We start from the raw sequence: 144,179 nt of genomic DNA on the forward strand, positions 1-144,179 counted from the left end.
TTCTTTTTGAAATAGACGTTATAGGTAGTTTACATGTCCTACAATTTCGTCCATAGAGCGGGATTGTAGGCCAAATTTGAACTGGTTCCCAGTTTGGGGCACTCAAACCAGATTTAGGTCGAATTGTAGGATGACTAGTCATAACATTGGGTAGAAACTTTTAACATGCATAACTTTCTCAATTTTTTGCCAAATGAGGTGTAGAACGAACCCATATGGGGGTTTTTGACAGTTTTGGATCCACTGGAGACATCAGTTCTATTTTTTAAGCATTGTAAAGCCATGTAAACACACTTTTGAGCACTTAATAAAAGAGGCCCTACATTGGAAGTTGAACTAGGAGATGTATCCCAGGAGGGGTGAACTCCTTTATCATGTTTGGTGCTATGTGTTTCAGATATAGTTATTTGTCTTTGTTTGGTTGTTAAACTTATTTAGAAGTTACTTGTTTATGTGTTTAGTAACTTGATCCATTACACAAACACATATAAAATTTCACTTCTAGTTTGTTCAAATCTTCAAGTTTTCAGTTACAGATCACTGGTAAAGCATTTAGGAGTAGGGCCATTGTGGGACACTGGTACCCAAGAGTGTCCATTAATTGCCATGAGCATGCTATGACCGATATGATGGTTTTGAGGCAGGGATATGCCTTGGTTATTTGACCTTCCATGTGAGGAAACCTTGTCGAGGGATGGGATACCTGGGATGGGGGTGTCAACAAAACTTGGAAGGTGTGTGACTGCATGGAAGGGGGTGATCGAATTACCCGAGGGACTGTGTAGTAGAGAAGGGAAGGCCAATGACAAAATTGTTTTGGTCATTAACATTCCTAGATGGAATCAGATGCACATGGGAGTGTGCCCTGGAACAATGATTCGATAACTGTTCACTGAGAGGACAAGTGGCACTTGATTGTAGTGCTAGACATTGGATGCAACTTTGACCTTGTAGTGGATTCTGGACTTCATGGGAAGGAGGTGAATCCCAGTCTTACTTTGAGGGTGGAGGTGTGAGCCTATAGATTCCCTTGTTGTGGATGCATGCATCGTATCCTTTTATTTGTTGGTCGAGCAAATGTGCATATGTGTATATTATTAAATATTGTGTTGAGCTAGATTTATAAAGCTCCATAGACAATATGATTATTTGTTGGGTGAAACAAATGTGTATGTGTGTATATGTGGTTGTTATTGTAAATACCGTAATGAGTTGTGTTATAAAGCTCCAGTAAACGATATGTTTGTCATGTTTCAGCAGTGGTCATTGTAAATACTGCAACGAGATAAGTTATAAAGCTCAATGGGTAGTATGTCCGATTGTAGTGGTCTTGCTGGTTATAGGTGTCATTGAACACTGAGGACGGTGTTCCCCCAAGGGGGAGGGTTCTATAACAACCCTGGTTAACAATTCATGTAAAAATATATAAGACCACAGTCATGGTATGCTTATTCCAAGCTGAATGGTGGGCAAAACAACCTAGTGGGTGTTCATTTTGGTTTATTATGGCTAAGGAAATTAGAAAAGGCAATGGTAAAGGCTTTGGAAAGACAAAATGTCATTTTTGGCACATTTATTTATGAAATAATGGAAATTAGGAGAAAAGGAAAGTGAAAGGTCACATGTTACATGTGAGGAGGAAAATGAAGGAAAATAATGGACATTGAAGAAAATAGAGGCCTCATTGATAAAACGCTTCCGAGGATTAGTGGGCAGGCTTGGTTAGTGTAGCTCTTTGTCAGTTCAATTTTTGAGCTCTCATTCTATTCTCTCTCTCTCATACTCTTGGACACTTAGAGTTTTCTTGGAGCTCTCTTGGAGAGTGTGGCATACTTGGATGATTGGAGCAAGAAGGCAAAGGAAGAGCAGGAAAGCATAAGAGGACATCGAGATCAGCAACTACAACGGTTTTGCTTGTATGTATCAAGTTGCATGTATGTTTTCCTCACTAGTTTTGGCATGCATGGCATATGCATGTGGTTTATTGGTCATGATCTGTCATTGGCATGGAGGATTGTCTGGATTGACTGTGGATTTGCCTAGCCTTACCATTTCCTGGATAATCATGGTGTTGTGGGTTTTACTTTTATTTTCTGGTCGGTTTTCTTGTGCCTGTGGCTGTGGGTTGAGTTATTAGTTCCTGGAAGCCTTGGTTGGACAAATACTCTGGAAGCCCTATAACAACTTGGGTTGAGATCCTAGTGCTGGAAGCCTTGGTTGGACAAATGCTCTAGAAGCCCTGTAATAACTTGGTTGAGTTATTAGTCATGGAAGCCTTGGTTTGGACAAATGCTCTGGAAGCCCTGTAATAAATCTTGGTTGGACAAACACTTTGGAAGCCCGACAACTGTTGTGGGTTGAGTTACTATTCGTGGAAGCCTTGGTTGGACAAGCACTCTGGAATCCCGACGACAACTGTGGCTTGAGTTACTAGTCCTGGAAGTCGGGTTGGAACAAACGCTTTGGAGCCTTGGACAACTTGGGTAGAGACCGATCTGGTGATGTTTAGTGATGTCCGACTTTGAGGTGGAATCACTGGTTGAGGTTTGAGGTGGTTTGGCCTCTGGAAGCCCTGGTTTGGTTTTAATGGATTTATTTCATGATATCCCACATTAATGATTGGAATATGGCATGAGGATGACTGACTGAAAGAAATATTTGGTTCAACCTAGTCTACTCTCAGGTGGTTCGTGGAAGTCCCATACCTGGTCGACCTATGTAATCATCAATAAAAGCTCTTTCCTATGGTATTGATGGGTAAATATTCTTATTGTTATGTGGCTTATATGGTTGTTCTATGCTTAGAATCTCTGATGTTTATATGCTGGTTATGAATGAGTTTTATGATTTTCATGATGTTTGGATCATATCATGTTTTTACTTATAAGTGAATGAACAATGTATCTATGACCCAATAGATGGAATTGTAGCTAATGTTTTGAGGCATCAATGCTTCTTAGCGATTTTTAGATAAGTATGAGACCCCTATGCTCAGTTCTGCTGTAAGAAATATAATTTTCATATTTGTGATATGTTTAACGAAATGCCTGTCATGGCTAATAGGGGTCTAGTCTAGTCCTTGTCAATGTTTTTGCAAATGTATCTTTGTTACGCTGTGAAATTTCATTTTTGAAGGTGTCATTGAGTTATGGGCAATGATTTGGGATCTAAGCCTGAAAGAGTGGCACAAATCCCAGAGTTGTAGGCACAACACTAGGGAAAAAATTCTCCAAAAGCTCCTTTTCCCTTGTTGTGGGAGCTTCTGGAGCCTCCCAAACGCACACTTGTCCATATGAAGGGAGCATCCAGGGGTTTGATGCACTAAAAATTTAGTTGGTCTCAGGGGTTGGTTACCTGAGTGTTTGGGATGGCTCCTAGGAGTTATGTTGCTGATGTGGAAAGTCTGTGTGATGTGTTCCGCTGGTTCCACTTGCTTAACTTACACATAGGGAGTCAAATCATATCATAGTAACATCTCATCACATATTCACCCTTGTTGGACGATTACTTGGCTAGATGTGGGAGGAGGGTGTTACAATAAGCAGGTTAACCCTGGCCTAGGCTTAGCCCAGTAAAAAAAGGACAAAAAAACAATACAAAACAAAAAACTTATCAATTGTAGTAAAACAAACACAAACGCTTCAATGTTTAGACAATTTGCCAATTCCAATACAACTACAAAACTTACTATATCGTTGTTAGCAGAACAACATAGGTTAAAAAACTATTACATTAATTGGACTTCAATGGGTAGGAGGTAATATCTGTTAGATAAATTAAGTGTTGTAATTAATGTCCGTGTTCATTTGATATCGATTATTTAGTATGCCATGACTTGGTTTGTAAAATTAATTTCAACAAGGCTTCATGGAATTTTTGATATGGAACAGTTTGTATAGTTGATTATGAGTCAACCCATGTTGTGTGGAATGGATAGGTTTGACAGTGATTTAAATAATTATAAGAGAAGAGAGATAACATCATACCTTTTTGTTGTTTCAAGAAACACTTTCTAAAGCTTAATATACAACAAATGTGAAGTTTTTTGTGTGCCTAACATAAAGTTGATCCTTTTATTTAAAATATCAATAATAAAAATATATTTCGATGTTGGCCATAAATAAAATATTTTAATGTTTATTTTATTTATCTCTCTCTTTATATATATAGACACATTTATTATTTACAAGTAAAAAGTTTATTATTTATGCAGAAGTGTTTTTTTACAGCTCAATATGAGGTGTGTGTGTATCTATCTATCTATCTATATATATATATATATGTATGTATATATAATATTTTAATGTTCATTTTATTTATCTCTCTCTCTTTATATACACATTTATTATTTACAAGTAAAAAGCTTATTATTTCATGGAAAAGTGTTTTTACATCTCAATATGAGGATATATATAAACATGAGGGCTCGAAGTCATTACAAGAATATACTCGTTTAGAAATCAACATATTACTTTGTGGAAATTGAGCATAGGTGGGGAGAATAATAATCATTTCTCCAAACGACATGTACCATCTAATTGACATGTTATATATATATATTTTTGTTGTTGTGTCTCATAGTAATCTTATGTGACAACATCTCCCCTACACTGTGTTGTAAAGCACCTTGCTATTCGGTATGATAACATATTGAAATGCACTTGATGAACATATATGCCTTGAATCTTGTTCATCATTGTTATAACAATTGCATTTTTTTTTATAATTTTTTGTAGAAGCTAAGCATATATTATATTAGACCATATTAAAAAGAATTACTTGAAATATGTCTTACGTAGGCACTGGTATGCCGCCAGGGAAACCAAACTAATCACACAACATGATTGTCTTGGTCTGTTGAAACAATTTAAAATTGAAATAAAAACCATAATGATATTGTATACATAACCTACTATAATTTGTATTAGCTACTACAAGCTTTCTCCCACCAATTGATAGTCACAAAATAAACAAATAATAGCAGCAAAGTCTGGCAACATGACAACTTATTCATAAGGGATATCCACCTAGATGGTTATAGGTGGATGAGTGTCTTCCTTTGAAAATGTGAACTCTAGTTTAACTAGGGCTCGGATAATTTTTGTAACTTTGCTATCCAACTTTCTCTTATGCTCTTAAGTTTCATCTAGGCAAAGAAGAATTTCTTGCTATTCCTCGGATCGCTCCACTAAAACATTCCAGATGATGGTTTTTTCTAATAGATGTCAATGACTGGCATATATTTTGTTGTTTCTGGTCCTTGTAGTCCTTGTATTTAATATCTAGTTTCCCACCCGTGCTAGCACCTCCTCATTTGACATGAAACCATTCTTGTTCTACTTTCTCAATTCCTTTCTGCACTGTTGGAGGAGTGTTGTTGCAATAGATCTTAATAGAGCTTTCAACAATGATTTGAACCCTAGAGGAAGAGAGGCCCATTCCATCTCGATGGCCTCTCCTGTGCGTATCTCCTTTGACTTTGGGGATAAGTCTTATCAAATAAATTCACAAGAATGAAAATACAAAGGAGTAAGTATGGTCCTTTGAAGATCAAGGGAGAAACCAAAGAATGATGAGTTCTCTAAACAACCAAAGACACTAGCCCAAAGGACACTGAGTGAATTGATACACAACCTTTCACACTCCAAAAAAATGAAGAGCATTGAGTAGAAAACTAAATAACATAAAGAGAATACATCACAACTATTGCAATTATTAGTATTAAATAATCTTAGTAAACTTTTTTGTAATTAAAATTTTTAAACTAACAATTAAAATGTTATGATGCTATTTAAATAATAGTAAGGTATATAAATAATAATATAGCTTCAACAAACCTAAGTTATGTTGAGAGGCACTCTGCAACCACCATGCGGGAGATGTGTAGGCATTAAGCGTAATGTAAGAAATAATGTATGTCAACATTTTTTAATGTTGACTCTTTTGTAACTAGCTAAAAAAAACAACACAATTTAATGTCAGCTTCAACAACAAAAGTAAATGTATAAATAAATATAAACCATGCAATAAATATTTCAGTCACTCAATCGTTGAATTTGTTCGTGGACATGAATAAGTGGGAACAACAGGAGGTGAAAAGCAGTTGCAGGAGCTCAATACTACGCACAAGCAAACAAATTGAGGAAGTGCAAAACTTTGAAAACTTTTGAAAAGACCCAAACATTTTTGAAACCTTAGGTTGTTACAATAGTAGAAGAGAGAGGGAGGACATTGTGTTTAACAAAGTTCACCGTATTTTTAATTTCGTCCATTTTTAATTAAAACCCTAAGTATTTTGTTGAAGGCATATATATTTACAGGTGATTATGTAGAGAGCAGGGGATTTTAGGTTTTGAGTTAATTAGACTTAAAAAACTACGGCCACCATTATTTTTGTGTTATTCTGTTTTGTTTGGTCACGTGGCCAAAAAAATGATATTTCCATTGAAAATGTTGCTCATAAACAAAGTTTACAACACCTAGAGACATCACATGTTTACATCTCGTGTATGTACAAATATATAAAATTTGATGACAAATACCTTATTGTAGTCTCCTTCAAAATATTGCAACCAACATTCAAGAACTTTAAGGGAAAATTAATCTTCCAATGCAAGCTTGATACTGTTTACTGCTCTACTTTTGCCATCAACTTTCAGGCATTGTCAAAATTTGCATGCTACACTTGTTTCAACAATTTGACTTGCAAGAGGTGTTGGTCTAGAAAAAAAGGTTAGAGTAGAAGAGCTCAATGCAAATAGTATAATGATCATGTTTGAAAAGAGGGTTGGTAAAAGTTATACGGATGAGATTTTGAAAGGTTTTGTAAATACAAGGCCTATAAATTTGTACTAAATTTTTTACTCAAAACTCTAGGGATTACTCTAAAAAATTCAAAGAATCACATAAAAATATTTAAACATACATAAAACTATTAGAAAAGAGAGACAAATAAGTCTCAATAACATATACCATCTCAAACCCAGTATGATAGAGATGTTATAATGTCTCGTAAACATTTTGAGTCCATCAAATTACATAAAATAAAATAAATAATTATAATCATAATTTATTATAAATAATAATTAAATAAGCCTACATCCATCTTAATTCCTCATATATCAAGCGTTGAAAGAGATTAAAAGACTCAAACTTCTTTTAAAGTGAAAATAGATTTAATCCCTCTTTGTGCTTGATATATCTAAAATTAAAATAGATTTAGACTAGTAAAATATTAAAAAAAGATATACTTTAACTTTTTTTACCACCACATAGAACCGAGATTATTATTATTTTAGTTATTTAAAAATCAATAAAATAAATAATTTGAACTAAAAGATCGATAATATAAATACTATAAAGTTTTAAACCTAAAAAGGTTTTGGACATACTATTATTTCTAAATATGAGGAAATTAGTCCATGTAATAATAAAAAACGATTATAGCAAAATTTGATACTATAAAGCCTTAAACCTAAAAAGGTTTTGGACATACTATTATATCTAAATATGAGGAAATTAGTCCATGTAATAATAAAAAACGATTATAGCAAAATTTGATACTATAAAGCCTTAAACCTAAAAAGGTTTTGGACATACTATTATTTCTAAATATGAGGAAATTAGTCCATGTAATAATAAAAAACGATTATAGCAAAATTATAATGTGAAAATAGTGTTTCCATGTTTGTTTGCTTTCTCTGCAAATTCTATGGGAATATGGGAATTTACAAGTAGAGATAGTAGATGCAAATTACAAGTTTTATCACCGAGGGGACCGGGGAGAAGATAAGAGAAGATGCAGAAGGATCAGATTCTGAAGTTGGCCAAGGGGTTCAGGGGGAGGGCGAAGAACTGCATCCGCATTGCCAGAGAACGTGTGGAGAAAGCCCTCCAGTACTCGTACAGGGACCGTCGTAACAAGAAACGGGACATGCGCGGCCTCTGGATTCAGAGGATCAATGCAGGCACTCGCTTATACGGGGTGAGTATTATTAATACTTAAAAGCAAATCCTCTAACATTACTACTCGAGCGCAACCATTGTTTCACTCTAGCTACTACGCTTTTAATTTTCTTACATGTTCTCCTGAAGAGTTAGGGTTTTTATTACTTGGGTAGCTGTCACTCAGAGTTCAAACTTTAGGATCCTTGTAAGGCACAGACATTGAGGTCCATTGTATTCCATGCCATTGTTCTTGCACTAAAATCTCTTTTCTCAAAGGGCAGATTGGACTTAAACTAGGAATCTATATATTCCTTTGAAACATGTTAGTTAAAGGAAATTTAGTTTGCTTAGGCATGCATTTGCGGTCAATAAATGACCTACCTTTGCTTAGATCCCTGCGATGTTTGCAAAAGTAGCGATAGTTGGAAGTTTTTGAAAATTTTGAATGCAATCTTGGGAAAGGTGAAACGTGTTTTGAACTTCAGCCACGATCAATGGCAACTTTAAGCAAGAGTACAAATTTGCAAGCAGGCTATTTTCTATGTTTGAAAGCATATTGTAAAAGTTTGCAGGCCGTTTTAGTAAAGTAAGTATACTGCCCGAATCTAAGAGAACCGTGACTGCAATATTTTCCAATTTCAAGCAGGACTCGGAGAACATGAATGTATTCTAATAATTATTGTATGTATCTTCAACATTCCAGAGTTAAATTCTGGATACTGTGGATCAAGCAAATGTTCTAGAACATTTGAGTGCTGTCACGGGTGAGTTTGAAGCTTTTCTGCTGAAAATAAACGTCAACTTGAATATTGGGGGTTACATCATGAGAGGACACGCGACAACCTCTTAGATATAGAGAAAATATAAATCACACGACTCAATATCCAATAAAGCAACTACCACAGATGTCATACTGCTCGCAAATATAATGCCGGAGATACAAATATCAATTTTGAAGATTGATTCATTATTAAATAATTAATGCCTGGCAACCTATTTGTTCAGAAACGGGAAAGAGAGATTGCAGTAAACAAGTTTCTAGAAAGAAAAATGGCCAAGGTTTAATACGGATACATATTTTTTTAAAATCATAACTAGGAAATTTTTAAGGAAAAACTGCAGCATAGCTCACAGCAAGAGTACATCAACGGTCTGCTATAAATTACTTTAAAAACGGTCTGCTATAAATTACCTCAAACAAAAGTATGAAGAGACAGTATCTACCTCTATGGAAAACCTCTAGAAATCGCGAGTTTTTCAACTCACCGATGTTATCTGCTGAGTTTTTGAAACTTGAAAAACTCGCGATTTAATTGATAAACTCCCAATAAATTGCGATTCAATCCAAAAAATCGTGACTGTTTTCTGGACCGCGTATAAGTTGGGGAAAGTCCGATTATTTTACTCATTTTGCCCTCAATCCTTTACGACTCAAGCTGGTGGAGAGAGGAGTTTGTCACTGCCCAAGAGGAGGAGATTTGACCAGTTTTGTGGTGTGGATTTGGAGTTTTGTCCACTGCTCAACCTGAGAGACACTGAGATAGTGATTGCCAAGTTGCAGGTGTGGATTCTCTCTGAGTCTCTGTCCTTGATTGGTTAGAGGTGGATCCTGAGGTACTGGAGGAGGTAGCAGTTGAAGGGGAGAGAGAGGTAGAGGAGGAGGAGCAGCAGGAACAAGAGGCAGAGCAAGAGGTGAAGGAGGAGGTGACACCATTTAGCATGGGCAGCAATAAAGGACAGGGGTGACCTCCTATTTTTGCTTCTAGAGGACGACATAGTCCATTTGTAGCCACAGGCGTAGGGCCATCTTCCTCTAGAGGAAATGGCAAAGCCATTCCCTATTCCCATAAAAAGGGCAGAGGAACTTAGTGACTGATTAGTTTATGACATGTAGATGATTCATGATGATGAGATACATTTATTATATTTTTTGTTGATATTTTGACTCTTGAGACTGAGTCAGGACTCAGGATTTAGGACTTGATTCACTGTTGATATGTGATGTAGCACTAGACTTTTTATGCATCTTATATATTAGCGTTCTTTTCATATTTATGTGGCAATGCATTTATTTGATGTTGTGGATACTTCAGATGCTATTTTTTTTTTTTTGGTTTGGTTTGGTTTGTTATTATTCTTTTTAAATGAATATTTTTGTACTTTTTTTTGCCGAGTTTTCAATTTTCTCCGACTTTAACTATTTTTTCAATTTTCGGATCCTTGCCGATTTATTCTAAAGTTCGACTTTTTCCACATTGGACTATCTATTGGCCATTAACTATATCCATGTAATGCCGTGTACACATCCTAGTCTATCTTTATTTGAAGAGAGAGTATTGCACTGGCCTATAACAATATCCATGTGTATACAACACATTCTAGTGTATCTTTGTGGTGTAGATTCTACGTAATAAGACCTAAGTACCTAATTACTTTGAAAAACATACAAACTTAACAAAATGCATGACAATGGCTGCTTTAGCTGAAACTGAGTTAAATTTGATGATTTTTGCATTCTTTTGCAGCTGATGAACTGTTTCATATTTTCTTGGTTTCCCACAGTTGAAATGATAGAATGAACTGTTGAAATATGTATCTGGGTTTGGTCTTCATAATGACATATGTAATCATGATTTTATGTAAAGAGAAAAATAAATTTATTATTGTTATTCTTGAGGCATGGGTTTCATGCTCAAGGAAAATTTATTTATAGGTCAAGCACCCATTGAGTGCTTCTAGGGCTTGTCATTGAGTCTACAAGGCAGTTGAGTCAATGTCATGTATGGAAGACCTTTTTGGGCATGTTACATCTTGTAAAGAAAATTTATGTAAAGTCAAAAGTGTCAAATAGACCCTCCAAGACCTTGTCATCATGCAAAGAACAAGTCGACCTACAAATAGTGTCAAGTCGACCTCATGGACAACCATTCGACCTCCAAGGAAGACTATATATAAGGATGCATCGACCTCATTTGAAGGCATCAATCTAGCTCACAAGAAGTCCGATATATCAAGAAGAAAAAGACCTAGAAGGAGCGAAGAAGAGGAGAATCCAAGGAGGAGAAAAATCAAAGTTAAGAAGATTGTTTTTGGGCTAATATCTCTCACACGTGTGGACTGTGTTAAATTATGCAACTAGGGTCAAATTCTATTTTGGACAATTAATTTGATGGAGATAATTATTGCATTGAATTCCTCTTTTTGAGAGGACTAAAATCGACCCCAAGATCACTCAAATCGAACAAGGAGAAGTGTGTTTTTGAATTAAAACCCACTAATATGTAAATTATCAAGGTCAACTACAACATCACGTAGGCTCATGAAGCCCAAAAGACATGTCTTTTCATCCACATGGATTCATATAAATACAAGAGACCTCACACCTCATTTGGCACTTCATCAACTGCTGAAATTTGGTACCGGAGGACAGGTGGTTCCCTAAGGCTTTGATCTTTGGCTTAAGGAAAAGTGTCCAAAAGAATTTAATTTTTCTCCTAAAGTGACTTTATAATTTTTATAAAGTCAAATTTAATTTAAAAGTGACTTTAAGTGATAAAGTTAAAAGTCTAATTTTAAAGTGACTTTATTAAAGTCAATGAAAAATTAGAAAGGAAAAGTGACTTTGGAAATAAATGACTAAGTGGGTCTTTATTAAAGTGGGGTGAATTAAAAAATAGAAAGTGAGATTTAAATGAACATTTAATCTCAGCCCTAGATCTCAATCTATTTCAGCCATTGGATTTAGGGATCACCCAAAAGTCACTTAGGGTTAGATTAAAGAAGGAAAAGGAGGAAAATGTCATTTATTCTTTCATGAGCAGATTGAGAGAGAGAGAGCAAGAGAGCAAGGGAGATTTTTGAGCAGGAGGAGAAGGAGGCAACAGCTTGGCACACATTCCAAGGCAGTTTACAGCAGCTTGGAGCAAGCTGTACAACAGGAGGTCGTACAGCAGGCCGTACAATAGTGCAACAGTCCGTACGATGTTCGTATAGTTGATTTTCTGCACAGAAATCGAGGGCCGTACAACAGATTTTCTGCACAAAAATCGAGGGCCATACAACAAATTTTCTGCACAGAAATCGAGGGCAGTACAACTGATTTTCTGCACAGAAATCGAGGTCCGTACAGCAGCCCGTACAACAGTTTTTCAGCAGTTTTCTAGTTGGTTGTGTGGCATGAAAATCGAGATAAGTTGTAAAATTTGCTTGCTGATTTTTGCTAAATATTTCTCACTGTAAAAAGACATTTTTCAGAAATAAGAAAGAGCTCTCAAACTGGTTTTCCCCAAGAATTGTAGGGGGTTTTTCCAGGGTCACCTTGACCAAAAATCATTGTGTTTAAATGTGTTAAATGGCTGTTTGTACCTGTTGATTTTTTTATTTCTGCATTTTCCAGCATTCTGTAAAATTTCCAGAATTTGTGTTTTCAACAAATTTTTTTATTTTTATTTTTATTTATTTTATTTTATTTATTTATTTATTTTTATTTTATTTATTTATTTTATTTTATTTTATTTTTATTTTTATTTTTATTTTTTATTTTATTTTATTTTATTTTTTTCAGTTGTTAAATGTATGGATATGGGAAAGGGCATTTAACTATATGGGAGAAATAAGGTGAAACTGAAAACCGGGGTGGGAAATGAAAAATTTCTTCATGGTATCAGAGCTTGAGTGCAGTTTGGGGATAGCAAGGAGGAAAATTACAGCTTGCTGATTTTTCACTCAGAAAATTCCAGCACGCTGATTTTTCACAAACAATAGTTTTATCTTTACTACAACAATGCTATTTTTCAGTTTTAGGATAGCAGGATGTCATTGGGATTGAGGGTGGAGGATAGGCTGGATGGGCATACAAATTACAGCGTTTGGAAGGAGAGAATGCAGAGTATCTTTGAGGAGGCAGAAGTCTGGGACATCATGGTGCATACCACACAAAACCTTGTTGTTGTGCCTACTGATGCTACTCAGTTGGTTGAGTATAATAAAAAGAACAACAAGGGTAAGAGACTGACTCTAGATGGAGTCAAAGACCATTGCATTCCTCATGTGAGAGGAAAGAGAAATGCCCATGAGATGTGGACAGCATTGTCCAATCTCTACCAGAGTACCAATGAGAACCAGAAAATGGTCCTCAAGGAGAAACTGAAGACTATTAAGATGGGTAATGATAGTGCAGTTGGATATCTCACAAAGATTACTAATGTGAGAGATGAGTTGATAGCAATTGGAGAGGACATTCCACCCACTGAGTTGGTGCGGATTGCAGTGAATGGCCTCCCCCGTTCATGGATGAACTTTGCTGATGGGGTTTGTGCACGTGAGACCCTTCCCACATGGGATAGGTTTTGGGATGATTGCATTCAGACAGAGATTAGGAAAGGTCAGCTGGGGGCAGCGAAGCCAGTTGAGCAGGATGAGGATATAGCACTGTCGGCAGGAGGCAAGAAAGGCAAGGGGAAGAAGCAGGCTTCCACAAGCAATGGTGGGGGAAAAGGCAAAGGTAAATGTAAGCAGGGTAACACACAGAAGGACTATTCCAAGGTGAAGTGTTGGAATTGTCAAAAGATGGGACACTATGCAGTTGTGTGTTCGAAGAAGAAGAAGAAGGGGAAGAACCAGAGCGTGGCAGCTTCAGCAGAGGTTGAGGACTTTGCAGTTCGTTTTGACCGGGAGTTTGGGTTCACTGCGTATGAGTCCTCTAGTGCAGGATCACCTGCCACACAGGTTCAGAGGGAGCATGCTTTTCCCTCGATTAGCGGAGCATCTTCGGGTATCTGGTATGTGGACAGTGGGGCTTCACGTCACATGACAGGAGTCCGTGAGTACTTCTCAAAGCTTTCAGAGAGTGGCACTGATATAGAGGTAGTATTCAGTGATGACAGAGTTGTTAGAGTAGTCGGTGTGGGGACACTGACATTTCAGAGGGAGTCCAAACCTCCCTTGAAGGTGTCAGATGTTCTTTATGTGCTAGGGATGAGGAAGAACCTCATATCCGTCTCAGCTTTGGAGGGGAGAGGATATGAGGTACTGTTCAGGGGAGGACAGGTGTTGATGTATCCTAGGGGCACTCCAGCTGATTCAGCTAGAGTGATAGGTGTACGCCATGCAAAGGTGTACAAGTTTGCATTCCAGTCCTTTTTGGCATTGAGCAGTAGTACCGATAGCAGAGCTAGCAGTTCTGAGCTATGTGAGATTTGACACCGCAGGATGGGACATATGTATCATGGAGCCTTGAGGACCTTGCCGGAGATCACTACAGGTGTGCCAGATTTCAGTACTGATCACTTTGATACTTGCAGAGGATGTGCGATGGGCAAGTTTGCCAAATTCCCTTTTCCCAGCAGTGACAACAGAGCGACTGGGATACTTGATTTGATTCATTCTGATGTGAGCGGTCGGATGTCTCATGTTTCCTTGAGTGGATATGAGTACTATGTTTTATTCATTGATGATCACTACAGGAGGACCTTGATTTATTTCTTGAAGACCAAGAGTGAGGTCTTCAAGTGGTTTCATGAGTTTAGAGCTCTTGTGGAGACACAGACAGGTCGAAAGATCAAGTCCCTGAGGTCGGACAATGGGGTAGAGTACACCCTTGGAGAGTTTGTAGACTATTGTGCAGAGGCAGGCATTAGGAGGGAGTTTACTGTTCCTTACAACCCCCAGCAGAATGGGGTTGCGGAGAGGAAGAACAGATCCATCGTAGGGGCTGCCAAAGCCATGTTACATGATCAGGGGTTGCCATTGTTCTTGTGGGCAGAGGCTTGCAACACAACTGTTTATTTGCAGAACAGGAGTCCGCATCGTGCCTTGGGGCACATGACTCCGGAGGAGGCTTTTTCTGGGAAGAAGCCTGATATTGGTCATCTTCATATCTTTGGATGCATTACATACTCCTACATACCCAAGGAGAAGAGGACCAAACTAGAGCCCACCGCAGAGAAGGGTATCTTTGTGGGCTACAGTGAGACCTCAAAGGCCTTTCAGATTTACATTCCTGCACAGAGGAAAGTTGTTGTCAGACGGGATGTGAAGTTCGAGGAGGACAGGGCTTTTAGGAGGTCACGGGAGTTAGAGTATCTGGATCAGCCAGACCCTCAGCAGCAGTTGAGTCAGTTGCAGGGATCCAGTGGGCAGGGATCAGGAGGATCCGGAGGTACATCTATGAGGATGTCAGGTCCGTCAGTGAGTAGTGGCTCGCCGAGCCAGAGGGGTGGTGCTCCGGGCAACATGCAGAGCAGTTCACTAGGGAGTCCACTGATGGATAGTTCACACGGTACCTCAGCTTCTACAGGTTCAGGTGTAGGCAGGAGGACAACAGACAGACAGTCAGGAGTTCAGGCTCCTGATAATGATGGGGAGGAGTTTCATTCTCCTATGGGAGAAGTGCACTCAGGGAAGAGGAAGCCCAAGTGGCTTGTTAAAATTGGCAACCAGGGAAAAACTTCATGTGGGTCATCTTATTCATGGCTAATAATATTTTTATTAGATTCCTCTCGTCGAGAGGTGTAGGATTGATATAAAGATCATCTAATTCCGATAAGTATTCATGGAGATATGAATTTATTTTGATTATGGAATTATTATCAAGCCGACCTACAACTCATGTAGGCTCAGAAGCCCAACAGTCGCATCTATTCACCCACCAACGTTGTGTATAAATATAAGAGGACTTTTTCTCATTTGGACTCACTCATCTCATCACATCTCTCTCTCTCTACTGCGCAGATATGAGTCTCTTCTCTACTGCGCTGAAATGGGTCTCTCTCTCTCACACATGTGAAGCCGGAAGCTGTTGAATTTGAAGCTGCAACTGCAGAAGTAAAGATTGACTTGCGTGGCCTAGAAGATCTCCTCTTTGGAACTGCGCTGTAGGTTCATCTGAACCTCCTTTGAAAGCCGCAACTTTTGGTGGTGGAATGAAGTCAATCCGACGAACGGTTTGCAAGATATCGACTGCCCTAGTTTGAAGCCGGAAACTGCTGAAACAGAAGCTGCAACTGCAGAAGTAAAGATTGACTTGCGTGGCCTAGAAGATCTCCTCATCTGAACTGCGCTGTAGGTTCATCTGAACCTCATCTGGAAGCCGAAACTTTTGGTGGTGGAATGAAGTCAATCCGACTGTCGGTTTGTGAGATATGGTCTGCCCTAGTTTGATAATGAAGCCGCTAATGCTGATGCTACTGATCTAGGGTTTGCTACTGCTGATATGAATCAGATTTATTGTATTATTTCTCTCTGCTGAATTATTGAAGATAAAAGAAGATTTGATCAAAGGGTTTCCCCACACATTGTGGGGTTTGTCCCTGGCTAGCCGCCACATCTCGTGTCTCTTGTCTTGGCTTGTTTTCTGTCGATCGTTTAATGTTCTATCTGCACTTTACTTTATGTACATGTGATTGCTAATCGGTGGAATATAATAAGAAAAAGAAGTAAACTGTTATAAGCATAGAACATACCATAACTTAACATGGTAACAGAGCTGAGGTGAAGACAAAGCCCGAGCAAGAGCAAGAGCAATCATTGAAGAGAAGATTGGCAAGGCTATCCTAAAAGAACTATGGGGTCCTCAACACTCTTTCCTGCCGAAGACAAGCTCCGTGAGAAAGCTGACTATCACGGATGGAAGATGTCTATCGATCTAACCCTTGAAGATCAAGGAGTGCTGGACCATGTAAGAGGCAATATTGTTGAGCCTTCATCAAATGCATCTGCTGCTGCCTGGAACAAATGGAAAAATGGAGAAGTCAAAACAAAGAAGATCATCCGGGACTCTATCGACAAGCGCTTGGTGGCCTACATCTCTGATCTAGACACCTCCAAGGAAATCTACGACAGACTGGTGAGTTTATTTAAAGTTAATGATGCAAATCAAGTTTTGTTTCTTAGAAATAAGTTGAGGGAAATCAAGAAGGGTAAAGATGAAAGTATGCAAGCATACTTCTTAAGAATCACCAAGATCAAGAACGATCTCCTATCTATTGGGGAAACCATTACTGACAGAGAAATGGCACTCACAACTCTCGGAGGATTACCATCTGAATGGTATGTGTTCAGGACTACTCTTCTGAACAATAATGTAATTCCTAGTTTCGAGGAATTAATGGCTAGATGCATTCAAGAACAAACAAGGGTAGAAGAGCAGGAAGTGCCCTTGCCTAAAGGTCCTCCTGCTGCTTTTTCTTCTCATGTTAAGAAAAGAAATAATTCTGGGTCTAAATTGAAAAGAAAGGCTGGATTTAAGGGTGGAAGAAAAGGACGATGTTTCATTTGCAATAAAGCAGGTCACTATGCAAGGGAATGCCCTGATAGAAAGGACTCTCACCGTGACGATGATCAAAATCCCTCTCATGGTAATCGAAGGAATGGAAAATTCAACAACAAAGGAAAAAGGAATGCGGGAAATCAAGGAAGAGGGCCACCATTCAAGAAGGCTAGAAATTCCAGGTATGAATCTAACACTGTTGACGATAAGCAGGCTGAATATTATCTACCAGCTGCTCTATCTACCTCCGCTCCTTCGGACTCAATGGGAATTTGGCTCATTGATAGTGGTGCCTCAAGACACTTCACTGGTTACAAAGAAGTACTCTATAATCTGGTAGAGAAAGAAACTAACCTGGAAATTGTCCTTGGAGATGACATGAAATACCCAGTGAAAGGTGTAGGCAATGTTTCTCTTAAACTGAATCAAGGTAATACGATTCACTTACAAGATGTATTATATGTACCTGATCTCAAAAAGAACCTGGTATCCATCTCGACAATGGAAGACAAAGGCTATAAGGTAACCTTCAGCGATGGTAAGGTACGCATATGGAAAAATAATGTTAAAGATGCTTTCACTCTTGGGTTTCGAGTTGATTCTTTATATCAAGTCGGTGGAAGTCCGCTAGGTGTCATGTCTTGTGACACAACGCTTCAGTCCGAATTTTGGCATCGGAGGTTTGCCCACCTTCATTACAAAGCTCTACCCGATGTAAGACAGATGGTAACAGGGATGCCTGAATTCCAAGTAGAGAAAGAAGGTGTGTGTCCAGGATGTGCCGAAGGAAAGCTCAAAAGGGGACCATTCCCTTCAAGTCAAAGCAAGACCTCCGATATATTACAACTAGTTCACTCAGACATATCAGATATGATGCCTGTGAACTCCTTGGGAGGATACTCATATTATCTCACTTTTACAGATGACTATTCTCGAAAGACCTGGATATACTTCTTGAAAAAGAAGGATTAAGTGTTCCCTTGGTTCCGACACTTCAAATCCCTAATCGAGAATCAAACCGAAAAGAAGATCAAGATCTTAAGAACTGACAATGGGATTGAATATGAATCTAATGAGTTCCATGATTTTTGTAAAGAGGCTGGCATCAAGAGGGAGACTACTACACCATATACTCCTGAACAAAATGGTGTGGCAGAAAGGAAGAACCGCACAATTATGGAAGCTGTCCGGGCCATGCTACATGATCAAAGTCTTCCTAAGTTTCTATGGGCTGAAGCTGCAAACGCTGCCCTCATCAAGCATTGGGTTCCAAGACTCCTGAAGAAAAATTCACCGGTAAGAAACCTGATGTTTCTCATTTTAAAATTTTTGGAAGCCCTGTATACTTTCATGTGCCGAAAGAGAAAAGAAATAAATTGGGAGCATCTGGAAAGAAGGGAATTTTCGTGGGCTATGGTGAAAATACTAAAGGCTATAGAATCTATGTAGCTGGTCAAAGGGAAGTCATAATTGGTCATGATGTCACCTTTGACGAAGATATGGCTCTCAGCAAGGTGATCAATCTTCCGACTTTGAGGAGCTCTCAAGAAGCCGACACCAGGGAACTGAAAGAAAAGGATGATGAATCAATGCCTGATGTAGAAGAACCTATGGATCCGATTGATCCTCCTCCATATGAGCCTTCCTCTTCTAGGAAGAGGCCTTCATGGCTTAAGGGGTTACTTGATGATGCTGAAGGACATGCTGCACCCCGAGGAACCTTTCGTGAAAGTAAGAAACCTAATAGGTATCAAGGATACCTGACCATCATGAGCACGATCATACAAAATGAGCCTTCGTCATTCTCAGATGCCGTCAAGCATCAAGTATGGAAGGATGCTATGACCGAAGAATATGAGTCTATCATAAAGAATGATGTTTGGGAAGTAGTTCCCAGACCCCAGGACAAGACTGTTGTTACTTCCAAATGGCTTTACAAGATAAAGCATGCAGCAGATGGAAGCACGGAAAAGTATAAGGCTCGTTTTGTTGCTCGAGGTTTCTCCCAAAAGGAAGGTATAGACTATGATGAGATATTTGCACTTGTTGCCAGATATACGACCATCCGCTCGATCATAGCCCTTGCCGCTTCACAAGGATGGAACCTACATCAGATGGATGTCAAGACTGCGTTCTTGCATGGCTCGATCAAAGAAGAGGTCTATGTGGAGCAACCCGAAGGATTTGAGATTTATGATCGAAAATCTCATGTATGCAGGTTGAAGAAAGCTCTCTATGGGCTAAAGCAAGCACCCCGAGCATGGTATGAGAGGATCGATAGCTACTTGATGAAGCTGGGATTCACTAGGAGTGAAGCCGATCCTAACCTTTACTTTAAGGTTGAAGATGACAAGCCTCTCATACTGATGTTGTATGTGGATGACCTCTTTCTAACAGGTGCAGACCCTCTCATTCACAAATGTAAGAGGGAGCTGGCCTCTGAATTTGAAATGAAAGACCTAGGACTGATGCACTAATTCCTAGGACTTGAAGTGTGGAAAAAGCCAGGAGAAATTTTCCTATCTCAAGGAAAATATGTGGTGAAGATATTGGAAAGATTCGGAATGGTGGACTACAAGCCTGTAACTACTCCGATGGAGCTTGACTTAAAGAAGTTAAGCGGTAGTGCTGCTGGACCTGTTTTACGAAATGCTACCGAGTATCGGCAACTCGTCGGAGCATTAATGTTCTTAGTGAACTCCCGTCCAGATATATGCTTTGCAGTCAACACGTTGAGCCAGCATATGGTTGAACCCCACCACATACACTGGATTGGTGCCAAGAATCTGCTGAGATATGTTCGTGGCACTATCACTTATGGGTTAAGATACATTGCCAGAGATGTGAGACTATTTGGATACACAGATGCTGACTGGGCAGGCAATGTGGAGGACTGTAAGAGTACTTCCGGGTGTTGTTTCTCCTTGGGATCTGCTTCGATATCCTGGATGAGCAGGAAACAAAAGTCGATGGCTTTGAGCACCGCCGAAGCAGAGTATATTGCTGCTAGCATGACTTCTTGTGAGGCAGTTTGGTTGCGAAAGCTCTTCAGTGAGTTGTTTGGATTCACATTGGATACCACTGTGATCCTCTGTGACAACCAAAGTGGGATTCGTTTGTCAGAGAATCCCGTATTCCATGATCGCTCCAAGCATATTGATATCAGATACCATTATATTCGAGATATGGTGCAACGGGGAGCTATAAGGCTTCATCATATCGGTACAGATGAACAGGTCGCCAACATTCTGACAAAACCCCTTGGGAAAGTAAAATTTCTGACTTTCCATGAACAACTTGGAGTTGTTCAAAGACCCCCCAATGAGGGTCATGTATGATGCATTGAGCTCTGAGAGCTCCAGGGGGGTGCGGGGTGCTTCTTGGAGCAACATATGACCACAGGATTATTCACTATCCCCTGGTGGTATACATGTACACCCCGTGGCGACATTGTAGCAGGATTGATGTGTTCTCCTGTGAGGCTTGGATTGATGTGTTCTCCATGGTAGTGTGGATTGATGTGTTCTCCATGGCAATTGTAGCATGATTGATGTGTTCTCCTGTGAGGCCTGGATTGATGTGTTCTCCATGGCAATTGTAGCAGGATTGATGTGTTCTCCTGTGAGGACAGGATTGATTAGTTCTCCTGTCGAGGCATCCTACCCATGCAGTGTGGGACTCATGGGAAGTACCTCTCATCTGATCAATGAGCAGGGAAATGAAGTTAGGGACCATAGTAGTACCGATGGACGCATCGTTGTAACTACCGTACTCCCTACGCTAGGATGACCTCCATTGATCTGGGATCAATGATACTGGTCTGGGACCAGTGGTAGGAGTTGTACCATACTATGACGCTGACTTCGGGTTGGTTGAGACTGGTCTGGGATCAGTGGTACATACTTTGAGACTGACTTTGAGCCAGTGGAGGATGATATTGGTCTGGGACCATTGGAGTTGTACTCACTATGACGCTGAATTTGGGTTGGTTGAGACTGGTCTGGGACCAGTGGTACATACTCTGAGACTGACTTTGAGTCAGTATGATACATCCTCGATCATTTCTTCTTCTTCATAATTCGGACAAAAGCAGAGTAGAATAGAACAATGCAAGAGCAGAGCAGAACAAAACAGAACAAAACAATACAGATCAGTGCAGGGCAGAACAAGACAAAACAGAACAGGCAAAATAGAGCAGAGCAGGGCAAGGGTCAGGCTGTACAAGGCAGTGCATTTGATGGATGAATAGTAACGACCGATAGACAGATTGCAGATGAAGTTCTCCATGGTTGAGAGGGAGTGTTAAAATTGGCAACCAGGGCAAAACTTCATGTGGGTCATCTTATTCATGGCTAATAATATTTTTATTAGATTCCTCTCGTCGAGAGGTGTAGGATTGATATAAAGATCATCCAATTCTGATAAGTATTCATGGAGATATGAATTTATTTTGATTATGGAATTATTATCAAGCCAACCTACAACTCATGTAGGCTCAGAAGCCCAATAGTCGCATCTATTCACCCACCAACGTTGTGTATAAATATAAGAGGACTTTTCCTCATTTGGACTCACTCATCTCATCACATCTCTCTCTCTACTGCGTAGATATGAGTCTCTTCTCTACTGCACTGAAATGGGTCTCTCTTTCTCACACATGTGAAGTCGGAAGCTGTTGAATTTGAAGCTGCAACTGCAGAAGTAAAGATTGACTTGCGTGGCCTAGAACATCTCCTCTTTGGAACTGCGCTGTAGGTTCATCTGAACCTCCTTTGAAAGCCACAACTTTTGGTGGTGGAATGAAGTCAATCCGACGAACGGTTTGCAAGATATCGACTGCCCTAGTTTGAAGCCGGAAACTGCTGAAACTGAAGCTGCAACTGCAGAAGTAAAGATTGAATTGCGTGGCCTAGAAGATCTCCTCATCTGAACTGCGCTGTAGGTTCATCTGAACCTCCTCTGGAAGCCGAAACTTTTGGTGGTGGAATGAAGTCAATCCGACTGTCGGTTTGTGAGATATGGTCTGCCCTAGTTTGATAATGAAGCCGCTAATGCTGATGCTACTGATCTAGGGTTTGCTACTGCTGATATGAATCAGATTTATTGTACTATTTCTCTCTGCTGAATTATTGAAGATAAAAGAAGATTTGATCAAAGGGTTTCCCCACACATTGTGGGGTTTGTCCCTGGCTAGCCGCCACATCTCGTGTCTCTTGTCTTGGCTTGTTTTCTGTCGATCGTTTAATGTTCTATCTGCACTTTACTTTATGTACATGTGATTGCTAATCGGTGGAATATAATAAGAAAAAGAAGTAAACTGTTATAAGCATAGAACATACCATAACTTAACATGGCTTCAGGACACCTTGAGAGATGCCACATCTGTTGCTGAGCCTAAGAGGCCGGTCAGAGAGAGTAGACCACCTGAGAGGTTTTGTAGCTATATGGCAATGGCTACCAGCATCCTTGACTCTGAGCCTTCTAGCTATGAGGAGGCAGCTAGCCAGCAGGTTTGGAGAGAGGCCATGCAGGAGGAGTATTCTTCTATCATGAAGAATGATATTTGGGAGGTGGTGCCGAGGGCTGAGGGCAAATCCGTGGTTACTTCCAGATGGCTTTACAAGGTAAAGCATGCTGCAGATGGCAGCATTGAGAAATTCAAAGCGAGGTTTGTGGCTAGAGGGTTCTCCCAGGTAGAGGGAGTTGATTATGGGGAGACCTTCGCTCTCGTGGCTCGATATACTTTGATCCGCTCCATTATATTGATAGCAGCAGAGATGGGTTGGAAGATCCACTAGATGGATGTGAAGACTGCATTTCTCAATGGCTTCATACAGGAGGAGGTGTACATTGAGCAGCCACAGGGCTTTCAGGTGCATGGGAAGGAGTCCCATGTGTGCAGACTGAAGAAGGCCCTTTATGGCCTGAAGCAAGCTCCCAGAGCTTGGTACTTTAGGATAGATACATACTTGCAGGGGATGGGTTTCACAAAGAGTGAGGCAGATCCGAACCTTTACTTTATTTTGATAGGTGAGGAGCCTCTCATTCTGGTGCTGTATGTGGATGACTTGGTCATTACAGGTGCAGAGAGACTCATAGAGCACTGCAAGAGAGATCTGGTGACGGAGTTTGAGATGAAGGACATCGGCATGATGCATTACTTTTTGGGTTTGGAGGTGTGGCAGGAGGAGGGGCATTTCTTCTTGGGGTAGGGGAAGTATATTGTGGACATCCTTAGCAGATTCCACATGGAGGATTGTAGACTCATGTCGACATCGATGATCACCAACTGGAAGAAGCTTCATGCTTCGGATTCCGAGTTGGTGGATCCCACATTGTACAGGCAGCTGATTGGTTCCTTGATGTATTTGGTGAACACTAGACCAGATATTTGTTTTGCAGTCAACACGATGAGTCAGTTTATGTGTGAGCCTAGGAAGGTTCACTGGGTGGCTGCAAAACACATTTTGCGGTACTTGCAGGGGACAGTGGATTATGGTCTGGACTACAGGTAGGGGGATGGAGTGAGATTGGTAGGTTATACTGATTCTGATTGGGCAGGTTGTGCTTCTGATAGGAAGAGCACTTCAGGGTGCTGTTTTGGGTTGGGTTCGGCAGTAGTGCCATGGTTCAGCCGGAAGCAGCAGTCAGTAGCATTGAGTTCAGCGGAAGCAGAGTATATGGCAGCCAGTCTAGCTAGTTGTGAGGCCATCTAGCTTCGCAAGATGTTGTTTGGCTTATTTGGTCAGCCATTGAGACCTTCAGTGATTTACTGTGATAATCAGAGTTGCATTAAACTCACGGAGAATCCAGTATTTTATGACAGGTCAAAGCATATCGGGATCAAATATCATTTCATCAAACACTGTGTTCAGAAGGGCACTGTGAAGCTTGAGTATATTCCCACTGATGAGCAGGTTGCAGATATTCTTACCAAAGCCTTACCACGGGGAAAGCATGACTACTTCAGAGACAAGATGGGTGTGGTGAGGAACACCTTCCTCGGTAAGAGGGTGTTGAAATTTGGTACCGGAGGACAGGTGGTTCCCTAAGGCTTTGATTTTTGGCCTAGGGAAAAGTGTTCAAAAGAATTTAATTTTTCTCCTAAAGTGACTTTATAATTTTTATAAAGTCAAATTTAATTTAAAAGTGACTTTAAGTGATAAAGTTACTAAAGTCTAATTTTAAAGTGACTTTATTAAAGTCAATGAAAAATTAGAAAGGAAAAGTGACTTTGGAAATAAATGACTAAGTGGGTCTTTATTAAAGTGGGGTGAATTAAAAAATAGAAAGTGAGATTTAAATGAGCATTTAATTTCAGCCCTAGATCTCAATCTATTTCAGCCATTGGATTTAGGGATCACCCAAAAGTCACTTAGGGTTAGATTAAAGGAGGAAAAGGTCATTCATTATTTCATGCGCAGATTGAGAGAGAGAGCAAGAGAGCAAGAGAGATTTCTGAGCAGGAGGAGAAGGAGGCAGCAGCTTGGCACACATTCCAAGGCAGTTTACAGCAGCTTGGAGCAGGCCGTACAGCAGGAGAAGGCCGTACAACAGTGCAACAGTCTGTACAGCAGATTTTCTGCACAGAAATCGAGGGCTGTACAACAGATTTTCTGCACAGAAATCAAGGGCCGTACAACAGATTTTCTGCACAGAAATTGAGAGCTGTACAACAGTTTTTCTGCACAGAAATAGAGGGCCGTACAGCTGATTTTCTGCACAGAAATTGAGGTTCGTACAACAGTCCATACAACAGCTTTACAGCAGTTTTCCAGTTGGTTGTGTGGCACGAAAATCGAGATAAGTTGTAAAATTTGCTTGCTGATTTTTGCTGAATATTTCTCATTGTAAAAAGGCATTTTTCAGAAATAAGAAAGAGCTCTCGAACTGGTTTTTCTCAAGAGTTGTAGGGGGTTTTTCTAGGGTCACCTTGACCAAAAATCACTGTGTTTAAATGGCTGTTTGTACCTGTTGATTTTTTTATTTCTGCATTTTCTAGCATTCTGTAAAATTTCCAGAATTTGTGTTTTTAGCAAATTTTTATTTATTTATTTATTTTTATTTTTATTTATTTATTTATTTTATTTTTATTTTTATTTTTATTTTATTTTATTTTATTTTATTTTTTATTTTTTTATTTTAATTTTAATTTAATTTTTTTATTATTATTATTTTAATTTTATTTATTTATTTTAATTTTAATTTTATTTTAATTTTAATTTTATTTTTAATTTTATTATTTTATTATTTTTATTTTTATTATTTTTTATTTTATTTTATTATTTTATTATTTATTTATTTTTTTCAGTTGTTGGATGTATGGATATGGGAAAGGGCATTTAACTATATGGGAGAAATAAGGTGAAATTGAAAACTGGGGTGGGAAATGAAAAATTTCTACATCAACTCTCAACACATATTTCTCCTCTTCCTACAGGTTCGTACAACACATAAGTGGAAGTTTTCTCTCATACGTGCAAAGGACAGGTGACAGATTTTGATTGGGCCGAATTGCAGGGCTATTTCTAGGTGTTAACCAACGTTGGCTTAGGCATTAGTGGCATGTTTTGACTGCGTTTTTGGGTGAATCCTTTCTGTTCTAGCAGACCACAACTATTGGTGCTAAATTCAAGGAAATCTGTGCTACTTGACCGAAGCCCTAATCACAGACTTTGACCGCAGGCTACTCCTCTATGTTGACCAGGTTTGATTGCTCCTAATTGCACTGTTTTGGGCTCATTTTGTTCTGCTAAGAAGGCCGCATAAATTGCTCCAGGACCGAGCTCCTTTGAAGACCATTTGACTGCTGTCCTATCTCTGGTTAGGGCACACTTTGACAACAATTGACTGCTGTTGACTTGAGCAGATTTCAGGAAGATCAGATTTGACTATAGTTGACTCCATCTCTCTCTTGATAGTTGCTTGGCATATTGACATTATTTGGATATTGAAATTGGATATTGGATGATTTACTCTCTCTGCTGAACATTTGAAGACAATCTAATAAGAGAAGATTTGCAAGGGTTTTCCCCATAGTGGGTTTTGCCTTGGTCATTGACCAAAATTTATGTCTCTTATCTCTTCGCTGTCTTTCATTGTGCATTTGTTTAAATTGTTCTATTTACTATTGCTCTACTGTTATTGGATAACTGTGGCTTCAACAACAATAGGTCATATGAAAGAAGAAACGATAGAAGAAGTAATGAAAGAAGAGACTCCTTCGATGATCGTGAAGATAATTATTGTCTTCCAAAGAGATCAAGGAACTCTAGATATGAAGGTAATGCTACTAATCAATTTGAATATATTCTTATTTCCGCTTTATCTAGTTCATCTCCTTCGAATTCTTGGGATAACTAGCTGGTTGATAGTGGGGCCTCTGACCACTTTTTTGGATATAAGGAGGTTCTCTCTAATTTGGTAGAGAGGGAGACTAATTTGAACATTATTCTTGGTGACAATACCACTCATCCTGTAAAGGGTTTTGGTTCTATCAAATTTCATTTGAACTCTAGGGAATCTGTCTTGCTTCATGATGTATTATATGTGCCGGGATTGAAGAAGAATTTGGTTTTGATATTTGCTTTGGAGGATAAAGGAATGAGGGTTGCATTCATTAAAAGAAAAGTACTCACTTGGCATACTGAATCCTATATGAGAAATTCTTTCACATTGGGATCTAGGTTTGAAGGACTCTATAGAGTCACCAAAAGACCTCTCCTAGCTATGGCGCATAACACAAATCATCAAAGCGAGTTGTGGCACTAAAGATTGGCCCATCTGCATTATGATGCTCTTCCAAAATTAAAGAAGTTGGTCTCCGGGATCCCTAATGTTCAAGCTCAACATGATGGAGTATGCCCTGGATGTGTTAGTGGAAAGAAGACAAGGGCACCATTCCCCTCTAGCGAAAACAAGATGAAATACATCCTTCATCTCATTCATTATGATATATGTGGTCCAATGCCCGTGCATTCTCTTAGGGGTAATCTTTTTTATATCACCTTCATCGATGATTTCTCAAGGAAGACATGGATATACTATTTGAAGCACAAGGATGAGGCATTCAAAATATTCAAGGAGTTCAAGGCTTTGGCTGAAAATCATACAAGGAAGAAAGTAAAGATATTTAGGTCAACAACAACGAGGAATACATCTCAAATGAATTTATAGACTTTTGCAAGGAGGGAATTAAGAAGGAGACCATTGTTCCCTACACTCCCAAGAAAAATGGAGTGGTCGAGAGAAAGAATAGGTCCATTCTAAAAGCTGCTCGTGCCATGCTCCATGATCAAAAGCTACCAAAGTTCCTTTGGGGTGAAGCAACAACACAACAATATATGTTCAAAACAGGTTGTCTCATCAAGCTTTGGATAAAAAGACTCCCAAGGAAGTATTCACAGGTGTCAAGCCCGATATTGGTCATTTCCGGATTTTTCGTTGCCCTGTATACTTCGGTGCATTGAAGAACAAAAGAAACAAGCTATAAGCTACAGGAAGGAAAGGTACGCTTGTTGGATATAGTGAAGATTCTAAAGGATTTAGAATATATATTTCAGGTCAAAGGAAGGTTGAAATTAGCAGTGATGCAACATTCGATGAAGATGTTTCCCTTAGAAAAGCAAGGGACCTTCCTCTGCCTCCTCCTCCTAAAGACAAGAGTGATGATATGGATATTCTAGAAGGTCCTTCTGTGCTTGAATTTGAGAAGGACATCGTTGACGATCCCATGGAGCCTATGGACCCTTTCGATCCTCCTTCATGCGATCACCCTGCAAGGAAAATACCACTTTGGCTCAAGGACACTCTAAGATGTTGAGAAACATGTTGCTACTTGTGGAACTTTCAGGGAAAGCAAGAAGCCATGCAAGTACCAAGCGTATGTTGTAGCTATGAATTATATGATTCAAGTTGAACCAAGTCTTTAAAGAAGCTGTGGAGGAGCAAGTCTGGAAGGATGCAATGGCTAAAGAATATCAGTCTATTATGAAAAATGATGTATTGGATATTGTGCTGAGACCAAAGCGAAGATTTATGGTAACCTCCAAATGGCTCTATAAGATTAAGCATGGGGCTAATGGAAGCATCGAAAAATACAAGGCAAGGTTTATAGCCTGTGGATTCTCTCAAAAAGAGGGGAAGATTATGATGATATATTTGCTTTGGTGGCACGATATACAACTATTTGTTCGATAGTGGCCCTTGCTGGAAGTCAGGGATGGACTCATTATCAAATGGATGTGAAGACTGCTTTCTTACATGTTTTGCTGCAAGAAGAATTGTATGTAGAAGAACCTCTAGGATTTGAAGTTTATGTCAGGAAGACCCATGTATGCCAATTGAAGAAAGCTCTCTACGGATTGAAGCAAGCTCCCCGTGCTTGGTATGCTCGTATCGACAACTAGTTGATAAAGTTGGGATTCACAAGGAGCAATGCTGATCCAAACTTGTACTTCAAAACAATCCAAGGTATGCCTTTCATTTTGGTATTTTCTGTTGATGACTTATTCATGACAAGGGCAGACCCTCTCATTCTAGAATGTAAGAGAAAGTTGGCTTCCGAATTCGAGATGAAAGACCTTGGTTTGATGCACTATTTCCTGGGACTAGAAGTATGGCAAAAGCTGGGTGAGATTTTCCTTTCACAAGGAAAATATGTTGTGAAACTTCTAGAGAGATTTGGCATGGTTGAGTGCAAATCCTTGCCTACACCTATGGAGATGAATTTCAACAAGCTGTGTGGAGAAACCATTGGACTGGACCTAGCAAACCCTTTTGAGTATAGACAATTGGTTGGTGCATTGATGTTTCTCGTAAATACTCGCCTCGACATATGTTTTGCAGTTAACACCTTGTGCCAATTTATGGCTGGGCCTCACCATGTACATTGAGTTGCTGCCAAGCATGTGTTGAGATTTCTACTTGCGACTATTAACCTTGGATGGATTGAGATATGCTAGCTGGATTCATTTGCAGCATAGCTATCCAAATTCTTGGGTTAACTCGCTGGTTGATAGGGGGGCCTTTGACCACTTTTCTGGATATAAGGAGGTTCTCTCTAATTTGGTAGAGAGGGAGACCAATTTGAACATTATTCTCGGTGACAATACCACTCATCCCGTAATGGGCTTTGGTTCTGGCAAATTTCACTTGAACTATGGGGAACCTATCTTGCTTCATGATGTATTATATGTGTTGGGATTGAAGAAGAATTTGGTTTCAATATCCTACTTTAGAGGATAAAGGAATGAGGGTTACATTCATTAAAGGAAAAGTACTCACTTGGCCTGCTAAATCCTATATGAGAAATGCCTTCACATTGGGATCTAGGTTTGAAGGACTCTATAGAGTCACTGAAAGACATCTCTTAGCTATGGTCTATAATACAAATCATCAAAGCGATTTGTGGCACCAAAGACTGACCCATCTGCATTATAATGCTCTTCCAAAATTAAAGAAGTTGGTCTTTGGGATCCCCAATGTTCAAGCTCAACAAGATGGAGTATGCCTTGGATGTGCTAGTGGAAAGAAGACAAGCGGATCATTCCCCCCTAGCGAAAACAAGACGAAATACATCCTTCATCTCATTCATTCTGATATATGTAGTCCAATGCCTGCGCATTCTCTTGGGGGTCATCTTTATTACATCACCTTCATCGACGATTTCTCAAGGAAGAGATGGATATACTATTTGAAGCACAAGGATGAGGCATTCGAAATATTCAAGGAGTTCAAAGCTTTGGTTGAAAATCATACAGGGAAGAAAATAAAGATGTTCAGGTCCGACAACGACAGGTAATACATCTTAAATGAATTTATAGACTTTTGCAAGAAGGAAAAAATTAAGAAGGATACTATTGTGCCCTACACTTCATAGAAAAATGGAGTGGCTGAGAGAAAGAACAGGTCTTGCTGCACACATTTTGTCAAAGTTCCAAGGATGCAATTGTACCGTAGTTTCAAAGGATCAAGATCAACAACCATCAACTTTTTGAGTCATTGTAAACCCATTCTTCAAAATTTGTAGTGTAAATGATGTTAGTAATATGGTGCATATATGTAACAACCTAGGTAGGCCTATAATTTTGGCGACACATTTCATCCTAGGAGGTTTTTTGTCTCACTGATTTATCTATGTTTCTAAACGCGGATGATCGACTGACTTTTTCCCTCTAGCCTCATCCAAAGCTAGGGTTTAAATTATCGTTAAAGTCTTAGGTGAGGCCTAGTGTTTTAGTCACGTCTTTTGTAAGAATGATTTGGGAATAATTTAAGCTAATTGACTAAATTATTTTATTACAAGTCACTTGGTCTACTAGATCATATTGTGTCGCAGAACTGTGTGTATTTTGAGGGTCTATAACGAACGAGTTATTCCCCCTTTGAGGGTTGAATTTGTAAAATCCTATGTAAAAAAATATTTTAGTGCATGGCCCTTCATACTTAGACACCATGGTAAAATATTTGAAGGAGGAAAAATAAGTAATCCCCTCAATTTTCAATTAATTATTATTTTTTTTCTGGGAAAAATAAAATTAATCCTAAGTCAGAAAATTAATTAATTAGAGTAAAAAAATTAAAATGTTAGAGAAATTAAATTCTCCAAGTGGAAAAACTCGCGGGTCATGAAGAAATAAATTTTTGGAGGTCCCTCACCAAGGGAATATTGGAAATTTCAAGAAAAAATGGACCCTTGGCCTTGGTGGTTGAGTCAAAGTCAATTTTTTGAGGAAATTAGATCAAAATAATTATTTTTGAGCTAATAAAAAATGGTTTTAATGAGAAATTCGAAAGTTCCTCAAAAATAAGTATTTTCGACGGCAAAGATTAAAAGTTGATCAAGGATCTATCAATGGTCGAGATTATTATGATGGAGATCAAGCTAACTAGCCTTTATTTTCCACTTGGAGGATTTATCTATAAATTAGAGGTCATTTGTGTCTCAACCTAACTGATTTTTGGCTAGTGTAACTTTGTAAAAGCTGATGTGAAGCCACTGTCCCGATGGGAACGTTTTGATAATCATAATAAAAGACTTTGGGGTGCAGTTCATGGTGTCTTTGTCTCGCTGATTTGTGGTATGTGCTGGGTACAGACATTCCTATATTGTGCTTTAAAATTTAATTGAATCATTATTTCATTGTAGATGATAAGAACATTGTATTGGTAAGTTTTGGGCTGATCTTAGGTGATTCGTTTCATTGTATGTTCTAATGGTTTATTCTTGAGAAAAATATATAGAGTTTTCAGGTTCCCCATCCCTTGGGCTCCAAGTTCACAAACTGTGGGCACAGATTGACCATGTTTGGATTCTGAATATATTATATGATTTTATAACTTCGCTAAGGTTGTGGTTTGGCATTTATTTTTCGAATTACATTTAGCCATTGTCAAAATTTACAAAAAATTTATTCTAAAAAATTCTTCTAAGCATTGTACACTTGTATATTTTGTATAATTATTTTAATTTCTAACCCTTGTTTTGCAGTTGGGGTTTTTTCTGGGGTTTTGGGATTTTAAATTTTTGTATATATTGAAGTCTTGGGATATTGTATATTTATTTGTGCAGGTGAATCAAAAGAAAATTGTTGGATTAGAGCTAGATCTAGGCCCTTGAGGGTAAGATCTAGCCTCTATAAATTTTTTTCGGGCCAACAATTGGAGAATTTTGCAGAAATTGAAAACCTGAAGCAAAATATTTTTTTTGGGCAGGGGTTTCAAGTTTTTTTTAGACTTCCGAGGCCCAACATCTTCCTCCTAGCCTCAACGTCAGCCCTCTAGCCCCCGTGTCAGCCTTTTTTGGCCCTATTAAGCCTGGCCATGAGGCCTAAAGGTCTCGACCTCCCTCCTTATGCCTCCGCTTGGCATTCTCCCTCCTCCGTCTTCCCTTTTCTCCCCTTATTCCTCCTCCGCAGATCCTTCTTGCGCTCCGTCTCCCTTTCGACCCTCCTTCCCTCCTTGCCATGCGCCTTAGGCCTCTCGGCCTTCGCTATAACCTTTTGTTGCAGGTCTCATTGAGGCCTCAACCCTAGGCCGCAACCCCTTAAGGCCTTGCGGCCCCTTCCTCAACATGGACGACAACCTTTAAGGCTTGCCGTGGGCCCACCTAGGCCCTCCCTCCTCTGTTGTGGGGTTTTCTAGGCCTCTAGGCCTTAGCCATAGGCGTACAAGGCCTTTCTCCCTTCCCTTTTGCCCCCTCTTAGCCCTTATTTGCCCTCATTCATCCTTCAGTTGGTCATTTGATTTCTGGACTGAATATTGGTGGGTTTTGCAGGAGAATTTGGCTCAAAGTTTGGTGTTTGCAGGTGCTCCAGACATTGGAATTTTTTTGGCAAATTGGGCAAGTGATCATCTAGGCCTAGAGGTAGGGGGTTTGATTTCTAAACCATATTTTCTTTCACTGTTTACTACAGCTCTCTGAATACATTCATAACAATGACTAAATTTAAATTTAAATGCTCTAAAAATCACATATAAGTTGCCTAAATGCACTAAGAAATTCATGGTATAAGTTTACTAGTCATTTTGTGAATTGGGCATTGTTTCTTGGGCATAAATCTAACTGATTTGTTGACTGAATATCTCTGCATAACAAGTGTGATCAGATCTGATAATTACATCATAAAGGGCTAAAGAATCTAAAATTTCAGTTTGATAAGCTTGTTTTGGCATTTGGCAATTGTTTGGCACATTTTGGCACACATTCTCATATTGGTGGCTCACTGTTTTCACAATTGTCTTACTGCTGTCATAAGTGCATTGAAATTTGATATAACACTGAAAAATACATCATAAGAAGGTTGGTTAGCTTATATTTTCACTTGGCAAGTCATTGGGTGTCTCATTGCTCATATTTGGTTCATACATGCTTGTCATTTTTGGATCTAGAGTGATTTTACTTGCTGCTGTCCTAAAGGCATAATAATTGCTCATTTGAATGTGATTGGGACATAAGTGACTTGAGAAATTTCATTGCTCATACTCCATTGATAATAATTGTTCCTTGTTTCATGGTTTCATGTGCTATTAGGTTGCTAGCATTGATATTTGGAATCTAACATTGTGTTTCTTGTGAGTTTCATAAGTATCAAAGCTCATCTCTTTATAAGTTCACTCTCTCTAAAGCACATTGATCTAAATAATCTTGCTGTCTCTTTGAGTAATCATCATTGGACATTATTTTCTAATTGTGTCTTACTTTCTAATCAAAAGAGCCTTGGTGAATATTGTTTTCATTATTGCTTCATTGGTGAATGATACTCTCATTAAGATCTAAATGCTCTTTATTTGAAATCTTTGGATTGGCATTAAAGTAACTTGTTTTTCTCAATTGACATTCTAATTGGTGTTCTTTGCTTAAAGGCCACTAATCCAATTGAGTATCTTGTGATTGTTGATATTAAGTAATATTGGCATAAGCATTTATCTTGTTGAAATATCTTGAATTGTCTCAAGAAATTGTCATTGACATTTCATATTTAATCATTAAAGTGGATAAGTGCTCCGAATTGCTATCAATTACATTGTCTAAGCATCTCGTGGAAGGTAATTTTGTCTTAAGTTGAATTGATCTATTGTTGAGTATTGGCACTTGATAATTTGACACATACTTGGTGATAAGATTGTCTTTCCATTTATTTCTAAGTACTCTTGTCATAAAGGTTAATCATAACCAAAGTACTTAAGCATTACGCAATCTTAGCATAAGAAATCACTCATACACCTTGCATAAGCATCCTAAGTCTAGTTGCATTAATAACACACCTCAAATCATAAGCTTGATTGATAGACATCTAGGGCCAACCTTTCTCAATTTAGCTTGAGGAATTCAACACCTTTTTAGTGGTTAACACGGTGACCTTGCAGTCGTCAGAGCCACATTCTCTGCAGCGCAGGAGACATCGGGTGGTTGGAAAACAGAGGGAGGTATGGTTAATCTAGCCTTTGCTTGCTTCCTGTTGGCTTCCATCTCACAAAATACTCTAAACACTGGTTCAAAACAATTAAGAGGAAGGTCTTACTTAGAATAGGCATATAACTAAAGGTAACCAAGATTCTTGCATCACACTTAGGCCTTGGGATTTGCATAGCATATAAGTTAGTGAAGCATCCAAGCAATGATTGTCCATCTAGTTACTTGGTCTTTAATTAATAATAAGCAAGAAGCTGACTCCATAAGGCACTGATCTCACATATAAATTTAATCTAATCCTTAAATCTTGTTTAAATTAACCAAGTAGCTAGGCCAGTCAATTGTGTTTCCCAGACTCGTTGGTTGCCAATTTGTCCTTCATCTTCACATTTCCATAAGTCCTACCCCCCATAGTCTACTGTTGGAAGTCAATTAAAATGGAGAGGTTGGGGATTAGAGTGAAAACCCACGACCTAAGTTGTCATCACAGTGCCTGTACAGTATGAGCGATAACAAATCCATTGTAGAAGTTGTTCGAGCCATGCTCCATGATCAAAAGCTGCCAAAGTTCCTTTGGGCTGAAGCAACAAACACAATAGTATATGTTCAAAACAGGTTGCCTCATCAAGCTTTGGACAACAAGACTCCTGAGGAAGTATTCACAAGTGTCAAGCTCGATATTGGTCATCTCCGAATTTTTGGCTGCCTCATATACTTCCATGTGCCGAAGGACAAAAGAAACAAGCTAGAAGCTACAGGAAGGAAAGGTACGTTTGTTGGATATAGTGAAGATTCTAAAGCATTTAGAATATATATTTATGGTCAAAGGAAGGTTGAAATTAGCAGGGATGTAACATTTAATGAAGATGTTGCCCTTAGAAAAGCAAGGGACCTCCCTCCGCCTCCTCTCCCTGAAGACAAGAGTGATGATATGGATATTCTAGAAGGTCCTTCTGTGCCTGAATCCGAGAAGGACATTGTTGATGATCCCATGGAGCCTATGGACCCTTTGGATCCTTCTTCACTCGATCCCCATACAAGGAAAAGACCACTTTGGCTCAAGGACACTCTACAAGATGCCGAGAAACATGTTGCTGCTCGTGGTACCAAGCTTATGTTGTAGCTATGAACAATATGATTCAAGCTAATCCAAGTACTTTTGAAGAAGCCGTGGAGGAACGATTCTGGAAGTATGCAATGGTCGAAGAATATGAGTCTATTATGAAAAATGATGTATGGGATATTGTACCGAGACCAAAGGGAAGATCTGTTGCAACCTCCAAATGGCTATATAAGATTAAGCATGGGGCTGATGGAAGCATTGAAAAATACAAGGCAAGGTTTGTAGCCTGTCGATTCTTTCAAAAAGAGGGAGAAGATTACGATGATATATTTGCTTCGGTGGCACGATATACAACCATTCGTTTGATGGTAGCACTTGCTGCAAGTTAGGGATGGACTCTTCATCAAATGGATGTGAAGACTACTTTCTTACATGGTTTGCTGCAAGAAGAAGTGTACGTAGAACAACCTCTAGGATTTGAAGTTTATGACAGGAAGACACATGTATGCTGATTGAAGAAAGCTCTGTGTGGATTGAAGCAAGCACCTCGTGCTTGGTATGCTCGTATCGACAACTACTTGATAAAGTTGGGATTCACAAGGAGCAATGCTGATCCAAACTTGTACTTCAAAACAATCCAAGGTATGCCTCTCATTTTGGTATTATATGTTGATGACTTATTCATGACAAGTGCAGACCCTCTCATTCTAGAATGTAAGAGGAAGTTGGCTTTCAAATTCGAGATGAAAGAGCTTGGTTTGATGCACTATTTTTTGGAACTAGAAGTATGGCAAACGCCGGGTGAGATTTGGTTGAGAAATCTAGGGCATTAGCATTAGGTGATTTCCCTTCTATTAGTAACTGCTTGTGAATGCTTTTTACTTGTTTAGATTAGGATATTCTTCATGTTGGATTATTAGTGTTCTTCTTCATCAAACAGTAACCAATGCATGAACATAATATACAAGAGACACAACATGTAGGCTATGAGCCAGGGCCAAAACCTGTCATTCTTAAGAGGAAAACCTGCACAAATTCTTTTTATAGAGATTCCAATTGACGAATACCAAGACCAAGACCAAGACCCCTGACCTATTAGCCACTCCATGATCAAGACATGAGTCCTCTTCTGCTTTTGTCTTCTAGATTCCTCTTCCACTGCTCAGACTACATCCCTAGAGACCTTCATTGTGATAGCAATGAGAGAGCTCCAAAATCCATCACTGTAATATCATTAAAGACTTCATCACTGTACTGTAATCATGTCCAAATTGTAGCATCATTGACACTGTGACTTGAGCGAGGTTAGCACTGGATCCTTCTCCCTATGGTAGCACAGAGACTTCTTTATCTAAACAGAAATTGAACTGAAACATAGTCTTCTTATCTTACGAGCATTGGACTCTACTCAACACTGAAACAATGTCATTGCATTCTCCTATATGAACTTGTCTTCTGCACTAGGCCATCCGAATGGAGGTATCCGACTTATTCACTGTTTTTGTCTTCCGAAATCACAGTGAGAGAACCGAATTTCTGATTGTAGTTTCTCCTCAGAAAGACCAAAACTTCTTCTTCACTGTTACTGTGATCTCTAGATAAGAGGGATCCAAATTCCCTTACAGAACTGAAGCATGCATCCTTGTAGTCTTCACCGAAACAGAGGTAACCCATGTCTCTTTTCCTTCTCTCGAAAATTCAGAGATATGCGAATATCTTTCTCTGTCTTTATGTGAAGAGCCTAGCCTCTTATATATAGTGGTTCGTCCATATACCCAAGCCGACATGAGCATTCGAATGGGTGGGTCTCCTTAATGTGAGGCGACATGAATTTGTCATTGATATAGAGGCCGACATCAAGTGAAGAGGATTGTGCTTGTTATTGGAGGGCTTTCTAGACACTTAGTTGACTAATACATTTTACATATGCTCAAGAAGAGCTCTTCATACATGACATTAATTCTTTGACCTTAATGAGAAATCCTAAAGCTCTCAATGGGAGCCAAAATCACTTGCTCATGAAACCCATGAAGCAAGCCTTACAAAAATAATTTTATTTTCTTCATTACTTTATTTACGAAAGTCATAATTACATGTCATTATGAAGACTGAACCTAGTTACACTTTTCAACACTCGCTCTTAGTTAGGGAGGTATTCATAACAGTGTTATCGACATCGAACTGGTTCCGACAAAACTGGCCGGTCCAACCGGTTTGGAGGCAAAATTGGTTCGAACCAGCTCTCCGAACTAGAAATGACCGGTTCGGTATCGAATTGGTCTGGCCCGTTCCAAACTGGTTCTGCCAGCGCGCGGGCCCCATGGCCGCGTGGCTAGGTAAGCCAAAAATTTGAATTTTTTGTTTTTGTTTTTATTTTTTATTTTTTATTTTTATATAATATTATTTTTCCTAAATTCTAAACCTAATCTAGGCCCCCCCCTAAAACTATTTAAACCAATGTGGAAAAAGTCAAAGTCGGGATTAATTCGGCAAGGGTCCAAAAGTTGAAAAACTCGGCAAAGTCGGGAGTTTTTCGAAAAAGTCGGCAAAATTAAAAAAATACAAAAATATTCATTTTTTAAAAAATCCGGACTTTTTCAATAAAATCCCGATTTTTTCAATAAAATCCCGATTTTTTCAAAGAAAAAAAAATCATTAAAGAAACTACCACGATTTTTTGGAAAAAGTCCTGATTTAATCCCGACTTTTTCGATTTAATCCCGATTTTTTCGACTGGGAAAAAATCGGCAAAAAATCAGCCGATATAATCGGCTAGCCAAAAAAATCGCGTTTTGGGGATTTAATCCCGATTTTTTCCCAACTTTTTCCACACTGATTTAAACACCCCCACCCCTTCTATTCTACTCACTATTTAGTCACTATTCATTCGAGTCTCTTGCATTTCTTGAGCTAAGTTCGATGAGGAGAATTTGGAGAGTTTTTTGCAGGGTTGTTCCGAGGGAGATTTTTTGCAGGGTTGTTCCGAGGGAGATTTTTTGCAGGGTTGTTCCGAGGGAGATTTTTTGCAGGGTTGTTCCGAGAGAGATTTTTTGCAGATTTGAAGAGCTGATTGGAGTCTTGGAGAGCTTTTGGGTTGGAATATTTTTGAGCTACTTCAAAGATTTATTTTTTCCCAGAGATTTTTGGGTTTTCTTCAGTGGTTTTTGCAATTGGTGGAAGATTTTATTTTATTTTATTGGGGTTGCTAAATAGCTGATTTTGGAGCTGATTTTCTCCTAAATATTTAGAGGGCAAATCAAGGAAATTACAACTCTCTTTTTCTTTTCTTCTATTTTTCTCTAAAAATCAACTATTTTTTTCCCATAAAAATTTAAAACCCTAGTGTTTTTATGTAGATTTGTAGGGGCTGCTGTGGAGTTGATTTTCTTTAGCAAATTAAGAGGGAAATACAAGGTATTTTTTCTACCATTAATGTTTTATTTTTCTTCTTTTAAAATTTTAAAAACCCAGTTTTTTAATGCAGAATTCAGAATTTCAGATTTCTTTTATTTTTCTCAAAAAATATTGTAATTTGCAGGGTTATTTTGAGATATTTCATTGGAAAATTTCTGAAGGAGATTTTGGAGCTAATTGAAGAGCTTATTTTCAGCTTGGCTGAAGCTTCTTCTCTTCTCAACATTTACAGATATTCTCCAGGTATTTCATTGTTTCTACTCTTTTATTTTTCTGTAAAAAATGTGATAAAATTCTAAATACCATAGGGTTTTCTATGAGATTTTTCTATTCTTCCCCATGGCCCTCAAAAACAAGAATGATCTAGTTTGGGTTCACTGTCATTAAAATGAAGAAGGGGTAAAAGTCTGCAACTATTGTTGCGGTAAAGAAGTTAAGGGTGGGGGGATCCATAGAATCAAAGAACACCTAGCATATTGGAGAGGACAAGTAAAACCTTGTGAAAATGTTTCTGATGATTTCAAAGCAGAGATGGAAAGTTTAATTGAATCCTACAATGAAGAGAAGGGGAAAAAAGACTTAAAAAAGATATAGCCAAAAGTCATAAGGATGATGCCATGTATAGTGACCCTAATTTTGAAGCACATGTGCCCAGTTTTGAAGAATCCTCTAGTTTCCCTTCTAAAGTTGGAGAGGGTAGTTCAAGTGGTTTAAACTTGAAGAGGACAACAACCTGTAAAGGGATTGACTGCTTCTTTGTACCCCGAACCACCCCTGGTTCTCAACCAACCCTTGATGCTAATTGGAAGAAAATAGAGGAGGAGGTTGCATATGAATGTATTGCTAGATGGTGGTATGATGCAAACATACCTTGTAATGCTACTAATTCTGCATATTATCAGCCCATGATTGATGTTATAACTTCATGTGGAGCAGGCTTCAAAGGCCCTAGCTTTCATGATATCAGGGGGTCACTTTAACAAAATGAGGCCCAAAGAATAGAAGAGTACTCTACAGAGTGCAAGCAATCATGGACCAAAACAGGATGCACAATTATGTCTGATGGATGGACTGATGGTAGATCTCGCACCATACTGAATTTCTTAATTGCTTGTCCAAAAGGTACTGCGTTTCTCAAATCTGTTGATGCATCTGATCAGGTGAAAGATGCACAATTGCTAATTCGTCTTTTGGATGAAGTAGTTATGAAAGTAGGGTCTAAAAATGTTGTACAAGTTATCACAGATAATGCCTCTAATTATGTTGCAGCGAGAAAGATGTTGGAAGAAAAACATTCCACCATTTGGTGGTCTCCATGTGCAGCCCATTGTTTGGACTTCATGCTTGAGGATATTGGCAAAATTGAGTGGGTGAAGAAGTATGTGGAAGATGCAAAATCCATAACCAGGTACATCTACAGCCACTCATGGGTTTTAAACCTTATGAGAAAACACACAGGGGGTAAAGAGCTTGTTCGATCGACCATCACACGATTTGCAACCAACTTCTTTTCGTTGCAATTCCTTGTTCAACAAAAAACAAACTTGAGGAAGATGTTTTCATGTGATGAATGGAATTCATCTAATTGGAGCAAAAAGGCAGAAGGGAAACATATGGTTGACCAAGTATTTGACAAAAGATTTTGGTCAAAGGCAGAGGAGATTGTGCTATTTAGTGAGCCTCTTGTCAGAGTTTTGCGGATGGTGGATAGTGATAAATCTACTATGGGTTTTGTTTATGAGGCCATGGATCAGGCCAAGGAACAAGCAACATATGGGGATAAAAGACAAAAATACATTCCTTTATGGAGAATCATTGATGAAAGATGGAACAAACAACTCCATAGACCTTTACATGCAACCGGCTACTACTTATATCCAAGGTATGTAATTTTGGATTTCATTTCTCATTTCTTATAAGTTATAAGTTTTAACTTTTAGTTTTGTTGACTCGATTAATATGTTTTTGTTTTCTGAATTTTGAAGGTACCATTACACTACCAATTTTGAGGCTGATGGGGAGGTTTTAGGGGGATTGTATAAATGCATTGGGTGCATGATCCCAAATTCCAAGCCTCGAGATCAAATTCATAACAAGCTCTTGAATTTTAGTGAGAGTCTTAGTACATTTGGAATTTCTATGGCTATAAGAAATAGAGCAAAGAGTCCCCCAAGTAAAAACTGTTAAAATTTGCAAATTCTTGTATTAATAATTTTTTCATTTGATTTCAACTTTCAAATTCATTTGCTAATACCTTTTTTCCTTCCACTCTTTTTGCAGCATATTGGTGGCAACAATTTGGTAGTGAATGCGCTCAATTTCAAAAATTTGCAATTGGAATTTTGAGTCAAACATGTAGTGCTTCAGGGTGTGAGCGGAATTGGAGTGTGTTTGAGCGTATACACACTAAGAAGAGGAACCGTTTGGAGCAAAAGCGATTGAATGACATGGTTTTTGTTCAGTACAACCTTAGGTTGAGGCGCAATCAATTGCTAAATAAAACCCCTGAAACAAGAAACATTGTCTTGGGTGACTTTGATCCAACATCAGACTGGGTTGTGGAGAGTCAACTCGCATCATTTGACAATGAAGACCTTTCTTGGTTGGACTTGGACCCACCTCCACAGGATGCAGAGGCAGATATATTAGAAGCACCAGTAGCAGCTTCAGGGCCAGGGGAATCAAGCCGTAATCCCATTGCAGACTTGGATGCTACTCATTCTTTAGATGAGGATGAGGAGGATGATGATTGATGATTTGATCATTGATTTGCTATAGTTGTAGCTTGTAGCATTGTAGGATGTAGTATAATACTATGATCTAGCATGTTATTTTGGACTATAAAGGCCTTTTAGAGCCTGCTTCTCGATGAGTGTAGCATTTTTGTTCAACGATGTTTTGCGCTAAGTGCTATTTTGGTTATGTGCACTATTACTTGCTATATAAATGAGAAATTTTGCATATTTGTGTATAAATGGTTTAGATTCATATGGATGTACATGAATATATTTGTTTTTTCTTTAAAATATGAATATTTTATGTATTTTAGGTAAACCAGTTTTGTTTGTTTGTTTGTTTGTTTTTCCGGTTCCGACCGGTTACCGATCCACAATGTTTTTTGGTGCGATGACCGGTTCGGTTCTGATAACATTGATTCATAATGGTACTTGTTCATTCTCAATCTGAAGAATTTCTCATAAGAAGAATTAGATTGGCAACTCATTTGGATAACATCATATCAACCAACATTGTTACATAGCAAGGTCTTGACTAACAACTTCTTATCTCCACAAGATCTAAGCTCAATGCAGGCAAGATCATTGTCTCTCTCGGAACATACCCCACCCGGGTTCTCTCAGGATATGTTCCATGAGGGCTATTCTTATCTTGGACTCCCCAGTCCTCAAAGAATATCGGTCCTCCATGACTACTCTTCCATTGGATGCCCTATCTCATCCCCAAAGAGTATCAAATGCCAAATGATTACCCAATCCTCCATTCTGTCTTCCCAGGTGAAGACCAAAATGACATGTCTATCTCTCCCTCTCAAATAGGGAGGACATATTCCTGTAAAGGAATGTACTCGTTCCTACCAAAAAGGAAAGTACCTAAGCTCCCTCTTGGCTTAGGAATTTTCAAGTTTCTTCCGAGTAAGAAACTTCTTTTTCCGACTCCCTCTTAACTAGGGACCTACAACAACTCTTCAAGTGGAACGACTCGCTGCCTGAAGAACTCCTCCTTCTTTGATGTCGTCAATTTCTTTTGTCAGGGAGTCTTCATCTTTCGGGGACTTATTCGTAGGGCACATACCATCCATCACTTTCATCCATGAGTTAGTCATTTCTTCATTTTTGTCATAAAGTGATCCATCAGATTTCCATCTGGCTTCGCTTCATGTCATTCAGCTTTCATGCCATATTTTCCAGAAGGATCTTACATCCTTCAATATGGTCCTCTTGGAAGTCATCCACAGATCTTCCCTTCGACAGTCCTACAGAAGCCCATCCAGATATTAGTTCAAAAATAAGAGATGAACATTTAAATCAAAATTACCTTAGTGATGGTCTTTCTTCATGACATCTTCCTGTAGGTATCAACATCTTGCATACATGTTGACACATTTCCCAAAGATATTCATTGTTAAGGGTCTCCATCCTTTTCCGACTCCTAACAGAGTCTTCGTATCTTTCTGGGAGATATTCTAGTCAACTCTTCTTGGACTCAGATGTTGAATGCCTTTTACCTTTGTTGCATACTTTCACGATCTCTTCCTTTCTTTTCACACTTCATTCCCAGGAGCTTCCAATCAGAGTTCCTTAATTGTAGTCAACCACCTCATACTTCATATGAGGACATATTATGTTGATTTCATCTGGTGCGACTTATGCCTTCTTGCATCGTTTCATAGGAGGAGATCCTATCATGCTTCTCAAGCGAGAAGTCATGGTCCATGTTACCTGCAACCATACAACATGACATTATAATATTAAATACAAGCATACATACCTCTTTAGGTCATCTAGCCTTCTTTCAACAGCTTCCTTGATTGAAAAGATCTTCAACCCCTTGATCTGCTTCATCTCTCAGGTCATCATACCGTTATCCCATGAACTCCACAAGTTGGAGTTCCGCATGAAACACTTGCTTCTTCTCTAGATCGACAAATCCTCTAATGAGGATTCCATCCCGCATATCCTGATTCAACAGATGTTTCCCCTTTTAACTGATGTATGATGAGACTTGTCCTAGATGACTTCTTCCTTTGATCTTTCAATGAGGTCACCGAGACTCAAGAGCTATATCCTTCAAAGTTGACTATCAGACATCCTTCATGTTTCCTATGGTGATGTCACGAGTTCTTGTTTCTAATGCTTCCATGATGCCACGATGCATCTTATTATTTATTATAGCCATATTGTATAACATAAGATCTAGAAGCTATGTTAAGACCCCTTTGTAAGGGAGACTATCTCAGAAATAGTAGAGATCTCTTACTTCCTCTTTTCCTGGACTTCTTCTTTTCAGCTTCCTCCTCTTCTTCAGTGATATGGGCTTCTTCTCTTCTTTTGATATTGCCCCTTTAAGACAAACTTTTTTGTAATGTCCATAATTTTTACATCTAGAGCATTGAATCTCAACTATGCTCTTCTTTCTTTTTCCGAGGAACAAATTTCCAAACTTCCTTTTCCTTTCTGCAAAGGTTTGAGTCCTTTAACCTTCAACTCTTTTTTCCCTCAACTTGTCTTCTTCTATCTTGCATAGAAACCTCAAGTTGTTGAATGAGGTAACTTTCTTATCCTTGTGGATATTTGTTACCTTGTTCATTAGTTAGTGCATTTAGAACAATGATGATTATCTTTTTATCATCTCTCCCAGATTTCGCAGTTGAGATCTTATGAAAATATCCCTTCATTCTTTGATACCTTCGATTTTGTGTAGATTAGATCTAAGTCACGTTGCCTTCTTTATCGCATCTCAAGAGAATATTCTTACGAGCTTATCATATACATCTCTGTCTCCAATATTGCTATATGAGGGGACCTTTCATAAGAATCCCTTTCCATGAATTTAGAGGAGGCCTTTTGATGTGTTTAATGACTTCACTTTCTTTGAGGACTATGCCTATCCTCCTTTTTCATGCACGAAATTTCGATGACCCAACCAACTTATAGATCTCCTTGCAAGCACAAAGTCATTTTACCAAATTTAATTAAAGAATGAAAGATACTTACTTGACAAGTGAAGATGAAATCTTCTACTTGATCACTTTGATGATGGTTGAAGAAGATGTATTAGTGCTCCCTCTTGGATGATCTTCTTCCAAATGAAAATCCTCTCTTCAATAAAAAAGATTGCTCCTGTTATGATGACAACGTCTTTTGATTTGGCTTCCTTTTGATGAGGATGATTTGCTGCTTTCTCGTATGATCTTCTTCAAGGAGAAGGAGAGGATCCTTGCTTGCTTTATAACCTTGAAGATGATGATAATGCCTCCTAGCCTTCAAGATACTTCGGCTTCCTCGGTAGTGAATGAGTGCAAATCAGAATTGCTTCTAGGGTTTCGAATTTCTTCAAGATGATGTGATCTTCATCTTTAAAGTTCTTCGAGCTACCTTGCTTTGTACTTGATGAGGGTCTTTGTGGTCTTTTGATGATGACTAGAGGATCCAAAATTTTTGTTGTTTGTAGATTGCTTCTTCGATCTAGGGTTTTATTCTTCAATGTAGATATTGATCTTTTGCTTTGATAACCTTCAACTTGCTTAGATGCCTTTCTTGAAACTCGATCCTTGAGTGTCTCTTTGATTAGATGCCCTTCCTTTGACTTCAACGCCTTAGCTCCGATACCATGTTGAGAAATCTAGGGCATTAGCATTTGGTGATTTCTCTTCTATTAATCACTGCTTGTGAATGCTTTTTACTTGTTTAGATTAGGATCTTCTTCATGTTAGATTATTAGTGTTCTTCTTTATCAAGCAGTAAACAATGCATGAACATAAATATACAAGAGACACAACATGTAGGCTATGAGCTAGGGCCAAAACCTCTCCTTCTTGAGAGGAAAACTTGCACAAATTATTCTTATAGAGATTCCAGTTGACGAATGCCAAGACCAAGACCCTTGACCTATTAGCCACTCCATGATCAAGACATAGGTCCTCTTTTGCTTATGTCTTCTAGATTCCTCTTCCACTGCTGAGACTACATCACTAGAGACCTTCACTGTGATAGCAATGAGAGAGCTCCAAAATCCATCACTGTAATATCATTAAAGACTTCATTACTGTACTGTAATCATGTCCAAACTATAGCATCATTGAGACTGTGACTTGAGCGAGGTTAGCATTGGATCCTTATCCCTGTGGCAACACCGAGACTTATTTATCTAAACAGAAATTGAACTGAAACATAGTCTTCTTATCTTACGAACAATGGACTGTCCTCAACATCGAAATAGTGTCACTGTATTCTCCTATATGAACTTGTCTTCTGCACTAGGCCACTCAAATGGAGGTATCCGAATTATTCACTGTTTTTGTCTTCCGAAATCACAATGAGAGACCACCGAATTTCTGACTGTAGTTTCTCCTCAGAAAGACCAAAACTTCTTCTTCGCTGTTACTGTGATCTCTAGATAAGAGGGATCCAAATTCCCTTACAGAACTGTAGCATGCATCCTTGTAGCCTTCATCGAAACAAAGGTAACCTGAGTCTCTTTTCCTTCTCCCAAAAATTCAGAGATATGCGAAGATCTTTCTCTGTGTTTATGCGAAGAGCCTAGCCTCTTATATATAGTGGTTCGTCCATATACTCAAGCCGACATGAGCATTCAAATGGGTGGGTCTCCTTAATGTGAGCCGACATGAATTTGTCACCGATATAGAAGCAGACATCAAGAGAAGAGGATTGTGCTTGTTATTGGAGGGCTTTCTAGACACTTAGTTGACTCATATACATTTTACATATGCTCAAGAAGAGCTCTTCATACATGACATTTATTCTTTGACCTTGATGACAAATCCAAAGGCTATCAATGGGAGCCATCTAAAATAAAATCACTTGCTCATGAAACCCATGAAGCAAGGCTTACAAAACTAATTTTATTTTCCTCATTACATTATTTACAAAAGTCACAATTACATGTCATTATGAAGACTGAACCTAGTTACAGTTTTCAATAGATTTTCCTTTCACAAGGAAAATATGCTGTGGAACTTCTAGAGAGATTTGGCATGGTTGAGTGCAAATCTTTGCCTACACTTGTGGAGATGAATTTCAAGAAGATGTGTGGAAAAGCTGTTGGACTGGACCTAGCAAACCCTTCTGAATATAGACAATTGGTTGATGCACTGATTTTTCTTGTAAATACTCACCTCGACATATGTTTTGCAGTTAACACCTTGAGCCAGTTTATGACTGAGCCTCATCATGTACATTGGGTCGTTGCCAAGCATGTGTTGAGATATGTACATGGGACTATTAACCTTGGATTGAGATATGCCACTGGAGACGTTAGACAGGTGGCTGATTTTGATTAGGCCAAATTGTAGGGCTGTTTCTGGGCGTTGAACAACATTGTCTTGGGCATTATTGGGATGTTTTGACTGCCTTTTTGGGTGAATCGTTTATGTTCTAGTAGGCCGCAATTATTGGTGCTAAATTCAAGGCAATCTGTGCTACTTGACTGAAGCCCTAATGACAAACTTTGACCGCACGCTACTCCTCTATGTTGACTTGTTCTGCTAAGAAGGCTGCAAAAATTGCTCCAAGACTGAGCTCCTTTGAAGACCATTTCACTATTGTCCTATCTCTGGTTAGGGCACACTTTGACAATAGTTGACTGCTGTTGACTTTAGCAGATTTTAGGAAGATCAGATTTGACTACAGTTGACTTCATCTCTCTCTTGATAGTTGCTTGACATATTGACATTATTTGGATATTGAAATTGGATATTGGATGATGTACTCTTTCTCTATTGAATGTTTGAAGTCAATCCAATAAGAAGAAGATTTGCAATGGTTTTCCTCATAGTGGGTTTTGCCCTCATCATTGACCAAAATTTGTGTCTCTTGTCTCTGGACTGTCTTTCATTGTGCATTTGTTTAAATTGTTCTATCTACTATTTCTCTATTGTTATTGGATAATTGAAGAAGTAAAATTGGATGCTATTGGATATCGCTGAAGTGTTAGTTGCAGCCAATGTTGCACGAAGCGGGAGCGAAGCGGAAGCGTCATTTTCCAAAAATCTAGGAAGCGAAGCGTCCGCGGAAGCGTCTGCTATATATATATATATTTTTATATTTTTTTGCATTTATACTCAAAACAAACATCCCAAATACCAAATTAATTGTAGAAGACATGAAAACATGCATATTTTTGCATAAATCAAGATAGATATGGCATCCATGATTCCATTGTAGTTACTAGTATGTACAACAATCATCTATATTCTAGCTATTACAAACATACATCAAATTTTTAAGCATATTATAAAACATAAAACATTTAAGCATATTATAAAACATAAACCATAGAGCATATTATGATTTATCTAGCAAGTGAGCAACTGTCAACATTTGTCATGTCCAAAATTTATTTATTTTTTAGCAAGTAGTTTTAATTTTAGATTTTTTTTTTGACATGTTATAGAGCTAATTTTGCTCTAAATCTAATAAAGATTTGTTGGAATTATAAATTTTAGTTCTATAATTTGCAAATTTCAAATGTGTAGAAGTTATTTAGAAGGTTAAATTTATTTATGAATTTAAAAACACAAAAAAAAAAATTAAACTTAAAACATTTACAAAAATTATTTAACTAGAATTCTAAAGTTTCAGAAATAGAAATTTTTCAAAATATTGAATCTATTTAAATATTAATAGGTCATATTGTATTTATAATTCAATAGAATGGGGTGTCTAAAAGTGGAGAAAAAACCTTCTTGAGTTTTTTAATAAATCCTATTGTATTTATAATTCAATAGAATAAGGCGTCCAAGAATTGAGAAAAAACCTTCTTGAATTTCTCAAAACTTTATTAAGTTTCTTAATAGATTCTATTATATTTATAATTCAATAAAATGAGGTGTCCAATAGTTGAGAAAAAACCTTGTTGAGTTTCTCAAACCTTTATTATGTTTCTCAATAATTTATAAACTTATTATGTTTCTCAATAATTTATACACTGATGATCATGGATCGATCAAAATACAAGAATAAAAAAAATTAAAATTAAAAAGATAAAGAAAAAAGTAAAGAAAAACGCCTAACTTCTAAAATAGTAGTAAAAATAATTTTGACGATACACTTCATGTTAATACGATGTTTGCAGTACATTTAACCGCGCCCACCCTATTTAACCTCGACAAATCGCAGTCCCCAAATTAGATTCATAAAATATTTGCGATGCTTTTTTCACAGGCTTTTAGGTTTATGAACGTTACAGCTCAAATTTGAGAGAAAGCCATGAAAGTTTTGACCAGATATTTGCCCTTATCGTCGTTGAAATCTGTGAGCTTTGGTCTCGGATCTGGTAGAGACAGACAGGGAGTTACAAATATCAAGCAACCATGAAGGCATGATGTCTTTAAAAAATAACAAAAAGGTCGATCCTGAAAAGATATATAACCAGTAATAAAATAGATTTCAGGTGAACAAAACAAGTTTGCTTCATTTCATTTCGATTCCATTCCAGACAAATAAAATGTGTACATTTACAGGAATTTTGAGCCTCGGGTTGCGTGCGCTTCCGGGCCCGAAGCGTGGCGCTTCCGGATGCCCGAAGCGCCCTCCGAAGCGCGGATCCGGGGCAACGCAACCCAATTTCCAGGAATCGTTTCAAAATTTAGGAATCACGCTTCAGAAAAACCGGAATCGCGCTTCGCCTGGAGGTTCCGGAACGCTTCCGTACGGGACGCGATTCCGGCTTAGGATCCGGGGGGGGGGCGATTCCTGCAACTATGGTTGCAGCATAAAACAAATTGATGAAAAATTAACAGACTGTAGCTAGGGATTCCAAAGTGAAAATTGCAGACCTTAAAAGAAGTTGAAATCTAGCATCAAAAGGTCATTCTTGCAAGCTGTTATGAAACCAACTCAAGAAAAGATAGAAAAGATAGATCAACGCCTTAGAATTCAGCCTCTTCGAGGGGGCTACCTCCTTTACATTACATAAATGAACAATTCTTGGATGATACAAATGAAAAGACCTCCTTTCTATATATAAGAGTCTAACGGGTCATAACATTATCAAAGCCGACATAACAATAATAATGTAAGGGCACAATAATAACAATAGTGGGCTTCTATGGCGCACAATAGTAACAATATGGGCACTACATGGGTACATCAATATAATAAGTGGGTTGTACTAATAACAATAAGGGGTTACATTAGTAGTATAGAGGCCTAACATGCCCCTCTCCTTCAAAAAGCATTGTCCTCAACGCTTGAGTAGTTCTTGATGCTTCTGTATAAAATTCTTGTCCTCCCCATGTGGAATCTTTAGCGAGTAAGTTCTTCCACTTGATGAGATACTCTGAAATTGATTGATTTCGTAGCTGTCGGGTTCTTGTTTCTGTGACTGCTCCAGGTTCCAATATGATTTTTCCTTCCTCTTCAATTTCTGGCAATATTGTTTGAATTGGGATCTTTTGCAACTTTTGAATAAGTGGCCATACTTCTTCATCCTTCTTCCATTCATCCCTTGCTTTTTTTATCCAATCCAGTTGGATAATAGAAATAGCACAAAACAATGCTTCCACATCCTCATCCTTGAAGAGTCTTCCCCTTCGGTAAGGTCGCCATTTTTTAAGTGCATGTAGTGTCGCCAACATTTCCTTCTCATAAGTAGCTTTCTTGAGATGTAGCAGTAAAAATACCCAATCACCTACATCAAAACATTTTTCACTACAATGTTGATCTACCTGTTGTTTTGTTTGATTTTGCACCGAAGTGGTGTTATCCTTTAAAAGTTGGAGAACTTGTTGTTGATGCTCGATGTGGTCTTTCATTGCTTGAACCTTTTTCTTTTTGATATGTCCTTCTATCTCTAGAGTTTGAGGAGTGGTAATTTCTTCCAATCCTTTACAAGATATGGTCGGATTCATTTCTTGATGCTCGATGTGATCTTTCACTTCTTGAACATTTTTCTTCTTGATATGTCCTTCTATCTTGATAGTTTGAGGAGTGGTAATTTCGACCAATGAATTACAAGATATGGTTGGATTCATTTCTTCTTTCTCGATGTGATATTTCACTTCTTGCACTTTTTTCTTCTTGATATGTCCTTCTATCTTGAGAGTTTGAGGAGTGGTAATTCCTGCCAATGCTTTACAAGATATCATCTGATTCATTTCTTCTTTCTCTGGGGTGGGGTCCTGGCGTATATCTTCTTCCTTTGATGTTTCATGATCCTTTTCTTCCTCCTCTTCATATTCTATGTAAAATAATTTCTTCTCAGCACACTTATGACCTCTAGTGCATTTGCTATCACAATTGTAACAAAGCCCTTTTTCTCTTTTTTCTTCCAATTGTTGTGGTGTAACCCTTGTAGGTTGTGGAAGGCTAGGAGAAACAACACTTTCATCTTTATAGTTGTGACGGGTATGCTTCCTGGTTTCCATAATTTTGCTTTCCAATATGTCACAAAGTGCTTTTACTCTTTCCAATTGTTGTGGTGTTGCTTTAAAGAAGGTGTTCCTCTTTGTATCTTCATAATGTGCTATCATTTCCTCCGTGAAAATTGACCACGCAACAAGTTGTTTACGAGAACAAAGCCCTTCATACCATAAAAATTGATCCGGTTCTAAGTATGAAGATGTAATACATACCTTTTGTAATAGTGGTACACCATGTAGATCAAAATATTGCTCCATCTGAAGTATCCAATTTACCGGATCCTTGCCATCAAACTTCCTCATCTTGCTTTTTCTTGATTTTAGGAGCTTGATCTTGAAACAACTGTAACTCTGTACTTTCAGATCTTTAAGTTCTAAAATTGCGACCTGTAGTAGCCCTTTGTGTCCTCTTTCCAATGCCACTAGTCTGATCCAATTTGGATTCTCCAAGGAAGAGTTATGCACAATCTCCCAAGATGACCTGATTATAGACTAGTTCAGTAGAGCGAACTTGTATGACGTGCCACGAGTCACTGTTTCAACCTTTGGATCTGAAAAAGATATACAAGAAACTAGAGTCCGTCCTCTTTCTGTACCTTTTTACGAAATTTCAATCCAATTCACAGAGAGAAAGTTATGACGATTTTCCCCAGGTCACCTGTTTGGAATGTAATTCAGGAGTCTACAAAAAGACCAACTTCCTCAGATCATATCTCCGCAAATATAGCGCGAAAAGCTCTGAAATTCGGACTTGAGGTTCAATGCGATTTCTTCTCAAATGGGTTTTTTTTGCAACTTCTGAAACGTCGCAGAAAAAAAGTTATAGCGAAAATGCGACGATGACCTGTTTGGAGCAGCGAAACCCTAGAATCCAAAGCTCTGATACCAAATGTTATGAAACCAGCTCAAGAAAAGATAGAAAAGATAGATCAACGCCTTAGAATTCAGTCTCTTCGAGGGGGCTACCTCCTTTACATTACATAAATGAACAATTCTTGGATGATACAAATGAAAAGACCTCCTTTTACATAAATGAACAATTCTTGGATGATACAAATGAAAAGACCTCCTTTCTATATATAGGAGTCTAACGGGTCATAACATAATCAGAGCCGACATAACAATAATAATGTAAGGGCACAATAATAACAATAGTGGGCTTCTATGGTGCACAATAGTAACAATATGGGCACTACATGGGTACATCAATATAATAAGTGGGTTGTACTAATAACAATAAGGGGTTACACTAGTAGTATAGGGGCCTAACACAAGCCGAATTCATGATAAGAAGAGTCCAAGCAAAGCGAAGGAGAGAAGCCTCTTAATTGTGCCCTAAAGCTCTCACATGTGCAAAGCAGCAATCATTGCAGGAGGTCGAAAATTGCAGGCCGAAATTATAGTCAAAGTTGCAGGTCTGAAATCTTGGTCAAAAGAGAAGTGGAAGCTGCTATAAGGCAAAGTTTGACTTGGGTTGACTTTGTAAGAAGAAAGTACTTCAAGGAGAAGTTTGACTTGGTCTTGGAGGGGTCTTGGTCAAGGGTCATAGGTCTTGGAATTCGTTGTTTCAAGTTCTATAAGAAGAGAAGATTTCTTGTGGGTTTTCCTCTCAAGAGAAGAGGTTTTGGCCTTCGCTGATAGCTTATATCTTGTGTCCTCTTGTCTCATTATTTTTTTATTGTTTGGTAGTTGTTTGATGATATGAACACTAATTATAATCAAGTGAAAGAAGAAGCTAATCAAGTTAAGTAAAAACACATCACAAGCAGTTATCAAAGAAGAGAAATCACTTAATCTAGCTGCCCCTAGATTTCTCAACATGGTATCAGAGCTTACGTAACAAGACGAAGAAAAGGCAGCTTGAATATCATTATTGAAGAAGGATACATAAGGGCCGAGCACCAGGAAATCAACAAGGAGGACTAACCCACTTATCATCTTGAAGGAAGGAACTAAGGAGTATTAAAGAAGACCTCAAAACCATAGCTCATTCAAAGAAGGGTTCTACACTTTAAGCATTCTTGGGAAGCTCACTATCATCCTCACAAGGAAAAGAAGACCTCAAAGACCCTACCTCCACTCAAAAAAGGACTACACATTAGAAGCATCTTGAAGTCTCCACATACTAAGGAAGCAAGAAGAAGCATTTCCATCATCATCAAAGACATCAAGGTGATCTCCCTCTCATTGAAGCAAGGATCACATCTCAAGCATATTTGAAGAAAGACATCTCTAGAAGAAGAAGTATTGTCATATTCAAGGAAGCTATCATCAAAATCAAAGAAGGCATCAAATTGAAGATATCATCATCAAAGAAACATCTTCACTTGACAAGTAAGTACCTTTATATCTATGTCTAAATCTACTATTAAAATGACTTCATTCTGCAAGGAGAGCAATAAATTGGTTGGGTCATCAAATTTCTTTGCATGGAAGAAGAGGACAGATTTGATCCTCATAGAAAATGAAGTCATTGGACATGTTAAGGGTTCAACCATCAAACCACCTAAAGAAGAAGCACAAGCTCTATTGAAATCAATGTTGTGGTTATCGTTATCGGGATATTATCGGCAAGGGGAAAAATCGGGAAAAACGGGAAAAATCGTAAAAATTGGGAAAAAATCATAAAATACAAAAATATTCATTTTTTTTCTATTTTTTTAATATCTGAAGCATCTACAACATAAAATAAATCAGTGTTTTACGAAACGGCCGAACCGAAACGGAAACGGCCGTTTCAATCCGTTTCATTGCAAATTTTTTTGACCCGGCCCATGACCCGGTTCGGCTGGCCGAGTCAGCTATGACTCGGCCGAGTCAGCTATGACTCGGCCGAGTCAGCCAATGACTCGGCCGAGTCATAGCTGACTCGGTCAACCCGGCCGGGTCCGAGTCCGAGTCAACTATAAACGGTATTGTGTTTAGCTGAGGAAATGCCAGTTGAGGTGGGGATCATCCTCTATTCTCAATCCATTTTAGTGCTTGAAAAACATGGAGGTTGTATAGCTTTATTGTCGTTGCTTAAAGCCTTTCCAGAGATATATATAAACTTTAAACTTTAAAGTCTTAGCTTCATTGGATGAAATTAAAGATTTGATACATTTCTCGCAACTCAGAGAGAGCACAAATAGAGGTAATGCTGAGAATGGAGGCCCCATGAACATTCTGTCATAGTAATGAGTTCCTGGAGCCTTAAATTACATAAGGTTGACCCATAATTATGGCTAGTACTGGGAGGTAACATATGCCAGCAAATCCATTGATAGCCTAAATGCTGACTCGCTGAGACAAAAGCAGCTTGTCTGTTAAATACACTCATTCTTTGAACATGCTAAGAGATGCTTCAGATTAACATATGGTACAAGGGAAATAGTGTATACAAGTAAAGAATGGATGCATTTTAAAATTATGAACCATCAAATTCATTTGATTGGATGTTTCTTGATAGTGTACTTTATAAAGTTCATTGAAACAGAATTCCTGCCTTTCATTCAATTTTCATGAACTAGAGACACCATTTAGTTGATGAATATTCCTTCATGGTAGTGTGGTTGATCAGTTGTTTTTGAAAGCTTCCACAAAAGGAGATTGGAATTTGACTTCCTGGTTAGCAGAAGCCCAAGCATTAATGAGACTGAAACTTCTCTTCCTTCCTTACAACTGAAGTTGCTGTACTACTTTCTAGGGTCATCTAACTGGTCAGATAACAGTAAATTTATTGATTTTAGTTATACATAGAGAAATGATGCTTATTTAATGTATTTTTATAAAAATTATAGAAATTAATGTATTTTTTAGAGAAATTATGTTTTTTTATAAAAAAAATAAATATTTAATGTATTTTTTACAACGACCGAGTCATTGAAATCGAGCCGGCCGAGTCATTACCGAGTCCGAGTCCGAGTCGGAGTCGATCCTCGGCCGAGTCCGAGTCCGAGTCCGAGTTGTAAAACACTGAAATAAATACATTGACACATAAATATGATAAAAGAACTAATATATAAGATGTGTAATATCATTTCTAGTGCTACATCACACATAACAGTGAATCATGCCCTGAATAGTAAGTCCTGACTCCCGAGTCCCAACTCAGCCTCAAAATATCAACAAAAAATATAATAATGTATCTCGTATCATGAGTCATAATGTCATATACAATGAAATGCATCAATTAACTAAAGTCTAATACCACTGATTTCCTCTGCCCCTCTTGCGAGAAAATGCAATAGCTTTCCCTTTCCCTCTAGATGTAGATGCCAGTGGAGTTGGCAGTGGACTTTGTTGTGCTCTAGAAACTGAAGAACTAGGAGCTACAGGAGGTAGACCACGTCCTCTACTGGTGACATGGGTAGCCTAGGTAGGTTTTGTCACCTCCTCCTCATAAAAAAATTGGAGAAATATATATATATATATATATAATTTTTTTTATCCGCAATTTTTTGAAGTTATCGAGATTTTTTGTGAAAAAAATTAACGTAAAAATTGGGTGATAATATTGCCAAACTAAAAAAATCGCGATTTTCGCAACACTGATTGAAATATATGAAAGGGGAAATAATGGCTCAAAGCATCCTTATAGAATCAATCAAGGATTCCCTCATCCGTTATGCAGCAAAGGTGGAGAATTCAAAAGAAATCTATGATAAGTTAGTAGAATGGTTCTCCGTAAGCGCTGTACAAGAAGTTATATCTTTGGGAACCAAACTATACAAGATGAAGGTATCAAAGGAAGACGGGATAGCCTCATACCTTATGAGGGTATCACAAATAAAAGACCAACTACAAGAGTTAGGGGAAATAATGTTTGACAAAGAAATGACCACCATTGTGCTCAATGCACTACCTGATGAATGGGGCAATTTTGTATCAAGCATATATGGAAAGAAGGAAGCCACCACATTCAACGAACTTTGGTCGTTATGTAAAATTGAAGAAACCAGGTTGAAGGCAAAAAGCGATGTAGGATCAAATGAACAAGTTCAAGCATTTGCTGCCATGGCTAGGAGAAAAGGAAAGTTTTGAAAGTTTGGTCCTCAGAAAAAGAAGAAGATCGATATGTCAAAGATCCAATGCTATGGATGTCAGGAATATGGGCATTTCAAGAGAGATTGTCCTAAACTCAAGAAGGACAACAAGAAAAGAAAGGAATGAAGCCCATATCACCGAAGAAGTAGAAGAACCTGATGAGAAGAAATCCAAGAAAGAAGGGATAGATCTTCACTATTAAGGTCTCTTAGGTACATAGCAAGGAGAAGTAGGAGGTGAAAAGACCTCTACCATGGCGAAAAATTGTTGTCAGGATAAGAAGCATTATAAGTATGATATGATGCTTCATATTAGAAAATGGCATCATTATTAGAATCATATGATTGAAGTAGAAAAGAGCTCGTGACATCATTATAGAAGCTTGAAAGGATAGCTGAAAAAGATGTCTACATGGTTGTAGCAATCATTATGATAGAAAGAAAGTAGCTCATGGTATCCTCATTGAAAGCATGTAAAGGCAACCGAAGTAGTAGTATATATGGTTGGAAGAAAGTCATCTAGCATGATAAAAGATAGAAAGAAATCATCATACATCATCATCATTAGGAAGGAGCATTTGCAGGATGAGGATAATCAAGATCCTCCATTGGAATCTTCATTAGAAGGTTCACCTCTACTTGGAAGAAGCAAATGTCTCGTTGATAGTCTACATTCCACCTTGTGTGGGATCCATTGTTTAAAAGGATGATGTTATGATGACATAGGAGTGCAACATGTCAAGATGGTTGAAGTACTTTCAAGCAAGGAAAGGAAGCTGCCGAAGGAAGTCTAGATGACCAAAAGGAGAAAAGATGTATGTATGTATTTGATAGATTAAGTCATGTCATCGTATAGTTGCAGATTACATGGTTGAATGTTCTATCTCATGAACATGATCGAAAAAGAAGGATCTCTTCCTTTAGAAAGATGCATGAAGGTATATACCTTGAACTAGTTCACACATTGATAAGATGAAATCAACATAATATGTCCTCATATGGAATATGACTTGATTGACAAAATGAAGGAACTATGTATAGAAGTTCTTGGGGAACAATATGTGAAGAAAGGGAGAAGAATTCATCGGAAATGCAACTATAAGATAAGATAAGTGATCAACATTCGATAACTAGAAGAATTAGCTATGGCATCTCCATAGAAAATATATGAAGACTTTGATAAAGTCTGTAAAGGAAGGAGACCCTTGACATTGAAAGTCTTGGAGATGTGTGTACAAATATGCGGGATCTTGATGTTGCAAGAAGCAAATGTCATGATGAAAGGCCATCATAAAAGGTAACTTTGATTTGATGTTCATTTTTGATTTTTAAACATCTGGTTGGGTTAAAACAGGGCTACCGAAAGAGAGTTGTAGATGTCAGCTACAACTAGTACTCATGAGAATGGATGGAAGGTCTTTGAAGAAACATGATTTGGAAGAGGTAGCTATGTGAAGAAAAGCCAAATGTGGATTGGAAGATCACTTTCTGATGCAAAGAAGGATGACATGACTATTGGTTCAACACTATGGTTCATTGAAAGGAAAGTGATGGATGGTCAATGCCCTACGAAGAAAATCTAGAAGATGAAGACTCCATAATGACGAAGATGAAGTTCATGACATTGAAAGGGGGAGCCGTACAAGTATTTGATAGTACCATGATCTCCACCAAAGAGTAGATAGCTGCTATTGGTAACAAGTCCCTAGTTAAGAGGGAGCTTGGACAAGTCCTTGGGTAAGAGGGATCTTGGGTATATTCTTTTTTATAGGAATGAGCATATCTTCCCTAGTTGAGAGGGAGAGATAAACACATCATTTTTGTCTTCATGTTGTGAAGAAAGAATGGAGGATTGGGTAAACATCTGAGATTGATTCCGATACTCTTTGAGGATGTGGTAGAGCATCCAATAGGTAAGAGTAGTCGAAGAGGAAATTCCTTGATTATGCGTTATTCCAAGATAGGAATTGTCCTAAAAGGACATACCCTGTGAACACCTAGGTGGGGTATGTGCCTTGAGAGACAATGATGATGGTGTCTATCAGTCATTGGTCTCGCCAACATTGTGCTCTGATCTTGTGGAGAGATAGAGCTGTTAGTCAAGGCCTTGCTATTTGACAACGCTGGTTGGTATAATGAGATGCTCTGGCATAAGCTAAGGAAGTAGCTTATGAGATGGCTTACCAATTCGACTCTTCTTATGAGAATTCTTCAGTTTGAGAATGTCCAAGTACCTTGTATAGATTATGAATACCTCCCTAGTTAAGAGGGAGTCTTGAAATATGTAAGTAGGTTCGGTCTTCATAATGACATGTAATCATGATTTTGTGTATTTGATGTAAAGAGAAAAATAAATTTATTATTGTTATTCTTGAGGCATGGCTTTCATGCTCAAGGAAAATTTATTTATAGGTCAAGCACCCATTGAGTGCTTCTAGGGCTTGTCATTGAGTCTACAAGTCAATTGAGTTAATGTCATGTATGAAAGACCCTTTTGGGCATGTTACATCTTGTAAAGAAAATTTATGTAAAGTCAAAAGTATCAAATAGACCCTTTAAGACCTTATCTTCATGCAAAGAACAAGTCCTCCTAAAAGTAGCATCAAGTCGGCCTCATGGACAACCATACGACCTCCAAGGAAGACTATATATAAGGATGCATTGATCTCATTTGAAAGGCATCAATCCAGCTCACAAGAAGTTAGATTTATCAAGAAGAAAAGGACCTAGAAAGACCGAAGAAGAGGAGAATCCAAGGAGGAGAAAAATCGAAGTTAAAAAGATTGTTTTTGGGCTAATATCTCTCACATGTGGACTGCAACTAGGGTTTCCAAAGGGAAAATTGCAAACCTTAAAAGAAGCCGAAATCTAGCTTCAAAAGATCATTCCTCCAAGCTGAATTCATGAGGAGAAGAGTCCAAGCAAAGCCAAGGAGAAAAGCCTCTTAATTGTGCCCTAAACCTCTCACATGTGCAAAGTAACTGTGATTGTAGGAGGCCGAAAATTGCAAGGCCGAAATTACAGTCAAAGTTGCAGGTTCAAAATCTTGGTCAAAAGAGAAGTAGAAGCTGCTATAAGGCGAAGTTTGACTTGGGTTGACTTTGTAAGAAGAAAGTACTTCAAGGAGAAATTTGACTTGGTCATGGAGGGGTCTTGGTCAAGGGTCATAGGCCTTGGAATTCGTCATTTGAAATTCTATAAGAAGATAAGAATTCTTGTGGGTTTTCCTCTCAAGAGGAGAGGTTTTGGCTCTGGTTGATAGCCTATATCTTGTGTCCTCTTGTCTCATTATTTTTTTATTGTTTGGTAGTTGTTTGATGATATGAACACTAATTAAAATCAAGTGAAAGAAGAAGCTAATCAAGTTAAGTAAAAACACATCACAAGCAGTTATCAAAGAAGAGAAGTCACTTAATCTAGCTGCCCCTAGATTTCTCAACATTAACATGGTTGGATGCTTCAAACTACTTTGCATTGGTTAAATTAATGATCTTTTTTTGCACCATGTTTCATTTAGCTTCTAGAATGGTAATCTGTGGTTGATAGCCTATATCTTGTGTCCTCTTGTCTTATTATTATTTTTATTGTTTGGTAGTTGTTTGATGATATGAACACTAATTATAATCAAGTGAAAGAAGAAGCTAATCAAGTTAAGTAAAAACACATCACAAGCAGTTATCAAAGAAGAGAAATCACTTAATCTAGCTGCCCCTAGATTTCTCAACATTAACATGGTTGGATGCTTCAAACTACTTTGCATTGGTTAAATTAATGATCTTTTTTTGCACCATGTTTCATTTAGCTTCTAGAATGGTAATCTGCCTTTTCAGTTGAAAAAGGTACCCATTGTTGTAGCAATTTGGGTAGTAACCTGATTCAAATTGGATCATTATATTGTTTGTCATCCATGTTGGTGCTTTTAGAGTGGAAAAAGTGGAGGAATCAAGGCACATGACTATTTTTAGTGGCAGGACCCAATTTGGCAAATTGGGATATGAAACCTTTCAGAAGCATTTTGAAGCATCAAACAACTTTTTTTGGGGTAAAACTTTGTTGCTTTAGCACAACACCTTTTTTTCCTATTCTACACACAGTGACCTTTCCAATGGCGCAAGAATCGTCTCAATCAGAGTCTGTATGCAAAAGTTATGCCACTCGAAATTTGACCTTCCTATTTTGGCCACCATAATTCGAGAGGATGCAACATTAGCCCCATTATTTAGGGAAAAGGGTTTAGCCACATTATCGTGATGAAGAAGACTCCAAAAGAGTCCATATTGTAACTCTACTTAAGAGTTGAGGGAGTCAAACCTAACCAGCAGTAGGTTATCGGGTTGTGATATAACCGAGCCATTAGGAGGAAAAGGGGTTCCTTTCTTTTTGAGTGCATTTATTCCATAGACATGTTGAAAATGTAACTAGTGTCGGTCTTCATAATGTAATGTAAAACAATCATTGATGTATTTATTATATTCATTATTATATTTATTTTTGGTCAAAGCATGTTCTTCATGCTTATAGAGTCAAAAATAATTTATTGAGTCAAAGAAAATGTACTTGAGTCATGTCCCATTTGGACATTTGTAAGAAAAAGAATTTTGAATTTTATTGAGTCAAAGTCCACCAAAAATTGTCAAGTTGGCCCTCCTTGGGAACAAGTCAGCCTGGACCTCCAAGAGCCACCTATTCGACTTCCCATATAGAAGACAGTTCGATCACTTTGAGAACACACACTCACTCATCGCCATCCTCTGCACCCAACGAAGGAATAATAGGCCAAGAAGAGGGAGAGAAAGAACTCACACATGTGGAGGAATTTCAGTGAAAGAAGGGCAGATTTCAGAGCTAGTTGCAACGACGAATTTTAGAGCTTGTTGCGGGCCCAAAATTTCAGGAAAGTGACCAGTTTGACCTAAGTTGAATTTGACTTTGGAGGTGACTTGGAGGAGCGTTGGACTTGGAATTTTGGTGGCAATTATGGTCTTGGTCTTGGTTTTGGATATCTCATTTTTATCTGATTCTATAAGAGAAGGATTGTTGGGTTTTCCTCCCGGTGGGGTTTTTCCCTAGCTTGGAGCCTAATTATTGGTGTCTCTTGTCTCTCTGTTTTTCAAGGTTGCCGGGGAGTGGGCCCAACCTCTCGAACCCGCTCTTGAAGCGCGCTCTGGGCGGGAATGCATCGGGAATGACCCCAGAAGCATGCTCCCTAAACAAATTTTGCTCTCGGCCAATTCAGGAGTGATAGAGGGAGCTATTGAAGATTGGAAACAAGAATTTGGCCCTAGTGTTGATATGCAGTTCATGGTAATGTTAAATTCTTAAAGTAAAAATGATATTCTCCTTTATCTTTCATTTTCATCCTTTTACTTAAACTTTTAACATTACCATGAAATGACTCAGGGTGTTTGAGAGTGGTTCTGACCTCATTGGATTTCATATGGAGAAGTAGAATTTTAGATCTCACTCAAAATCCAGCAAACTTATAATTTTTTCGGGATTTCGGGTTGGGGAGATTGCAATGTTTCCATTGGATTTTGTCATGTACTAGGGTATGGAACTTGTATTTAATCAAGAGCACCAAGCCCTTTATGCGGGGGAGACTCCCAATAATCAAGATCACCTAGGGTACTAGAGTATGGAACTTGTATTTAATCAGGAGCACCAAGGTCATTCAACTATGCAGGAGGAGACTCCCAATAAAGCATGAGACAAGAAATTAGAAATTTCTCGTGGCAAGAGGGTCAAGTAGTAGATAATAGATTTACTTGTCTTTTCTAGTTTCTAGTAATTTTTATAATTATTTTCTTTCATATTTATTATGGTATTTTTTGTAAACAATATATGACAATTTAAGTTTGAAGTTGGCATTTATAATTCAATGGTAAATGGATTACGAATATGATTCTTTGTGAAAGTTGAAAGTTGAAACATTTCATTTCATGTTAGATATTCTTTGTTATTGTTTGGTTACTTTGTAATGGTAATGGTTACAAGTTACAACTTTTGTGATCAATGATGATAAATGTTATATATCGAATGTTGAAAGCTTGAAATTTTAATATTGATGAATCATGAGACTCAATATGTTGTATGTTATTAACTTGTGGATGTGGTTGATGAAGATTATAACTTCTACATGATTGAGGTTATATGGTTCAATCCATGTTTTTATGCTTTTTATATCTAATTCATCATTCTACATGCTTTTGTTGACATATATGCATCAAAATATATAAAAATATATATTATATAAAAATTCCCTCCCGATTCACTGTCGAATTGGGAGTTTTTGAAAATGTCGCTCCCCACTCCCGCTTCCGCTCCCACTTCCCGCTTTCACTCCCGCTCCCAAGTAACCTTGGTTTTTCCTAAAACACTGAACATTTTGTATAATTGCTTGATGAAGAACACTTAAAGAAGTAATAAGAATGTTGATTTGGGGTAGCATCGGATGTGCTCTAGCCATGAAAATTGGTGGAGAGGCTAAAGCGCATGAGATCTCCAGGACCCAGAAATCATTTTGGAAAATTCCATCCGAAAGAAGAGTTATTAAAATAATTAATATTTTAATGAGTTCTTAAGTCTAAACTTAGGAAAATAAAAATAATAATGGGTATAAAATAAGGATGAGAAGCTTCTAAGAGACGAAGATCAAGTCTATTTTAATTTTGGCTATTGATTAGGGACTTAATATTCGCCGTTGATTCATCAACAGGAAAAGTATAAGAGAAGGCTTGAGGGTCAGTTGGAGATATATTGAGAGAGACTAGTCAGTTCAATTTCTGGAGCGGGGCTTGTTGAGAAATTTGAACTAGAAGATTGGATTGCAGCAAGAGGTAGCAAGTACGTAACAGAGGGGCAGGGACAATGCCGGAGGACCAACGCAGAGGCTAGAGAGGCAGACGCAGAGCCACTTAGGAAGACGTAGAAACAGTTGGACTGCGCAGTGAATGGAGGGCCTGCGTGGGTGACGCAGAGAGGCCAAGTGCTGACTTAGTGAGGCAGGGTGTTGACGCAGAGGGTCTGGGAGTTGGCAAAGGTTGGTTTGACTGACCGCTGAGCCTAGGGGAGGTGCCAGAAGATTTATCTTTGTTGGGCGAGCCAGTTTGGCACCCTAGTTGTATTTGAGAAAAGCTGATTACTAAAATACTCTTCTCCTGCACCGGTTTTTCCGCATTGGGTTTTTCCGGGGACAATTGTTCAAAAATAACTGTGTTGATGTATTTATTCTTGTGCATGTATTTTGTTTCTGTATAATGGTGTGATATCTGCAGTAGAATTTATTTTAATATTTACTGAAGGGATTTCGTAAATAACTTATTGAAAAATAAGTAGGAAAAATAAATCAGTTGTTGCAGTAATAGAATTTTCACAAAGAAGATATTAAATATCTATATCACAAGTAATTATCAAGACAGAGAAGTCAAACCTAAACTTGTTGTACTTGATTTCTCAACAAGATGAAGCATAGTAGCTAGGAGGGATAATGAGAGAGCACACAGAGAGGATTTGTGCATTGTAGTAGCCCACGAGCCACAAACCTTACTTCTTTGTTTTCGCAACCATTTTTTATTTAGAGAAAGTGTTAAAATTGGCAACTAGGGCCAAGCTCCACAAGGGTCATCTTATTTATGACAACTGATATATTTCTAGGATTCCTCTCTCAGAGAGGTGTAGGATTGATTTAAAGATCATCCGATTCTAACATGTACAAATGAAGTTATGAATTTATTTTGATTATGGTCAAATTTTCAAGGTCGGCCAACAAACTTATGTAGGCTCAGAAGCCCAACAGTCACTTCTATTCATCCTCAACGTTGCATATAAATAGAAGTTGACTTAGCCTCATTTGGACACACTCATCTTCGCACTTCTCTCTTCCCCTCCTCATTGACTGGGTACGGATTTTTGGGCCTCTCTCTCTCCACACGTCCGAAATTCAGGAGAGCGAAATTTCAGGAGGCTGAAATTTCAGGAGAGGGAGGCCGAAGTTTCAGGAGACCGAATTTCTGGACAGTTTGACTAAGTGTTGACCAGCATGCATTGACCTCCTTTGCCTGCGTTTTTGTGAGGGCTATCTCTGTTTGGGCAGGCCGCATTTCTGGGCACATAAATTGAGGCAAAACGTTGACTATTGACTAGCGTTGACTGTAGCTAGGGCTGACCACAGGTGGGCTGTTTGACCAGACTTTGACTGGGTTGAATTTGACTGTTTTGAGGGTTGTTTTATCTGACTGTTTGAAAGCCGAAGTTGACTGAAATTGACCGATTTTCTGAGGGTCAAATCTGTCCTGTTGACTAGCGTTGACTTTTCTGGTTAGGGCTCTTTTGCTGCTGTTATAAATTATCAGATTTGTAAATTGTGCTATCTCTCTCTGCTGAACTATTGAAGACTAAAAGAAGATTTGATCAAGGGTTTCCCCACATTGGGGTTTGTCCTTGGTTGGTGTCACATCTTGTGTCCTCTTGTCTTGGCTTGTCTTCTACTGTTTATGTTTATGTTCTATCTGCATTTTACTATCATGTTGATGTGATTGCTAATCTGAATATTGATATTGGGCTAATAAAGGAATTGAAGTAAAATTGCTCTAAAGCATAGAACTTACCATTGTTGCCTAAAATTAACAGAAAGAGAGTAGAGTGGCCTTACCTTCCAGTTGGGTTTTCTCTTGAAAGGGTATCCCAGGTTATACTTCGTGTCAAATTGTGGTTTGAAGGTTTTTATTTTGCTGTTATCTATTTTCTACATAATTATAATTTGCATGCATACGCAATAAACAATAATTTACAGATCCAGAAATCTAAAGAGAAATAAATCCTCATAGTGTAGATTTCAGATTTTTAAGTATAATTTATCAGATTTGTTGTGACACATTGTCCAGTGGAATATCCATGGCAGGTTACGGATCTTAACTTGTTGGTTCTGTTCTTAAATTTTAGGTGTGGTTTTCAGAATTGAGCTTCTGTTGTGCTAAAAAACTTCTTCATGGCCTCTCAGTGCCCATTGAATTTCATGTGGCTCTCTGTAGTCCATCTGTATATTGGCACAGTCCAAGGTCAAATGCAAATTGGAATTCCAAATATTGCCTGTAAATGCCTGCTTTAGTTTCTCTGTGAATATCATTGAAGCCTAGAACACGACTGTATACTACGAATGGTAAACACCACATAGGGGTACACTTTCCAAGAAGAACAGAAAAAGCCATGTAAGTCTAGTGTGGAACTAATGAAGCCAGAAGGTCACCATGTATAATCAAGCCACTCTGATTAAAAGGGGCAATTCCTTTTACTCCCACAAGCCCTCTAAACAGTCTTGGCTGAAACCAAAATCAAAGAAGCAATCACCCAATAGAACATAATTTTCAGGGTATATTCCAAATCAAGGATAAAACAGAACCCTCTTACTGGGTGACTGAAACCACTTTGAACTCCTCTGTACTGGAACAAGAAACAATCCCCGATGCTATACTTCTTTTAGAGAAAATGAAGGACAAAGGTGGTGGCATACCCGTTTTCCAGAAGAGAAGCAAAACCATGCAAGCAAGCCAACTCAAATAGCTGAAATTCATCAGGCCAAAATTCAATCCTATAAGCCAGTTTTTCCATGCCAGAAAGCAGGAGCTTGTAGCCATAATCTCATAATTCTGAGGAGGAATACCTCCCATGGGTTCAAATTCGTGTGGGGTGAAGCATTTGGGTATGTGAGGGAGGGGAGAAGTCTCTTCTCATCACACACACTGTCATACAATGGATTTACCAGAAGATTTGCCATGTTCCTCTTTAGATGGTTGAAATATGCTATGTCCTTCATGACATTATTGAGGGAATGTTTGATTCCCTAACTTGCCATTGAAAACAATGTCCCCCACTTTTAATATGGTGGCCTGAGTAGCATAAATGTTTGTGAGAGCATTATTCTCCCTTAGTACATGGAAGAAGTTAATGCAAGAGGGTTTTTGGATTCATGTTTTACCTGCTCTAACATTGTAGCCAAAAGAGTGTCCTTTGTGATAGGATTCTAGACCATGTGCCTTATTACATTCTTGGAGACCCCCACCACATTAAGTTTTTGAATGCCAGAGTCAATGGCAATTTTTAAACCTAGCAATAACACATAGACTTCAGCCTGATTATTTGATGTGATACCGAGACTCCGAGTGAATGAAAATTCTGTTGTTCCTGTGAGGACAAAATATTTGGGTAGACTTCCTAGCTATATTACATAGCGGGTTAGGGCATAGGGGGCCAAGGGAATGGATTTCATGGATGTTCAGAGAGACCAACGAATTTTCAGGGAACAACAAAGGGGATGACAGGGTATGGGACATAGGGAACTGAACCATGTTTGAAGAGTGAAATGAAATTTATGGTACATAAAGTATTGTTGTTAAGTGCCTCTTATTACCTGTTGTAATGATAATGATAAAAATTCTTGCTTGTGACCATATATTGTAAACTGTTATAATTGCATTTCAAGTGTAGATAGATATAACATCAAGCATGTTTATTATAATGTTATTCAAGGATCAGAAGAATCTAATCATTCCCATTTAGCAGTCCAGCTCATGGATTGCTTTACTCGAGTTTAACTATGTCTGGTACCCGGACATTTGATGAGAAATTCATATCAGATGATACTACCCCATAGAGGATGTCCTAGGCATCACCTGTGAGGGTTGAGGGATGCCCCTGCGGCCCTAGTCAGGGGATTCCCTGAGATATCTCTTTGTGCAGGGTACAAACCCTGGTTAGAGGACTTCCCCAATGATCCCTTCCATTTCAGGACAGCAGGGTAAATCCCAATCTGTTTGACTGCCCTTAGGATGTAACATGCAGGGGGTGTCTCCATGGAGCACTATTGCTGAGGAAACTTCAGGAAACAGAAAAAACATCAAGAAAGGAGTTTTGAAAATGGGAAGGAAATTTCAAATTTGTTAGTAAGTTCGATAATCTTTTACACATCAACATAAGAAAAAAATGAATTTGTATTTTTGAGTTTTTCATGCTCTAGAAAGGTTGGTTTAAGGTAATGGGGTCTCCTTTTAAAACTTCCACTAAAATTTGAAACAAAAGGTGAAAATGGCAAATTTCGTCAATTTCTGGCCTCCCAAAATGTCTCAGAAACATTTTTTGAAATTGAGTCATTGGAAACCAGAAATACATTCCAGATTGACCAGAAATGGTTTCCGATGTTCACTATTAGCACGGGCAGCATTAAATGATCGTAATATAAAAGTATGTTACTGATAATTTGAATCATCAGTCAATCATATTCTGTGTGCCAAATTCACAGAGATTATTATGAGCAATTTATTCATTTCTTCTCATCTTTAAACCATATTACAATTGACCTCGGCGTTAGTGCTCAGAACACGGTGCTTGTTTTCTGATTGTTGCTGTCAGTCTTGTCAATCTCAATTCAGATCTAACCTTTGGAATTTACTTAAATGGTTCAATATCTGATTTGCACAAAACTTGGAAACAGCAACAGCATCAGAAATATGACTCCCCAAAATATTAGGAAACGACCAATCGAAAAAAGGAAAAAACTCTAAAATATTCAAAGGAGTAGATAATGTTTTTAATAGCAAATTATCACAACTAATTAATGATAAACATAGGAAACAAATTAAAATAAATAATTTATATGTTAAATCCTATACAGAATTATGCTATGCAATTCCCAAAATTAGCCTTGTAGATTACATTATATATGCCAAAATAAAAAAAATTATTTCACTTAGCTCTAAAAATCTTCAGCATTTGATTTGAGTCACCATCTAATCCTTTTCTTAGGTGTGGTTATTTGGTTTGCTCACAACCTTTGGTGTGGTTTTTTGGTTTGTTCACAACCTTCAACCCCATGTTCACCTTTATGCAATAAACGCTTCTTCACACTTGTGTAAGTACCCTGGAAGTGTTTCCTACAAGTGTGAACTGCCATTTCTAAGTGTAAACCTGAAAATGTCTTGTTGTTTTCACCTACCTCCAAAGGAGATAATATGCATTCATTCTGCCTGGTTTATTTTGTTTGAAGAGCAGAATTGACGACAGTTTGTGAGGCCATGGATGATGAAAAATCAGAGAAAGAATTCCCAAGACGAGCCATGATCCGCAACACTATTTTCATGTTTCCCACTCATGTAACTGCTGAAGAAATGTCTGTCAAGGCTGCAGAAGTTGCTTGCAGTCCTTCACTGCTGTTATTGGTGTAGAAAGTGCTTGCTGGCCTTTTCAAGCTGAAACCTGCAATTCAAAGTGAGGAGAAAAGGAAACATGGGCTTCTTTTATAAAGAAAAGGCCCTGCTTAGGATTTCTTTTATTTTTTTTTTTCATTGAAAATTCTAATATTTCTTCTTATTGTAATTAATCCTGTTATTTATTTATTTATTAAATTTCCCAATTTGTGGGGGCCTTGTAGGTCTCACATGCCCCCAATCTTGCATTTTCTGGCCAGAAACGATCTGGAAATGCATAAATGTCCCAAAGCACGTAACCTGAAATATTTCCCTGTTTCTGCCCAGTTTCAGTGCTCTTCTGGTATCTAAAACATTTCTGGGCACCGAAAGGGGCCAGTGCAGGGTCTCACTCAAAACTAGTTCAATATTTATAGATGGCCTTCCTCTAAAATGGCTGAAAGTCTTAATTTCAGAAAGTTCTTTGTAATCAGGATGTGTCAGAGTTTGGTTTTACACAGTAATTTCTGATGCAAGATACTAGTATTTCAAATTTATGAGTTTTGCCTAACATTTTAAAATGGATAGCAGTCCCAGTAGAAAAAATGCCGGAGGACGGTTGAAGTTAAATCCTTTCCACTGTGGAAGCTCCAACATTGTATGTGCTAGATATGTATTGAGATGGGAAACATGAGTTCTAGAACTTTCTCCCTCAGCAGTAACTTGGTCATTAGGTGCTTCCAAAGTTCTTAAATACATGCTACGGGCCTTTTAAAGGATCTCAATTTAAGATCAGGGGTGATCTATTTGTTTCCAAAATCCAGAAAGTCATTTGCACTTCACCCTTTCAGTTGTGCCTCAGAATTTCAAGGTCACTCAAATGAAAAGTTGAAGTCTCCGGGCATAATGTTAGCAGTCCGACAAAGCACAGATAAGAATACCAAGTGAGAACACATCTAAGCCGACACTGAATTACAGAAGATAACCATCAAAAGAAAGCATTCACATACCACTAGTGCACAATATATTGATGTCAAAGCTTACCCTTAATTAAGAGGTGGCTTGGGTATATTGTGCCGATTCAATCTACCTACTTCCAAATCCTTCTGTAAAATAAGGACTAAAGGGAGAAAGTACAAGCTTTGCTTGTGATAGAGGACATGGTCCCTGTAACAAGCCCTTTTGAACAAGGACCATTTTACTGGCAAACAGTCCATTTTCACATAAAAAGGTAACAATGAAAATTGAACTACCGATGCTCCACCTTTGTCAACCAAATGCAATTGAGAATCAAGTGTCATGGGGGATTTTTTTTTATTTTAATTTGTAATACACAGGAGTGTCATCAATCTGGAGAAGGATAAATATGTTACTCCTTAAAGGAAGTCTTTGATTATCAATATTTCCACAAGCAAATGTGTTCATCGTGGAGGTTAAGTACTTCAAATGAGAGACTGTTAAAGATCATATCTTTCCCAGTGCAAACTAAAACTAAAACTAAAATTTAGGTTTTTTGTGTACTTCGAATTCCAAACGAAACTAACTGGTCATCTTTGGACTGATCTTTCTGTCTTGCTGTTTCTTTCCATGTGTAAACTAAAACTAAAACTAAAACTTAGGTTTTTTGTGTACTTCGAATTCCAAACGAAACTAACTGGTCATCTTTGGGCTGATCTTTCTGTCTTGCTGTTATGAACCTAATAATCTGACACTGTAACTAAAACTCTGATATGAATTTGCACTGGAGCTTCGACACTGTTATGAGGATAAACCCTTATCGACAGATGGATTGCACTAAAAATTAACTGACATGGTCTGCAACAGAGGATCTAGTATGATCAGTTTACAGTGGTGATCAGTTGTAAACTCAGCCATAGTAGACATATAATAGCATTCACAAACTAGAGCAACCTTAGATTTGAACTTGAAAAAGAGTTATGTAACCTTTAGCAAGGACATAACCATTGTTAAATCTCAAATTAGATGCCAACGTAGGCAAACTCCAAGAGCAGTATGGGCGCTGCACCTGCCCAGATGCATAGTCTCTTAGTGATGATTCATACAAAACATTCTCCAAAAACATACTCTACTCTAAGGCCTAAGTAACCTAATAAAGTTAGAACCTTGTACATATTTTCTATCGTGCAAAGAAGTAACCACTGAGTCATTTGCTCAGTAGAAGCTGATGTTCCTGGAGAAATTTTCAGTCATAGGTATCAAGACAATGCTTAAGCTGGCATTGTAAACAATTTCATGGGATTAAAAGGATTTCCAATTCAATGCTTATTTAGGAGAGTGGAAACAACACTGAAAGCAAATTGATGCCTTGAATCTCATAAACAAATATTTTCATTTGCAATGTGTATCAGTGCCTCACACTCAACTGCAAGTAGACAACTTACAGGAATCTGATATTTTTCTCTCTAAGGCGTCATTAGTGCAATATATGTATTTTGTATGATCTTTATAACTAATTGATAGCGTTGCACTCAATTTCTGGTAACCACAAGCAAATACTCCAATCATTTATGCTCCTTGAGGCCATGCTTTTCCACCAGTTTATGTAATGTCCTCTTCAAATTGAGAATTAATGAGAGACAAAGTAGCCTTTCGATCCCTGTAGGCTATATCCTCAATAAAGGGGAAAACCCCAAAATACCCAATGTCTTGGCGGGTTTTGGGGCAGCTGGGCAAAGAAACGCAAAATTGGTGGTTTGAAGTAAGATTTACTCAATCAATTAAGAAGAAGAGATCCCTTTAGGAAATCTATAAATACAAGGGGGTTGAATTCACTTTGGATCATCATTTGTGGATCAATTCATTTGTTTCTTGAGCATTAGCTATGAGGGTTTTAAGACCCCTTTCTTCTTGTCAATTTTGGTGGTGAAAGATTCCACCCTAATCGACACCATTCTATCTTTTTCCTCTGTTCTGGCACAGGAAAACTATTTGGAGAAGCAACGAGATATTGTGGTTCCTGATCATTGTTTGGCACAGGAATATCGATCTAGAAGGGCAACAAATCTTTTAATTCCTTGTTTTGGCATAAGTCGACCGTGTGGAAGGCAGCGAGGATTTTGTTTGTGTTTGTTCTTCTTGTTTTTGGTCCAGGGTTCCTGTTCATTTGGAAGCAGTGAAGTCTTTCCTTTATCCTGAAATAGATTGAACTCTTCTCTGGTGTAGAATCTGGGCAGATATATGCAAGTCACTAACCCTACGCTAGACGAATTTCTTGAGGATATTCAAATTGTAGAGCCTGTGGTCAGGTGCATCAAAGAATCGAGGAATTGCAAGCATATATAAATTCCCTGAGTTAAGCGAGGGTTCTGAGTTCTGGAGAAACTGCGAGAGGGTCCTTTCCATAACAGTTTGAACTTTGAATATATCTTGAGGGTCTAAACCCAGATCGGTGGCAAAGGTTTGAAGATGACAGGCCATTCCGGTGGTTTTTGAGCATTTTCAGACAGACACGAGGAGTCCAGATTGCGCTGCTTGGGAATCATTTGTGGGAGTTGGAGAGTTAGGATTTTTCTGATGCAAATTTATGAACGAACTCAGAACAGGACGACCACGTCTACTGAATTCAACTGCATCTCATAAGTTTGCATGAAAAGTTCAAATACACATAGTATCCTCGGCCCTGTGTAGTAATTGTCGAGTCTATGGAGTTCAGAATAGTTGGATCTGTATTAGAAGCTGGTCAAGTCAACATAGTATAGTCGGGTTTGTGTAATAATTCAGTCTGTTGAATTCAAAGCAGTTGGATTTGTATTGAACTCATTTAATAGCGGGGCATTGGATCGGTTAACCAGTATTGCCCCTTTGATTGATTAAAGCATGATAGTATATTGTATTGATGTATGTGTTACTGGAAACAATATTTTGTGCAGGAATGGCTTGTTAGCTTGTAAATAAAAAGAAATTTGTTGAACTGTTAAGAAGCCCTAGCCAAAACATAAACTCTAGTTATCTGAGAACCCTAGTCAAATTGCCCTAATATATTACAGTTGTATCAAAGCATTGGAATCCTGCCAGCATGTGAGTATATAATCTTTGTATGCTTCCTCGAGATACAAGTAATGTTACAGTCAGAAAGAATAAGGTTAATCACAGAACAACCATGGAGGGTAAGGAAGAACGAGGAGATCCAGATGCCAAGGAGCTCTTACATGTACTGTTGCATGGACAGACAGAAATAACAAATATGATATTACAAGGGCAGCAGCAAGGACAACAGTTGATGCAAACATTGGCCCAAGGATAGCAACAACTTGCTCAATTGGTGACTCATCTCATAGGAAATCAAAATGTTGATTGCAACAACAGAACTAACATGGGCGGTAGTGGGAATCATACCCCTGGCCCCCCTAACACCAGAGAAACCAATGAAAGAAGTCACTGATTTTTATTTCCTCAATTCACAAATAATCAAGTCGCAAAAAACCAAGAAGCTGTCGAACCAAATAGATTGCTGGACAGTTACTTTTGGGAATATGTAGCACTAGAAGAAAATACTTGAGCAACCATGACCTTCAATGAATATAGTAATTTCAGATTCAGAAACAGACCCAGGGGACAACCTAATTCTGATCTAATATGCAAGGTAAGTAAACTTTCCCTCCCCTCATTTGATGGATCATCTAAATGTACAACAAGGGTTTGGGTGCAAAAATTGGACACCTACTTCAGGCTCAATCCTATGGCAGAAATAGACGTGATCCAATTTGCTACATTACATCTAGAAGGGGAAACACATGAATGGTAGTATCATGGTCTAGTAACTTTGGGGCATGCCAACATCACTTCTTATGAAGATTTTACACAAAGGCTGATAGAAAGATTTGATCGGAAGAACCCATACATCCACTTTAGAGAATTGGCGCTACTCAAATAGATAGGATCACACAAAGAGTTCATTGCGGAATTCGAACGAATCGCTGTCATGGTGGTAGATATATCCGAAGAAGATTGGTCATACTTTTTACAAAAGCCTTATCTGAACCCCTACAAAGCTGGGTCAAGGCGTTTAATCTTGCAACCCTTCAAGGTGCCATCAAGAAGACTCGAGACATGGGAAATGCAGCAACTAAAGTTAAGACTATATCCAAGCCTCCAATTCCTCAAAAAGAAAAGGAGAAGAAACCCTTTCAAAGGGATTGGCCCAAAAGAGACAGGTTGGATGTTGAAACTCGAAGCGAACTAAGGCGGAAGAAGCTATGCTTCAATTGCAAGGAACGATGGGAACAAAGACATTGTTGCTTGGGAAAGGGAAAGATTCATTACATCGAAGTGGTCTCTGATGACGAGGATGAAGGAGAAGAACCCACTTCAAATGATGATAAAGAAACCCCTTCTAAAGTCAAGCCGAGCAGTCCAAAGGAAGAACCACCACAGGAGGAAGCTAAAAAAGAGGAGAAAACCCAACGAAGAGAAGAAGTTCCGATGACAAGTTAAGATTCAGGAACCCCTAGATATTACATTTTCAGGATCAGGGGAGTCGTCAAAGAACAACGCATCAAAACATTAATTGGTGGAGGAGTTACACACAAGTTCATTAATGCAACAATAGTAGCAAGGAGAGGACTTCCCACTAAAGAATTTGAGGGCCTTGACGTGATAGTAGTAGATCGATACAACTTGAATTGCACGCAGATGATTCCAGGTTTGAGTGCAACACTCGGTGATTATACTTTCACTAGTGACTTTTATCTAATAGATATTGCAGATAATAAGATATTAATACGGTATTGGGAGTTCAATAGTTATATTCGTTGTGGGAAGCACACTATGGACTACCAAGCTTTGGAAATGGAATTTAAAACCCCTAATGGTAGTTAGGTAGTTTTGAGGGTCATGACTAATGGAGGCCATATTTAGGCCCAATGATGTAGCATATGCAACAAAATGTGAGATTACGAGCCAAAAGACTCCCAACAATGACAGACCATAGTACAAAGCAGACTTTCAATGAGTGTTGGACAAGCATGGTCAGGTATTTGGTGATATTCCCCTAGGATTGCCTCCTAAAAGAGGATTTGAACATACTATAGAATTGGTAAAAGGGGCCAAGCCAGTAATCACCACACATATCGGCGCCCAAAGAAATTTAAGGACAAGATAGAAAAGACCATACAAGAATTGTTAGTGATGGGACACATTAGACCCAACTCAAGTCCGTTCGCCTCATTAGTGGTTTTGGTGAAAAAGAAGGATGGCATGTGGAGAATGTGTATTGATTACCGAGCTCTCAACAAAAAAAACCATAAAGAACAAGTACCCTATTCCTAGGATCAATGAGTTACTAGATGAGCTATATGGAGCAATATACTTTTCAAAGATTGACCTACGATTAGGGTATCATCAAATAAGAGTTCGAGAGCAAGATGTGCCAAAAACAACATTTTGGTGTGATTATGGACACTTTCAGTTTCTAGTCATGCCATTTGGGCTAACCAACGCCTTTGCATCTTTTGATCTGGACCTATGCAGGAACGCAACAGAATATAGATATAAACATAAACACAAAGATGCAACATAAATAAATCTTCATTTCATTAATATCAAAGAACTAAAAGATGCTTACATATAGAATGGAAATAAACTATCTCGGGCGACGATAGTTTATCTCTGAGAAGAGGTGTGGCAACTACATGTCTCTGAACTGTGTTACAATGAGGGTCAAGGGCCTTTTTATTAGTGAACAAAAAAGAGGAACCCTAAATAACCAAAACCCTAACCCTAGGAGATGGAACACCAAGAGTTTGTGGGCCTCGTTGGGGTTAGTTGGGAAGCCAACTTCCCAGGGTCGTAACTTGGTCATATGATCTCTGTTTGGTGCGTAGAATACCTCATTAGAAAGGTTTCTAAGAGTAATACAAGGCGTGTGGTAGGTTATGAGCCTACTGTGGACCTAAAAAAAAGCCGTTTAGGGGGTCAAAACAACTTTGGAAGTTTAGGACCCAAAAAACTGCTAAAAATAGTAAATGCTACTATAATCAAGGAAACTGATGAAACCGACTGGAGGTCTAGGTGGAATAGGCGGGTGGCCACCAATATCCACCTGGATCAGTCCTCCCCCCTTAGGAAGCAATGGTCCCCATTGCGTGTAGAGCCTCCATGAGGTGAGGAAATTTCTGTTGAACCTGGTCCCTGGTGAGCCACTTGCCCTGGTGAAGGAGTTGGCCTGCTTTGACAACTCGATATAGTTGGATCCTTTGTTGACAAGTGTTCTTGATCTGTGTGTCCATGATCCTATCAATTATGGCTTGTTCGATACAACTTGGGTTGAGCTCTGTTGGCGTCAACAACTCAGCAACGTCGGATGTGTCCAACAATGGGGGAAAGTAGGGTCGCAACCCATCCACATTGAATACTGGGTGCATGCTAAGGAACGGTGGAATGTTGAGCTCGAAAGCATTGCCCCTTCAACCTTAGTGATGGTTTAAGGCCCATATCAGAGTGGGCGAAGCTTGTGGTGGGCCCTAGCGAGGCGCTCCTTTTACAAATGTAACCAAACTTTGTCGCCCACCTAGAACTTTTGTGGCACTTGACGCTGATCATGACGCTGTTTTTACTTAGCATTTGCTCTGTCCAATATGTCATGGACCTCCTGGCGGATGTGCTGGATATGCTCAATGAAGCTGTTAGCCCTGTCAGTGTCAGACTGGACATGAGCCGAATCTGCCTGAGTAGCTGCAAATGGTATGGCAACATGAATGGGACATAGTGGCTGGAATCCAAATCCCACTTGAAAGGGGCTGTGGCTAGTTGAGCTGTGGAGAGCCTTGTTGTAGTTGTGTTGGACATAGGGGAGGCTCTCATCCCATGTGCGTGGGTGCTTCGAGTTGTACATGCGTAGGATGTGCATGATCATCCTGTTGACGACCTCTGTTTGGCCATCAGTTTGGGGGTGGAAGGCCGTGGACTTAGTGAGCTTGGTATCCAACAACGACCAGAGGCTTGACCATAATGCGCTTAGGAACTAAGTGTCTCGATCTGAGTAATGGACTGTGGGATCCCAAAGGTTATCCATACTCGTTCAAAGAAGAGTTTGGCAGTGGCTTCTGCTGTGATACTCTTCTTGCGGGTCGCCAGAATGGCCATCTTAGAGAATATATTGATGACTGTGAAAACATAGTCGTTGCCATGCTTGGTGGAAGGAAAGCTTGACTTGTAATCCATGGAGATGGATTCCTAGGGTCGGCTAGGAGTCGACAAAGGAGTATACAGGCCTTGCTTTTTTATTGTAGGTTTGGCAATGGCGCAGGCAGTGCAGGATCTGATGTACTTCCCAACATCTTGTTGAAGGTTCGGCCAATAAAAATACTTTTGCAACACTGCCACTGTCTTTTCTACCCCAAAATATATAGCTACCTGACTGTAGTGCGCCTCCCAAATCATCTTGGCATGCTCGCTTGAAGGAACACAAAGGTGTCCTAGGTGGTAACAGCGTGTCCTGGAGGTGAAAATCTGGGACTTGCTTACCTTCCAGGAGCATTTGGTATGTGGTGCTGAATTCTGGATCACTCTTGTAAAGATGCGGCCATCCTGAAGTCTCATGTCCACAAGAGTCGAGCACAGTTGTCAACGCCATAACTGGCGATCGGCTGAGGCAATTTGCAACATTATTGGTTCTGCCCTTCTTGTACTTAATGTTCAAATGGAACTGTTGCAAGAGTCGAGCACAGTTGTCAGCGCCATAACTGGCGATCGGCTAAGGCAATCTGCAACATTATTGGTTTTGCCCTTCTTGTACTTAATGTTCAAATGGAACTGTTGCAAGGGTCGAGCACAGTTGTCAGCACCATAACTGGTGATCGGCTGAGGCAATCTGCAACATTATTGATTCTGCCCTTCTTGTACTTAATGTTAAAATGGAATTGCTGCAGATATGTGGACCATTTCTAATGGTGATCTTTCTGCAATTTTACTTGTGTTTGTATGAACTGCAAGGGTCAGTGGTCTGTGTGGATGACCGTTTCTTTCCCCAGAATGTAATGCTTCCATTGTCAACAAACCTGCACAATGGAATACATCTCCTTGTCATAGGTGGGATACTTTCGGACTGTATCTGAAAGTGTCTCACTGTGATATGCCACCGGATGCCCCTACTGGGTAAGAACTGCACCAACAACATAGTTGGAGGCATCTGTCTCAATTCTGAATGGTCGCTGCAGGTTGGTAATGTGAGCACTGGTGAAGAGCAGAGGCAATGCTTCCACTCGGCAAACGCCTTTAGTTGGGATTCGGACCAAAAGAACTTTGCTTCTGCTCCGCCCTTGGTGACTTGACTCAAAGGCTAAGTGATATGAGAGAATCACAACACGAAACTGCAATAGAAATTGGCAAGACCCAGAAAGCTACGAAACTCTATTAGAGTGGTTGGGGTTGGCCAATCACGAATAACTTGTATCTTGGTTGGGTCCACATGCACACCTTGCTCATCAATGTTGTACCCCACATATTGAACCTGGGTCTTACCAAAAGTGCAATTTCTCCAAATTGACACGATTGGTGTTGTTGCAGGGTTTGGAGGGCCTGTCGGATATGGTGTATGTGCTCTTCCCAACTCTGGCTAAAGATCAGGATGTCGTCTAGGTACACTACCACGAACGAGTTGGTGAAGGGTCATAAGATGTCATCCATCAGCCGCATGAAGGTTGCGGGGGAATTTGGCAACCCGAAAGGCATGAACAACCATTTGAAAAGGCCCTCCTTGGATTTGAAGGCAGTCTTCCACACATTGGAAGGTTCAATTGGTACCTGGTGATAACCAAACTTCAAATCAATCTTGCTAAAATATTTGGCCCCCTTGAGTTGGTCCTGAAGGTCATCAATCTGTGGGATTGGATACCTATTCCGGACAATGATCTTATTTAGTGCCCGATAGTCAATACAGAGCCTCCAGGTTCCGTCCTTCTTCTATACCAACATGATTAGGCTCCCACAGGGTGATGAACTTGGCCTGATGTGCCCTTTCTGCAACAACTCCTGAATTCTCCAAAACAGAGTGTCGGTAGATTGGTCCATTGGGTATCGACACGTCCGGGGTCTGATCGATGGGGTGCTTGACCTCACAGTGTAGGGGTACCCCTGTGGGTGAGGTGAAGATGTCCTTGTACTCCTCCATGACCTTGTCCATCTGCTGCTGGCTTGCGGAGGAGCCTTGTCTGGAGGTTGTGGATGTGGCTACAATCTTCCTCTTGTTCGGAGAGCGAATCATAAGGCAGACAAATTTCTCGGTTTGGGGAACGATCTTACTGCATTGTTTAGTAGAGATCAAAGAAAGGGCGGTAGACGGTGCTACCTCTAGTATCTTGTACAATTTCTAACCCAAAGTAATAATAACAGAATGAGGTCTAGATTCATATACAACATGACGCTTCCATAGGTATGGCTGAACTAATAAAACATCACAGACTTCTAGAGGGGCAACATCGCACAATACCTCATCTGCAAAGGGCTTGATGCTATGAGGAAAACAACATCGCTGGATGACACAGACATCTCGCCCTTGGTGGAGCGACGCGATGGTGTATGACTGTGGGTGCGGCGTTGCTGGCAGCTTCAATCTCTTAACGACCTTGGCTGAGATCAAGTTCTTTTGGTTCCCGCTGTCAATGATGAATTGCACTGGCAAACCCTTTTCCCACATCTGCGAATGGAAGCGACACTCATCCTGCTCTGGATCCTGAGGTTCTGCCTTTTGGAGCTTGGCGGTGGCTACCATCGCAGTGGGTTCAACGTCAATGATCTGCTTTCCCTTGCCGGTTCCCTTGTCGGGTTCTGGCTCAGTGTCGGAGCATGCATTCATCCCTAAGTCTTTCAGCTTGGTCACCAACGTCTGCTTTGTGCGACATTTGTTTGTGTTGTGAGTGGGAGTTTTATGGAACTCACACCATTAGCTGATGTCTTTCTTCGCCTTCCCATTATTCTTGGCTTGAAACTTTGAGCAGTTGTCTTGGAGGGTCGCAGCCTGACTCTGCCCTTTGATCTATGGCTTGGGGGCGCCTTTGCTCTACTTTGGATTCGTAGATCCAAAGTCTCGCTTCTTTTGCTTGAATTTCTCCTCAATCTTGGTAGCATATCGCTATGCTGCACCAAGCGAGGAGATGTTCGGGAAATCCATTTCCTCCTGAATGTATTTGTGCAAACAACTGTGGTACTTAAGCAACAGATGTTTCTTAGAATCTTTGATACCCAACTTTGTGCGCAGGGTATGGAAAAGATTTGTTAGCTCATGCACATCTTGATCCCTTTGCTGCCACAGTGTAGTCCATTGTATGTACTTGTCCTCATAGCTCCCCACGTGGTAATATTGTTACTTGATGGCGTCTCAGAAAGAATTCCAAGTGGGAGCATCGGGAAACAACGAGCGTTCTCTTTCGTCCCTCTATTCACAGTAGGTTTCCCACTAGTCCTTGATATGGGGGGTGGCTTTGAGGAGTGCAAAAGGAATATTTTCTCTATTGGAAAAATCATGAACCGAAAAATATCCTTCCAACAGATTTAACCATCTATCTACGACCTCTGCATCTATTTGACCTTCAAATATGGGAATGTCGAAGTTGACTTGTACCTTGAAGGGAGTGGCGCCTCCAGAGTGGCTGCCAGATGAAGATGTGTCGCTTGTGGGCATCCACCGGAGGATTTGGGCAGAGTTATCCATCATTGCTTTCCTTCGTCACTCGAGGGGTTCTTCGATATTTTGAAGGGATCTCCTGCTCTCTCGTCTTTCTTTGCTTCCGGCATGGGAATCCTTCGAGGTTTGCAAGGCTGGACTTGCAAAAGTTCAACTAGTTTGAGCCCTAACTCCTTATACCCCTACCTTGTTGGGGAAATGCAAAGAAAAACAAAGAAAGAGCAAACTGCTCTGATAGCACTGATCCACACTTATGCAGGAATGCAATAGAATACAAATATAAACAATAACACAAAGGTGCAGTAGAAATAAATCTTCATTTCATTAACATCAAGAAATGAAAGATGCTTTCATATAGAATGGAAATAAACTAGCTTGGGCAATGGTAGCTTATCTCTGAGAAGAGATGTGGCGATTACATGCCTCTGAAGTCTGAACTATGTTACAATGAGGATCAAGGGCCTTTTTATTATTGAACAACAAAGGGAAACCCTAAATAAACAAAACCCTAATCCTAGGAGGTGGAAACCCAATATTTTGTGGGCCCGTTGGGGTTAGTTCGATAGCCAACTTCTCGGGGTTCTAACTTGGTCATATGATCTCCATTTGGCGCGTACGATACCTCATTAGAAAGGTCTCTTCGAGTACGACAAGATTTGCGATAGGCTCGTAGCCGTCGCTGCAAACCTCAAAAAACGCCGTTTAGGGGGTCAAGACTCAAAACAACTTTGAAAATTCAGGGCCCGAAAAGCGACTCAAAATAGTAAATGTTGCTATAATAAAGGAAACTGATGAGACTGACAGGAGGTCTAGGTGGAATAGGTGGGTGGCCACCAATATCTATCTATCTGGATCAACTTTTCATTCTTGCATGAACAATATTTTCAACAAGTAATGAGGAAGTTCTTAGTAGTGTTCTTTGATGGTCGTCTCATATATAGTAAGACATGGGATGATCAATTGGGGCATCTAGATGAAGTTTGAACATAATGCAATAACAATCACTCTATGCCCAAAGCATCAAAATGCGAGTATGGAATGACGAAAATTCTCTATTTAGGAAAATTCTTTACAATCTCAGCTGATTATTCAACCAAACAAGTAGCAGAATTGTTCTTCAAATAAATCTTCATACTCCATGGATTGCCTAAGAATATAGTCAGCGATCGAGATAGTATGTTTATGGGTGCATTTCGGCAAGAGCTTTTTAGGCTAGTGGGAACAAAATTAACCCCTAGCACTAGTTACCACCTGCAAACAAATGGCCAAACAGAAATCGTGAATAAGTGGATAGAAGGGTACTTACGTAACTATGTGATAGGTTAGCAAAAAGCGTGTATCAATGGCTGTACCTTGGGGAGCATTGCTATAATACCACTTACCATTTATCCATTGGGATGATGCCTTTCAGAGCACTATATGGGTATGATGCACCATCTTTTATCGCTAGGATTTTTGGATACAACAAGGCACCAATTGCTAAAGACTTTTATAGGAAAGTCATGACATTCTTAGGGTACTCAAGGAAAACATGCACGCTGCTCAACATCAGGAAAAGATGTATGCAAACCAACATCGAACATAACATAGTTTTGAGGTGGGCGACCTGGTTTTCGTGAGATTGTAGCCCTATAGACAGTCTACACTCAAGAAAAGCGGTGTAGAAAAGCTAAAACCAAGGTTTTATGGACCCTACAAAATTCTCTGGAGGATTGGTGAAGTGGCGTATGTGTTAGAATTACCGAGCAACTACAGAATCATAACGTCTTCCATCTGTCTTGTCTAGAAAATGCTACGGGACAGCAGGTCACCACCTCCATTGAATTGCCACTACTATACGAGGAAGGACAACTAGAATTGATTCCAGAAACAATCATGGTCATATGAGAAAATAAGTTAAGAGGACGAGTAATTCCGAAGTATCTTATTAGATGGAATAATTTACCAGAAGGGGATGCCACATGGGAGGGAGAATGAATTTTACAACACCCAGATCTGCAGTTGCTTGAGGGCAAGCAATTTTGAGAAGGGTGGATTGCAATGTCCTCTTCAAATTGAGAATTAATGAGAGATGAAGTAGCCTATTGATCCCCGTAGGCTATAGTCCTCAATAAATGGGAAAACCACAAAATACCCAATGTTTGGGCATGTTTTAGTGCAGCTGGGCAAAGAAACCCAAAATTGGGGGTTTGAAGTAAGATTTACTCAACCAATTAAGAAGAAGAGATCCCTCTAGGAAATCTATAAATACAAGGGGGTTGATTTCATTTTGGATCATCATTTGTGGATCAATTCATTTGTTTGTTGAGCATTAGCTCTGAAGGTTTTAAGACCCCTTTCTTCTTGTAAATTTCGGTTGTGAAAGATTCCACCCTAGTTGACACCACTATATCTTTTCCCTCTGTTCTGGCACAGGAAAACTATCTAGAGAAGCAATGAGATTTTGTGGTCCTTAATCCTTGTTTGGTATAGGGATATGATCTAGATGTTGAGAAATCTAGGGCATTCAAAATTAACAATTTCTCTACTTGATAATTGCTTGTGATGTTCTTTTAGTTCTTTGCTTATAGTCTTTTCTTCGTTACGTTATTATTGTGTTCTCTTCATCAAGACAATTACCAATATGCACAATAAAAGACAAGTGACACAGTATGTAGGCTTCTCAGCCAGGTTCAAAACCTCTCACCTCTTGAGAGGAAAACCCGATCAAAATTCTTCTTCTAGATCTTCAATTAATAAGTATCAAGACCATGACACAGACCCTTGACTCTAGTATCCTCCTAAGAACCTTGTCACTAACCTTGATGCTCTACCTCTTCCTTTCCTCGCCTTTCTTCTTGATCTCGAATTGCTCTCCTCGGCTTCCTTATAGAAAAACTCGGTCTCTATCCTTCACACTACTTCTTCTTGACTTCCCCTAGAGAATCTCGGTCTCTAGGCTCTTACTGGTTTCCTCTAGAGAAACTCGGTCTCTAGATCTCTTATTTCGACCTCCCAGAAGAATCCTTCTCTTGCTGCAGAAGAAACTTCACATTCGATTACCCAAAAGAAACTTTGTTGCCCTAGAAGAAAGTCCTTTTCACTGACCCGGAAGAAACTCTAACTTCGCATTACCCAAAAGAATCCTCTCTCTCCCTTCTTTGCACTTCTGTTCTCCTTCTTCTTCACACTTCTATTAGACCCTTTCTTCGCACTTCTTGTCTAAATGCAAGTCGAGTTGCTTGATCGAATTGTGTGTCTTTAAGTGAGGCCGAGTAGGCTATATATACACTTCACCACATGTCGTTTAGGCCGACATGATCACTTGAAGTTAGGCCGACTTCTTCTAGCAGCTTCTTCCATCGTTGTAGGCCGACTTAAAGAGGGCAGATGACAAGTTCTTGGAGGACTCTTTACATAGACAATATTGACCTTTTACAAGGTGTAACGTGATTTCATTACATGACAATGACTCTAACATTTTATGACTAGATGACAAAGAATTCCTAAAGACTCTCAATGGGAGTCTTGACTCAAAAACAAAATCCCTTGGTCATGAAACCCATGAAGCAAGTCAATAAAAATAATTTTATTTTTCTTGTTTACGTCTCATTACATAAAATCATATTTACATGTCATTATGAAGACCGAACCTAGTTACACTTTTCAACATTGGAAGGGTAGCAAATCTTTTAATTCCTAAATCTGGCATAGGTTGACCATCTGGAAGGCAGCGAGGCTTCTGTTTGTGTTTGGTCTTCTTGTTTCTGGTCCAGGGTTCCTGTTCATTTGGAAGCAGTGAAGTCTTTCCTTTATCCTGGAATGATTCAACTCTTCTCTGGTCCAAAATCTGGGCAGATTTAAGTAAGTCACTAAACCTACGCTAGACAGTTTTCCTGAGGATATGTGAATTGTAGTCTGTGGTCAGGCGAATCAAAGAAAACTAAGGAAATGCAAGCATATATTAGTGTTCTGAGTTAAGCAAAAGTTTTGAGTTCTGGAGAAACTGCACAAGGGTCCTTTTCATAGCAGATTGAATATATCTTGAGGGTCTAAACCCAGATTGGTGGCAAAAGTTTGAAGACGTCAGACCATTCCGGTGGTTTTTGAGCATTTTCAGAGAGACCTGAGGAGTCCAGACCAAGCTGCTTGGGAATCATTTGTGGGAGCTGGAGAGATAGGATTTTCTGAGCCAAATTTATGAACGAACTCCGAACAGGATGGCCACATCTACTGAATTCAGCCACACCTCAGAAGTTCGCACGAAAATGCAAGGAATTGTTATGAAATAAACAGGGATCTGCTGATCAAATTCACATAGTATCGTCTGGCCTGTGTAGTAATTGTCAAGTCTATTGAGTTCAGAATAGTCGGATCTGTATTAGAAGCTGGTCAAGTCAACATAGTATAGTCGGGTTTGAGTAATAATTAAGTCTGTTGAATACAGAGTAGTTGGATCCGTATTGAACTCTTTTAACAGTGGAATTGGATCAGTTAACCACAATTGCACCTTTGACTGATAAAAACATAATAGTATATTGTATTGATGAATGTGTTACTGGAAATGATATTTTGTTGAACTGTTATGAAGCCCTAACTAAAACATAAACTCTAGTTATCTGAGAACCCTAGTCAAAACTGCCCTACTATATTACAGTTTAACTATCTATTTATTCTAACACAATCAGTTTTACCAGCTGATTGCCTAATTCTCATTCGCCATATTCTCTTGTGCAGCTCCTTTCACTGTGCTATTCCTTCCAAATCAAGTGCACAACCTACTGTTTCCCTTCTCAAATCAAAACCAATTTGTTTCTTGTCAAATTCAATAAACTAAATAGTTTGCAAATCGTCACCAGATTCGTCCTAAACCCCCTGCGAATCCCGAATCCGGCGAATCCGACACGATTCGGCCCAGATTCGTGTCCAAATCACAAGACACGTCTTGTCCGTTTCGGACACGTCGTGTCCGAGGGCGTGTCACGATTTTCAAAAGTGTGTCGCGATTTTAGGACACGTGTCCGGTTTCCAGGACTCGCTAAGCTCAGCGCGAGAATGAAAAGGGCGTGTTTGCTCATTAAAATTGTCATTTGGCAAGTGATTTGTGCTGTTGGAGCAAGGAGTAAAGCATTTTGGCAGCTTCATGATCAAGTCTAGGCCCTAGTATTGATATGCTATTCATGGTAATGGTAATGTTAAATTCTTAAAGCAAAAGTGACATTCTCCTTAATCTTCATTTTCATTCTTTTACTTAAATTTTTAACATTACCATGAAATGACTCAGGATGTTTGAGAGTGGTTCCGGCCTCATTGGATTTCATATGGAGAAAGTAGAATTTTAGATTTCATTCAAAATCCAGCAGACTTATCAATTTTTCAGGATTTTAGGATTGGGGGATTGCAATGTTTCCATTGAATTTTGTCATGTATTAGGGTATGGAACTCGTATTTAATCAAGAGCACCAAACCAAGAGCTTCTAAATATGTCACTCCTGCTCTCGTTTTCGCTCCCGCTCCCTGCTTTCGCTCCCGCTCCCAAGTAACACTGTTCCTGATGATATGGGTCTGGACACCACTGTTGAGTTGGCATTGGCCAACATGGATCTCAATGATCCAGTGCTAGAGCCTGTTAGATTTGATGACTTAGAGGGGTCAACCTCCATACCAGCAGATGCAGAGGCGACTATGGATACAGCGGAGTAGGAGGATGTAGAGGAGAGCAGTGGGGACCATGATGATGGGGACAGTGATGCTGATTCAAATGCTGATTGATTCCTTGAGGCTTGTATACCTGTAGTTGTTTTATATTTTCTATTTCTATTTGCCATTGGCATTGCACCAACACTACCTATGTAACACATTTTGATTTGATGACTTAATGAGAAAACTACAGTTGTCAGTGTGTTTATCTTACTATCTTGTAGTTGTAAGTTGTCTTTCAGTTATGAATTATGAATCATGATTTGAATTTTTAATAGATTTATCATTTATGTGACCAGTACCACTGACATTTATTTGAAGATTGTATGTACTATGCATGCTAATAGCTATAGATGAAGATCTATGTTTGAAATCAATAAATTTGTATCATTAACTAAAATTTGTGTAAGAAATATGATAATATCTAATTTTTAATATATATATATATATATTTTATATATATATATATATATATTTTTTTTTAATAAAATAATATATAACGTGTCCTAACGTGTCCTGTTCCGGGGGGTCAGCGTGTCCGAATCCGACACCACGAATCTCGAATCCTATGTGTCCCAAATCCCCGTGTCAGGTGACTTAGTTGCAAATCTACTAAGAGGTCCAACAGAAACTTGTGGGAGCCAAAAACGAATAAAATAACAAGCATTACACTTCTTTACTTATGCATGTCCTGTGCCAGTGCCACATTCAGCATGCTACCGTTGAAAGATAAGAGGGAAATTGTGGAGGAAACACCCCTGTCCACTAACAACCATTTTATAGTCACTATATCAAAGATATTACGTACCTTGTTTATTGGATGAAGTGTGTCCCAGTGAAATCTTATCATATACCCAAACATTACATCATCCTTTCTAGAATTTCTTTGCAAATTTGTCATAATCAAGTAAATGATCCTCCCTTCAGGAACTTGTTTCTTTATGTGTTTCAAGTTTCAACATGTTTCTTAAACCATTAAATTCTCTCAAAACATTTAAAGAGATAAGCTAATCTTTATTGGATTTTGTTACACAATGACTGATTCTAAGCAAATGAATCCGAGTCATCTGACATTGAACATGCCAAAACTTCAGCAAGATTATGAACAAAACTCTTCAAGGATTCTGACCCATGTAAGAGAGTGAAAAGAAGAAAATAAGTAAAGTGAACTACCAGGGTGGCAAGACCAATGATAAATGAAACTTCCTAGATTGCATATGGGCATCCTTATTGATCCTTTTTATCTTTCAGGATAACCTAAGACTACCCCAGATATGTATTGGCTTCATTTGTTTTCAATGTTGCAATGACTTGGTTGTCTTCAAAGCTTTTTAAACATTCCCTCATTGCAGCAGAACATGATATCATGGATAGTCACTAGTGATTTGGGAAAATATTTTGATTTCATGTGTTTGTGTTGTTCTGTGTCTGTATTTTGCATTTCGTTTTACACTACTTGGTTAAGTTTTGAAGAAAGATTTCATGCATTTCATAATATTGGTTTAGTTCGACACGAAGGTTTCAAGTCTTTCTGGACTCATCAGAATTTGCATTTCCGTTGAGGTTGATTCAAATTGTATTTTAACTTTGATTGGACCATCATTAGACAGAAAATTTGAGTGAATCTTCATTACTTAAACATATTTGGCAATTAGTTTATCTTTACATGTTTTTATTATACTCAAGTTATTTGGAAAGTTAGCATATGATTGGCAGGAAGCATAAGTTTCTTGTATGCTAACAGTATATTGCAAGATTATGCAGGTAAATTATGGGCAGTTTATACATGGACTGACAAAAGAGAACATCCAGCTGAATAGAAAGGTTCTGTCGGAGCTCGCCATGCATGAACCATACAGCTTCAAGTCATTAGTGGACATTGCCAGGAATGCATTCCCAGGAAATAAAGTTCCACATCCTATAGATACCAAGAAACTAGAACCCTGAAGGAGTAAGATTGTCATTTTGGTTGTCTCTAAGTTACTGCGGTGATCATAACACCTGGATTAAAAGTTTAGCTTTTTGCTGTAAATGTTTCAAAGTCAATAGGATTTACAACATTTGCTGTGGTATTTTTCCCACGGGAATTCAGAAAAAAGTGTTCATGCAGAGTGATCCTCCTTTGTAGTTGCATGATTTGTATTTTGTGAAAAAACCAATTTAATCAGGGTGAAAATCCTCAGATCTAACTCTGCATAACATTGCGGAATTTAGTAGGATTCTTGGAATAATCTACTTAAAGCCATGTTTCATTTGCATTTGACATGTAAACAGAATTTAGTAGGATTCTTGAAAGAATCTTCTTAAAATCATGTTTCATTTGGATTCAACGTGTAACTAGTTATAAGATATCTCTGTGATCCTGTTTAGATTGAGATGTGCAATAAAACCTCATTTTTAACTTGTTGTATACTGCAATTCCATGTTCAATTTTGCAAATAATTCATATCTGTGGTATTAATTAGCTTTTCGCTGGTAAATTTGAGTATTGTTGTTAGACTCATACACAAAATGATAGACAAATTTAGACAATGTCTAATGACCCTTGGTTTTCATATTCCAAGTGGTCTCTTGGATTCCAATGGCTGTCCACATTCCACAGCTAAAACCCTTAGCGGATTAGGTGTTCAACATTCCTCCCTTAATCCGAAGGGGTGTATACGAGTCCAAGAAGAGAGCTATAATACAAAAATACAACAATGCATGACAGTAATAAGCTGAATGTGCTCTTTGAGATGACGGTATAAGGTGGGTGAACTCTAAGTCTCAACCGGCAGTGGTTTTAGAATGACCACTAACACTAGAACGCTTAGTGCAGTTCCTGGAACAGTTTCTAATCTGGCTAGAAGTTGAAGTCTTCTGCTAGAGGAAGTGCTCCCTAATGTTGTGAAAAGGGAGACCATTGGAGTCTCAACTCGGAACGCTTGATGCAGTCCCTTGAACAATTCCATATCTAGCTAGAAGTTGAAGTCTTTTGCTAGAGGAATGTTCTAAAAAAGGGAGACCATTGAGGTCTCAACCGGGAACCCAAATCTGGCTAGAAGCTGAAGTCTTATGTTAGAGAAAGTGTTCTGAAAAGGGAGAACATTGAGCTCTTAACACGTGGTCGTTTAAGGAAGGCCACCAACCAAAGGCATGCTCAGGGGCTTCTCTATTTCTGGCTACAACTATGAATTTGGGTATGGCCGACTCTCGCTCTAGGCTCAGGCAACAGGCTCAGGTTGTGGCTCAGGCTCCCTTGATGTATCGTTGAAGCTTGTAGATGACCATCAATTCCCCCCCCCTTCAGATACAAGGTGAGAAGATGAAGTAAACCCAACTGTAAGACTTTTTAATACTTGAGAACAAATTCCATGATATGAGCGAAATATCTTCTTTGTTGTTGAAGCCCATTGCCAAGAAGTGATCCACCCAAGATGAATCTTTGTTCTTGAAGGATGCTTGTTTCTAAAGTATTTGTTTGAATGATGAGTAGTTTTATGACATTGCTCACACGGATGAAGATCAAAACAATGATCTTTCACATGGCCAACTCTGTTACAATATTGGCATTTCACAATTTGTGGTTGTTGTGGAAGAGGAGCAGAATATGGAATAGGTGAATATGAATCGCCTTGAAGAAACCCGACACTTTGAAACTGAACGGGCTTAGAATAATCTGGAATATGAAAGGACACATCCTTGTCATATCCAAGACCAGTTTTGTTCTTGTTGTTGACAAGCTCTTCCCAAGGTCTGATGATGGGCTTGGGAAGTGCAGGCTGAATTTCTGCATCTGCATGCAAAACTACTCCTGAAATGGGCGCACGATGTGAATCAACCTCAATGTCACTGATTTGATTTGTTTCTGGTTGCTGATGTCAGTCTATCTCAAGCTCAAATAGAGGATTGTTTTGAACAAAAATCAGTTCAGAATGATGTCTACGCTGTAACTTATCTTGTTGAAGCCGTGATTCGAGCTGCCAAAATCGATCTTTTCTTGTGCATTTTGCAAGCAGGTCCGAATGTCAGAGAGAGTGCCTTCGCTGACCTTTACCCTACCATTAATAGTGGAATTTATTAGGGTATTTAGTGACTCTAATAATTCATTAATTCAGACCATTTTCATTGAAAAAATTATGTGCATGTCACAAGTACTGCTCCCAAGAATGATAAAGAAATTACAGTAATCAATGCCTGGAATTAGACCTCAAGCTCACAATTTATTGCAACACCTAAATGAAAGGCACCCTCGCACGAACAATGTAACTCAGATTTGCGCTCTCCAATCATGCAATATAGCATAGAGACATATGCGAACCAACATGAACCAACGACTTATTATATAAGCAACAATGTAGCAACAACCTTCAATGCACATATAAACCAACGAACATAATCAACCCTGGAGTGTATGTAATCAACCAACACACAAAATTCAAGAGGCACAATCAACTATTACTTTGGACACGTTTGACTGGAAACATTCAATCATGTACCAACGTTCAACATATGGCAAAGCTCAACGCATAGAATGGAGCAAGGCAACACTTGCATATATGAATATATCTCACCGCATATAACTCAAGACACTGATATAAGTAATATTCAAAGAACAAAACAATAGAATGACCCCACTGCTCAACCCACTCACTGTGATTCAACACATATGGATCAATGCACATACCAGGACTTAATTAATGCACAAAGACTCCAAACTCACGCTGTTTCAATGCAGAGAACATGAATATTGAATGCACTGCACGTTTCAATGCAGACTATGCAAATAGGTCTGCTTGTAGGCAGGCCTTCAATATTCCTTGCAACACTATACATTAGTAATTTAATATCTTTGCCAATATGTGTTTTGCTTGTCTCATTTAAAGTTTAAACTGATCATAGACTTGTCGCGTTTTTGTACAGTACAAATTGCAGAGTGTCGATTTTGACGTTGAACTTGGAAGGAGATAAGCCAAACCAAGATACCAGACAATCTCCAACACCTCTCATCAACAACATGAAGAAGCCCCCCCTCTGTCCTCTTTCAGACCACCATACTGCATTGAAAGGCCACCTTGCATTCCCTTTCACGAAACCCAAATGACCTTTGTATTATGATCATCGCAGGAAACTCAAATATTCAAGATTTTATCATGTGATTGGTCGTGATTGGCTGCTGCCTCCACAGTGTTATTGTCCTTCTCTATCATCGCAACTTTCCTCTCACATGCAACCAGACATGCAAATGGGGCTGCTTTCCTTTCCCATGCAGCTACGCTCGCAGACGAGCCCCACACAGATCGGGCAGGGGTTTTATGTGGTGTAAGTCGCAGAGAGAAAACGGTCGACGATACGATGCCTGTGCAATCTTTCCTCTTGCTCGCAACCAGGCATGTAAAGAGAATCTTGCATACATGGATAATTGCAGATAGGTACCAGTCTCACATGTCTCACAATATAGTGACGAATAGCTGTATTCCAAATCTCCATTATTGCAGATAGGTATTGGTCTCACATATATCACAATACGTGACGAATAACTGTGGGCAAAGAATAAACCACAATACATGCTCAACGCAATACATTCAAAACTTAAAACCAGTGCTAATTCCAATGCACCAACTGAGCTATGAAATGTTGCTAGCATATGAACGGACGTAGGTGAAGTTTCTGAGCGCTGCCAGTATACAAGTACACAGATTTGGTGAGGAAATGAAAAATTTCTGACAAGGTAAACAGTGAGCAAAGATGGCAAGTCAGACTAAGCATAGAGTCACTGAAGCACTAAGACGCACCAAAACAAATATAAGAGCCACATCTACCTAACAGGGATGGCGCAGAGCCATTTCCACTTGACATGGATGGCACATAGGAACGTTATATCAGACTATAAGGAGGTGCAAAGACAGGTGACAGATCTTTGTATGAGGGAGAACGCCTATTTTTTTGCTATTTCGGGAGAATGGGCAGAGGTGTAGGATTGACATGCACAAAAAGGCCACAAAAACCAGTCGCTCAAATTTGGGCAGGGCAGGAGTACGCCTGCTGTGATACCATGTTAAACTCACACACAAAATGATAGACAAATTTGGGTAAACGTGAGATTCATATTATTCATATAGATATACGTTTTATACAATGTCTAATGACCCTTGGTTTTCATATTCCAAGTGGTCTCTTGGACTTCAATGACTGTTCACATTCCACACCCAAAGCCCTTAGCAGTCTAGGTGTCCAACAATTGTGTTAACGAGGCTGAACAGACTGTAATTTGTTCATAGCAGCAAGGTTTTTGAAGCACATTTCTTGCAGTTCAAGATATTTTCTGCATGGGCACTGCCCAGTTAGATGAAATAGTTCTGATGTCTACTGAAGGATTGTGTTTTTATGAAAAATTCCTTGATCAAAGTTGTCAACAATTTTATCTTGTGGGATTGCAGTTTTATTTATTGAAATGCTATTAACTTTGGAAATATTCACCATGTATATTAAAATTCCCCAAATGTCAATTGAAACGCGCTACTTAAAATCTATTCAGAATCCAAAGGAACCCTTAGCAAATTAAAAGGATGGTCTTTCAAGGCCACTTACTACAAAAACTTGCCACGAGCTATAATTTCCAACCAATCTTTATCGTACAATCACCATGTAGTGCTAACACAACAGATATGAGCACAAGTTTGAGCACAAAGATGTGTTCAAGTGGTAAACAAAGAATAAATATGCCTTATCTGACTAGTAAATAAACTCTAACAGGATAGCTCTTGAAAGTGGCTGAAACTTTAAGTGTGTTATGCAAAATAAGCAAAGTACTAATGTTGTGATGTGCTCCTCCTTCCTTTTATAGGGCAAGGAGGAGTGAATTACAAGTAAGGTAAAATTCTAGACTAGGTCCACAAATAAAAATGGATTCACAAGTGGAGTGCTCCAACTTCACAAGGTCGACTCTAGCCAACTCTTGCTCCATCTAAAGGAATATTCCTCCAATAAGGTCAAACTTCAATTCAAAAGAATATGCCCTTTCTGAAATGTTGCATCTTGCATGTCCCAAACATGTGGCTTTGCTACAATTTTTTTCACTTTTTGAGATAAGTCTGAAAGTTCAAGTGTGAAACCCATTGCGCGTTAGAGGGGGCCACTGTCACCTCACCAACCCTTTTCTTGCTTCTTGCCAACTCTCCTTCGACTCAAGGGGAATTCTGTTGATTTTTGTAGCTTGGGAGGTACTCCAAGCCTTGAGGATTGAGGGTTTGGAGGAAGGAGCTCCATAAATGGTCTTGTGGGATTGAAACCCAAGCTTGGGGTTTTGCACCCATCGATGTTGGGGACAAAACTATGGAGATATTTTGACATTTGATGGATGAGGATGATAGTACTCGTTGAAACAAATCTGACGCATCGAAAATCATCCGATTCCGAGTTGTGGTTGAAGAGAAATAAATTTTTGAAGTTACTAGTTGGGCAGGTCGGCTTGAGGTTAAAGTAGTGCCCAAAGACAAATTTGTTGGAGCCACTTGAAGCCTATAAATATAGGTCAAGTGTGAGTCATTGAGACACATCCAAGAAGCATCTTTCGTAGTCTACACATCAAGAAAGCCAACTTGAGTGCAGGCAACGCGAGTGCAGGAACATGCGAGTGCAGGAACGTGCAAGTGCAGGAACATGAGTGCAATAACGCGCAAGTGCAGGAACGCACGAGTGCAGGAACATGCGAGTATAGGAACATGCAAGTGCAAGAACGCGAGTGCAAGAACACGAGTGCAGGAACGCGCAAGTGCAGGAATGCACAAGTGCAGGAACGCGAGTGCAGGCAGCAGGGTGCAGGCAGTGCAAGTGAGTGTTTAGCAGACTGCACCAGGGTGATGCAGAAGTTGACTAGGGATAGGTATGCATTGTATTGATGTGTTAAGGTTGAATTGATGCTAGTGGATGGTGTCCTAGGAGAGGACAAATTGGAAGTCTGTTATCAGCTAAGAGAAAGGGTTTCCTAGGTGGTTGGATGCCCTAACTACGAGCAGATGCTACAACAAGGATTGGTCACTCGTGGTCAATTGGAGGGCAGCGTGAGAGTGGACCAAGTGTGGACAATGGATTGGGCATTTATGGTTTGTTGGAGGGCAGCGTGAAAGTGCTCAAGTTGGAGCCCGGTGTGCACCATCTTGATGGATCTAGGTGGTTGCTAGAGTGGCAGTTGTTGAGCTCAAGGGTTGACGAACTAGAGGAGCAGTTGAGCAGCCCTAGACTTGTATGTGGAGAAGGACTTGAACAACATATGATAGGCAGTCCTCCTAGCCCGTGTTCATTGTGGGAGATGGACATCTTGTAGTGATAGGTGGCAGCCCTCTGTGCCCTATGTTGGTCTTCATTGGAGCAACGCAAGAAGACCATAGTGGGCTGAAGTCCCTGAGTAGTTGAGGAGCAACAGTGGACAAATTGAGAGTTGTTCACAAGTGGAGTTGTGAACAACTCGATAGGAGTCTCAATGTGTTGATGCGTTGATGGATGAACGATCAACTAGTGAGCATATTGATAGCCGAGCTTCAGTGGTTAGATGGACTTGGAGCATTGATAGAGGCAGGCGTTGCAGATCGAGAGCCGAAGGACTGGACATGTACAGGGTACGATCGAGGGGAGTTAAGAGAGTCGACTACATCAGGTAGGTGGCCAGAGTATCTTGTTGAGGGTAGATTGGTTGTCGTTGGACTGACACCAAGCCTTAGTTTTGTATTCTTGTACTAGTGGATATTTGAGGGCCATTATCCCTAGTACGAGAGCCCTAGACTATTGTATTATAAGTTGATTGAAAATTGTAAAAAGATTTCCATATTTTGTGCACTAGTAGATTTATTGTTGTTTATATTCCACTGTGCAAAGTAGTATCGTTGAGATTCTTGGTTTGGTAGCGTCAAAGATTTTAAGACTCTATCCTAGACACAAGATCGTGGAAAAACAACAGATTCTTCCTAGGATAAGATTGCTAGATTAGAGTTCAAAGGTTATTATTGTTCAATCTTAAGGGTTTAGATTAACCAATAGAAGATTGAATAGTGTGATGTCCCCAAGAGATTAATTGCCTCGAAAGACGAAGTAGCCTATCGATCCATGTATGCTATAGTCTTGGATAAAGGGGAAAGCCCCAAAATTTCCAATGTTTGGGCAACAGGGGGCAAGCTTTGGAGTAGTTGGGGAAAAAAGCCCAAAGTTGGGGTGTTGTGAACCTCACTCAATTAATTAAGGAGAAAATTCCCCTCAAGGAAATCTATAAATACAAGAGGGTTAGATTCATCAGAGCCATCACTTCGATTGGATCATTTGTCTCTGTTATGTTGAGCTTGAAGCTTTGAGGGTTTATGACCTTGTTTTCTCTCTCTTGGACTAGTTTCGGTGGAGGTGATCCCAACCTACCTAGTCACTTTCTTTGTTTTGGCCATAGGGAATTAACTATTTGAAGAAGCAACGAAGACTTTAAAGAAATTCTGAGGCAAATTGACCTAATTCTTGAAGGCTTGTGAGTCTTTTTGAACATTGAAGCAATCAAGAACAAATATCCTAGGGAAGAGAAAAACTATCTAAGAATAGGGCATGCAAAGCTGTTTTGAGGCATACAAAGACACAATTCCTATAATAGAACGATGTCCTGGGGCTGAGGCCATGCATTTCTTCTGCAGAAAATATAGAATGCATTTTCTGCGGAAAATATATAATGCATTTTCTGATGCAGGACAAGACAACTTTGAGGTTCTAGTCATTAATTAATCAAGCAAATATTTAGTGGCATATACGGCTGGGGTGATAATTCTCGTGGTAGGATTGACAACGAGGAGCAAAAAGCGTAAGAACGAACCATCATAGAGTTAATCTTCGACGATTTTTGACATTCCTAGGGTTGCAGGGTCACGTTCAAGGGTCTAACGCAGGGTCGATCTCTCTTGGGCACAATCGTCACATATTCAACCTTTCTTGGTGCTACGAATCACTACATGATACCTGGATATTCACAGAAGCATCCTGGTCCACCGGGAGTAACTCAATCTATTGAAAATTGGTAGCTTAGGGATGAATTTCCTTAAATAAAATTTCATTTTTGACAATTCTGGAGCGACTTTCTAAAATCATGTCTAGCATCTCAAGCACGACCAAAAATAGTAAATCACCTTGCATCAATCGGTAATCAAGTATAGATGTTGGAAAATCACTTAACTTATCATTAATCAATCTTAATAGTTCAATTTTTGACTTAATCATGAATATTATCATTACCTTTATTATTATCCTTATGAAACTATGACATTATTATTATAAAAAGGAACTTCAAGTCACCTTACCTTTATCACTTCATCACTTCGTACCTCTATGTCTCACATAACTCATTGTAACTCTCTCTCTTTCTCTCTCTCTTAATGGACATGTTTCACTCTCATTAAAGTCTTGTCATAAAATATTCTCTTATGCTTTCATTAATGCAAACATTACTCTCTCTTATGCACTCATTAAGACATGGCATATTCCTCTTACTCACAATAAAAGCATGTCATGAAAGATTCCTCTAACACCTCCTTAATGGCATGAGTTACAGAGGCATGCGTACCTCCTCAATGACATGAGTTACAAAGGCATGTGTACCTCCCTAAATGGCTATGTAACTCCTCAAGGCATGCGTATTGCTTCTTTATGACCAAAAATTGTTGCTCCTATATATGTATCTCATATCATCTCATTCTCACTACTTGTGCATTGTGAAAGAAGAATTCAAACTTGAGAGAGAGAGTTGGAGAGACTTGAAGAAGATTGTGTGAGAGAGACTTGGAGGGTAAGAGAAGAACTTGAAGGTTGATTCAGTGTTTGCCTCAACTGCTGCTACCAGTGATCTTCATGCTACAGCTTGTTCATATTTGGGTGAACTTACTCATTCTCTTGATCTCTCATTGTACTTTGTATCTGCTGAACAATTGATATCTAATAGTACTTTGTATCTGCTGAACAATTGATATCTAATAGAAGAAGAATCTGGTTGGGTTTTCCCCTCGTGGGTTTTGCTCTGGTCATTGGACCTAAATTCTTTGTGTCTTATCTTCTTCTTGGTTATTTTCAATTGTGCATTCGGTTTATGTTCGATCTACAAATGCTTAACTAATATTGCAGCAAAAAGAAGTTTTGGAATAAGTAATTGTTACAACATAGAACATCACAATTTTTAACACAATCGTGGTATCCATGGCTGCGGGTGTCCTAATCTTGGCTGCAGACATCCTAGTCCATCACTGGTTGATTCAGTCATTGTATCTCTGGCTACAGACACCTCAGGGCGGCATCCGAAATTCTTGCATTTAGTCTAAACTGTAGATCAACATATGATTACCCAAGTCATTATTAAGAAGCTAGGGAAAATCATAGTGAGTAAAGTGCAGTCAGAGTACTGTTTAATACTGAAATTATTTATCAAATTTTTTACGATTTGGATATAGCACTATACTCTGTAGAATATTGCATGTCTGGCTGTTGATAGTTGATCCTATTTATTGTGGATTCAAGAATCATATTTTTGCTCATATATGATTACTGTTATTGTTGAAGGAATTGTTTATTTCATGAAGGAGTGCCCACTGTTGAATGAGTAAAGAATTTTGTTGAAGAAATCCTAGCTTCTTGAGAAACCTGAAGTGCAAAATTTCCATAGAATAATACAGTGGTATCAGAGCTGTGCGTTTTGCTAGCTGGAGGAATTAAGATAAGATCTAGTTTGTTGGTAAGTGATCAGCCCTCTTTCAAATCAGAACAGTGACTTCTCCCAATGCAGTCATGAGGGATTGGAAGGAATTTTGGTCCTAGTCCCATCACTGATCTTCATAGGTATCCAGTCATAAAACAAATGCTCGAGGAAGAAGGCGCACCTAGGTCAGTGTACATGGCTATACCCTCCTGTAAATAAAAGAGATAAATCTCTTGAACTTGATGATAAGAGTGAGCAGTAGCAAGCAGGCATAAGGAAATGGAATGATTTTTGGGCTAGATGCCAGAAAAACAGATCAGATTTTGGAAGAGCCGATGAAAATGCTTTCAACAGGGTAAATGAACGTAGCTGCATTGATAATGGATTTATTGAAATAAAAAATGCTCACATTTGAAGATTAGAAATGAAAAAGGTGGTAAACTTAGAGAGGATATTGACAGGCATGATTTGATGGCAAAAGAGAATTTCATGTCAACGTGTGATGAAATGAACACGAAATTTGACAAGAATGTCACAAATGAGAGAGTACGTAAGGTTTCCTAGCATGACGAGCATGAAGATGGAGTAAACCAGGGTTTTGATCGAAGCAGGAATGCTCTTGAGCATCATCGTGACCTTTTGTGGGGAGATGTAAAGGCATGGAGATCCAAGCGTCTTCGAGTGACTGATGCTAATTAGTCCTGTAGATTTCTCTGTCAAAACAAAGTTAATCGTGAACAACTCCAATGCACAGAATTTTCAACAATACTCAAGTGCCATGAAAAGTAGTAATGGTCGAAGTCCTCAAGTGGGTATAATGGAACAAATGATTGGTAATGAATCGTCTCAGTCAGGCCAGGAAGATCATCATGCTGACATGCTATATAAACAACCGTGAAATACCTCCACAATATCTGCTTATGAAAGCCTAGATACTAGAGGACACACAAACATTATGGCAGAAAGAAGGAAATCTAATTCTTTTATGGGATATGGAGGAATATTACCCGAAAATAATTTTGTGCAGAAGGCATGTGATTCACCTACCACTGGCAATGGCAACAGAATGGAAGCAAGCTGGGGAGAGGATAAAGGGTCCTCATCAGACAAATATGAAACAGGTACCTCGAAAGATTCAGCTGATAATATTCTTGATGGACAGTCTGAAATGGCAGAAACAGTAGCTGACAATGGAGAGGATGCTGTTCTATTCCTTGATAATAACTATTCATGTGAAGCAGCTGAGCCAAATTATAGCCATTTTGGAAAGTTTATGAGTAGGACTAGGACAAAGAAGGATTCATGTACTATGTCCCATGAGCAAAATCACATTGTATCAGAAGAATGGAAGAATTTTGGTAACAACCGAACTTTCCAAAGTATCAAGCCAAGAGATGACTTGTCTGAAAGTCTTACATCTGTGCAACGAATAGACTGGAGTAATGAAGCAGATAAGCTAGAATATTATAATGATGGGAACAGAGGCGGTTTCGGTTTAAATGAGCTAGTTAGAATAGACACTGATTCAGATGATAGAATGCAAGATGCAGAGGTTGAAAAGCAGCAGGCGTTTGGAGCTGATATGCTCATAGATGGAGAAAACTCTTTAGGAATGGGAATCTCTTCGAATGAGGATCAGAAAATGCCAAAAATTACTCTAAAACTTCATCCAATAACAACTGACCATGGTAGAAAGGCCAGATCAGAGCATATAAAACAAGCTGGTAGGATTACTCAGGAAGTGGCCAAGTACTCATAAGCATCACTCTATCTATAATGATGCGGAAAAGCGGACATGAGTTCACCCAGATGGCTTGGAGGGAAGAGCATCACTGATTGGTGCCGAATGGGTAACACTTCTAGGGTGTTGAATGGAGTAAGGCCTGCTAGAAACAGGAGAAGCACTGGCTATAATAATGGTAGGATGCTAGTGGAAGAGAAGAAAGGTAAGCAAGTAATGAGGAAGTAGTCTTGGTTAATGCTGGCTGAAGTTGAAGAATGCAATCAGTATATTTCACAATTTGGAGATGGTGTTGCATATTTGAGACGGGCATCAAGGATATTTGGAAATGAAAATGTCACAAGAAATGAGAACGCCACAAGACAAAGGACCTTGGAAAAACACTAAGGGCACCATTCGATCTGTGGAATTCTGCCATGTTGAGAATCTAGAGTTTTCCACTTTTGTTGGGTCTGGGGAGACCTGCTGGAAATTGGCACTCAAATTCACTAGACAAGATTCTGATGTTTATGGAAAGAGCTTTAAGTTGACATTGCCCGAATTGACCAATTTCTCCCTTATTTTCTTGTAGAGAAAAGTTGCTTTGATGCAACATTATAGAAAAACTGGACAAATAAGGATAAGTGTCATGTTTGGTGGAAAGCTGAGAATGGTGAAGGGGGAAGTTGGTGGGTGGGGAGAGTTACAGCCGTTGAACCAAATTCATTTGATTTGCCAGATAGTCCATGGGACAGACATGTTGTCCAATACAAGTGTGTTTCATCTGGTCCTCACAAACACAGCCCCTGGGAACTTTTTGATCCAAATAATCATAGCTTGGAGCTTCCAAAAATTGATCCCACAGTTAAAACACAAGTTCTTTGTGCTATTTCAAATTTGGAGAAAATTTCTTATGAAAATGATGATTTTATGGATTGTTTAAATTATCTGAAGCGTCAGAGAAATCAGACTTTCATAACCATATTCCCCTTCCAGTGTCACTCGACATCATCATGAGGTCGTTGGAGAATTATTATTATTGGAGTTTAGAGGTTTTTGGACACGATCTCAATACACTGGTGGAAAATGCTCAATTTTATTTTGGTAAAGATGTTTCAATGGTTTTAAAGTTGTAGCGACTGGCAGACAGGTTATCCAAAGATCTTCTAGGGAAGATAAACATAGCTTGCACATTATTTTCATACATGATCGAAAAAGGCAGTGACCCATGGACCTACACCTATATCACATTGCTAAGTGGGTTTATTAATAAAGGTTTTTTTGTTGGGCTTGAGAAAATTGGCTAAACAGATATGGTATGTGCAGTGCTGGAAGCAATGTTAAGGAAGGGTGGATACCTGCACTTTGGGATTGGACATCCAGAGCCCAACCTAACACCTGCTAAAGGGTGGTAAATATTATGTATAGAATGGTTACACCAGAAATTGGATCTGTTAGCAATCTTATGAATGTTGGGAGACTCACTATGTGGGGAGGGCTCTATGGAGACTGGTACTGATCACAATTGTGAGAAAGATGAAATCAGGGCTCTATGGAGACTGGTACTGATCACAATTGTGAGAAAGATGAAATCTGGGCTATCTTAGCTTGGCTTCCAATTATTGCTCATGAGAATAAAGATAAAAGGATTGGTGAAAGATTGGAATTTAGGGACACTGCTAAAGAACATTGGGCAACTGATGGTCGACATGGTTATAAGGAGCATGAATTTCAAGGAGCCATTAAAATGGATGAACATCTACCTGATCTGATTTCTAATATCAAAGAAGGAGAACAAAGTCGACAGCAACAAAACTTGTCATTGCTTGAGGACAAGCAATGTCGGCAAGGGGGGGCTGTGATGTCCCCAAGAGATTGGGGCAATTGGGGAAAAAAGCCCAAAGTTGGGGTTTGTTGTGAACCCCACTCAATTAATCAAGGTGAAAATTTCCCTCAAGGAAATCTATAAATACAAGAGGGTTAGATTCATTGGAGTCATCACTTCGATTAGATTATTTGTCTGTGTTTTGTTGAGAGCCTGAGGCTCTGAGGGTTTAGGGTTATCCGAAGATCTTCTAGGGAAGATAAACATAGCTTGCACATTATTTTCATACATGATTGAAAAAGGCAGGGACCCATGGTCCTACACCTATATCACATTGCTAAGTGGGTTTATTAATCAAGGTTTTTCTGTTGGGCTTGAGAAGATTGGCTAAACAGATATGTATGTGCAGTGCTGGAAGCAATGTTAAGGGTGGGTGGATACCTGGACTTTGTGATTGGACATCCAGACCCCAACCTAACATCTGCTAAAGGGTTGGTAAATATTATGTATAGAATGGTTGCACCAGTGTTACTTGGGAGCGGGAGCGGGAGCGGAAGCGGGAGCGGGAGCGACCATTTTCAGAAGCTCTCGGTTTGGGAGCGAATCCCGGAGCGATTTTTTAAAAATATATATATTTTTTATATTTTTTAATTTTTGATACATATATGTCAACAAAAACATGTAGAATGATGAAATAGACATAAAAAACATAAAAAAACATAAATTGATCATTGAACCATATCACATCAATCATCTAGAAATTATAATCGTCATCAACCTTAGTAAAATAATAAATTAAAATAACATTCAATTCAATAACATTTATCATCATTGATCACCAAAGTAACAATTTGTACTTGTAAGCCAAGTTTAACCATTACAAGAAGTAATATCGAAGATATTTCTAAGTCCTAACTTCTAACTGTTAACATGATATGAAATGTTAAAAATTTATAAAATGAAACATGAATAATGAGATGAAATGAAACAACTTTAGTCTTTCACAAAGCATCATATTCATAATTCACAATCATTACCAATGAGTTATAATTGCCAAGGCCCAACTTCAAACTTCAAATTTTCATTGTCACAGTGATATAATGTTTACAAAAAATATCATAATGTCATAATGATATGAAAGAGTCAAGAGTCAAGAGTCAAGGACTCAAAACTCAACACTGAACAGTTATGAAAACTAAAGTGACAAGTCTAATAGAAACTAAAAAAGACAAGTAAACTGTAAATCTACAAGTGGCCCTTGCCACGAGAGTCTCCAGGAGTATAAGTAGGTCTTGGCGGTCTTCTAGGAGTCTCCCGCCCAGACCGACGACCAGAACTAGAGCCTCCACGCGAGGGTGTCGATGGAGGTGGCGACAGCAATGGAACAAGACTCGGGCCCCGAGAACTGCTACTGGATGGTGGAGGTGGAGGTGGCATGGCTGCTGCAGCGGCTTCAGCTTCATCCCGTACAAGCTCATCTTCTAGTTCTTCCATATGTACAATGCCATCCTCCAAATTGTCGTCCTCAGGGTGATTGTCCCAAATTTTATATGTGGGATCTTCATTAGCCCGATCACAGTAATGGCTCAACAACCTCAAATTGTAGTGCACATAAACCAAGCTTTCTGCTCGGTTTTCGTTGAGCCTGTTTCTTTTCACATTATGTATATAACTGTAGGTGCTCCAACACCTCTCTGCAGAAGAAGAATTTACAACCTGTGCAAGAACTTTCAATGCCAATTTTCGCAAAAGTCCGTCGCCGCCATATGTTTCCCACCATGTGAGAGAATCAAATTTATCTTTGTCGTCCATTGCATGGAAGTTACCATACAAACCACTGCCAGTGAAGTATCTGCCTATTTCAAGGCGCACAGCTGCACATTCCTCCCTGTCAGGCACCAACTTTTCTAATGCATCCAGATATCCTTTAGTTACCTCTCGATCTAAATGGGGTTTGGTCCTAACACCACCCCCTGCTGCAGGTTTGCCCAACCAAGAATCTGAGTAGTATTTTGGCGTAAGGATATACGCCAAGCAATGTAGTGGAAGGTTAAGCCTTTTCCACCGTTCACACACACAATCGTGAATCAGATTGTACAAGTCGGGATCTCTGTTATTAACAATGTCTTTTATTTCCCCCAACATGGTATCCATTTGCTCATACACCTCGCCAATCACTGGTTTGTCTGTATCTGCAAACCGAATCATGTTATAAATTGGCTTGGTGAAATCCAATACCTGTCTCACAGCTGTCCAAAACTGCCCATCAAGAGCGGCCTCCTCCACCGTTTCAAAACCTGCAATGTCAGCTACATTTGTAGCCCTTTCCTTTAACACCTGCCAATTTGGACTTGATACCATGCTAGCTAAACCCTCTCTTACCTTCAAAAGGCGCCTGAAGGTGAGGTAATAGCTACCAAATCTAGTCCTCGCAATCTTCAGCAACTCCAATCTCGAGTGACTGCGGAAAAGGCCATGGGTATTGCTATGATTTGTAATAAATTTTATCATTTTTTTTCCTCTCTTGTACAAATCACCAATCCATTGGTATTGTTCATTTTTGTTTTTGACAATATCATGCAACAGAAGGTTCAATGTGTGAACCAAACATCCAGACCAAAATATGTTCGGGTATCTATCCTCAATAATTGCTCCCGCTGCCTTACAATTAGGAGCATTATCAGTGATGACTTGGATGACATTGTATGGGCCAATACGCTCAATTGTTTCAAGCAATGCTTCTGCAATGTTGATAGCGGTCTTGAACTTGTCTGAGTAATCATGTGCAGCTAGAAAAATGGGACCACTTCGGGACACAGCAAGAACACTTATCAATGGCTTGCCTTTTACATTTGTCCATCCATCAGATACAATGGACACCCCATTGTCAGTCCAAGAACTTGTCATTTTATTCAAAGAATGTGATATTTTTGCTTTTTCATGATCAAGGCCAACTGTTCTTGCCTTGTCATACCCAGGGCTCTTGTATCCTTTAGGGGCATCATTTATGGCAGAAACCATTTCGTGCCAATAAGGTGAGCGTAGAACATTGAATGGTATCCCATTTGCATAGAGGAACCTGTAAATTTTTGAATCCACATCATTCCTACACCCCTCATCAAGGAAATCTGATATGGTTCTACGGCGTAAAGATGATGACCCTGAGCCTCCATGTCCATATCCACTACCTTGGGAGGATGCTGAAGGAGTTCTTTGTGAGCTTTCAAAGAAACCCCTTGATCTTTTTGCTTTGTATTGGGCGTCCTCCTCTTCCTTTATGTATTTGGCTCTATCTGCTGTTGACACCGCGTCGCAAGTTCTGATTCCTATTTGTTTCTCTCCATCCCATGCCCTTTTCCCGCAAAGGTGTCTTCTCAAACGGGTGTATGAGCCTGTGAAATCATTGTTGCAATGGGGGCAATGAAATTTAGTGGTTCCACCCCCTCTCCCTGTTTCAGGCCTGTGAACATATTTCCACAATGGAGTTTGGTCTTGTTTAGTTTTTTGACCCTCATGTTCACCCTCCACATCCTCCTCACTGGGGTTTTCACCTATTTGACTTCCTCCGGCTTCTTCATCCACCTCTTCAGTTTCAGGCCCCCTCCGTTTCCTACTCTCCACCACCATAATAACCAGAAAAGGGACCAGGAAGAGGAAAATGCCAATAAAAATCCCCAGGTCCATCGTGTTTGATGTTTGTAGGGTTTGAGTCTTGAATCTGCAAATTAATTTAGTTTATTGGGATTAATTCATTTAATTTATTAATTTAATTTAAATTAATGATCTTTAAACTCAAACAGGTAAATTAAACTAAACAAACTAACTACCTAACCAACTAAACTAACTAAATGATTAAGTTACTTACCTCTGCAAGCTTGCTCCTCGCTCCTTGGCACTTGCTCCTCGCTCCTCAGCTCTGGCTCCTTGCTCCTCAGCTCTTGCTCCTTGCTCCTTTGCTCTCAAACTCAAGCTCAATCTCATTGAAATGATTTTGTTTTGGCCCATTGGGCTTATAAACCCAAAAAAATTAGTTAATTTTTTTGTTTTTTTCGGGTCCGCGGAATTTTTTTTCCGCCGAACCGCTCCCGGAATTTTAAAATTCGCTCCCGGAGCGTTTTTTAATGCCCGGGAGCGATCAGGGAGCGATCGCTCCCCGATCGCTCCCGGGCATTAAAAAGCGCTCCGGGAGCGCGGGAGCGATCGCTCCCTGAAGCGCTCCCTCACAGACCAGGGAGCGCAAATTTTTTTACGGGAGCGCGCTCCCGAGCCGCTCCCGCCCGGAGCGCGCTTCGGGAGCGGGTTCGAAGGGGGGGGGGGGGGCGCTCCCCCGCATCACTGGGTTGCACCAAAAATTGGATTTGTTAGCAATCTTATGAATGTTGAGAGGCTGTTACTATGTGGGGAGGGCAGTATAAAGACTGGTACTGATCACAATCATGAGAAGGATGAAATCTGGGCTATCTTAGCTTGGCTTTCAATTACTGCTCATGAGAATAAAGATAAAAGGATCGGTGAAAGATTGGAATTTAGGGACACTGCTAAAGAACATTGGGCAACTAATGGTTGACATGGTTATAAGGAGCATGCATTTCGAGGAGCCATTAAAATGGATGAACATCTACCTGATCTGATTTCTAATATCAAAGAAGGAGAACAAAGTCAACAACAACAAAACTTGTCATTGCTTGAGGACAAGCAATGTCGGGAAGGGGGGGTTGTGATGTCCTCAAGAGATTGGGGCAATTGGGGAAAAAAGCCCAAAGTTGGGGTTTGTTGTGAACCCCACTCAATTAATTGACGCAGCAAAATTGCAACTTTTCACTATCCTCGGGTCTGTGGTTTAATCCATTACATAGCAAATCTAAGGGCTCAAAATTAAAAATCAACACATAACATTGAAGCCTACACAATATGTATCTACATCAAAACGCAGAAATAATTCATTCATAAAATATTTACATGAGAAATATTCTCATTCCTCACTTTCACACTTCTACATCCATCCATGCTTCATAGGCTCACCTCAATTTATACAAATGGATAAGAACCCAAGGTAGGTTCTAGATCCCTTAACAAGCTGCAACAATATCTCTCTTGATCCCTAAAATCTCTCATCCAAATCCTAAAAATCCTCTAATTTCAAAGAAGGAGAACAAAGTCAACAACAACAAAACTTGTCATTGCTTGAGGACAAGCAATGTCGGGAAGGGGGGGTTGTGATGTCCTCAAGAGATTGGGGCAATTGGGGAAAAAAGCCCAAAGTTGGGGTTTGTTGTGAACCCCACTCAATTAATTGGCGCAACAAAATTGCAACTTTTCACTATCCTCGGGTCTGTGGTTTAATCCATTACATAGCAAATCTAAGGGCTCAAAATTAAAAATCAACACATAACATTGAAGCCTACACAATATGTATCTACATCAAAACGCAGAAATAATTCATTCATAAAATATTTACATGAGAAATATTCTCATTCCTCACTTTCACACTTCTACATCCATCCATGCTTCATAGGCTCACCTCAATTTATACAAATGGATAAGAACCCAAGGTAGGTTCTAGATCCCTTAACAAGCTGCAACAATATCTCTCTTGATCCCTAAAATCTCTCATCCAAATCCTAAAAATCCTCTAATTCCACTTTTAACTCAACGAAGCCTCTATTCTAGGATCCCCTAATCCCTAAGATCTCTATGAGATATTTACAAGTCTATCATCACTCATATTCTCTCATAATTGAGAATATTTACAATTAAAACCTCACACATATTTTCCACTCAATTTATTAAAAATATACAAATAAATTAAAAACATCACACCCCCTAAGTGAACCAAATATACCATGATTTTCTGAAGCAGGATGCTCCTGCATCAGACTCCCGATGTAGAAAAGAAAAATTCATAGACTCTTGTCTATGAGGTCTGTCACTTTTCTGTAGTAATGTGACAACCACAAGTCTCAATGACTTGCTACCTCCAGGATTCCAAACTCTGTTTTGCTGCTGGTCCTTCAATCTTTCTTCCTGATGCTGTTTACAAGATTGGAATAACAATTCATCATGATTACATTCAGGTTCCACATTTGGACATTTTTCTTCCATATGTGCAATATGTTCATGTTCCAACAACATTTCCATTTCTTCAATTTCAACTTTATTATCATTTTCTATGCTTCTGTTGCACCAAATTTGTTGATTTGAAGGCATATTGTCACATTCTAACTTTGGATTATCCAACCATTCTTCTAGAAATTTTAATTCTGCTTCAATATTACTCATGTTGACATCTAAAATTATTTGATGATTATCAACAACTTCAATTATTTGTTCACCTTCATCATCTTTAGCATTTCCCATCCATAAACACGCTATCAGTTTTTAAAATACAAGACCTTTCGACTTCATTTGATGCTTCAAGCACCAATCTTTCACAATGGACTTTCTGGGTTTCAACAATTCCTTTGAGTCTCTCCTTTTCCAACAAAGAAATATGTATTTGTTCAAGTTCTCTGAACTTTTTTATCAGCTTGGCATTCCATTTCTTTTGCAATAGGCTCCATCTAACCGTTTCCTTATTCTCCATCCATGTCTTCGGTCTTCATTCTCTTTTCCTTGTAGCCATTCTGTTAGTATGTCAAGTCGCGCCTTTAATTCCTCGATCTATTTCTTCATCTTATGTCGTGAACTTTATCATATTCAATGTCACTTGCAACAACTAACACTTTACCAAGTTGTTTTCTCTAAATTTGGCCAATGGTTCACCTCACTTGAACCTACCCTTGAGCACTCTTTGCTCATTTTTGGCAAGCAACAATTACAGTAACTCTTCAAATTATCCTTACAACACTTTGACGAGACTTTGGGTGTCGGGCTCTTCCGATCATACACCCATTACATTTAAAGACTCAAACTTTTTGACTTGACTTGGACTTTTACAACTCCTTTATGACTTTTAACTTGAACTCTATACGTTTCAAATTCCAAAATTTTATGACTTCTAACATTCCCTTAATTTTTCACCTTGTACACTAATTCTCTTTCCTATTCCATTATTTTCTCTCCACAAAATAAAACTATTATAATAATAATTATTTTTTTATATAACGCTTTTCACTCCAAAAGTATTTTATCCCTCCATTATCTTTACAAATAAACTTTCCAAAACTTTTCTCCATATACCCTCATTGAAAATCCACTTGAGTAACGTGCTTTTTATAACCATGAACATTTTATGTGCAAATAATATTCATGTGAGTTTAAATGAATAGCTTCATGATTTAATATCAAAACTCACCTCCAATATAAATGTGCACTTTTCAAATGCGTTGAGGGATTAATAAATAACACCAAATATTGTGCCTCAATTCTGTTAGCGTTGCACCTTTATGGAATTGGTTTTCTTTGTAAATGATGATACTTTTGACGTTTTACTTTGAGTTTTAGAGACACCCAACAAAGGTTTCAACTCATATGAGACTATTAAAAAAAAAAACTTTTCATTGTTCCATGCAGGCTCTGCTCCATGGCTATTCTCAAAACAACAACTCCATACAGGCAGGTCTCCACTCAGGTAGGTCTTTCTTCAGCACTGTTTCACACGATGCCTGTTTCGGTCAGTCCTTCCAGTTTGATGGTTTGTTGATGTAGATTTGATGCGGGTTTTTTTAGAGTTGGCTATTGCTTCCTTTGTCGAGTCTGAACATTAATTCTGCCAACAAAATCTCCTCTTACCGCCGCAATGCTATCATTCAAACACTCCTCTTCTCGCTGTTGCCGATGGCACGTATTCTGCAAATGGGCAAACATAATGATAGCAAATGGAAGATATAGTCGCACACTAGGTTCACGCCACTCTGTCCTTCACTCATGACAGTGCATCATCTGCAAACAATAATTAAATAAACAATATTCTATCCCTGAAACACACAAATACTCAGTCACGTTCTCTGCTACATATATATTCTGGAAATCAACCTGATCGCACTTATCAATTTTGCCAATGATCTAGCTATCATATCTACACCGCATTCATTCAAATTCTCTGAAAATGATTTCAGGCAGATATGGTATCATTAATAGTGACAGTGTGCGACTATCCTCAAACAACCATAGGAATAAAATTTCAAGCTTTGATACCACTTTGACGCAACAAAACTGCAACTTTTCACGATCCTCGGCTCTGTGGTTTAATCCATTACGCAACAAATCTAAGGGCTCAAAATTAAAATTCAACACATAACATTGAAGCCTACACAATATGTATCTACATTAAAACTCAGAAATAATTCATTCATGAAATATTTACATGAGAATTATTCTCATTCCTCACTCTCACACTACATCCATCCATGCTTCATAGGCTCACCTCAATTTATACAAATGGATGAGAACCCAAGGTAGCTTCTAGATGTTGGAAACAACACTGGGTGGGGGGGTGAATCAGTATTATCAAATCAAACACTTTTTCATTTTCATATTCAGAGAAACACTTTTTCATTTTCATACTCAGATATATATACGCTACTTCAGTTATGGGAACCCGCGTATACACGCAACTGTGTCTAAAACAACTAGCGTATATCCAGTAAACTTATGATTCAGTCAATCCATTAAATGATGATCTTTAATTAGCGCATCCGAGCTTCATCAACCATAAGAACAGTAAACAGGTGCAGTAAAACAGAACAGATCATCACACACATGAACACAAGATATAAGGTGGAAACCCAATGTGGGTGAAAACCACTTGCTGCAATTCGTCTTTATTTTCTTTTAATAAGAAACTTCTTTTTACAATATTTCTGCACTGGTGCAATGTTATACCAGTGCGCAGGCTTCTACTTGCAGAAGGCTACAACTTTATCTCGTTCTCCAGCTTCTCTTGAAAGGGAGCTACAACCCCCTTAGCTCTTGTACTAGCTGATGTACTAGTACGTAGGTGCTGACCTATAGAAGGCTACAACCTTCTCTTTTCTTCTAGGGACCTCGTTTCATAAATTTTTAGACTGGATCCATCAATAGCATCAATCAAACATCAAAATATATCTGCATCAATCAATCTCCATTGCACTAGCCGAAACTGAATCAAACAATCACTTCTCTGAATGCTGTAACTAGAATACAGTAACAGTACCAGAACCCAACCAGAACCTAGAGTATCAGAAGTAGCTAAAACATATTTTATGAGATGTACACTACTTCAATATGTAGAATCTGCGTGCATACGCTGCTATATGAAGGCAAACCTGCGTATATGTTGTTTTGAATTATCTAACCAACGTGTATATGCGCCTTTTCTATACTGAACCTACGTACAGATCTGTAAAAGATAATTTACCCTTTTCAATTATTCAGACATTAGTTATACCCAGATCATCAGATTTACAGATCAAGATATGCGCCAAATATAAAAGATCAAAATCACACAAAGATACTACTCTTCAAGCCTAAAGATCTTGACCCATCAATAGAACTTATCCTTCTTCTAGCGCTCAGGGTCCTCCTTGATTCAGATCCAACTATGCTCCATAACCCAATCACCATTATTCTAGACCTTCCTCTTCATTTGATATTCAATCGTTGAGTGCCTTTGCCTAATGATCTCATTCTCCTTTTATAGTCTTAGGCTTTACTCAATACCATGGTCCAAAACCACTTAGAATCAATACTTGGGACCCAATACCTGGGTTCAACACTTTGGACGAGATACCATGGTCCAAAACCATAGGTTCAAATACCAAGGTTTAAATACCATGGACTAAAAACAAGTTTTCCCACATGTACGCGCTTTTCCTTGCATGAAAGTGCGTGCATACGCATACGCGCCTTTTGATCGGCGATCCCGCGTGTATACACGACTTTGTTAAGAGGAACCTGCGTATATCTCCTTTTCCTTCATTCTGAGAGCCTGAACTGTGATTTGTACTCTGAGTGAGTTGCCATCAAGGACAACACCTGTGTCATAGTGCCAAACCTGTGTCATAATGCCAACAATCTCTCCCTTTGGACTTGATGGCAACCCCAAGTCACTCAAAGTCATTCTCCCCCTTTGTCATCAAGGGCAAAGGGTTATGCTCCCCCTGAGTGTAGGCAAGGTCTCCAAAAAGATGTTCTACAAGAAAGAACATGACTCTATACATCATAAATGACCTTCCTATCACCAAAGACTCATTCATACATCTATCTCCCAACCAAGTGGGGATACACCAAAAGTTTACACATGATAAAACAAGAACATTACATCATCCATCCCAGGCATAGTGGGGAAACCAAAATAGGCCGTTACATGACTTTGATAATAAAAGAAATACATGCCATAGAGACCAAAATATCTAAGACAAGACTATGATAGTCATCAACAACTATTATCAGCAACATTTGTCAATCATCATCCAGACCAGTAACCATGATCTCCCTCTGCACCTGTTCCACCTGAATTAAAAACAATTGTGACGTAGTACCAAGATCTTCTAAGATAATGCCAACAATGCATTATTAGAAGTAGATTTTCCCCCTGAACTTGTGTCAGATGGTTTCTGTCAGACCCATATCAGACTCTTTTCATCCTGAGTTTGGCCCACTGTTTTTCTTCAAATCAACATATACGCCACTGTATCCACAGAAACTTGCGTATGTACGTGGATACTCCTCATGAAACTCGCGTACAACCACTTTTCTTTGAAATAGATAAGTTTCAACAGCAAGATGATACATCAGCTACTCTGAGCTTCTGTTTGAGGTATTCAAATGTCTCCCTGGGCAGTGGTTTGGTGAATATATCAGCACCCTGTTCCTTGGAGGGAACATACTCCAATTTGACCTTTTGTTCAAGCACTTGTTCCCGGAGAAAATGATATTTGATAGGTATGTGCTTGGTCTTTGAATGCATGACTAGATTCTTTGAAAAACTGATTGCACTTGTATTATCACATAAAATGGAGATAGGTGGAGTACAAGTGATTTGAATGTCTTGTAATGTTTGCATCATCCAAAGGAGTTGTGTGCAACAAGATGCAACAACCACATATTCTGCTTCAAATATAAATAATGCAATTGAACTTTGTTTCTTGCTGAACCAAGATACTAATCTGGACCCCATAAAGAATGCACTACCACTAGTGCTTTTTCTGTCATCCACGCTTCTTGCCCAATCTGCATCTGTATATGCATGAAGTGTGAGATCTGTATCTCTAGGATACCATAAGCCATAGTTTTGTGTTCCTTGAAGATATTTGAAAATCCTTTTAACTGCCTGAAGGTGTGCTTCTTTTGGATTTGCTTGGAATCTTCCAACTATTCCCACTGCATGCATGATGTCTGGTTGGGTACCTGTCAGATAGAGCAGACTACCAATCATGGATCTATAGGTTAGTTGATGTACTGCTGCTGATTCATCATTTGTGCTGAGGCTGCATTCTGTTACCATAGGGGTGCATACTGGTTTTGAATCTTCCATGCCATATTTCTTCAAGATTTGCTTGAGGTACTTGGTTTGTGATAGAAAGATACCGTCTTTGTTTTGTTGGACTTGTAAACCAAGAAAATATGTGAGCTCACCAAGTAGGGACATTTCAAATTCTTTTTGCATCACCAAGGCAAAATTTTGACTCATGGCTTCTTCATTGCTACCAAAGATGATATCATCAACATACACAACAAGTATTAGCAATTTATCATTGTCAATTTTTATATATAAGTTGTTATCTGCTGATCCTTTTGAGAAACCTTGTTGATTGAGGTATTTGTCCAGACGATAATACCAAGCCCTTGGAGTCTGTTTAAGACCATAGAGAGCCTTTTTGAGTCTACATACAAGTTTTGGATTATTTCCAAGGATGAATCCATCTGGTTGCTCAATATACACTTCTTCTTTTAAGTCTCCATTTAGAAAGGAAAATTTCACATCCATTTGGTATAATTTGAACTTCTGAAAGTTAGAAAGAGCAAGGAACATTCTTATGGCTTCTAGTCTAGCAACCGGTGCAAAAGTTTCTTCAAAGTCTATACCTTCTTGTTGAGCATACCCTTTACAAATAAGTCTAACCTTGTTTCTAATAACATCTCCATTTTCATTCAGCTTGTTTTTGAATATCCATTTGGTCCCTATGACATTCTTATCATTAGGTCTAGGAACCAATTCCCAAGTGTTATTCTTTTCAATCTGCTCAAGTTCTTCATTCATGGCCTTGACCCAACATTCATCTTTGCATGTTTCACTTACATTTCATGGTTTGACGGAAGAGAGCAATGCTAGATAGCTTGAAGCTTCTGTAATAGTTCTTCTTGTTTGAACACCTGCCTCTTTCTGCCCCAAAATTTGAGTCTTTGGATGATTCTTCTGTACATACCTGGATGGAGTCTTTTCTTCTACTCTTATCTGTTTTTCTGGTGCCTCATAGGTTTCTTCTTCATCATTAGCTTCAGTTGAAGTTGAAGGATAGTCTTCTTCATCTTCTTCATCTTCGGTTTTTATCTGCTTTGGATTGTCGTCTGCTTCATCAATCACCACATCAATACTTTCAACAATTTTTCCAAGTCTTTTGTTGTAACAATTATATCCTTTACTTCGGGAAGAGTAACCAAGGAGAATGCCTTCATCTGCTCTAGGTTCAAACTTGCCAAGCTTTTCATCAGTCCTTTTAATGTAACATTTGCTTCCAAAAACTTTGAAGTATTTTACCGTAGGAGTCTTACCATACCAAAATTCATGAGGAGTTTGAGTGTTGTTTACCCGGACGTTTGTTTTGTTGAGAATAGTAACGGTAGCAAATACAGCTTCACCGTAGAAGGTTGCAGGAGTTCCAGAATCATCAAGCATAGCACGAGCCATTTGTTGAACCGTTCTGTTCATCCTTTCCACTACTCCATTTTGCTGAGGAGTCCTTGCAGTAGAGAATTCCCTTCTTATTCCATGTCCTTCACAAAAGTCGAAAAATTCATTCGAGGTAAATTCCCCTCCTTGATCAGATCTGAGGCATTTGATTCTGTGATCTAATTCATTTTCAACCAAGGCTTTGAAAGCTTTGTCTTTATGCATCAGAAGTCCTATCCAACACATTCTGGAAAAGTCGTCAATGAACAATATAAAGTATTCTTCTCCTCGAGGTGATTTTTTCTTGATGGACCACATAAATCAGTATGGACAAGTTCAAGTGGTTTACTAGCTGATTCTTCCTTCTCAGGGAAATTAGTTCTGGTTCGCTTACCAAACTGACATGATTTGCACATATTGTATTGTCTGGAATTCTAATGCTAGGGAGATCACGAACCGCCTAATATTTGCATGCTTTCCTTATCTGAGGGAAGCTTAGATACCCCAATCTTCTGTGCCATAGCCAATGTTCATCATTTTTGCTTAGATAGCATTGTTGCTGTCCTCCCTTGAGTATGTATAAATTATTTGGAGTTCTTATGCCTTTGATCATTGTTTCTCCTGTATCAAGCTCACAAAAAATATATCCATTTGATAAAAAATATTACTTCATTTCCTTGATCACACATTTGACTAACACTCAATAGATTATGCTTTAGGCCATCAACATACATAACATTTCCAGCGTTGACCTTTTCTTTCAAAACAATAGAGCCTTTCTCTTTTATGAGTGCAGGGGTGTCATTTCCAAAGGAAACCTTCCTTTCCTTTTCTAAGGCACTATATGACTGAAGTTTTTCTTTATCACCTGTCATATGTTTCGAGCATCCACTGTTGATGTACCACTGATTTTCCTGTCCTTCCACATATAAGGCTATACCACATTTTTCTGGTTGTGGTTCTTTCTTTCTCCATGTTTTGGGACCCAATGAAGGTTGCTCCTTCTGAGATGTTTGCCAAAACTTACTCCTACATTCAGAATCTTCATGACCGAAGTTGTTACAAATAGAGCATTCTATTTCATTTTCAAGAGCAGAAAAGTTATTGTAGGTCCTCTTCATGATCCCAGTCATGTTCTTTTGATTTCGTGCTTCTTGAGTCATGATGGTCTTGTAGGCAACACATTGAGCAGCTTTGTGTCCAAAATTATGACATGAAAAACATTGACTATTAAAGAAATTCCCGCGATTATCAAATCTATTGCCCAGGTGATTGTAGTTTCCATTGACATTCATTCTTGAGGCAAATTGAGAATGATTTACCTACGGTTGGTTGTAGCTTCTATTCATCCTTGAAGTAGATTGACCCCGATTTACTTGGTTATCTCTGTTCATCTTTGAAGTAGATTGACCCTGATTTACCTGGTGATCTACTTTATGCCTTTGCTAACGATTGTCAACTTGTTCACTTCTCCTTGTTGCATCAAGATAACTTTTGGAGGTGGATGGCTTCTATGCTTGAGATGTTTCTTCATTATATCCAAGACCTGTCTTGATTAGAGGAGAATGCTGCACTTTGATAATCTTATCTAAAGTTTCAGATTCTTTAGCAAATCTAATATTAAGAGCTTTTGTTTTCTCAATATCTTTTCTAAGTCCCACAATTTCACATTATAACTTTTCATTGTGTTTTTCCCTTTCAGCCAGTTGGAATGTCAGAGAATCTATGATCATACTCTTTTCTTCTAAGCAGATTTTAAGTTTAGAAATTTCTTCATAGAGATCATCTTCATCTATAGCGTCCAAGAAATCATCATCTTCGAAAGCCATCAAAAGTCCATAATCATTACCATGTTCATCTTCATCACTATTTGAAAGTCCATTGCTGTCTTCATGAGTATAATAACTTTTCTTATTTACGTTCTGTTTTCTGTTCCATTTAACTAGTTCCTTACCTTTATCAAGCTTATCTTTATGAGGACATATCGCTGCATAGTGACCGATTCTTCCACAAGAAAAGCATTTGAAAGGTATCTTACCTCTAAATCTTCCAAAACCCCATTGAAGGTTCTTGACAAAGTTTGATTCTTCCTCTCCTTCTGACGTATGCCTTGACTCATTGTGTTCTCCTTTTCTTGAAGCCTTGAATGCGGCTTCTCTCATGTATGATGGTCCCCCTTTTCTCATTTCGAAAGCAGTTAGGATTCTGTGCAGCTGTGACATAATAATACTCTGAAGATTTTGCTTTTCTTTTATGGCAGAAACTTTTGATTCAAACTTAGAAGACAAAGATCTTATAACTTTTTCAACTAAAGTAACTTCTTTTATTTCTTCACCCAATTTTTTCATGCGATTAACAATCTCATCTATACGTAAGAAATAATTAGCCACACTTTCATCATTTTGCATTCTTAGAGTTTCATATTGAATTATGAGAGATTGTAGTTTTGCATGTTTTCCCTGATTGTCTCCTTCATAACTTAGAATGATCTTGTCCCATATTTCTTTGGCGGTTTTGAGCTGCATAACCTTGAGGAATTCTAATTGAGATAGACTCCCCAATAGAGTATTGACAGCCTTTTCATTTGTTTGATACTGCGTTTTACCAGCCATATCTGTAGGAGTTGCTGATGGAAATGTGTATCCAGACTCCCCAATAGAGTATTGACAACCTTTTCATTTGTTTGATACTGCTTTTTACCAGCCATATCTGTAGGAATTGCTGATGGAAATGTGTATCCTCCTTCCATGATATCCCAAACTTTTGTACAAAGAGATTGAAGATAGGCTGTGGTTCTTACCTTCCAATAGACGAAGTTGCTCCCATCAAAGATTGTTGGCCGGATGGATGCCTCTTTTTCGTAGTTGCTCATGATGATAGATCTTTCTTCAAGCGATCAACCTTCTTCTGAAGGACCCGCTCTGATCCCAATTGTTGGAAATAATACTGAGGGGGGGGGGGTGAATCAGTGTTATCAAATCAAACACTTTTTCATTTTCATACTCAGATATATATACGCTACTTCAGTGATGGGAACTCGCGTATACATGCAATTGTGTCTAAAGCAACTAGCGTATATCCAGTAATCTTATGATTAAGTTAATCCATTAAATGATGATCTTTAATCAGTGCACCAGAACTTCATTAACCATAAGAACAATAAACAGGTGCAGTAAAACATAACAGATCATCACACACATGAACACAAGATATAAGGTGGAAACCCAAGGTGGGTGAAAACCACCTGTTGCAATTCGTTTCTGTCTTCTTTTAATAAGAAACTTCTTTTTACAATATTTCTGTACTGGTGCAGTCTTATACCAGTACGCAGACTTCTACCTGCAGAAGGCTACAACCTTCTTTCATTCTCCAGCTTCTCCTGGAAGGGAGCTACAACCTCCTTAGCTCTTGTACTAGCTGATGTACTAGTATGTAAGTGCTAACCTACAGAACGCTACAACCTTCTCTTTTCTTCTAGGGACCTCGTTTCATAAATCTTTAGACTGGATCCATCAATAGCATCAATTAAACATCAAAATATGTCTGTATCAATCAATCTCCATTGCATTAACCAAAACTGAATCAAACAATCACTTCTCTGAATGCTGTAACCAAAATACAGTAACAGTACCAGAACCCAACCAAAACCCAGAGCATCAGAAGTAGTTAAAACATATTTTATGAGACGTACGCTACTTCAATATGTAGAATCTGTGTGCATACGCTGCTATATGAAGGCAAACCTACGTATATGCTGTTTTGAATTACCTAACCAGCGTGTATATGCGCCTTTTCTATACTGAACCTGCGTATAGGTCTATAAAAGATAATTTACCCCTTTCAATTATTCAGACATCAGTTATACCCAGATCATCAGATTTACAGATCAAGACATGCGCCAAATATAAAAGATCAAAATCCCACAAAGATACTTCTCTTTAAGCCTTAAGATCTTGACCCATCAATAGAACTTATTCTTCTTCTAGCGCTCAAGTTCCTCCTTGATTCAGATCCAGCGATGCTCCATAATCTAATCACTAGTATTCTAGACCTTCATCTTCATTTGATATTCAATCCTTGAGTGCCTTTGCCTAATGATCTCCTTCCCCTTTTATAGTCTTAGGCCTTACTCAATACCATGGTCCAAAACCACTTAGAACCAATACCTGGGACTCAATCCTTGAGTTCAACACTTCGGACGAGATACCATGGTCCAAAACCATAGGTCGAAATACCAAGGTCTAAATACCATGGACTAAAAACAAGTTTTCCCACATGTATGTGCTTTTCCTTGCATGAAAGTGCGTGTATACGCATACACGCCTTTTAATCGGCGATCTTGCGTGTATACACAACTCTGTTAAGAGGAACCTGCGTATATCTCTTTTTCCTTCATTTTGAGAGCTTGAACTGTGATCTGTACTCTGAGTGAGTTTCCATCAAGGACAATACCTTGTCATAGTGCCAAACCTGTGCCATAATGCCAACACTAGATCCCTTAACAAACTCCAACAATATCTCTCTTGATTCCTAAAATCTCTCATCCAAATCCTAAAAACCCTCTAATTCCACTTTTAACTCAACTAACCCTCTATTCTAGGATCCCCTAATCCCTAAGATCTCTATGAGATATTTATAAGTCTATCATCACTCATATTCTCTCATAATTGAGAATATTTACAATTAAAACCTCACACATATTTTCCACTCAATTTATTAAAAATATACAAATAAATAAAAAACATCACACCCCTTAAGTGAACCAAATATACCATGATTTTCTGAAGCAGGATGCTCCTGCATTATTAATCAAGGTGAAAATTTTCCTCAAGGAAATCTATAAGTACAAGAGGGTTAGATTCATTGGAGGCATCGCTGGGATTGGAGTGTTTCTCATGCTAGCTACGGTCACTCGACCTACGGCCACCTTCGCATCTCCGTCGGAAGTTTATCGATCAACATTCAAAAAAACTGGCTATTTCTCCCGGTCGGCTATCATCGTACATGAGAGAGGCTGAACGTGCGATCCCTTGGGCGTGGTCGCTGAATCCGTTTTGGATTTTGGATTCCCGATTCATGTGTTGTTAGCGCGAGGGATTACCGTGGCGTTGGATTCTTGGTTGAAAAGAGATAATTGTTTGGCCCAGCTCACAAATTACCATTCACGTTGGCGTACCATTCAAGAACGGATTGATCGCGCGCATACTTCTTATTCATTGTCCCGATCATCTAATTATGAATTAGTTTATGATTCAAGATCTCCTGTGGCATCATATTCCTTGCTCGGTTCCTGCTACTGCTATTAGTATTATGAATTACTCTTCTTCACACTATAGTAGAATTCGCTCTTCGCTCCTACCATCCTTTCTCCTTGGCCTGTGGGGTAGTCTATGCCTTTCAGCGGGCATAGCATCCTTGTTCGCTTCTGCCTGTACCAAAGCCTGAGAGTTTTTCCTGAGCGTACTTCTCGTTTCCCTTCTCCGACCGATAGTTAGGTAGGTTCATTAGAGTCAATTAAGTTGCTCGATGATGGATTTCATCAGCTTGGGTCGATTAAGTTTCTCGATGATGGATTTCATCAGCTTGGATGGATGGGGAGCTCGCTGGTTAGCTGGATGGGGAGCTTGCTGGGGAGCTGGTTGGTTAGCTTGCTTGCTAGACCTAACTGAGGGTGGTCGATATAATCTGAGGCTGGTTGAACACAGCTGCTTGCCGGTTGATTAACCGAGTGAGGGCTGCTTTAACCCGTGAGGCAAGAACTTACGCTAGAACGTTTGGCTATACAGGTTACACCCGATGATGATTATGCTCAGATCTGCAATAAAAAAAAGCACCGATTGATTTAGAGATTGATAACGACTGAAAAGCCTAGGTTGGTGATCCCACCTTGCCCGGATAGTGAGTTATTGATTTGATTGATTGATTGACGACAGAAACCCTAGCTTCTACAGGACGAGACGACAAAACCCGTTATCTAGCTAGAAACCCAAGGTATGGAAGAACCCGTTATCTAGCTAGAACCTGTCTGTGGTGGCTAGACGTTAGGATTGAAGGAACTAAATATCTGGGCTGGATTGGATAGTCGAAGAACCGACCGGGCTGGTTGAAGAAATGAGGACCGGCAACGGGGCTCGATTGATAAGGAGAGGAACTTTAGTTGCTCTTTAGTTACTTATTTGAGAGGGGCCACCAAATAAGTAAATTGAACCGGCAGGGTGCGTAAGCACGCTCGACTGTTAAGGCCGCCATCGCCCTATATTATTTAGAGGTCACTCACTCATTCCGATGGGTGAGGGGCTCGACCATAAGGACCTTTAGGTGCTCGACCATAAGGGAGAGGGAGAGGATTTGAGATTCTCGTTACTAATGATATTTTCCACTTTAGAACATGCTCGTAAATAATCTATTTGTTATAAGCATCAGTAGTGCCTAGCCTGGTATGCCCGACTGGTAGGTGGGGTGCCAATGCCTGGTGAGGATAGCAGGTTCAAATGAGAAGGGTTGGGGAAGCTCAGTGTCTAAGTAAGGCCCGCCCAGGACCATTATAAGATCCATAGCCAGAAGCCTGGAGCATTTGAATAATAGCCGCCTTTACCGCTACTAATGAGACTAAGAAAGATGGGTCCACGGGGACTAGATAGGAATCTCTGCTACTAGGTAAACTGAGTCAACAACAACTTGTTCCGCAACCCTGCCTTCACTGCTTATACCTTGACTGCTTGCTTTGCTCTGTAATATGCTTGTGATTTCCTCCTGTCTGTAACCATGATTGGCATCGATCTGACTCTTTCACTTGTTTAAGGTAAGCAACTGGGTCTCGCTAAAGAAGAAATATCAGAATCTTCCTATCGATCACGAAAGACAGGATCTGGATAACGAAGGTATGAATCACGATCATCAGGAGGAACTGCTCCATATCGTCCTGTCACTTCACTGTGCCTGGGCTGAAGCTAGCTGTTATGCTGCTAGTTCAATAGGTGTGCTGGATCCCTGGTATTAGAAGTTGCTGCTACTACTGGATAAGTTGCGACTGGGTCTGCTACTGCCTGATCCATTAGTCATTCTTTTTTGTTTTTTTTTATTCTATAACTAGAGGAGGGAATTTGAGCGGTAACCCTAGACAGCTGGGTTTCAAAGACTTACTCTTCTATTCCCTTCTAGCTATGAGGGGAAGAAATCCATCAAAGGCCAGGTCCTGCTTAGCTAGCTCTGCTCTTTGAGGGGAAGAAAGGGTGCCGTTTGAGGGTAAGAAAGAAAGGGCGAGGGTCTTTAGACGCTCGACCGTAGGGAGAGGGCCTACTTCTGGGGTCGCTCAGTTATTCATATGGGTGAGGGTGAGGGTCTTTAGACGCTCGACCGTAGGGAGAGGAAAAAGAGGCTGTTTGGCCCCCTCCTTATAAGTGAATTTGGGCACGAGAAGCTAGGTTTTGAGGAAGGTGGGTGAGCAAGAGTCTGACCCAAGGAACATGAGCATGAGACAATTATCCGTAGATTAGACCAAAGAAAAGGAAGGTCCAGAGGGTCTTGCGCTTCCGAGTGCAAGGATTTCTCCCATTCCGTTGTCTTTATATTATCTATTCCCACCCAACAACAGAAACTAGAGGAACAGCTAGAGGACCAGAGCCAGCCAGAGCAGCATATAAGCCATCCAACCATAGAGACTGAGACCTGATAAGACTGTTGGGTGGGGCGCTTCGCTGGGAAAACCTACTTCCCCAGTGATTCACCGAAGCGACAAGACCGGTTCTGTGCGCAGTAGGCCCGGTATCTCTGTATGTTTTGATGTGCTTCCTTCGCTTCCCTGGATGGTGCTATGTCCGTCCTGTAGCTCCGTTGTTATGTCTCTCTTTTTTGTTTCCCTCTGTATGTAGTAGCCACGCATGTGTTAGCATGTGTCTGTGCCTGTTATTAGCTGTTACTGATACTCGTTCTGCCCTATTATGTATGCCCGTTAGCTTACTTAGGTGGACCGGTCTATTAGGTGTAGTGTGAGGTGTGCACGGTTATGCCCAACCTTCCTTCCTGTCCAGTATGCCTAGTCCGCCTGGTCCAGTCTGGGTCGTCCAGTCAAGGTATTCCAGTCTGCTATGTTTTGTAGCTGCAGCGTTAGGTGCGCGGGGCTAAGCCGCTGCGTGAATGTGGATAGATATATGCCTCAAAGCTCTAAGTGGTAAAAGCTTCGTAGGGGCCGGGCGAATTGAAACGTCGATTGATAGTAATAATCCATTTGCAGTTCATATGAATATAGAAGCGTCGCTCACTATTGGACCGTTTGGGGTCACCCGTAAGCAAGCAAACCAAATTCATTGATTGGGTATGGTGGGGCGGCTAATTTCTCTGAAACTGAGCACGACTCTTTCATCGATCGGCTTTCATTGATCATTGAAGTTCATTTTATTGATTCGAGTAGACCTCGCTAAACATCCATCCAGTTTGAAGCGGGTGTGTGGGGAGGTATGGTGGGCTGGGGGTCGGGCTTTGGAACACGAATGATCATTTTCTATTCTATGTTTCAAGAGCAACTGATTGATTTTGACTCCTTCCTTCTGTCCGTACTATGGAATGGTATGGTTTCGGTTCCAGACGTTCCGGGGCGCCGATTGGATTGGATAGGTTGTTCATTCACTGGGAGAAATTACTGCGACGATATCTAGGGATGGCTGGCTATTGGGTTCTTGACGGGTAGGCGATGTATTTACATATCCGGCGGGTAGGACCCAGTGGTGGGTGTAGGTCGACGATGGCGGGGCACTCATTATTCATAGTGGTGGGGACTACTACGATTGAAATCTAGGTTCCTGCATATCAATACTATTGATAGGATACCAAACCTACGCAGTTCCAGTGGCCCACAGCACTATGGGAGGGTTTTGAACCTTACAAGCCATCCATCCAACCCCGCCCATTTGATTGAGCCACTCGGCTATTCAGTCGGGAAGCTGCCCAACCCTGGTGGGTGGGGAGCCGGCAATGAGTGACACGTAACTAGTAGTGGGCTTGGGTCGGCGATAGCAAAGCCCGCCATAAAAACTACCTTACAAGCTGATACTGTGGGCGGGGGGTTTGGGGGCGGCGTATGGAAGGAGGGCTCCACGAACGTCTTTCATATGCTATGCTGGGGGCAAAAACACATATACCCCCATGAACTACCAACAACACCCGATACATTCCACTATCATTTCTGATCAGATTCGTTTCACTAGGTTAGGTTTACAACGCTCGCCTACCCATTGCAGCAGGAGTGTAAAATCACCTTATTACCATAGCTGCCCCCTTACCGGCCGTAGTGAGTCCCATTAGCGGGAATTCACAACTCGACACTTTATTCACTTCCGACCATCTCGCTCGTAAGTCAGTAAGTTAAGTAAGTAAGTAAGAGATCAAGCAAGGAAATGAAAGTGGAAGGAGGGAAAACAAAGTGGAAAACTCGAGCGACCGATATCGTCATCTATACCTAAGGAAGGTTAGCTGCGCTAACTCAATCCCATCTCGCATACATACCACTTAGGGGCTTTAGCCACTCTCCGCTAGGGTGGGTAAGATGACTAAGGACACACACATATTTTGCACGCACCACCTCGACCGAAGAAAGAAGGCCTTTTCATATCTAGCAAAGGGCTACGCTCGGGCAATATAGTAAATAAAAAGGTTTGCTCTGGGTAAAGTCAGCCGCGCCTCCCATTTCCCCCCACTTTTTGGTGGGCTGTGCGAACAAGCAGTCTTGCCCGTAATGACTCGCACACTAACTACTCTCTCTGCCACCCGGTAAGCGTGGTCAGTATTATAGACTTACTGAAGAAGGTCAATGAAATGAATTCCTCTCCCTCTTGGGTTTACTTATTGGGTGGGGGGCTTATGGTCGAGCACCTAAAGGTCCTTTTGGTCGAGCACCTAAAGGTGATGGCGGCCTTAACAGTCGAGCCTGCTTACGCATCCTTAACAGTCGAGCCCTCTCCTCTCGATGGCGGCCCTTATGGTCGAGCGGCCTAACGACACCTCTCCCTCTCCTCTCCTTAACAGTCGAGCACCTAAAGGTGATGGCGGCCTTAACAGTCGAGCCTGCTTGCGCATCCTCTCCTTATCAGTCGAGCCCCTGACGGACCTTATGGTCGAGCAACTAAAGTTCCTCTCCTCTCCTTATCAGTCGAGCCCCCTAAAGGGTCCTTATCAGTCGAGCCCCGTTGCCGGTCCTTAACAGTCGAGCGTTCGTTACCTCACCCTGCCGGGGGCATCCTTATGGTCGAGCCCCTCTCCTTATTAGTCGAGCGTGCTACGCACCCTGCCGGTCCTCAATCGTGAAGCTGTTTACTGCAGGGGTGGTGTTGGTTATTCTAAATCGATGTAGTACGTCACAGTGATTCCCGAAGTGAAGGGCAGGTTCTATATATCTACCTCCCTACCTACGGCGGGTAGCTTGGCGTGCGTTGTTTAGTAGTTGTTTGTTGCTTATTCAAGTGAATCGAAGAGCCCAGAACTTAGTCGTTTTGAAGGGAAAACCCAGATAATAGCACGCACATCGGTGGGTGGGGGATTGAGTGAAAGTGATTTCTTCATGGAGGGTGAGCGGGGGTTTTGATCTATAAGCCCCCAGCATATTGATTTTCTTTTATTTCCCCGGTACGATGTAGTTAGCAATACGATGCAGCTGTAGCTCTCTGTAAGTGGTTTCTTAGGGTGCCTATACTGTTGTCCTGACTGGATGCTTGTAGCTTTTTCATGTTTTTATAGGAGAATCAAACTCCGTCCGAAGCCCTGTATCCAAAGTCAAATAAAAGCTCCTGCAATAGATAGTTTGCAAATACAGCTCCGAAGAGAATAATAGTGCTATGGCTAACGGCAATAGCAAAAGCTCATAATATATTTGATTTAGAGCGCAGGAAAGGTAGGAACTAAGAGCCACATGAAAGGTGTAGCGAAGGACAGCATGAGCTTACCTAAAAAGGCAAGGAGCTCACCAGAAAAGGCAAGGTTGCGTCCCTCTCTACGAAATCTATAATGGATTCCTTCCCTAAAGAATCTCCATTTTCATGGCCGATTTTGGTTCTTGAGGATTCCCTCTGCTTGTGTTCTTCGATGGTTTCCCAAGTTATAGGCTAACACTGATAGCAAGCCTGGGAGTGCACAAATGGATTATGGGTGCATATGTGTGTGCACATAAGTGTTCGTTGTATTGTAATGTGTAGCCGATGTGGACCTTCCCTGCGATTGCTAAGGTTGATCCCTTGCCCTGGTTGCTAGGTTGATGCCGTCTGACCAGCGATTAGATATGTCATTGTGGCTGTTAGGATGATCTGGAACTGCTATCAACCACCACTCTACCGTGCCTGCCATTGTCCTTGCATTGCCGATGAGATGCCTTTTTACATACATCATTGTTCAGCCATCCATCCCACTCCATTGGTTGATGACTTGGACTACACATTAGATTGCGGATGACGGATGAGAAGCACCCTGCCTTGCATTGTTTCTGTGATGACCTGCGATCAATCAATCATTCAAAGTGCACCCCGATCGATGTATGTGGATGTAGGCACCCCTATCTCTCTATCCATCTTATCTGTCTATCCATCTATGGCTGTAGCTCTTGAATGTAGGCCAGTGTCCGTGATTGCTCTGCTCCTGAATCCAGCCAGTGGCCGTGATTGAATGAATGTTATGCAGTGTATTCCCTGCCTGTGATTGATGGCATTGGTTGTACACCCACTCAGGTAAGGCTGCGCGTTTGATTGTTCTGATACCCCTATCGAGATCGAACTAGAAATAATAGTGATAATATTTGGTAAGGTGCGAAGCCGCTTGTCCCTCCGGGGGGCAAGGGCGACTATACTTTTATGCTATTCACATCAGGGAATCAAATAATACATATGGAACAAACAAACCGATCTCATCGATTCCATCTGTTTATGCAACGCTCATGAACACCCCAGTCTACTATCACTGGAGGCCATTCGATACAGTTTATGACGTTCGAAAATCCCCGTTCTTTCCCCATAAACCGTTTCGAGCCCGGAAAGCACTTGAACCACTTGGCCCGGCAAGCGCAGGATGAACAGGCAGGAAAGTATCAGGAGATAACCCAATTCTTCTTTCAAGCAAGCCACTTGATAAGATAAGAACGATAACCCGAGCCCGGACCAGGGCCAGCGCTTTAGAAGAACGATAACCCGACTTTGCCCGCCCGACGTTCTTCGGATTGGATGGGTTGGGTGGGTATACAGACAGCATTCACAGGCCAGGCTTCAATAAAGAAAACTTGCTTGAATATTCTTAGCAGTAGCAATAGCAGTATCAGCACTAGTACTCTCTTACTCTGCTCCCTTTACTTACGTGCATGCTACCAACCACCTTCTCTCTTTACCACCTCGATTTATCCCCTTACCTAACTTACTGATGGATGCCCTAATCAACTGTGTATCGAAAGGCGGGGTAGCACAGCCAGCTGGGGGTTTTTACGTCCGGTATGTCCCCCCCCTTATTCCCGACATGCTATGGTGCCCAGGGTAGTTCCCATAGAGCGAGTCGAGTCCGTATCGCCGCGGAGCAATTGGTTTCTTATTGGCTTCTATCATTTTCACCCTAGTCCTATTCATTAGTTCGAGCAAGATACAACTTATTCAAAATGAAGGAAGGGGAAACCCTCTCAGTTCACTATTTCAATTTCAATAATTTTGTTTATTCCCTCTATATAAATTTCTGATCATTGAATCTATCAATGTTTCCATTGAAATGGAAGGTGATATAGATATCATAGCCATGGACAAAGAAAAGCAAAATGAAGAATGGGAGGAAAAGTGAAAGAAGATGGAAGAAAGAGAGAGAAGAAAGACAAGAGAGAATTTCAGAGTAGATGGAAGAAAGGCAAGAGAGTCAAGTCGTGTAAAGGGAAAATGGCTATAAAGATAGAATATAAAGACAAGGTCCCGGAGGGGCGTGTTTTGCTAAGCCCGAGGTTTTGAGGGTTTAAGACCCCATTTTCTCTCTCTTGGGATAGTTTCAGTGGAGGTAATTTCACCCTACATAGTCACTTACTTTGTTTTGGCCACAGGGAATTAACTATCCGAAGAAGTATTAGAGACTTTGAGGGAATTATGAGGCAAATCAACCTAATTTTTGAAGGATTGCGATTCTGATTGAAGCAAATAGGAATGAATCTCCTAAGGAAGAGAGAAACTATTTGATAATAGGGCATGTGAAGCTATTTTGAGGCATACGAAGACAAAATTCTTGGAACAAAACGAAGTTTTGGGGTTGATTCCGTGCATTTTTCTACGGAAAATATAGAACTTATTTTCGGAGGCAAGATGAGATAATTTTGAGGTTCTGGTCTTTGATTAATCAAGACAATATTTAGTGTCATATCGGACCGGGGTGATATTTTTGGTGGTTGGATTGAAAAAGAGAAGCAAAAGGCATAAGCACGCACCATCATAGAGTTAATCTTCGAGGGTTTCTGGCATTCCCAGGGTTGCGGGCTCCCGTTCAAGGGATTAACACAAGGTTGATCTCTCCTGGGCACAGTGGTCATGTATTCAATCAACCTTTCTTGGTGTTACGAATCACTACGAGAGGAACGCCCGAATATTCATAGAAGCATCCTGGTCGACTACGAGTAACTCAATCATGGTATATCTAGCTGCGATCATCTTTGTCCACCGCTAGTTGATTGAGATGTCGTATCTTTGGTTGTGGGCACCTTAGGGTAACATTCGAAATTCTTGCATTTAGTCTAGACTGCAGATCAACATACAATTACCCAGGTCATTATTAAGAAGTTAGGGTAAATCATAGTGAGTAAAGTTCAATTAGAGTATGGTTTAATGCTGAAATTATTTATCAAATTTTGGACGATTTGGATGTAACACTATAATCCTTGGAATATTGTATTTCTAGCTGTTGATACTCGATCCTATTTATTGTGGATTCAAGATTCATATTTTTTTTCATACATGATTAATATTTCTTTTGAAGTAATTGTTTATTTCATGGAGTGCCCGCTGTTGAATGAGTAAAGAATTCTGTTGAAGAAATCCTGGCTTCCTGAGAAACTCCAAGTGCAAAATTGCCCTAGAATATTACAAATAGGTCCTCGAATACATAATCAATGGATTAACAAATGATGATCATGGGGACGAAGTCCTCGTAAAAATAATATAAGGACTATAAGGAGAATGGGTCATGCAGGATAGAGGATTAGTGCTTCAGTTTGTCAATATATATCTTTTTATTATTATTATTATTTAAAGATCTAGGGGCACATGGAGTCAAGGAATCAAACAATTCTGGGGTTTCCTTAGAGTGATAACTAAATCTAAACAAACTAGGGCAAATAAGCTAATTTACCCTAGGGTTTCCTTAGAGTAATAACTAGGTATAAACAAACTAGGGAAAATACTAACTTAACCTAGGTTTTGAAATCTAGGTTTTCAAATTTACCAGATGATGAAGGGAAAGAAAAACCTATTTTTATTCTTCAAATACTTGGAAGAAGGGTTTAGCTTAACAAGGGACTATGAAGCACGTACCAACTAAACTAACTTAGCACATGAATGCTCATCCCAACAAACATAATACTAAGACGAAGCAAATGAACGAACTTATTTCACCATCCATCATCCAAGATCCACCTTAAGAATCTATGAAAAGAGATCATGTCAAATTCCAATTTCACCCAAGAAAAGTCTCTCAACTCATCCATCCAATAGCCAAATTATAAGAGAGAAAATTGCAGAAATTTTATACCTCCTAAGGAATTTCTCCCCAAACCCAACCATTAGAGAATGAGAGGAAGTGCACCTCTATTTTTAGAGGAGGTGCTCAACTTCCTTTACATTAAAATAATAATTCCCTTGGCTAAAAGCTCCCTAATCTAGCCTATGGAGGGGCAAAAAGCCTTCTTTAACAATTAAATAATCTAAATTACTGTATTTTGTTTACTATACAGTTGCTAAGTTACAACAGATTGTGGAGGTACCTTGTAAGCTTTGATCATTGGAATGATAAGCTGATTTGAAGGGGAAAATCACTATGCATGTGTGTTATTCATTTATTGCTTACACTGTTCATTTTTCCAGCCATATGTGTGATTGTTGCATGTTCAAAAATATTCATCTGTGATTAAATAAGTTCAGATCTGATTTATTTAATTAAGAATATCATTCATCTAAGCACTTTGGAAAATTTAAAACCCTTGATGTTTCACCATGGGTGTTTAAGGACTTTTGCACCAAGTGAGAACCTAGGAGGTAACAAACCCAAAAAGTAGACTCTTGTATTTCGACTTGCTCCTTTGCAGCCTGTAATGTATTAGTAAGCTATCTCAATTTCTTGGCTGAATTTGTCGGTAATGAAGCCTATGTTCTTGGTTGGACCTTGATTTGATTTGAATTTGAGTTTTCCTTCAATTTCATATAGGAGTTTGGGGTAAGATTTTTTTCTCTTTTCTCAATCCTTTCTGGAGGCTCTTGTGACGTTGAGGACCATCCATTTGTTGACTTCATTTTCGGTCAATGTGTTTGGCATCACAAAGCTTTGCGAATTCATTATATTGACAAAGTTCAATATTTTTTCGAAAAAACCTAGAACCCAATTTGAATCTCTCAAGCATATTTGAGATGACCCTAATTATATAGTATACATCTACCCACTAGCCATAAGGAAACCAAGGGGTCTCATCACCTCGATTGTGCTTGGAGGTATAAGGCAACTGTGAGTAAAGCTTGGCGATTTAAAGAGCTTTTCAGGTTGTGATGACATTAACGATTTAGGGTACGAGGGATTGATCATTCACATGTTATGCATCTGGTTCTATATACATGTTTTGCATTATTTTTATGATGATGACACATGTTTTTCATTATGGTCATGATTGCATATTTGCCAATGGCATTGTTTTTCCATGGATATTATGTTGTCTTATGTTGTCGATGGAGTATCTTGTAGCACTTGGTTGTGATGACATTAATGGTTTAGGGTACGAGGGATTGATCATTCACATGTTATGCATCTGGTTCTATATACATGCTTTGCATCATTTTTATGATGATGACACATGCTTTTCATTATGGTCATGATTGCATCTTTGCCAATGGCATTGTTTTTCCATGTATATTATGTTGTCTTATGTTGTCGATGGAGTATCTTGTAGCACTTGTACTTGCATAATGAAAAGGTTAGCATAGAAGACATAAAAACACAAAAATAATGTTGACAAATAGGACATTAAAGTCCTAAGTGTTGACTATATATGATCTATATTATGCTTTAGATTGTTATATTCACCGATAGCATTTGATTGAAAAATGATGGTTTCTAACCTACTTTGCATACAAGGCATGATTATAGATAATGCATTTCATACAACAATCATGTTTGATTATTAAAAACAAGCTTGAATGGACTATACACCATGCATTTAACAATTGGAGGCTCACTTGGCATTTACATTTGCAGTTACATGGTGTATGGTATCTAATTTATGATTTAAAATTTCAAATGCAAAGTAGCATGGTATTACAATGTACATCCATGGGGTATTGATCAGGCATGTGTTACTTGGTTTTGTTAGCATGTATGGTATGTTACTTGGTAAATGGTTTAACTTGGGAACATGCATATTGTATTTGTTGACCCTGTTGATTCTCAGTGATCATTGGAATTGCTAGACTTTGGAAAACATAAGTGCATAGAACAAAAATATTCGAGCTTTTATGATTACATTACCATTGGGATTTGAGGTTTATTTTGGCCAATCAAACACTTACCACTTTGCCTCCCCGTAATTACCTCGCCTTTTGGCATTCAATGTTGCATGGTCATGGTGGTTTAGGTTTGGATTGATTTGTTTTGCTCTTTTGAATCCATCAAATCCTATTTGTTGAGATCATTTCGTGACCTATCCCTCCACATGCAAGCATTCATTTGGTCATTTTGATTTTTTGGGTAGTCTTCTACACTTGGTTGTCTTCTACACTAGGAGTTCATTTTGCTCCTCCTTTTTGTTGTTGACTTGGTCTTGTTGGCTTCTTCTTTGAAGGGATTATAGAGACAGATCAATGCACTGTCCTGCTTTTGTGATCTTTGACAATTGGCAACCAACCTTGGTAAAACCAAGATTCTTGCCTTTAATGCATCGAAGAAATCTCTTACAGAAAGGGCATTGAGATTGAGATCACCCTCGATTTCACCTACTTGGGGGTACAATTCACAGGACTTCATTTTGGTATGCAACAGGCACTCCAACCTTGGCTTAGTGAAGGATATGTTTCCCTAGCCCTTCATTTAGAGATTATGTTTTCAGAGTCATTTTCATGACATCTCGTCCAAACTTCACCTCATGGAGGCACTTATTAGACCCATAGTTCTTTATGGCTATGAATTATGGGGACCGAGCTTGTTGTAGACAGATTGGGCCAGCCTGGAGAGAGTCCATACCCTACTTCTTAGTTGCATCACCCGCTTGTTACAGGGAAAAGTGTCTATTTAGAACTGCTCTATCCCACTAAGGTGTGACAGTTGCCTTAGAAACAAACAGAGAAAAGCTACTTTTATTCTCCCTTTATGAATTACAGATAGAGAGGAACAGAAAGACCAACCTTTGTCTTGCGCCAATCTCCTGATTTGATCCCTCTCTTCTTTGATAGTCCTCAGCTACTTGCTCCCTTGCACGCCCAGCTTCACAAAGTACCTGTAAGATCACAGAAGCATAGCACTATACAAAGACATGGATCTATAATCATAAACAATTTAGGGTCAGATGTAAATTGACCATACAAATGTAACAAGCATCAATGACACAAAAGCATGGAGGAAAACTCAAATAGCTTTTATTGATAAATAAGAAAAGAGCCAAGAGGAGTTACAACCGGTTGTTCTGACCCAACATCAACCTCCCAGCAAAGAAGCCCCTCTTCACTTCAAACAAAGCGTAGATCACCCAACAATCTGATGTTTGTCTCAGGAAACCAACAGCAATTCCTTACAATATGCAAAATTCCAGCCTCTGGATCTTTGGGATGAGGGATCCATATATAGATATCTTTAAGGGGGATGAGTCAGCTTGTGATTTGATTAGTGTCTTCTCTCTAATAGTTCTTGCTTCCACTTGGAGACTGATGGCCTCTTACTCATCCTTGGTCGAATTCAGTGAGGCAAGTGTCACAGGAGAAGATTCTGGAAGCTTCCATTGCCTCTCCACCTCGTGGAATGACACTGCCATTTGTCATTTCTCGCCCATCACACCCCACAGAAGGGACTTTTGAAATGCAATGCACCCTCACAGTGTATTTGGGTGAGATGCAACGCACTTAGCCGGTGGAGCAGCTGCAATGATCCTGTTTTGACCAATTCTGAACATGTTATCATGGAGAACTTCTGGGAGAAGCTGTAATCTGTTGACCTTGTTCCTTTAGGGGTTAGAACAACACTTTTAGGGACTTAGGAGCCCTTGGTTTATGGACATTTCATGCTTGGGGTTGTAGGGCCCAAAAATGTCTATAACAGTTGCCCCTAAAGTATGAGGCCGTTAATCTTTTGGTGTCGGGTGAAATGCTTTATTATGAGGATCCGAAGTTCTTTCAATGCTGGGAGGAGACCTGTAATAAGATACAATACAATACATTATCTTCATACTATTTTCATGATCTAGCTGAGGCGGACATTCCCATGCTCAACTTTATAAATTCATTTTCATGTACATAGGACAGACAATCGTCTGAGTGTAGACTGATGATTCTGATAGAGCCATCATCCTTTTGAGTGGATGATTATCTGTGCAGCAATGATGTACATTTAATGTCTTTATTTCCCCGAATATATATCGCAGCCCAGATGGATGAAACTAGATCCGGGGTCTTCAATCTCGTCCGATCTTCACTCAAAGTATAAATTGATCCATGTGAGAAATGTTTTGAAGTCGAACATGGAAAGACATCGCTTGATTACCAGTCAATGATGTAAACTGTTAACAAGCGCGAGAGGAATCACCGATAATGATAATGACCCTCAAGGTACTACAGTACAATTCACGTGGTGTGAATAAAGGACTTGGTGTCGAACACCACGAAAAATCTTCCGGTAAAAGGCCATTGATGTAAACCTGTCGCCGGAAGTGAGAAACTTGCCATTGAGGCATGCAAGCTTCAAAGTACTGAATGGGGTGTTCCTAGATCAACTTCTTGGATAATGAGCTGATGTCGACAAGAAGTGATCTGTCACAGGAGGGCCTTAATGAATCCCACATCAATGACACAGAACGGAGCAAATGATTTTAATGGAGGTGAAAACGATCTGGTGATATAAGGTTCAGGGTGGCGGTCATGAAAGAATGGAGTATAATGTATGGTAGTGGGTGAGACACAGGGGGACTCTCTGAATGACTTCTCTTGAACATATCGGCGACATTGATGTGATGGATTGGTAGCATTAACCCCAAATGTGGATGGTATGGCGTGACCATGGTGATGTGACCGGTGAATGAAACAACCCAACCCAACTCGGACACGGAGTGGAAGTGTCATGTTCAAGAGTGACTTGCTACCAACAAAGTTTCTTCAAGTTTTCTTCCCAATTTTCCCCAGTCATTGCTGACCAGTATCTCTTTATTTTTGTCAAGCTTGAGGAGGATAACATATGCTTGTTCTATAACTTGCCCTTCGGGCAAACCCATTGCTATGTTTTAACGAGCCTAGCGATAGTGAAACTCGTTCTTGTCTAAAGACAAGTTTGTCGCTATTAATCTTTTTAACGAGTTTAACGACAAAGATAACTCGGTCTTTTTCAATTTTAGAGATTCTGAAAAGGAACGTAAAGGTAACTCCAAAATTCCTTTTTCGTCATCTAATCCCTTAAGTCCGAAAAAGTATAAAACAATACAGAAGGGATGGATTTTCGATACTTTTAACGAGCCGAACAAAAAAAGCGCTCGATCTTTTTGTGTAATAATCCCTCAGGTCCAAAAAGATTAAAATCTAGAGGAGGGATAGCACTTCCTGTCCCTTTAACGAGCTGGAGAGGCCAATGGCTCGACAATCTTTTCATATTTTACGAGTCAGTTGAAAAGAGCTTAAAGGAGACTCGTCTTTTGAGGAACGAGTGATAAAATGGGTAGCAGCTGATTCCAGGTAAGGTTTGGAATTTTCCAATCACGGCAGTGTCACAATGATGGCTAGTGAAATCACTTTTCGCAGCTGTTCCTCAAAATGGGTAAATAATCAAATGGAGGTGAATGATCGGCCAATGAAAAAGTGGAGGTGACGGTGCAAACACGACCAAGGCTTTAACGGCTGAAGTACTACATTCACGATGGTTATTTACCGGGGAATAGTTCATTTTTTAACGAGCTTAAACGCGGGGGGAAACATTTGCTCATGTCTTATGTTTATTTTTTAACGAGCTTGAACTATGTGCTAAAACTGCTCGATTAATCCAGTCGTGTGATAAGAATGTCTCATATAAAACGAAAACTTTTAGAGTTTTGCCCCACATCCTTTCTTTATGCAAGTTAGGAGACGACCAATCCTACGAGTTTAAAGGGTTAGAGGTCCTATAAATTTAAAAAATAAATAGTCGCTTTTCGCTTGCACGCCAAAAGGCTTGCATGCCCCCAGGTATAAAACAGAGTTTCAAGGTCACCTTCTATTCGAGCTGACAAAACATTTGTTTTATCAGGAAAGGTATACCTCTTTCAGGCTACCCAAAGATTGCTCTATTCACAGCGCAAACAAAACACTTCTTCGGCGATGTCTATCGAAATAGCCAAAGGTGAGTGGAGGAAGTTACTCTACTCACGTAACTTTGACAAGAGAATCTTGTTCTAGAATAACCCCCTCTTCCAATCACGGACGGGAGTATAGACTAGTCATATTTTCTCGCGGAAACCTACTCTATACCCGAAGTTCTCCTGCCGAAGCAGACCAGGGTGCATGCCCCCTGGGATTCAGTCATGTCCCCCTGAATCACTCGCGCTCATCGGGTGGACAAACTGGAGATTGAGACATTTCTTGCGTGAAAAGACCATTCAGGGATGGTTTATGACTATTTGCTATGCGTGATTCGGGAAATGAAAGCTGGTCTTCGAGCTTGACCACTCTTCCTTCGTGCGGAAAACACATTACTCTAAAGAGTGAGGAGACAATTGCTCCCATGCAATAAATATAGTCTCGTCCAGGGAGTAGATTGTAATCCAGGGGTCCTTGAACTACCATCACGTTCATGTGAACGGTTTTCCCTCTCAATGTTATGGGCACATTGGGAAGGATCCCTAATGGTCGACTGGTTCCTTTATCAAAACCTGTTAGATTTCTCATCTCAGGCAAAAGCGATGGCGAACCAAGCGCTTTCCAAGCAATTGAGGAAAGGATACTCACAGAAGCCCCTTCATCTATGATGGTACCAGCCATGACCATTCTATATATTTGAACAATAATTTGGAATGGTACACTAGCTGGTAAATGGGGTCTGCCTAGTTGATTCTAGTCGAAGGAGACAACTAGGTTGCTTGGAGGTGGGACCGAATAGACGGCCGGGTATGACTCTGACGAACTTCCTTCCTACGGTAAAGGAACGGGTAAATTGCCCCCATGTTCGTTGGAGTCTGTGCTTATGAAAAGAATTTGGACGGTGTCATCCTTATTCTCTTCAGTGATTGTATCATCTGAAGATGGAACCTCTGAAGGCAAGACTGGGTCAACTGCCGCCTCGACCTTTTGACTTTCATCTGGTATGGATTCATATCGTTTATCTCCAATGATAGATGCTTCAGCGGACCACTTGAGCGGGCCAGCCGGATTTTCAACTAGTGGCAGACTCGACAAGAGTTTTTATATCCAGGAGGAAGTCGTAACGGTGAAACCGGACGATCATCCAAAACTCTTTTAGCTTCGCCTAAGAAGGGACAACGGTGGACGGCATGATAGCCTTCGCACCGTTTACAAGGAAATCTATATTTTCCTTTTTGTCCTGGGGCTTCACTTTCACTAGTTGACGATGTGTTTTCAATATGATCATCAGAGGTTGACGACACCGGGTTGTGCAAATGAGGAGACCAGTCCCTTAATATCCGAGGGATGCAAGGACAATCTCTGTGATAATGGTCTCCTTTGCAAATGACACATGGCGATTTAGGCCTGGTCGGTGCAGTGTGTGGATTTTCACTAGACAGCTCTCGTTTGCCCCCATTCGCTTTTGGCTCCTTCTTCTTCTTCTCTTTCTTCTTCTTTTCCTTCTTCTCCTTAGGTACTTGACTTTTGGCTTTACCAGCCCCATCAAGCGAAGAGGAAGGAGGAGAGGAAGAATTAGAGGAAGTAGAAGGTTGGTGGGTAACTCTGGACTTGTCTAATTGCTGATTCGATTGTTCAGGAATTGTGGTGTTCTGAACGACAGAGGTTGAGAAGAGCCATACAGGCAAACCAATTGTCAGTCCTGGAAGCGACAATGTGGCCATATGGGGTGCACCAACATCTCCCCAAGAGGAGAAGGGACTAGGATTTCCTCCAAGGGGAATTCCTTGGTTGGTGGATTCCATTTTCTCAACCCAAGATCAACGTAGGAAAGGGTAATGAATATTCCGTTTAAATAAATTTTAGACGCTTTGACACAACTTGTTTTTTCAATTTTTAAGAGTCGAGAAAAAACAAAAGATTACTCTAGTCTCCTTCGATTTTTAATGAGCCTGAAGTGACAAGTGCTCAGATGGACCTTTTCTGTTAAGGAGTCTGAAAATGAACGAAAGGGACTGCTCTGGAAATCTAGGTAGAGGGATTACCAAACCAATCGCAAAACTGCAGAATACTTTTTACGGTACGGCAGTCAATCTTCCCGAATGTTGTGTTCAGTCCATTGCGATCGATAGGGCGGCAGACACGGCTTCCTATGGATAAAGGATTAAGCCTATTGGGGTCTCCCAAAATATACTCGACGGTACGTGGGAGCACAAGTCCGTACTGGACTTATCGTCTCAAAGTGGAGGAATCACCCAACCATCAGTGAGAACAACAGTTACCAGGCTTTACGACGCCGGAATACGTCTCTAGCCTAGACTTCTAAATGTTGTGCGTTAAGTTCCAAAGCGTTGTTAGATTCATTGAATTTATTTTAAGTTGATCTTGTTTATGAAGTTTGCCTTTTGGGTTCACCACGAGATGTAGATGTAATTCCTAAAATGCAATCTAAGATGATAAACAAACTTTTTATCTTCTTTATGCAATGAAAATCCTAGCTACTAGGGAAAAGAAAGACAGAATATTTTCACAAAGAGCAAAGAGCACACTCTAAATGCACTTTCCTAAATCAAGCCAATCAGACTGTCTATATGCAAATGCACATGCATGTATTTGTTTTCGACTTTCTTAATATATGAATGCTAAAAAGAAAGTTGATGCACAAATCTGAATTTCTTTTCAAGCGACAAATATCAACAAGCTTATTTCGAAATCAAAAAATGGAGACGATTATAACCTCTTACGATTTTGAAATGAATACTTGTTCTCGACACTAGAAAATTACAAATTCAGACCAAAAGCAATAGTAACAGGATAATCGACCATCAACAGTAATCAAACTCTTTCCTACGATCGAAATCGACACTTGCGACAGATTCAAATCAAATGACGACAGTACAATTACGCTACTTTTGCAAAGGAGAACTGTAAACGACTCAACAAACACACAAAAACATCTACAGTTCTTTTGTACAAAGGAGGCAGAATAACAATAAGGAAAAGGGGTTTCAAACAGACATACACTGATCACAGGCAGCAAAATTCAGGAATAGAACTGGAAAGAATGAATCACAGAAGCCACAACTGCACAGAGCTAGTCTGATCAGCGCACCTGTAACACAGAGAATCTAAAATGCAGCGCATGTTGTCCACTTGGGAAGCGCGCTGAAATTCAGAATCTCTGAACAATACCTGCGCTGGGCCAGAAACGAGACTCTGTTCGGGTTCCGGGTCACAGTTTGCAGTTCAGTTCTTGGGTTTTGGCCGAATGAAAAGCAATCAGTAATGCAACAATCAGGGACAGATCTAAGGAGGATCTAAGAGCTATCACAAGGGCAATCAGATAGTTTGTGAATCAGTTGTTTAAATCATAAACAGATCCAGTAGATGGATTGAAGTAGCAGTTGTCTACTTTGCATTTGTTATGGCAAATGCAGTTCGAATGCTACTCCTAAGTTTATGAAACAAATAACAAAGAATGATAAACAAACAAACTAATTAGTTCCCCAGTGGAGTCTCCATTTTTTTACGGGGAAAAGTGTCTATTTAGAACTACTCTATCCCACTAAGGTGTGACAGCTGCCTTAGAAACAAACAGAGAAAAGCTACTTTTGTTCTCCCTTTATGAATTACAGATAGAGAGGAACATAAAGACCTGTTAGAGTCGGTCTAGTAGCCCTCCATCAGCGATCAAAGCTCTTTGCATTTGCATTAGTAGGTGTCTCATCAGTGTCTTGCATTCCATTAGGCATGCCATAACCCTGATGGAGGAGCTGGTGTCTTTATTCCCCTTTTGGCACTGCTGGATCAAGTTGTTTTAGTCATTAAACTTTTTCAAGGTTATTTGTCTTGTCTTGAGGTCAAAATTTCTAGGTCTAGGGTTTAGGTCAAATTTATCTTCAAGGTCATGTCTCTGAAGGTCAATACGTGCCCAACAAGCCAGAGGGATGATTTTCAAAATGTCTCTTCGAAAAATTTCATCTTGTACAGTTAATTTTCACCTTGGATTTAAAAACCTTGTTTTTAAAGCCAAGGTCATTTCTCAAAATTTGCCAAGGTCATTTCTCAAAATTTTGTAAAAATTGTAAAAATTCAAAATGATTCAAAGGACAACATGTAACCCTGGCTCCCTTGTCAAGATCCCTCAGATGCTATCCCTGCAAAAATTATCAAAGAAAAGCATCAAATCAATCAATTTCAAGACAAAAGGAAACCAAAAAAGTCAAGTTTATAAAGTGTGATGGAAAAACATTATAGAGTGGGTTATGACATGAAATTAATTCAAACAAGGCTATAAAAGCCCTAATCTCCCTCCATCAAGCCTCATTGCGCATTCAAGTGATAGAGCAATTGTTTCCAAGAGAGTTTGAGCGAATTGTGTGAGTTGGGAAGGCGCGCGACCCGTTGAACCAGGCGCACGACCCGTTGGAGGCGCGCGACCCGTCAGGCGCCCTATGCCAGTGTTAAGTTATAACGCGCGCGACCCGTTGGGTGAGGCGCGTGACCCATCAGCACTCTCTCTGCCAAAACTGCCAGCAAACTTGCCAAGGAACCACAAATTGCCAAATTTTGCAAGGTAGGCCCTCCATCATAAAAAATTATTGCTTGCTACAGTTCAAAAAGGTCATGATTGTATTTGTAAAAGTCTCCATTTGCAAGTGAAAGTCTCCATTGTGCTTTTGGTTTGAAGTTGTCAAACTGCTAGGGTTTTATATGCTGTTTTGAGGTATCCCATTGTTCTCATTTTTTTTTCCCTCTCCCATTTCATATTCCTTATCATTCTATGTAAATTTCCCTTCCAAATATGTGAAAAGCCCTAAACCCTACCCCTCTTCCCAAGAAATCAAAAAATTACACCCTAACTCTACCTCTCATAATATCCTTGTAAATCAAATTGTATAATGATGTATATGCAATAATTCTTCCCCTAAACTCCCTGTTTTATTATTATTCCCGTTTTCCCTTTAAAGTATCCCTCCCCTAACATTTCCCTCGTGCTCCTTGTCCCCTTGAAACAACATTCTAATCAGCAGTTTACAAAGCAGAAACAACAGTATATTTCAGCCACTTTGCTCCTAAAACAATGTCAGAAACCGAAACCAATTATGAGCAAAGTGATGACCATGCGTCAGCTTCAGAGTTTGAGGTACAGAGGAGGCCTCACAAGGGTGGAAATGGAGGTCATCATAGGAGAGAGGAGCCCACCTCTTTGACCGATTTGCAGGCTTGTCCAATGGCAGTATCATGCTTCCGTTATATGTCTTGCTATGAGTTTTGCGAGAGGATCTCTCGGATTCAGCATCACAGGGAGTTGGCTCGCTTATTTGTTTTTCATTTGCATGATGGACATGTGAACCTTGCCGGGGTGGATTTTACATTGACACCCGAGATGATTGCTCAAGCCACAGGGATACCTAATGTCAGAGAGGTGTGGAATAAGCGCAAGATGTTGGACAGTGTTCAGTATGAGCCTTTCATTAGACTTGCATTCATGAGACACTTGACGGCTGTATTTCCCTTCAGATTTCTGAGGAGTGAGTATGCCCCCATGATGAGGCTTATCATGCTCTATTTCACCTGTGAGGGCAGATTTTCACAGGTATATTCGTACCATATTCGCCTATTGATGCATTTCACACGGGTACGGATGATGAACATCCCTGTTTTCTTGTGCCGGAACATTGAGAGGATGGTGCCCTTGATGCAGAGGAAGAGCCCAGCATAGCAGTATAGGAGCCTCTATCATTATGCTTTGATTCAACTTGTGGTCATACATCAGTTGGCTCAGCAGGGCATCCCATGGGAGGAGTTTATCTCTCGTGAGCTTTTCACAACACCACCACCACCACATCCTGAGGTTGTTCACGAGGAGGGAGGACCATCACAGCAGCATGACATCCCCGTGACTAGATATGTCAGCTCTTCTCCATTGGTCACTTATCAGAGAGGCCAAAGGGCCTTATTTGCAGCAGCTCAGCGAGTGCTATCTCCACGTCAGGTGGAAGGGGCCTCACCTTCTTCAGCAGCACAGGCAGCACAGAGGGGAAAGCAACCCATGATCGAGGAGGGAATGACCGGTGATCCCGACATTGATATCATTGATCTTGATACCTGCTCTCCTACCACGGAGCTTCATGAGGTCATTCAGCAAAAGGAGGCCGAGAACCGCTTGTTGCAGCAGAAGTTAGAGATGGCATAGTGGACGATCACCTATTTAGAGCAGCGCAACAAGCAGTTGGAGGATGAGCAAACTCTTGATGAGTTGTGGAGGATTCGTAGTGACCGCAACTTGAATCGAAGAAGACCCGGTGATTTAGTACCCGTTGAGCGAGAGTCTATGCTTATCCGGCTCAATGCTCATTTGGAGAGGCTGTTGGCCAAGGCCAACCAAGATAAGAAATTGCTTAGAAACATGAAGAATCATTATTGGGCACGGATGCACGTGTGCAAGGCGAAGATGAAAGTGCTCCAAAGGCGGTTGGCCAAAGCACAAAAACGAAGAAATAGGTCCGACCCCCTCCACATCTTGGCCGAGGCTTCCTTGAAGGAGCATGGCACTAAATAGCTCAGCCCTAGCACAAATTCCAAGAAATTTTGAGCATTTTGGGTCATTTTGGTTTTTTCAGGCAAAAAACAGGTTTTGTCCCCTCAACGTGTCTCACCCCCCGCGCGACCCTTTCATTTGGCTACTCCGTTCCGGGAAAACTCAGCATTTCTGGATTTCTCATGAAAAGTTACACATGTTCACCCATTGCCAAGAGATTTTATGAAGTTTTGGGCCTCCAGAAAGTCAAAAAACAAGCAAAAAATGACTTTCTGCCACATTTTTGACACACAAAAAGCAGTCTTGGGAGATTGCAATTTTGGAGGGGTAAATGACCACCAAATTCAGAAATTACACTTGGGTTGGAAAGTAGACATCTAGACCTTTCCAACAAGCCTACTCTTTCCCCATTTGGACACCTGGAAGTGCCCCAAAAGTGCTCTCAAAGGCACGCGACCTGTTCAGGAATGGCGCGCGACCCATCAGGCAAATTGCTCAGGATTTCAGCCTACAGCTCAGCAAAACGCAGTTTTGACTATGTTTGACTTTTTGGAGTTGATTTTTATCCTCCTTGTTGTAAATGATGTAATTTTATGACACTTTTACACTTATGTATCTCTTCTAGAAGATTCATTCATGAGATAGGTGAAAATTAAATGAATGAACTGGTTTCCTAGCTTATAGAGGCAAGTTGTTTTGACTGCCTAGTTTTCAATGCTTAGTTTAGAATTGGTTGAAACAGCTCCTAGGACAGTGAGCTCGACCCCTAGAGGCAGGGAAAGATGTTAGATGATCTATATTATGTACTCTCTTTCTCATTTTCATGGTTGGACTCTTGAGGGATAAGCTCTTATTGTATTACTCACTGTATCTCTGCAATTTTTGGTAAAGGAAGACCAGGGTTTTGCAGTCCTTTTTGGGATTCTTGTGGTCACATGTATTGATGGTGTGTTTCTCTTTGTACTTGTAAGTGTGTTATGTGAATCATTTCCTTACTTTTCCTTCTGCAAATTAGGCAAATGAAGTGTTAAAGTAGAATTCATGACTGTCATGCTCTACTTTTAAGTTTGCTTAATATCAATGTTTTCAACTGTTTAAGGGGAATTCAAGGTTATTGCTTGCTCTCCTTAACTCCTCACCGGTCATTCTCATCCATCCATCTCAATCAAAGGCATCAATAATGTTTCCTACCTCGCCCCAAAGAACTCCCTGCGAAAACTGTGTCCAATCCCCCCACCCGAAATTGCCATTCCCCAATTTTCCACCAAAACTTTAAAAATCCCAAATTAAACCTCTTGATCAGTTTACTAGCCTAAAATCAGTGTTTCCCTATTGTTCATCTCGCCCACTGAAGATCTTTACTGAGATAGACCGGAGAGAGCCCTCTCCTGCCCCGTAGGGCTAGCTACGAGGCTAAGTGGTTTGATGTTGCCTTGGAGTTTACCTTTCTCAGCCTGAGGTGAAATTTCAAGCGCTAACAAGACCAACCTTTGTCTTGCGCCAATCTCCTGATTTGATCCCTCTCTTCTTTGATAGTCCTCAGCTAGCTGCTCCCTTGCACGCCCAGCTTCACAAAGTACCTGTAAGATCACAGAATCATAGCACTATACAAAGACATGGATCTATAATAATAAACAATTTAGGGTCAGATGTAAATTGACCATACAAATGTAACAAGCATCAATGACACAAAAACGTGGAGGAAAACTCAAATAGCTTTTATTGGTAAACAAGAAAAGAGCCAAGAGGAGTTACAACCGGTTGTTCTGACCCAGCATCAACCTCCCAGCAAAGAAGCCCCTCTTCACCTCAAACAAAGCTTAGATCACCCAACAATCTGATGTTTGTCTCAGGAAACCAACAACAATTCCTTACAATATGCAAAATTCCAGCCTCTGGATCTCTGGGATGAGGGATCCATATATAGATATCTGTAAGGGGGATGAGTTAGCTTGTGATTTGATTAGTGTCTTCTCTCTGATAGTTCTTGCTTCCACTTGGAGACTGATGGTCTCTTACTCATCCTTGGTCGAATTCAGTGAGGCAAGTGTCACAGGAGAAGATTCTGGAAGCTTCCATTGCCTCTCCACCTCACGGAATGACATTGCCATTTGTCATTTCTCACCCATCGCACCCCACAGAAGGGACTTTTGAAATGCAACGCACCCTCACAGTGTATTTGGGTGAGATGCAACGCACTTAGCCAGTGGAGCAGCTGCAATGATCCTGTTTGACCAATTCTGAGCATTTTCTCACGGAGAACTTCTGGGAGAAGCTGTAATCTGTTGACCTTGTTCCTTTAGGGTTAGAACAACACTTTTAGGGACTTAGGAGCCCATGGTTTATGGACATTTCATGCTTGGGGTTGTAGGGCCCAAAAATGTCTATAACACCGCTGTTGCGGATAGTTACACAAACCATTATTTAGGCGGAGTTCGGCATCCACCCATTATGCCTCGTGATCATTTTCCTTTTGGTTTCTTTCCTTCATAGAGTTTGGTCTTTCAGTGACTTAGACACTAGGAGAGAGAGGTATCCCTATCTTACTCTTTGCTCATCGTAGGCCCTTGCCTCAAATCCTCCCTTGTCAAGATGGGCTTGAGGTTGGTTCTTAGAGGCTTCTCAACTTCTCTAGTTGTTGACTATCTTCGTAGAGCGTCTTCCCCCCATTCAATTTCTTTTGAGAAATCTAGGGCATTCAAAGTTAACAATTTCTCTGCTTGATAATTGCTTGTGATGCACTTTTACTTCTTTATCTTATAATATTTTCTTCGTTAGCTTATTAATGTGATCTTTCATCAAGACAATTACCAATATAATAAAAGACAAGTGGCACAATATGTAGGCTTCTTCAGCGAGGGCCAAAACCTCTCACCTCTTGAGAGGAAAACCCGATCAAAATTTTTCTTCTAGATCTTTCAATTGATAAGTATCAAGACCTCGACACAGACCCTTGACTCTAGTATCCTTCCAAGAACCTTGTCACTAACCTTGATGTTCTGCCTCTTCCTTCATTCACCTCTCTTCCAGATCTTGAACTGCTTCTCCTCGACTCCTTCTAGAGAGACTCGGTCTCCATCTTTTCTACTTCACCTTCACAACTTCCTTAAATAATCTCGGTCTCTAGGTCTTTTATAGAGAAACTCAGTCTCTACTTACAAGAGTCTTCTTTTGCTGCCCCAGAAGATACCTTCCTTCGTTATCCCATAAGAAACCCTACTTTGCAGGTCCCAGAAGAATCCTTCTTTGTATGCCAGAAGAATCCTATCTATTGCCTCCTTCGCTAATCTAGAAGATCCCTTCTTCGCTACCTTAGAAGAGTGACTTTCGTAACCGTAGAGAAAACCCTTTCACTACCTTTACTTCGCACTTCCTTATGTACTTTTCTTCGCTCTTCACTTAAACCGAAATCAGATCGAATTTGCTTGTTTAGAATGGAGGCCAAGTTCCTCTATTTATACACCTCTTCACTGGGTCTTTAGGCCGACTTGACAGCTGGAGTTAGGCCGACTTGTTCTAGCAGTTTCTTCATCGTTTGTAGGCCGACCTGAAGAGGTTAGGTGACAAGTTCTTGGAGGATACTTTACATAGACAATATTGACTTTTTACATGACTTCCTTTACATGAAAAT

General features: G+C 39.6%; 2 protein-coding genes across 2 annotated transcripts; both read left to right on the forward strand.

The window, feature by feature from the left end:
• Nucleotides 1-7,653: 7,653 nt before the first annotated feature.
• Nucleotides 7,654-87,570, forward strand: LOC149191530 (Ribosomal protein L20). Its single transcript, XM_089404313.1, has 2 exons — nucleotides 7,654-7,984; nucleotides 87,010-87,570. The coding sequence occupies exons 1-2, from the start codon at nucleotides 7,799-7,801 to the stop codon at nucleotides 87,190-87,192; spliced, it is 369 nt and encodes a 122-aa protein (XP_089260439.1). The 5' UTR covers nucleotides 7,654-7,798; the 3' UTR covers nucleotides 87,193-87,570.
• Nucleotides 35,256-41,436, forward strand: LOC149191531 (uncharacterized). Its single transcript, XM_089406162.1, has 5 exons — nucleotides 35,256-35,470; nucleotides 38,732-38,850; nucleotides 39,730-40,489; nucleotides 40,593-40,780; nucleotides 40,888-41,436. The coding sequence occupies exons 1-5, from the start codon at nucleotides 35,256-35,258 to the stop codon at nucleotides 41,358-41,360; spliced, it is 1,755 nt and encodes a 584-aa protein (XP_089262288.1). The 3' UTR covers nucleotides 41,361-41,436.
• Nucleotides 87,571-144,179: the final 56,609 nt, after the last annotated feature.

Source organism: Pinus tabuliformis, chromosome 2_2 (genome assembly GCF_031772625.1).
Source record: "Pinus tabuliformis cultivar Carrire ecotype Pingquan chromosome 2_2, CPIR1, whole genome shotgun sequence".
Classification (NCBI taxonomy): domain Eukaryota; kingdom Viridiplantae; phylum Streptophyta; class Pinopsida; order Pinales; family Pinaceae; genus Pinus; species Pinus tabuliformis.

What these genes read in the sequence shown, in the direction of transcription:
- LOC149191530 (XM_089404313.1), top strand. Translation starts at nt 7,799, where the DNA reads ATGCAGAAGGATCAGATTCTGAAGTTGGCCAAGGGGTTCAGGGGGAGG. An exon ending in CAGGCACTCGCTTATACGGG is followed by an intron (nt 7,985 to 87,009) that starts GTGAGTATTATT and finishes AAGATTATGCAG; the next exon opens with GTAAATTATGGGCAGTTTAT.
- LOC149191531 (XM_089406162.1), top strand. Translation starts at nt 35,256, where the DNA reads ATGAACAATATGATTCAAGCTAATCCAAGTACTTTTGAAGAAGCCGTG. An exon ending in ATTGAAAAATACAAGGCAAG is followed by an intron (nt 35,471 to 38,731) that starts GTTTGTAGCCTG and finishes TGTAATTTGCAG; the next exon opens with GGTTATTTTGAGATATTTCA. An exon ending in TAGAGCAAAGAGTCCCCCAA is followed by an intron (nt 40,781 to 40,887) that starts GTAAAAACTGTT and finishes CTCTTTTTGCAG; the next exon opens with CATATTGGTGGCAACAATTT.